General features: G+C 55.1%; 2 protein-coding genes and 1 long non-coding RNA gene across 11 annotated transcripts in view; all 3 read left to right on the forward strand.

The window, feature by feature from the left end:
* Nucleotides 1–5,095: 5,095 nt before the first annotated feature.
* On the forward strand, nucleotides 5,096–86,447 carry SEPTIN8 (septin 8). 6 transcript variants are annotated; one of them, XM_064161499.1, is made up of 11 exons: nucleotides 5,096–5,146; nucleotides 6,112–6,293; nucleotides 38,965–39,079; nucleotides 43,135–43,330; nucleotides 46,533–46,719; nucleotides 56,026–56,187; nucleotides 59,523–59,619; nucleotides 59,911–60,079; nucleotides 61,286–61,418; nucleotides 62,475–62,665; nucleotides 82,413–86,447. In XM_064161499.1, the coding sequence occupies exons 2-11, from the start codon at nucleotides 6,210–6,212 to the stop codon at nucleotides 82,576–82,578; spliced, it is 1,500 nt and encodes a 499-aa protein (XP_064017569.1). In that variant the 5' UTR covers nucleotides 5,096–5,146; nucleotides 6,112–6,209; the 3' UTR covers nucleotides 82,579–86,447. The 6 variants fall into 6 exon arrangements, with proteins under 6 accessions (XP_064017569.1, XP_064017570.1, XP_064017567.1 ...); XM_064161500.1 differs by lacking the exons at nucleotides 5,096–5,146; nucleotides 6,112–6,293 and adding an exon at nucleotides 6,954–7,178; XM_064161497.1 differs by lacking the exons at nucleotides 5,096–5,146; nucleotides 6,112–6,293 and having other exon boundaries at nucleotides 82,416–86,447.
* A 2,267-nt stretch (nucleotides 86,448–88,714) lies between these two features.
* On the forward strand, nucleotides 88,715–92,549 carry LOC135185501 (uncharacterized). The gene is made up of 3 exons (XR_010306512.1): nucleotides 88,715–88,778; nucleotides 89,195–89,406; nucleotides 90,502–92,549. It is a non-coding gene; the product is annotated as an uncharacterized LOC135185501 (long non-coding RNA).
* A 25,139-nt stretch (nucleotides 92,550–117,688) lies between these two features.
* The window catches only part of KIF3A (kinesin family member 3A), a 31,830-nt gene continuing 12,349 nt past the window's right edge, over nucleotides 117,689–137,169 (forward strand). Inside the window, exons 1-11 of one of the 4 annotated variants that reach the window (XM_064161517.1) lie at nucleotides 117,689–117,767; nucleotides 119,811–120,093; nucleotides 122,210–122,354; nucleotides 122,653–122,737; nucleotides 123,198–123,303; nucleotides 124,201–124,340; nucleotides 127,655–127,852; nucleotides 129,155–129,329; nucleotides 131,681–131,782; nucleotides 133,286–133,357; nucleotides 135,529–135,537. In XM_064161517.1, coding sequence (XP_064017587.1) covers nucleotides 117,762–117,767; nucleotides 119,811–120,093; nucleotides 122,210–122,354; nucleotides 122,653–122,737; nucleotides 123,198–123,303; nucleotides 124,201–124,340; nucleotides 127,655–127,852; nucleotides 129,155–129,329; nucleotides 131,681–131,782; nucleotides 133,286–133,357; nucleotides 135,529–135,537 — 1,321 coding nt within the window. In that variant the 5' untranslated portion in view covers nucleotides 117,689–117,761. The remainder of the gene's footprint in view (nucleotides 117,768–119,810; nucleotides 120,094–122,209; nucleotides 122,355–122,652; nucleotides 122,738–123,197; nucleotides 123,304–124,200; nucleotides 124,341–127,654; nucleotides 127,853–129,154; nucleotides 129,330–131,680; nucleotides 131,783–133,285; nucleotides 133,358–135,528; nucleotides 135,538–137,169) is intronic. The other 3 variants (XM_064161518.1, XM_064161519.1, XM_064161520.1) reach the window with 3 other exon arrangements.

A 137,169-nucleotide genomic window follows, 5' to 3' on the forward strand; every position in this document is an offset into this window, starting at 1 on the left:
TGGTGACCTCCTCTGGACTGGCTCCAACAGTTCCATGTCCTGCTTGTGCTGGGGGCTCCAGAACTGCACACAGGACTGCAGGTGGGGTCTGAGGAGAGCAGAGTAAGGGGGCAGAATCCCCTCCCTTGCCCTGCTGCCCACACTGCTCTTGCTGCAGCCCAGCACAGGCTTGGCTGAAGGAAGAAAAACACAGAATGATTTAGGTTGGAAGGGAGCTCAGAGATCATCTTCTCCAACTTCCCTACTGTGAGTGGGGATGGCTCTCAGCTAGACTTCATTGATCAAGGCCTCACCTAGCCTGGCCTTGAACACCTCCAGAGAAGTGACATCCACAACCTCTCTGGGCAACCTGTTCCAGAGTCTCACCACCCTCCTACTGAAGAACTTCTTCCTAAGATCCACTCTAACCCTACTCTGCTTCAGTTTCAAACCATTCTCCTTTGTCCTATTGCTGGGCACCCTCCAGCCTTCCTGTAGGACCCTTTCAGGCATTGGAAGGCAGCTTTAGGATCCCCCCCAGAGCCTTCTCTTCTCCAGGCTGAACAAGCCCAGCTCCCTCAGCCTGTCCCCATAGCAGAGGTGCTCCAAGTCCTCTGATCATCTCTGGGGCTCTCCTCCTCTGGATACTTTCAGTCTGCTGCTGCTGCTGCTTTGCTGAAAGGTGAAGCTTAGGTGCTGTGGACTACAGATGGGATCTGTACCTCAAGGACCACTCATCTTCCTCTGAAATGAAATCAGAGTTCCCAGAACAACAAAGCCCAGGGTTTTCCACTTTGCCGGTTGGTGTTTTCATGTGAAACAAAGGGCGTGCATTGTGAAGGAAAAGAGCTCTTCCTTTGTTCCATGGAGAAATGCAGTAACCTTCCATAGATAAACAACTGAGCCTAAGTCTGGGAAGGGACAGGGAAGGGGGGAGGAAGGTTATTTACGGAGAAAAGGCACTTTCTCATCAACCAGCAAGGTTCAGCTGTAGCTCAAGGACCTCAGTAACCGGTTTAGGAGATGTTTATCAACAGCAACCATTCAAACGGCACTTTTTCCGTGGATCTCAGAGGTTGTGTTTATTAAATACTGCTTGCTCCACGCAGATGGTGCGAGGACCCACCCCAAACATCCTCTGGTGCCTGTAAACCTGATGGGACTCTGGCAGGGTAATGGAAACCTGGCATGAGGCATGGTGTGGTAATTATAGAGTGGTTTGGGTTGGAAGGGACCTTAAAGAGCATCCAATTCCAACCCTCCTGCCGTGGGCAGGGACACCTTCCACTAGCTCAAGGTGTCATCCAATGTGGCCTTGAACACTGCCAGGTGGGGAGAGATGCACAACCTCCCTGGGTAGCCTGTTGCAGTGTCTCACCACCCTCACTGTAAGCCCTGCCCTTTGAGCTTAGGAGACAAAGAATTTAGGGGTCTGATTCCAGGCATCCCACTTACACCCACCAGTGTGCAGAGGGGAAGGGGACCTACAGCTCTGGCTGAAAGGTATCACACTTCATAGAATCAAGCAGGTTGGAAGAGAGCTCCAAGCTCATCCAGCCCAGCCTAACACCCAGCCCTGGCCAATCAACCAGGCATTAAGTCCCTCATCCAGGCTTCAACACCTCCAGGCACAGTGACTCCACCACCTCCCTGGGCAGCCCATTCCAATGCCAATCACTCTCTCTGACAACAACTTCCTCCTAACAGCCAGCCTAGACCATTCCTGGCACAACTTGAGCCTGTGTCCTCTTGTTCTGTTGCTGCTTGCCTGGAAAAAGAGACCAACCCCACCTGGCTATAACCTCCCTTCAGGTAGCTGTAGACAGCAATGAGCTCTGCCTTGACCCTCCTCTTCTGCAGGCTAAACAATCCCAGCTCCTTCTAAGTGCCATAATTTGTCAGTAGACCCAATGCAAGTTCAGTAGGGTGCTTGGTGGTCATGCTGCTAGAAGAGCAGCTATGAAACCATTTGATTTCTAACAATCTCCAGGAGGACACTGCAAGAACTGGATAGCTTCCAACAAGCTGCTTCCTCCAGCCTCTGCTGAACATCATGAAGAAATTCTGTTTAGCTGCACCACCTGGATTTGAAGATCAAGGATTGCACTCAGCCCTTTTCAGAAGGCCTTGATCTTGCTGCTCCATTCATGGCAGCAGGCAGGATGATAACCTGCTTGCTCTGGTTGCCTGTGAAGTAAAAGGGGCTGTGATCACATTTATTTCCCTCTACTTTTCATTGGCAAAGGCTTAAAATAGCTCCTGCTGATCTCCCCTCACCTCAGAGCTGTGCTACTGCCCTGCAGGGAGGGGCATTTTAATTCCCTTTCTCAGGACAAAGAAGTTCAGGGACATATTTTAGCCTCTCCAGTCCATTGTATTCTCTGTCCCATCTTCTGGTGAGGGGCCTGGAGCACAGCCCTGTGAGGAGAGGCTGAGGGAGCTGGGGGGGTGCAGCCTGCAGCAGAGGAGGCTCAGGGCAGAGCTCATTGCTGCCTGCAGCTGCCTGCAGGGAGGCTGTAGCCAGGTGGGGTTGGGCTCTTCTGCCAGGCAAGCAGCCAGCAGCAGAAGAAGGGGACACAGTCTCAAGTTGTGCCAGGGCAGGTCTAGGCTGGATGTTAGGAGGAAGTTGTTGTCAGAGAGAGTGATTGGCACTGGAATGGGCTGCCCAGGGAGGTGGTGGAGTGGCTGTGGCTGGAGGTGTTGAAGCCAAGCCTGGCTGGGGCACTTAGTGCCATGGTCTGGTTGGTTGGGCAGGGCTGGGTGCTAGGTTGGGCTGGGTGAGCTTGGAGCTCTCTTCCATCCTGCTGGTTAATTCTACGACTCGTAGGAAATTCTCATCCTGAATTCACTTTGGAGAAAGAAAGCAGAAACGTTCTACAGGGTGGGCTGAAAATCCTTGCAGGCTCATTCAGCGCTATAATGTATGTTTAATTCCCGAGCTGTTAGGGATGATTTGCATAACAACTGATGCCTTAGTAGCTAATGGAGCCACCCAATGCAGCTCTCTTCCCTGGCAGCAGTTTTTCTGCACCTGAAGCTATGGAAATTAGCAAGGTTTCTTTTGGCTTGGCCTTCTAAATCCTGTGCTTGATGACACTAACAAAGCGTTTAAAAATAACCCCAAGCATTCACACAGTGCTCTGCGGTCACAGAGATCTGCCCCAGGCTGGTGGGGCAGTGCCAATGGACAAGAGGAGAGAGGACTCCAGCTGCAGAAGGTCTCAGCAGCACAGCTCAGCTGCCAGGTGACAGCATTGCTGTGAACCTTGGGGTTTTGTGAGCCTTGGGTTGGTACATTCTGCACTTTAGTGGCAGGGAAAAGAGCTCTTAATGAAGCCAAGTCCAGCACTTCTCCCAAAGTACCTGGCTTAAGTGGCATTTAAAACTGTGCTGAGCAAGAGCTTTATGCTGTCTTAAATCAAGACTCCAAAGCTGAGCTGTGGAGTACAGGAAAAAAAAAAAGAGAGAAACTTTTTAACCTTTTAACCTTATTTTTGCTTCTTTGTGATATATAAAAGAGGCCTGGAATATTCACTGTTAGCTGCTATCTAAGCTGTTCTGTTTGCATCCATGCACCAGGGGTTAGCTTCCCTGGTTTTGCTAAAGGACCCAGGGAGATTCAGGGAACCTCTGGCCAGAGAAACAAGGTGGTAAAGGGAGGGTCTGGTCCGCACAAACATCTCACTTGAAGGGATAAATGCAGCTGACACACCTGGGGGATGGGATCCATCCAGAGGCACCTGGGCAAGCTCAAAAAGTGAGGCCGTGTGGATCTCATGAAGGTTGACTGCAAGGTCCTGCACCTGGGTTGGGGCAACCCCTAGTATCAAGAAAGGGCTGGAGTGCAGCCCTGTGGAGGAAGACTTGGGGATTGTGGTGGTGAAAAGCTGGGCATGAGCCAGCAGGGCCTGTAGCCCCCTTCAAATACTGGAAAGCTGCTTTCATGTTTCCCAGGAGCCTTCTGGATAATCCCAGCTCTCACAGGAGAAGAACACAGTCTGGAAAAGAGCAGATTGAGAGGAGAGCTTCTTCATATGTATAAATATCTCAGGGGTGGGTGTCAAGAAGGGGCCAGTCCCTCTTCAATGGTGTCCTGTGACAGGACAAGGGTCATGGGCTGCCCAGGGAGGTGGTGGAGTCACCATCCTTGGAGGTGTTCAAGAGAAGCCTGGATGAGGCACTTGGTGCCATGGTCTGGTTGACTGGCTAGGGCTGGGTGCTAGGTTGGACTGGATGAGCTTGGAGCTCTCTTCCAACCTGGTGGATTCTATGATGCTGTGATTCTAAGGGACAATGGCTACAAACTGGGACCCAGGAAGATCCACCTCAGCATAAGGAAAAACTTCTTTACTGTGAGGGTGATGGATCCCTGGAGCAGACTGCCCAGAGAGCTTGTGGAGTCTCCTTCTCTGAAGACTTTCAAGACCCATCTGGATGGGTTCCTGTGTGGCCTGCCCGGAGTGACCCTGCTTTGGCAAAGGTGGGGGCAGGGGGTGCACTCAGTGATCTCTAGAGGTCCCTCCCACCCCCCCCTACCATTCTACAGTTCTATGAACTCCTGGAAATATCTTGTTTTATTTCTCCAGCATAAACATAATCCCCTTCTGGATTGCCCAGCGCTTCCCAGAGCTCCTGCAGCACAGTGTAGGTGGATCCCAAGGAGCCCTGGGAAGAACCAAAGATGTGGAGATGTAAAATACAGCTCCACACACCTGCTGCAGCACAGCAACTCAGTGCCCACCAGCACAGCGTGGGCTCGTTTATTTATATCACCGTGGGAGCAGGAGACCTTCGTTAAGATCACAAGCAGCAGGTGAGGGAGAAGGCAGAAGGTAACAGCAAGACCTTAACTCCTGCTTTGGTTGTCTTTGAGTACCTCAGTCCAGCTTTAGGGCTCTCCAGGGACTGTGCTTCTGTGGAATTGGGATCTTTGGTATCTTTCCTTTCCTTAACTTGCCAAAAAGCTGAAATTTGGCAAACCTTTTGAGAACTGAAAGCAGGGCCTGAGTGCAGTTACTGTTTCCTAGGAGTTGGGGTGGGATTTGGAGCTGCAGCTGTGTCATGATTAGGTAACGACTCTGTTTGTGGCCCTTCTTTGTGCAGGATGCTGCAGCTGAGCTAGGAGGATCTAAGTAGACAACGAGTCCTCTGGACAGAGCCATTCCAGGTAAGCTCTCCCTTGGCCATTCCCTGGGAGGTGGTTGCATTGTGTGGTGGAATTAGCATCCTACATCTAGCAGAACTTGGGCAAGTTTAAGCCACAAACTGGTTCTTGGCTTAAACTGCAGGACAGTCTGCACCAGCAAGGACAAAGTTGGAGCAGCAGGTTCTGGCCCTGTCTGGGGTGAGGCTCGGAGCATCAAGCCTCGGGCCATGCTCAAAGCTGTCTTCATTCCCTAACTGCTGGTGCATGCACAGGGCAGAGAAGCAGCCCTCAGGGTGGTATCAGAGGAGCAGCTCAGCTGAGCAGATGTGCGTCCAACAGCAAAGAGGGCTCAGGGTGTGTCTCCAAAGCTGCTGGGGGGGGATTTCTGCTGTGCCCTTAGGAATCGCACAGTAACCACTGCCTTTTGTTCTCAGACACCAAGACCAGGTTGGATGAGACCTTGAGCAACCTGGTCTAGTGGAAGGTGTCCCTGCCCACGGCAGAGGGGTTGGAACTGAGTGATCTTCAAGCTCCCTTCCATCCCAAACCATTCCATGACTGTATGATAGTAGCTTTTTTGTGGCTCTCACGTGTAGTGTTTGGCAAGAGGGTTTGCTCATCTTGAGGGGTTCAAAATGATCCTAAGGACTCCTTTTCCCTACACACAGCCAGTGTTGGGGGGAGAAGTATTTAATCTCTTTGCCTTAACTGGGGTCTGCAGCTGGAAGCAGGCATTGCTCCAAGAGAGAGGATGAGGGGAGAAGGATAAAGGGCGGGTAGAAGGGCTGAGGAAAGCCCAAGACCAAACCAGGGGAGCAAACAGAATGGGGGGGCAGCGCCCCAGCTGCGTGACGGAGGGAAGGCGTGCCTCTGCAAAGCTGGTCCTTGAGAGGTTCACTGCAGCAGAGGGCACCAGAAAGCAGCAGAAACTTCGCCCTGCGCTAGCAGCTTGTCAAACACTCCTGCCGCGGTGCTGTGCCTCGGAGGCTGAGGGTTTGCTGCCGGTGGGCTCGGCTCTGCGTGGGAAGGAATGACGAAGAACAAGTTGATGGTCCTCTGTTGCCTGCTTTAACCTCCCGTGGACATGGGCAGAAGCTCTCATTGGGGCTGCAGCTTTGGTCTGACTCCTGCCAGTGACAGAAGCACTCCGGTGCAGAGGCACCGTGAGGTAGGCATTGGTCTCTTCTCCCAAGCAGGGGGAGGAAATTGCCTCCCACTACTGGACCAGGGGAGGTTTAGCTTGGAGATTAGGAACAATTTCTTTGCTGCAAGAGTAGTCAGGGATTGGCACAGGCTGCCCAGGGCAGAGGTGGTGGAGTCCCCATCCCCGGAGGTGTCCAAGGAAGGTGTGGCCGTGGCACTGTGGGACACGCTTTAGTGGCCGTGGTGGTGTTGGGCTGGTCTCAATGATCTGAGACCATCATTAATGATTCTGTGCCCTGCTGGCTGCTTGAGAGATGGGCACATGGGTCTTTAGCCACCTGTGTGCGCCCTCGGAGCCCTGCAGAGGATGCTGCCGGCACTTGTAGAGGACCTTTAGGGGTCCCTTCCAACCCGACCCAGGCTGCGATCGATGGGTCGAGAGCCGAGGGCAATGCTGCAGGCATATCTCGCAGCCCTCCCTCACCCGCAGAGCGCCACCGGTGTCCCGCCCCCGAACCCTGCCGCTCACCCACTTCGGGGAAGCCGCCGGGACCCCCGGAGCCTCCCCCAGCGCCTCTCCCGGGGCTCCGCCGAGGCGGGGGGGGGCGGTCGGGCCGGAGGCAGGAGGGCCGGGCCAGGCCTGGCTCTGCCTCCCGCTGCCGCCTCCCGCCCCCGCCGTGGGCGGGCTGCGGCGGGGCCGCTCCCGCCCCGTTCCCGGCCGGTGCCGGTGCCCGTCGCCGGGGCTGTCGGTCCGGCGGGCGGTGCCTGTGGCGGGCGCAGGGGAGCTTCCAGGAAGTGGCCATATTGGATCCATTCAGCCGCAGCCAGCCGCCGCGGGTCGAGCCGCGCTCTCGCCGCCGGAGCCGCGCACGCCCCGGCCATGGCCGCCACCGACCTGGAGCGCTTCTCGGTGAGCCCCGCCGCCTCCGGCCCCGCTCCTGCGCGCCTCTCCGCGGGCCACGAACTTGGGTTTAAGCCCTTAGGGGTGGGGAGGGGAGAAATAACCCAGGCGGTGGTGGGGAGCGGGACAAGCGGGGGGAGGATGCCCCGGGCCGCTGTGTGCCGCCGCTGCCCCGCCAGCCCAACTGGGAGCAGCCCCTGGCTGCTGGAGGTGCCGGCAGAGGGAAGGGAACCCGGTGTCCTCGGGAGGCTGCGGGAAGGTCTTGCCCTGTGCGGGGGGAGTCTGGCAGGCTGCAAGGCTCCGAGGCCTCGGTGCTCGGTGTGATGCTGAAAGCGGTAACGAAAGTCACTCTTGACCCGTCCGTGGGCGCCCGGGATGCTCTCAAAGGCTGGCCGGTATCCGTGAGTCTGCAGGGATGGAGCACCCCGCAAAGAGGGGCGGGAGGAACGGGGTCAGAGCTCCCTAAATAAGAGCCGTTTGCATGCGGCTGGTATGCAGGCAGTGAGGAAGTTGGAGGTGGGTGGGTGTGTGTGTGTGTGTGTGTGTGACCCTGCGAGGGACACGCCGGGGAAACCGGGGGCGAAGCGCAGCCTGGGGGCGGCGGGGAGGAACCGGTCCCCGAGGCAGGGTAGGAGGAATGCACGGCAAATATGGAGCGTGACCTGTGCGCTCCGCCGCCTCTGCAGCCCGCACGTTGTGTAACTGCTATCGGAAGTCAATCCGGCTCAAAGCTCTGCCTGCCTAGAACTGGGCTTTGTCTCCGGCTTGGGTCTTGCTGTTGCCGTCGGGTGGTTGTCTCCGTTGGATGGCTGGGGGCTGCGTCTCGCCAGCCTCGCAGGGCTGGGATCGCTGTTACCGCATGAAGCAGCGCAGCTCTGCCCAGCCGGAGCTGCCTGGGCTGATGTTGCTGACTAAATGGGAACAGCAGCGGTGGTTCTCCGAGTTAGAGCCCTGCCCTTGGAGCACAAACAAGTTCCCCGCTACTGTTTGCTCTGTAAACTACTTTGGGCCAAGAATCTCAGACTCGCTTTCATTTCCCTTGAATCCTGGCCCCCCCAAAAAAAAAAGTTTGCCAGCTCCAGAATGAGTTTGCAAGGCTGTCGCTTACTGAAAGCTTCCAGCAAGGAAAATTGATGGGGAGGCTTTTATTTCGGAAAGCAACCGCTGCTGGATGCTGGAGAAGAGGGGGTTCAGGTGAAGCTTCAGTGGCAGGGAATGGAAACGCCGTGGCTCATAGAATGGAAGGGACCTCTGGAGATCGTTGAGTGCAAAGCCCCCTGCCAGAGCAGGTCACCCAAGGAATGCAGGTCACACAGATTCGTCTTGAGTGTCTCTAGAAGAGACTCCACAGCCTCTCTGGGCAGTCTGCTTCAGTGCTCCATCACCCTCACAGTAAAGATTTTGGTTGTGTTGAGGTGGAATTTCCTTGGTTCCAGTTTGTATCTGTTGTCCTTTGTGTGTCCTATCAGTGAAAAGAGGCTGGCTCCTTTTAGACGCCCACACATCAGACATTGCACTCTCCCTGCAATTCTTTCTGCTCTCAGTCTTAATTTGGTGGCCTTTTGGTCTTCATTGGATGTAGCCTAACATTAAAAGCCACCAAATTAAGACTGCATGTCTCCAAATCACGTTAATTAATCACATTAATTGAGTGACTTTTAATGGTGATTTGGTGCCTGTGGAGGTTTTCATGCATGTTGCAGGAACCTAAAATACTGCCTAGGCCAGGAGAAAATGAAACTTAATCTTGTGTTCCTTGGGGTGGGTTCATGGGTGCTGGCTATGCTTAGAATCATAGAATCAAGCAGGTTGGAAGAGGCCTCCAAGCTCATCCAGCCCAACCTAGCACCCAGCCCTGCCCAACCAACCAGACCATGGCACTAAGTGCCCCAGCCAGGTTTGGCTTCAACACCTCCAGGCACAGCCACTCCACCACCTCCCTGGGCAGCCCATTCCAATGCCAATCACTCTCTCTGACAACAACTTCCTCCTCACATCCAGCCTAGACCTGCCCTGGCACAGCTTGAGGCTGTGTCCCCCTGTTCTGTTGCTGGGTGTCTGGGAAAAGAGCTCAACCCCACCTGGCTACAGCCTCCCTTCAGGCAGCTGCAGACAGCAGTGAGCTCTGCCCTGAGTCTCCTCTGCTGCAGGCTGCACCCCCCCAGCTCCCTCAGCCTCTCCTCACAGGGCTGTGCTCCAGGCCCCTCCCCAGCTTTGTCACCCTTCTCTGGACATCTTCCAGTACCTCAACATCTTTCTTGAATTGAGGAGCCCAGAACTGGACGCAGCACTCCAGGTGTGGCCTGAGCAGTGCTGAGTACAGGGGCAGAAGAACCTCCCTTGTCCTGCTGCCCACACTGCTCCTGAGCCAGCCCAGGATGCCACTGGCTCTGTCACTTAAGTGGCCTGACTGGGCTCTGGCATGGCTGTGGTGCCCAACTCCATTAAGAGAAAATTTGCTTGCCCCATGCAGGGAGCTAGGGTGGGTTCGTGGGGATCTGCAGGCTCAGTGGTGATCTGCTGATCTTTGGATGAGTTTGCCTTTCTGGAGCCATGCATCTGGCAGAAGCAGATGGGAGAGTGGCAGCTCTCTGTTTGATGCAGGGCAGAAGACTGTCCTGGCTGCTGTTTCCTTTTGCCTCAGCACATCTCAGCTCTGATGCTGTTCCTCCAGCAGTATCATGGAAACCTCGTGATAAAAGTGTTCCATGTTGTTCTTTCTGCAGGGCTTCCAACTTTCTTGGTGCTGCATTTTGTCACTGTGCCTCAGTTTCCTGAGTCGGGGTGGGGATAACTCAGTAGTGCCAAGGAGAAGTGATGACAGATTGCTTTTTACCAGCTGTTTGTACCTGCAAGGGGAGGTAATGTTGAAAAAAGCCTCTGAAGGATGATCATAAAGGTCTCTGGATGATCTTAAAGGTCTCTTCCAGCTGGAACAGTTCTCTGAGTCTCTGCTGTTGAGGTGGGTGAAGGTATTTACAACGCCCAGCTCACACTGAGGCCCTGGAATGTAGTGACCCTTAGGCTTGAATAATGTGTTTCCAGAGCTCCTCAGTTGCATGCTTCCCTTGTGCAGTCCTCCAGAAGGCCTCTGTCCCCAGCACAATAAGGTTCCCTTGAAGTGCTGCTGTTGGAAGTGACCAACAAAAGCAAATGAAAGGAAGCTGGCCCAGAGAAAGCTGCCTCTGAGGCAGCAGAATCACACCAGTGGTGTTCAAGACAGCCTTTGTGTTTGTGAATGTGCTGCTTGTGGGGGAGATTGGCTTCAGCCCCTGGAGACTCAAGTTGTCTGCTGGTCTCTCATGAGAATGAGGCTCTCCACCACTGTGTTTGGGACACCCCCTCTGGATGCTCAGGCCAGTGGTCTCTGTTACAGCAGAGAGAAAGCTGATAAATATGAAATGGTTTATTTTGTCATCAAAGCTGAGAGCTTTTCTACTGCCAGTTCTGGCCAGTGCTGAGCTGGCAGCCGTGGTGGTTGCTGGTGCAGACACTGGCAGTGTTAGCAAGGCTGTTGGTACATCAGGTGGGAAACAGCCCAACCACCATGTGCAAGTAGAAGCCAGAAAGGGCATAAAATGCAGCAGGGAAATGCAGGAGCTCTGGAGTAAGCTAGAAAAGCTGGGAGGAGAAGTGAGGGAGAAGCAACTCGAGATGCATGGGAGAAGAAATAGGATGAGATGTGAGACCAGGTTACCCAGAGATATGATTGAAGCCTCATCTATGGAGACAATCAAGGTCAAACTTGAAGCAGCCAGTCTAGTTGGAGGTCATACAGTGGTCTGGGCTGGAGGGAGAGCTCCAGGGTTCACCATGTCCAACCCCCCTGCCAAAGCAGAGTCACCTAGGGCAGGTCACACAGGAATGCATCCAGAGAGGTCTTGAAAGTCTCCAGTGAAGGAGGTGCCCCTGCTGTGCTAGTTTGAAGCAGGGTAGAATGTTTTGGTGAGAAGAACTAGATCATAGGCTGTGAAAGGAAAACTATGGTGATGTCTACTCCCCTCAGAGCCAGCTGAGACTAGTCTGGGTGATTTCCAAAGTTGGGGGGGGGTATACCCAAACCATCACACCCTGCTCACTGCAGGGGGGGTTGGACAAGATGATTTTTGAGGTTCACTTCCAACCTGATGCATTCTCTGCCTGTAAGATTGTTTTGGACCCCTCCCTGCCTGTGGCTTTCTTTTTAAACAGACCCCATGGACCTGTTCCATGCATCAGGAGCAGTGTGGCCAGTAGGACAAGGGAGGTTATTCTGCCCCTGTACTCAGCACTGGTCAGACCACACTTTGAGTCCTGTGTCCAGTTCTGGGCCTCTCAATTCAAGAGAGATGTTGAGGTGCTGGAACATGTCCAGAGAAGGGCAACAAAGCTGGTGAGGGGCCTGGAGCACAAATTCTGTGAGGAGAGGTTGAGGGAGCTGGGCCTGTTTAGCCTGGAGAAGAGGAGGCTCAGGGCTGACCTCATTGCTGTCTACAACTACCTGAAGGGGCGTTGTAGCCAGGTGGGGTTGGCCTCTTCTCCCAGGTAACCAGCAATAGAACAAGGGGACACAGTCTCAAGTTGTGCCAGGGTAGGTCTAGGCTGGATGTTAGGAAGAAGTTCTTCCCAGAGAGAGTGATTTCCCATTGGAATGGGCTGCCCAGGGAGGTGGTGGAGGCACCATCCCTGGGGGTCTTCAAGAAAAGCCTGGATGAGGCACTTAGTGCCATGGTCTGGTTGACTGGATAGGGCTGGGGGATAGGTTGGACTGGATGAGCTTGGAGGTCTCTTCCAACCTGGCTGATTCTATGATTCTATGATTCTATGACCTCCTGCACTGCTGTCACTTAACTACCCACATGAAACCCCTGGCTGACCTGGAGAAGCAAAGACGGCTTCTTGGGCTCTCAAGTGAGCCTGCAGGGTGGGCTGAGATAAGAATTTCACATCAGGCTGTCAGTGCTGGGGAGGCTGTGGCTGATGGCTCTGTGTCTGGACCACACAGGGACAGGGGCTCGGTGAACACCCAGCCAGGGGAGCGCTGGCTGCACGCACGTAGCGCTGGCTGGAGGGCAGCTGTCTGCACGGAGCCCTTGAGAGGATGTCTCTTGGTGTCAGTGATTGATAGCTGGGCTTTTCCTGCTGGCTTTACTGTGGATTGATGCTCCTTAGAAGATCTTGCCAGGGAAAACAGCGCTTTGTGCTGAAGGAAGCTGAACAAGGTCTTCCTCGCTGCAGATGGACAATGGGCTTCGTTTTATCTCAGCAAGGTGCTGAGCTGTGTGTGTGGGGGCAGTCTGGCTGCTTTGGTGGGAGCATTGCTTGGTTACTGGCTTCTTGTGACCTGCTTCCAACTTGTTGGGAGGAAAGGGAGCTTTAAAAGGTGCCTGTTCCTGTCCTGGTTGTGAGAAACTTGGTGTGTTTCAGCTGCTGCTGTCTGCTCTTAGTTCCTGGCCTCCCTCGCAGCTTGCAGCTGCTCCTCTGTGTGAAGGGACCAGTAGCAGCCTGAGAAAGATGGGCATGAGGAATGGGCTGAATCATAGAATTGTTTTGGTTGGGAAAGACCTCAAAGTTCTTCACAGAGTGATTGGCATTGGAATGGGCTGCCCAGGGAGGTGGTGGAGTGGCTGTGGCTGGAGGTGTTGAAGCCAAGGCTGGCTGGGGCACTTAGTGCCATGGTCTGGTTGGTTGGGCAGGGCTGGGTGCTAGGTTGGGCTGGATGAGCTTGGAGGTCTCTTCCAAGCTGGTTGATTCTACGAAGTCCCAGCATCATCCAAGCACCACCATGGCCATGAAACCATGTCCCCAAGCACCACGAGAGCATCTCTGCCCTGAGCTGGGGCAGAGCAGTTGCCAGGAGACTCAGTGCTGCAGGTCCTAACCACAGGCTTACATTTTCTTTTAATCAAACTCTCAGAATACCTCTCCATGGCTCAATTCCAGTGGAAAAGTGAGGTATGTCTGGATTCAGACATTCCTCCTGCCCTGTCTTTTTGCTGTGTGGGTTTGGTTGGTTTGTTGTTGGTTGTTTTTTTTTTTAACTCAGCCATTTGGAAGTTCCAGGGTTAAATTTCCTCTCCTGGTTTTGTCGTTGCATTATTTTACCTTTAGCCTGGAAAAAAACTCAAGTGATTCCCCCCCATGCAGTGTGGAACAGAAGTGACAGATTTCTCTCCAAGCTGGTAACAGGCACCAGGAAGCCAGCCCAGCAGGAGCAGCCTTTCCCCTCCTGCCCTGGCCAGCTCTTCTGCCTGTAGCTTAAGCTCTTTTTTTGGGAGGGGAAGGAGGGATAAGGAAAAGAGCCTTCCATTGGAGGAGACAAATTGGTGGTTGCCTCTGTGAGCCCTGCAGGCCCTCCCTGGGAGGCTTGACTGTGCTCATGCAGGAAGCCAGCTCTGGTGGTTTGAACCACAGCAGCAATTAGCTGAACCACAGTTCCAGCACAGTTAAACACGTATTTGGAGTGCATGCACTGTGAACAGAGGCTGCCCAGAAAAGGGAGGTGCAAGGGGGGGGGGGGGGGGGGGGGGGGGAAATGTTTGTGGTGGTGGTGTTATTGTTGTTGAAGTGAAGGCTCTGGGGGGAGACCTTATAGGAGCCTTCCAGTAGCTGATGAGGGCTACGGGAGAGCAGGGAGAGACTTTTTTACAAGGGCTTGTAGTGATACAACAGAACAAGGGGACACAGCCTCAAGTTGTGCCAGGGGAGGTCTAGGGTTGATATTGGGAGGAAGTTGTTGGCAGAGAGAGTGATTGGCATTGGAATGGGCTGCCCAGGGAGGTGGTGGAGTGGCTGTGGCTGGAGGTGTTGAAGCCAAGGCTGGCTGGGGCACTTAGTGCCATGGTCTGGTTGGGTGGCCAGGGCTGGGTGCTAGGTTGGGCTGGATGAGCTTGGAGGTCTCCTTCAACCTGCCTGATTCTATGATTCTAAGCTTACCCACTCCAAGGAACACAAGATTAAGTTTCATTTTCTCCTGGCCTAGGCAGTATTTTAGGTTCCTGCAACATGTATGAAAACCTCCACAGGCACCAAATCACCATTAAAAGTCACTCAATTAATGTGATTAATTAACATGGTTTGGAGACATGCAGTCTTAATTTGGTGGCTTTTAATGTTAGGATACATCAAATGAAGACCAAAAGGCCTGGATGAGGCACTTAGTGCCATGGTCTGGTTGATTGGCCAGGGCTGGGTGCTAGGTTGGGCTGGATGAGCTTGGAGGTCTCCTTCAACCTGCCTGATTCTATGATTCTAAGCTTACCCACTCCAAGGAACACAAGATTAAGTTTCATTTTCTCCTGGCCTAGGCAGTATTTTAGGTTCCTGCAACATGTATGAAAACCTCCACAGGCACCAAATCACCATTAAAAGTCACTCAATTAATGTGATTAATTAACATGGTTTGGAGACATGCAGTCTTAATTTGGTGGCTTTTAATGTTAGGATACATCAAATGAAGACCAAAAGGCCTGGATGAGGCACTTAGTGCCATGGTCTGGTTGATTGGCCAGGGCTGGGTGCTAGGTTGGGCTGGATGAGCTTGGAGGTCTCCTTCAACCTGCCTGATTCTATGATTCTAAGCTTACCCACTCCAAGGAACACAAGATTAAGTTTCATTTTCTCCTGGCCTAGGCAGTATTTTAGGTTCCTGCAACATGTATGAAAACCTCCACAGGCACCAAATCACCATTAAAAGTCACTCAATTAATGTGATTAATTAACATGGTTTGGAGACATGCAGTCTTAATTTGGTGGCTTTTAATGTTAGGATACATCAAATGAAGACCAAAAGGCCTGGATGAGGCACTTAGTGCCATGGTCTGGTTGATTGGCCAGGGCTGGGTGCTAGGTTGGGCTGGATGAGCTTGGAGGTCTCTTCCAACCTGGCTGGTTCTATGATAGGATGAGGGCCAAGGGAGAGAGAGGATTGACACTGGGGATTAGGGAGATACTCTTTACAGTGAGGGTGGTGAGATACTGGAAGAGGTTGCCCAGGGAGGTCATAGATGCCCCTTCCCTGGAGGTGTTCATGGTCATGTTGGATGAGCCCTTGAGCAACCTGGGCTAGGGAAAGGTGGGGGTGGGAGGTGGGGCTGGAACTAGATGACCCTTTAAGGTCCTTTCCAACTGAAACTGTTGTACGAATTCTACTTTTTTTTCCCTTCCCCACTGTGGTGCTGTCACTGTGGGTGAATTCAGAGCCTCTCTCCCTCTTGCAGCAGAGATGCAACACGTTGCTCTGCGTGGGAGCTGCCGAGCTGCTCCCAGCCGCTCGGAACGGCAGCGAGCGCCGAGGCGGTGGGTGGAAGGACGTGAGCTGGCAGATGCTGGAGCCGTGTGTGCCCTCTGCATCAGCAAAACAAATGAAAGCCCTGCGGAATAACGTGCTTTCAGCAGGCCAGCTCCTTGTCAGGGCTGTGGTGGCAGCTGTCAGCCCATCTCCAGCCTTGCTGGGAGGCCAAAGGCTCTCTAAAGCTTATCTTCTGTAGCAGGATGCCAGCAGCTGCGGGCAGGGATGCAGCCCTGTCCCTGAGCGCTCCTGCTGGCCCCAGCCTGCTTGGCTTGAGGCATCGTGGTGCAAACCAAGGGCTGTGGGGACTGGGCTGATTTCCTGGATTCATGGAATGGTTTGGGTTGAAAGGGACCTTGAAGGTCATCTCGCTCCAAGCCCCCTGCCATGCACAAGGGACACCTTTCACTGAAGCAGGAGCAGTTGTCACACTCATCTCCTTTCCCTTCTCGTGCTCCTTTGGCTCCAAGGTTGGGAGGAGAAGAAGTGGTGTGATGCTGAATTGGCTTTTTCTGGCTTGTGCAATCAAGAGAAGGAATTTGGGAGGCCGTGGGACTGAGGTAGGCGTGTAGGGCGTGGGCACACTGCTTCCACCCTGCACATTTACCTGATTAATTTGCCTTATTCAGAACGTGTCATAGAGTGGTAGAAGTTGGAAAGGACCTCCAAGAGATCATAAAGTCCAAGCCCTCTGCCAGAGCAGGGCAGGTCACACAGGAGCACATTCAGATGGACCCTCAAAGAGGGAAGCTCCACAGCCTCTCTGGGCAACCTGCTCCTGGGCTCCAGCACCCTCAAAGAGAAGTTTTTCTTTATGTTGAGGTGGAACCTCCTGTGTTCCAAGGTGTCCTGTCACAGGACACCATTGTTTGTCCTGGGCACAGCTGAGGCTGTGGATGGAGAACCTGCCCTGCTTGTTCTGGATGAGCTGCAGCCCTTAGAAGTAACATTGTCCCATCCCACACTCGTGTTTCAGTGAGGTGGAGCCGGTGTCTTCATGCACAGCCTACCTGCTTCTCCCCTTCTTCACACTTGTCTAGCAGCAGCAAGCTCTGGGTTTCTACCTGAAACTTTGCATTTGTAGTCATGCATCATAAAAACATCAGGTGGGTAAGAGAGAGACCATTTCTGCTCACAGAGCAGCTCAAGTGAGGGGGGGGAATAATCACAGGATCCCAGCATGGTGAGGGTTGGAAGTGATCTCTGGAGATCATCCAGTCCAGCCGCTCTGCTCCAGCAGGGGCATCCACAGCAGCTTGCTCAGGATCACAATGGCCAGGGGGGGCTGGGAAGATCTACAGCCTCTCTGGGCAGCCTGCTCCAGGACTTCCAGTACCCTCAAAGTACATTTTTGTCAGGGAGCACAAGGAAGCATCAGCCTGAAGGTGCTGCTTCTCCTCAGTCTCAGCCATGTGCTTTCCTTCCGCAGCCTCTCCTCTGGCTGTGCTTGCCTCCAGCTTGTGACATTTGGATGCAAAAGCTGGAGCCAGACAGGGAATCAGCACCCTCCAAAATGGGCTGACTGGAGATCTTCAGGAGGGCTGGGGGGGGAGGATGGTGTTGGTGAGAACCACAGGCTTCTCAGATCCAGCCCCAGTGGCTGCCCTTGGCTTGCAGGCTGAGCGGGGCCCGTGGGGTCAGGGTTGTGGAGGCACCACTTTGTTTAGACGTTCAGATTCCTTTGTGAAGCCAAAAAGTGTCCTTCTCCCACACACATGAAATTCCAGAGATGTCAGACAGCTAGAGAGAGGTTCCCATGGAGCACCCTGCCTCAAGGCTTGTGCCTTCTCTGGCTCACACAGCCTCAAACCCAGACTGTCACAGGGAGCTGTGGGTTTCCGTCGAGGGACTTGAGGCTGCTCTGCTCCCAGAATTGCACACAGATTGGTAAGGGTTGGAAGCAGCCTCTGAACGTGGTCTAGTCCAGCCCTTGGCTGCTGCATGGGGTGCTGTAGTGGGTCTGTGCCACCTCTGCATTACGTGTGCAAGGAAGCATGCAGGGAATGCATCCTGAATCCTCCACGGGCAGCCAGTGGTTGGGCTGGCTCTTGCTGGAGCAGAGGCAGGACACATCCCTCAGCATCTGCTTACCTGGCTTCAGGTCTGCCTGCAGAGCACTGCACAGGAGTGGCTTGGTGTGAGATGTGTTCTTCCTTCTGGAACATCAAACCTGACTCCCTGGGTGGCTGGGAGAGGAGATGCCCATGCTGTGTGAATTAGTGTCTGTCTTCCTGCCCAGGGCATGTGGGGCAGCTCGGGTCAGTGGGGGCATTGCTGGGTCCCTAGTTCAGACCCTGCTTCCAGCTTTGGATCCTAATCCAAGTTTATCCAAGCTCTCAGCTCTGCCACAGTAAAAGGGCTGCTGGAGCAGACCTCCCAGAAATGCTCTCCTCCCCCCATCATGCAGCAGAGGTGTTTCCAGCTCATCTTCCTGACTCTGCTTTACACATGAGCAGTCCTTGCAGCTTTATCTTCCTGCTCTGTGTAGTTTCCAAACAGCTTTGCTTTGCTTTTTTTCCCCTCACTGCCTTCAGTCTTCATATTAAAGCTGTTGTGTGCTAATCCACTGGAGGCTTTCTGGAGGCATGTGTTAATAGGATATAGAGCAGTTAGCTCCTTAACCTGATGACTCTGGGCTCGCTCTGGGAGCTGACTGTGGGGTGTAAACCTTCTCCTTCTGATGGCTTTTGGGCAGTATCCCAAAGAAACTTGCCCAGTAGCTTCATGTGCTGTTTGGGGAGATGCTGTGAGTTGGTTCACAGAACCACAGATTGCACTGGGCTGGAAGGGAGGCTCAAAGGGCTTCTTGTCCAACCTCTCTGCAAGCATTAGGGACACCTCCAGCTAGAGCAGGCTGCCCGAGGCCACATCAAGGCTCATCCTGAGTGTCTGCAGGAAGAGGTCCTCAACCACATCCCTGGGCAACCTGTTCCAGTATCTCACCATTCATAAAGAACTTCCTCCTGATGTCCAACATAAATCTGCCTTGCTCTGTTTCAAACCATTGCCCCTTGTCCTATCACCACAGGCCCTTCTAAACTCTCTGTCCCCAGCCTTCCTGTGGGTCCCTTTCAGATACTGAAATATAGCTCTAAGGTCCCCCTGAAGCCTTCTCCAGCAGTGTTGCTTAACAGACTGGGAAAGAGCATCCAGTGATGACCAAAACTCTTGGGTTCCCATTATATCTCTGTTCTGTTCCCTTGTCTAAAAATACACAGAATAATGGCATTGGTTGTAATCAGGCAGTAAATTCTGGAAGTGGATGTGGGAATTAGCCATGTTTATTTTAAGTGGTAACTAAAACAAAGTGTCTTGGTGGCTGATATCCAGCAGGGCTTGGTTTCAGCATGGTGGGATCCAGATTCTTCTTCCCCCCTCTTCAGTGTTCTTTTCAAACTGCCCCAAACCTTTTCTAGCCTTCTCCTTAGGGATAGGCACTGAGTTTCTCTCTTGGTTTGTCTCATGGCCATTTGTGTTTACCAAATGTCTCCTCCTTCTTTTCCTTGTGGTAGGATTCATGGAATGGTTTGGGTTGGAAGAGACCTTAAAGATCATCTAGTTTCAACCCCCCTGCCATAGGCAGGGAAACCTTCCACTAGACCAGGTTGCTCAAGGTACCATCCAACCTGGCCCTGAGCACTTCCAGGGAAGAGGCATCCATAAGACTGTTCCAGTGTGTCACCAACCTCACTGTAAAGAACTTCTCCTGCTGGACAGATCAGTTGAGGCAGGTTGGTGGGGAGGAGGAAGATGCTGCTGGTCAGATCAGTTGAGGCAGGTTGGTGGGAAGGAGGAAGATGCTGCTGGTCAGATCAATTGAGGCAGGCTGGTGGGAAGGAGGAAGATGCTGCTGGTCAGATCAGTTGAGGCAGGCTGGTGGGGAGGAGGAAGATGCTGCTGGTCAGATCAGTTGAGGCAGGTTGGTGGGAAGGAGGAAGATGCTGCTGGTCAGATCAGTTGAGGCAGGTTGGTGGGAAGGAGGAAGATGCTGCTGGTCAGATCAGTTGAGGCAGGCTGGTGGGGAGGAGGAAGATGCTGCTGGTCAGATCAGTTGAGGCAGGTTGGTGGGAAGGAGGAAGATGCTGCTGGTCAGATCAGTTGAGGCAGGTTGATGGGAAGGAGGAAGATGCTGCTGGTCAGATCAGTTGAGGAAGGTTGGTGGGAAGGAGGAAGATGCTGCTGGCCAGATCAGTTGAGGCAGGTTGGTGGGAAGGAGGAAGATGCTGCTGGTCAGATCAATTGAGGCAGGCTGGTGGGAAGGAGGAAGATGCTGCTGGTCAGATCAATTGAGGCAGGCTGGTGGGAAGGAGGAAGATGCTGCTAGTCAGATCAGTTGAGGCAGGCTGGTGGGGAGGAGGAAGATGCTGCTGGTCAGATCAGTTGAGGCAGATTGGTAGGGAGAAGGAAGATCCTGCTGATCAGATCAGTTGAGGACAAGCTGGGAATGCATCTGCTGCCCAGGGTGAACTTGGGAAGGTCTCTTAATAGATAAGGTGATAAGATTAGTCTCTTGTCAAGGCTAATTGGGAAGTTCCATTCACTTAAAAGCCTCAGCACCTTCTGAATAACTGATGTTGAGAAGCTAAGTGGGACAGCCTGGTTCTGTTCTCCTTTATCTGCTTCTGGGGGCTTTGTTTAAACAGACTGGAAGAAAAGTTGTGTTTGTGTTTTGGACTTTGCTTTCTTGGCTTTGCTTCTGGGGGTTTGGATTCTGAGGCTGCTGAAAAGCTGAACTTTCTCATCCTTTGAGGTCATTTTGGAGGAAATGTCTCTCATTTTTGGGTGCAGAGCTTTCTGTTTTAACCAGCTTCCCTCCTCTTCAGGCTTGCCAAACGCTGCCTGCATAATGCCCTGCAAATCCTGGTTTGCTCCTTTGGAAACTGTCACCCAAGGGTTTGTGATAGTGACAACATGCGTGCTTAAGCCTCTCTTAATTAAGCAGGACCTCACAATTAACTAATTAGGCTCCATAAATGTTATGGGGAAATGGCTAAAGAGCAGCTTAAGACAAAAAAAGAAAGGGGAACGGGTGGGAACTCTGCTTTCAGTGTGGAAAGGCAGAGAGGAGCTTAAGCCAGAAAGAGGCAGTTTGTTTGCAGCAAATTCAAGCTGATGTTGCAGTCACAGGTTGTGGCTGGAACGTTTTGGATGTGTGTTGGAGGAGGAGAGAGGAGAAGCTTTTTTTCCCCCTTCACCCTTAGCTCTGAAGCCCAACAGAAGTGTCTGGCTTAAGGCTGCGCTGATTCTTCGCTGCCCTGGCTGCGTGTAGGGTTTCTGCTTTCTGGTTTGGGGGTCGTTGGTGTTTTGGAAAGGAGGGAAGGCTGCTGAGGCTTGCAGCAAAGCTCTGTGCTTGCAGAGGCTGAGCAGGAGCTGCTGCAGAAGGGGGATGCGTTGGGTGTGCGGAGCCCTGCTCCCGGCTGCCTGCTGGCAGTGCTCGGGGTCTGGTGTGTCGCTGAGATGGCATCAGAGGGTCACAGAGTGGTTTGGGTGGGAAGAGACCTTGCAAGGTCATCTAGTCCAACCCTCTGTAGGCTTGCTTAGAGCCCCAAACATCCTGGCCTGGAATGGTTCCAGGGATGGGGTTTCTGCCACCTCTCTGGGCAACCTGGGCCAGGCTCTCACCACCCTCAATGGAAAAAAAATTCCTCCTTGCTTCCAGTCGAAATCTCTCTCTTAGTTCAAAGCATCATTTCTTGCCCTGTCACAGCAAGTCTGTCCCCAGCTTTCTGATCAGCCTCTGTAAGCACTGAAAGGCCACCAGAAGGTCTCCTTGGAGCCTTCTCTTCTGCAAGCTGAACAAGCCCAACTCTCCCAGCCTGGCCTCACAGCAGAGCCCTGCCAGCCCTGCCAGCATTGCTGTGGCCTCCTCTGGCCCCAGTCTTAACAGGTCCCTGTCTGTGATGTGCAGAGGACTCCAGAGCTGGCCCCAGGTCTCAGCAGAGCACAGTGAGGTGCTGGTACTGGGATACCAGTGCAAGGTGTGCCACAGGAATCAAAGCACCACTTTGGCACCAGTGCCTTGGTACAGGAAGGCAGGTAAGGGAGTTGCTGCCTTAAAAGGAGTTTTGCTTTCTCACTTGGATCCCTGTCCACCTTCCTGCTGTGTCAGGGGCTTTGGAGTAGGTGATCTTTTGAGGTCCCTTCCAACCCCTAACGCTCTGTGGTTCCCATGGGCAGGTGGCTGTTTGACAGTCAGGTTTGTACAGCCTGGAGCATGTGGGATGCTGCTCTCACTGGTCCTAGGGTTTATGAGCAGCCCTTCAAGATGGATCCAAAAGCTTCCACGAAAGGCAGCACTTCAGGCAACATAATCTTTTGTTAGCCCTGGAGGAGAGAACCTCAGCTTTTGAGTCTTCTTGCTCTGTCATGTGAGGTGGCTTTCACTTTGCTGTGCCAGGTCTCGGTGGTGACTCCGGATCTGGTTTCTTCAGTGATGTATTTGCCTGCCTGGAGTGCAGCTGGGAGCTGGGAGGGATCCGAATAAAGGCTTGAGTGTCTGGGAAAATTCTTGGCATTCTTAGGAGAGTGGTTTAAAGGGGGGCTGGGAATTGTTTGTTGGGGGTTTATTTTAGCACGGGGTTTTTACTTGTGGTTGTTGGGGGATGGGGGAGGAGGAGGGAGATGGACTTTAGTGTGGGCTGGGAGGTTGTTGTGAGCAGGCAGCCACTGGAGATGGCTGCTGACCGTGGTGTCATGTCCATGGAGGGTTGGCAAGGCTCTGGTGTGTTGTGTGTTGGGAAAGAGAAGGAACTGAAGGCCACTGGGGATGCTGCTGGAGGGAAGAGCAGTGCTGGACATCACACAGCCACAGAGGAGTAGAGGTTGGAAGGGACCTGCACCCTGTAACATGTCTATTGCATGACTCAGTAAAGGGTGGGGAAGGCACAAGCACAGCATCAGCGTGCCCACATTTATAGCAAAGCACCAGGGAAGGGCCACCAGGGTGACCAGAGGGCTGGAACACCTCTCCTGTGAGGACAGGCTGAGAGAGTGAGAGCTGTTCAGTCCAAGAAGACCTTATTGTGGCCTTCTAGTATCTGAAGGGGACCTACAAGAAACTGCAGCAGGCTGCCCAGAGAGGTTGTGGAGTCTCCTTCTCTGGAGACTTTCCAAATCCACCTGGATGCATTCCTGTGTGAACTCCCTTGGGTGATGCTGCCTTGGCAGGGAGGTTGGACTCGGTGATCTCTCAAGGTCCCTTCCAACCTCTAGAGTTCTGTGGCCTCTGGAGATTATTGAATCCAACCCCCTTGCCATGGCAGGGTCACCTGGAGAAGGTCACACAGGAACACATCCAGCTGGGTTTTGAATGTCTCCAGGGGGTGGAGACTCTACCACCTCTCTGGGCAGCCTGCTCCAGTGCTCTGTCACCTTTAAAAGTTCCTCCTTATGTTTAGGTGGAACTTCTTATGTTCAGATGTGTGCCTGTCAGTCACTGGGCTTGCCCTGTCACAGTGCTGCTGTTTGCAGTTCTTTAGGGCTTTGACAGCAGGGCAAACACTGTTGTCCTCCCTGCTGAGGCACAGTGAAGGCAGAGCTGCTCCTGCCATCCGAGATGAGTCCTCTTTGGCAGTCCACATCCCACCAGCAGCCTGGACCACAGTGAGGTGGCAGAGCAGCTGGAGCACAGCAGGTTGCTATTGTAAGACAAGTGGTAAATCAGCACAAACTCCACATCTAAAATTGTCTCTCTATGGTTTGGGTGGGTTGTTTGGGGATTTTTCCCTTCCTTTCTTCTTCTCCTGGCCTGTTATTAAGGACTCCACAACAAGGATCTGGAATTTTGAGCACATGGTTAAGATTAGCTGGAAACCTGGAGGGTTGGGTATGTGCTTGCACTTGGCAGCTCTGCTTGGGAGCAGGTGGCATTTAGGTGTGACAGTTTGAGCCTAAGAGGTGCTGAGATCTCTGCTTGCCAGCCCCAGGTGAAGTGGGCAGCCTTACATCTCAAGTGCCACAAACACTCATGAGGTCACACTTCCTGTGCCTAAGTTCCATGTCAAGGTTATGCTTCAGCATCTTCTAACTGCAGACACCCCCAGATCTGATCTCTTGGACCCTCTCTGCTTGGCAGGCTGCAAAGTGCAAGCCACTGAGCATAGAAACACAGAATATTGGGAGTCAGAAGTGACTTCTGGAGATGAAGTCTGACCCCCCTGCCAAAGCAGGATCACCCAGGGCAGGTCACACAGGAATGCACCCTTGCAAGTCTGGAAAGTCTCCAGAGAAGGAGACTCCACAACCCCTCTGGGCACTCTGCTTCAGGGCTTCAGCACCCTCACAGCAAAGAAGTTTCTCCTCTTGTTCAGATAGAATCTCCTGGGTTCCAGTTTCTGCCCAATGTCCCTTGTGCTGTCACAGGACACCACTGACAAGAGACTAGCACCGAATCTCAGACTAGTTTGGGTGGGAAAGGAGCGTTAAAGCTCATCCAGTCCAACCTCTCTGCAGTCTGCAGGGACATCTGCAACCAGAGCAGGTTGCCCAGAGCCCCAGACAGCCTGAACTGGAATGGTTCCAGAGATGGGGCATCTCTAATCTCTCTGGGCAACCTGGGACAGGGTCTCACAACCCTTAGTGAAGAATGTTTCTTAGAACCATAGTATCAAGCAGGTTGGAAGAGACCTCCAAGCTCATCCAGTCCAACCTAGCACCCAACCCTAGCCAGTCAACTAGACCATGGCACTAAGTGCCTCATCCAGGCTTCTCTTGAACACCTCCAGGGATGGTGACTCCCCCACCTCCCTGGGCAGCCTGTTCTTCCTCCTATCTAGCTTGAATCTCCCTCTGTTAGCCCAGCACCATCTTCACAACCCCTACCCCCACCACTGCTGTCGTCTATGTGGTACTCCTTAGCCTGGGAGTCCAAGATTGATTTTTATCTTGGACTGATAACTGATTTTTATCAAGGCCTTTGACACTGTCCCCCACAGCAAACTGCTGGCTAAGCTGTCAGCCCATGGCTTGGATGGCAACACTCTGTGCTGGGTTAGGAACTGGCTGGAGGGCTGAGCCCAGAGAGTGGTGGTGAATGGTGCCACATCCAGCTGGCAGCTGTCACTAGTGGTGTCCCTCAGGGATCAGTGCTGGGCCCCATCCTCTTTAACGTCTTCATAGATGACCTGGATGAGGGCATGGAGTCAGTCATCAGCAAGTTTGCAGATGACACTAAGCTGGGGGCAGATGTGGCTGGGTTGGAGGGCAGAAGGGCTCTGCAGCGGGACCTTGACCGCCTGGACAGATGGGCAGAGTCCAAGGGGATGGCTTCAATAGCTCCAAGTGCAGGGTGCTGCACTTTGGCCACAGCAACCCCATGCAGAGATACAGGCTGGGGTCAGAGTGGCTGAGAGCAGCCAGACAGAGAGGGATCTGGGGGTGCTGATTGATACCCACCTGAACATGAGCCAGCAGTGTGCCCAGGTGGCCAGGAGAGCCAGTGGCATCCTGGCCTGCATCAGGAATGGTGTGGCCAGCAGGAGCAGGGAGGTCATTCTGCCCCTGGACTCTGCACTGGTTAGACCACACCTTGAGTACTGTGTTCAGTTCTGGGCCCCCCAGTTTAGGAAGGACATTGAGATGCTTGAGCGTGTCCAGAGAAGGGCAACGAGGCTGGGGAGAGGCCTTGAGCACAGCCCTACGAGGAGAGGCTGAGGGAGCTGGGATTGGTTAGCCTGGAGAAGAGGAGGCTCAGGGGTGACCTTATTGCTGTCTGCAACTACCTGAGGGGAGGTTGTGGCCAGGAGGAGGTTGCTCTCTTCTCTCAGGTGGCCAGCACCAGAACAAGAGGACACAGCCTCAAGCTGTGCCAGGGGAGATTTAGGCTGGAGGTGAGGAGAAAGTTCTTCCCTGAGAGAGTCATTGGACACTGGAATGGGCTGCCCGGGGAGGTGGTGGAGTCGCCGTCCCTGGAGCTGTTCAAGGCAGGACTGGACGTGGCACTTGGTGCCATGGTCTGGCCTTGAGCTCTGTGGTAAAGGCTTGGACCTGATGATCTGTGAGGTCTTTTCCAATCCCAACAATACTGTGATGCTGTGATTATTTTGAGGTGTGACGTTGTTTTGGATGTTGCTAGCACCACAGAGGTGCTTGTCAGCCGTCAGGTGTGCTGTGGCTGTTGCTGCCCCCTCAGCTGCTGGAGCTTGGCAGGAGGAATGTTTTCCTCATGGCATCCTGAGTCTGGGCTTGCTGCCGCTGCCGTGCGGGCGGAGGCGGCGTGGCGTTCCCGGAGGCAGGACTGAGAGCTGAGGCAGGATCTCTCCTGGAAGGGCTGACCTGCCAGGTTTTTCTGCATCGATCCAGAAGCTGGGCCAAGCCCCAGGGAGTGCCTGCTTGGACAAAGCAGCTGGCTTTGGCTTCCTTCACCGTTTGCCCAGAGGTCTCTCCGGGCAGGTACCCAACTGCTCCATGACTCAGTTGAGTCATGAAATGACGAACGAGTTGCAGAGCCTCTGGGCAGCCTGGCACTGGTGGGTGTTGAGGGATGGCCCCTCAGCACCATGCAGTTGTGGGGCTGGGGCAGGCACTCTCTGTGTGTGGGAGCCTCAAGCAGGCTTCTCTGTTGCACAGTTTGAATCATAGAATCAACCAGGTTGAAAGAGACCTCCAAGATCATCCAGTCCAACCTAGCACCCAGCCCTATCCAGTCAACCAGACCATGGCACTAAGTGCCTCATCCAGTCTTTTCTTGAAGACCCCCAGGGACGGTGCCTCCACCACCTCCCTGGGCAGCCCATTCCAATGCCAATCACTCTCTCTGGGAAGAACTTCCTCCTAACATCCAGCCTATACCTACCCCGGCACAACTTGAGACTGTCCCTCCTGTGTTTGGGGGCAGTTTGACTTGCCCTGCCTATTCTGCTTGGGGCCAGGCAGTGTGGCTGCTGGGGGTGCCAGCCTGCAGGAGCCTGCATGTGGGGGCAGCCTGCTCTGCTTGGGTTGGAGCAGCAGCCACATCTCAGCCCTTTCTGAGACCTTGAGCAACCTGGTCCAGTGGGAGGTGTCCCTGCCAATGGCAGGGGGCTGTAACTGGGTGATCTTTAAGGTTCCTTTCAACCCAAACCATTGTGTGATGCTGCTGTGAGTCTCTGCTCGGCTGTAAACAAAGCTGCCTGCAGAAGGTGCCAATCGTTTCTGGATTCCATGCATTTCCAGTCAGGAGAGAAGGCAATATCCTCCTTCTGACCACTCTGGGGCATAGAATCAGAGAATTGTTTGGGTTGAAAAAGCCTTCCAAAATCATCCAGTCCAGCTGCCAACTCAGCCCCCCCATGGACACTCAACCATGTCCTCAGGTGCCTTGTCCACAGGTTTCCTGAACACCTTCGGAGCTGGGGACTGCACCAGCTCCCTGGGCAGCCTGTGCCAATGCCCCAGAACCCTTTCTGGGAAGAAACTGATCCTAATCCCTGGAGGTCTTCAAGAAAAGACTGGATGAGGCACTTAGTGCCATGGTCTGGTTGACTGGATAGGGCTGGGGGATAGGTTGGACTGGCTGAGCTTGGAGGTCTCTTCCAACCTGCTTGGTTCTATGATTCTATGATTCTAATCTCCAACCTAAACCGCTCCTGGCACAATTTCAGGCCATTTCCTCTTGCTCTGTCATCTGCTCCTAGGCAAAAGAGACCAACCCCACTGGACTCCCGGCTCCTGGAGCGAGCGAGGAGGTTTCCCCTCAGCCTCCTCTTCTGCAGCCTAAACCCCCCCCCCCGGGTCCCTCAGCTGCTCCTCTTAGGGCTCCTTCTCCCGTCCGTGCGCTGCGCACACAGCTGTGGATTGTGGACGGGGACCGGAGAAGGTGAAGTCATCGCTTCGTGACAAAGAGCAGCCCGCAGCTGCGCCGGGGGCCGGCGGAGCCGTGCCGGGTGGCGGCGGGGCCGTGCCCGCTGCGTGCCCACCGCGGGCGTGCGGAGCCAGCGCTGCTCGGGCTGCCGCCGGCCCCTGCAGCGGGGAGCCGCCAGCTGGCTGCCGGGGCCGCTCGCTCCTCCGCTTTGGGTTTGGTTGCAAACGGCAAGGGAGAGGATCTGGCTGTGCCTTGCGCTTTGCAGGGCGCCTGGCAGCCTGGCTCCGCCGCTGCGTGCCCTGCCGCAGTGCCAAGCGGTGCCCCTGGGCACGGCCGACGGTGCTTGGCAGAGCTGCTTAGCAGGGCCTGTTGGGACAGGGCGAGGGGTGGTGGTTTAAACTGAAAGAGGGAGGTTTCAGCTGGATAGGAGGAAGACAGTTTTGGCACTGAGCCTGGCCTGGGTTTGCCCAGAGAGATGCCCCATCCTCAGAGCCATTCTAGGTGAGGTTGTCTGGGGTGCTGAGCAGCCTGCTCTAGGTGCAGATGTCCCTGCTAAGCATAGGGAGTTGGACCTGATGGCCTTAAAAAGTCCCTGCCCACCCAAAGCAGTGCTAGGAAGCGACTGCCAGGCACTGGGGTGAAGGTAACCAACTGTACCCAGGTTGGAGAGTGACTTATGCTGCAAAGCCCCATAGGATTTGGTGCTGTTTGAGATGAAGATGTGCTCCAGGGTGAGAAATTTCTAAGCAGAGGTGTCCCTGGGAGGTGGGAACTGAAGCAGTGTGTTAATGTGCTGTGCAGATGGGTTCTTGCCTCTTGCTGTTCAGTAAGCATGTGTGGGAAACATAAAGGGGAAAAGCCTGGGCAGGGGGGACACACCTGAAAGCTCCCTGCCTGGGAGCTCTTGGAATAAGAAAGCTTTCCAGGTGCCCATTCAGGGCTGGTGTCTGGGGGCCAGCAGCCTGGCCACAGCTCAAGGTGATCGCAGCTTGATGGTGCAAAACCTGCAGAGGTGGAGAGGGAGCTGGAGGTGCTCAGCCTGGAGAAGAGGAGGCTCAGGGGAGACCTTATTGCTCTCTACAACTACCTGAAGGGAGGTCATAGCCAAGTGGGGATTGGTCTCTTCTTCCAAGCAAGCAGTGATAGAATGAGGGGACACAGCCTCAAGCAAGTTCAGGCTGGATGTTAGGAAGAAGCTCTTCACAGCAAGAGTGAGTGGCATTGGAATGGGCTGCCCAGGGAGGTGGTGGAGTCCCCATCCCTGGAGGTGTTTAAGAGGAGACTGGCTGGGGCACTTAGTGCCATGGTTTAGTTGATTAGAAGGTGTTGGGTGATAGGTTGGACTCGATGATCTCAAAGGTCTTTTCCAAGCTGGTTAATTCTGTGCTAGAGGCAGTGTTTGGGAGCAGCAGGTAGCTTTGGGTTGGAGGTCATGGCTCTTCAGCTGAAAGAACAAAGGGCTGTGTTTCCTCTCCTCCTTCCCCTGCAGACCTTGGTTGTTTGGCTTTGGAAAATGGCATCTCTTGATCTTTCTCCATCTCACGTTGTATTGGGCTGTAGAAATGGGAAAAGACATCCTTAGATACAGGATGTCCTTCAACATGTAAACCCTGGAGGCTTCACTCACCTCATGGCTTAGACAAACAGCAAACCCATGTGATTTTGGGGGTTCCCTCTTGGTTTTGCAGGCTGTGGGGAGGGACTTTGGACAAGGGCTTGTTTGTGATAGAATGAGAGGGAATGGATTGAAGCTTGGGGAGGACAGATTGAGGCTGGAGATGAGGAAGAAATTCTTTCCAGTGAGGGTGGTGAGACACTGGAACAGGTTGCCCAGGGAGGCTGTGGATGCTCCTTTCCTGAAGGTGATCAAGGGCAGGTTGGATGAGACCTTGAGCAACCTGTGCTAGTGGAAGGTGTCCCTGCCCGTGGCAAGGGGATTGGAACTGGATGAGCTTTAAGGGCCCTTCCAACCCAAACCATTGTGTGATTCACAAGTTACTTGCAGGCTGAGGAGTCTGTAGCAGGGCCCAAGATTTGCATTACAGCTCCTATCATGCCAAGACACAAGTGTCACCATTTTTAGGGCACAAATACCCCCACTGATGACAGTGGCATTCAGTTACTCTTCACCACCTGCTTCATTCAGGAAACGAAACCTGAGGGTTTCCTCCATCAGAAAACACAAGGACATGTCACCCCTGAGCATTTCTTGGTGAGCTGTGGCTGCAAAAGGATGCTGCTCAAAAATCTGCTTTCTGTTTTTCATCAGCTGATGTCAGAGTGGTTTTTCAGATCTGAGTCCCTGCCTGTTGGTACTGCTCCTGCTGAGCAAGCCTGGGGAACAGGGGCAGCACATCTAAAAGCAGAGCGAGCTGCAGCAGGATGCAGTTGAGGGGCAGCTAAAGGTGGAGCTGATCCTTCTGGCTGGTGCCATCCCCTACAGCTTGTGCAGGCAGCCATCCAGCCACTTTCCCTGGGAGAAGAAGGTGCTGAGAAATGGAACGACGCAAAGCGAGACCGATGCTAATTTGGAGGTGAAGCATGAAGAGGGTGCAAGAGGAGAAGCTGTGATCAGATTCTTCTCTTTTAAAGGCTTGTGGGCACGCTGGTGGTGCTGGTGCCACTTCTCCTTACAGGTTTCTTTCATCCCTCTGCTAGGAAGCACCTATTTCATAGGAGGTGTCTGAAAACACTCAAGAGATGTGGTGCTGAGGGACATGGCATAGCAACAGGCTTGGTGGTGTTGGAGAATGGTTGGACTCTGATCTTTAAGGTCCTTTCCAGCCAAAATGATTCTCTGATTCTAATATCTGAACACTCTGTGGATCCCCTTACTGGTATCTGGATTTGTTCTCTCTGGGGCTGGGCGAGTTGGGGCTGTTCAGCCTGGAGAAGAGAAGGTTTCAAGGAGACCTGAGAGCAGCCTGCCAGTACCTACAGGAGAGCTGGGGAGGGACTTGGGACAAGGGCTGGGAGTGACAGGAGGAGGGACAATGGCTTTGAGCTGGAAGAGAGGAGATTGAGCCTGGAGAGGAGGAAGAAATTCTTTCCAGTGAGACACTGGCACAGGTTGCCCAGGGATGTTGTGGATGCTCCCTCCCTGCAGGTGTTCAAGGGCAGGTTGGGTGAGGCCTTGAGCAATCTGGGCTGGTGAGAGATATCCCTGCCCATGGTGGGAGGGGTTGGAACTAGATGAACTTTAAGGTCCCTTCCAACCTAAACCATTCCATGCATGTGATTGTCCTCTGCCTTTTCTTGTCTCTCTTGCAATCAAGGGCCCGATAACAGCTTCCATCTGCTTGCAGTCCTGCTCACTGTGCCTCCCTGCCTCACGGTCCCACATCATGGTCTATTGGACCCTGCTGTGGATGGACTTAGGAAGCTGCTGTGGGTTTGACATCACTGGTTTTGATCCCCTGGGCAGCATCGTGCTGGTGTGGCTGCAGGAGCAGCCTGCTGTTGTGCATCTCAAATCCATCCCCAAGCTCCAGCACAGCGTGGCTGGGAGCTGGGGTGGCTGGTGCCTTGCAGCAGGTTTGAAGCACAGGGTTTGGAGGTTTCTTTCTGCTTCCCATGATGTTCAGCTAAGCCTGGCAGCCTGCACTGCTAAGGGCACATCTGTTTTACCACTGCATGCCAGGAGAAGGGTCCTGTCACGTAGCTGTCAGACCAGAGCCAAAGATCAATATCCCTCTGGGCTGGCTGCTGTTCCCATGGCTGTGCCCCCAGATGCCATTTGTGTGCCTGTTGCCTCCATGGGCTCAGCTTCTTAGCCTCACCAGAGCATCTGTGAAAATATTTAAAGGACTTTGGACTTGAAAATGAATAAATTCTGCCCTGACCTCCCAATGAATCTTTTCTTTCCCATGAAATTCCAGATTCAAAACACAAACTATCTCCTTGTCTGTCTGCTTCAAGCCCTGAAGATCAGCCCAAGGCACAGAAGGTCTTCAAAGAGCATATTCAAAGGCTCCAAGGCAAACCCTGGTAGGAGCCTGTCATATGATGCCATTAGTGACCCAAGAAGTGCTGCTGGGGCTGGAGCAGCTGTTTAGGTTGGGAGTTCACCCTGGGAGCCATCACAAACTCTTTAATTATCATGTTGCAAAACGACCAAATGGGCTTCAGGAGAGGGTGACCAGGTCGTGGTTGTTTGCAGCTGCAGAATGGGGTCTTGCCTGGTGAGAAGCAAGAGAGCTGCTTGAGCAAATTGCTTGGTTGAGGCTTCACCCTGGGAGACATTCAGGGTCAAACTCCACGGGGGCCTGAGCAACCTGACCTAGTTGGGCTCTCACTGCAGCAGGGGCTGGACAAGCTGAGCTTTGAAGGTCCCTTCCAACCTGATGCATGCTGCGATTCTGAGTTACCTCTCCAGGAGCTAATTGTTGTCAGGCATTGCAGAGGGTTGGGCAAGACCAGTGCAGCTGCAAAGGGCAGGGCTGTGGTTCTGCCTGGCTCTCACCACAACTGATGCCATCCATCTCTGCCACCTCACCTGCCTGCTCCTGTCCTGCAGCACAGTTGCATTGCTGGCACCAAAAGTGCTGCTGAAATTCTGACCTTTGGTTTAAGACAGATCCTCCTCCATGCACCTCCCAACCATGGCTGCATGTCTGCTGCCCTCATTTATTGCAGCATTTGTGTTCTGCATTGATTCTGCTGAGCACTGCAGCCTGGCTGCTCCTGCTGGAAAGAACTCCATTTGGAGTGTCACCTTCTTGGCTTTGCTGGCAGGTGAACCATGTGGAGTTGTCCTTGAGCTACCTTCGGGGAGCAGGAGCTGGCCAAAGGGGTTTGATGTTCAGGGTGAGACTCAGGAATCAGTTGCAGGTAGATGCAGGAAGAAGTGCTGGTGGTTGCTCAGTGGTGGGTAGGTTGCTCTCCAGGGCAGGTCAACACACCAGGTGAGCCAGGAACTTGGTTGTGTTCACAAGGCTGCCATGTGAGAAACTCAGTGGACTGGAGGGAAAGAGTAAAGCAGAGAAAACTTCTGCTCTTTTTCCTCTCCTTCCTCCCTTCTGCCTCTTTTTTTTGTCCTTCCTTCTTTCTGTCCTTTTTTTCCTTTGGCCCCTCGTGCCCCTCTTCCTTTGGCCCTTTGTGCTTCTCTTCCTTTGGCTCCTTCCTCCCTTGTGCCCCTCTTCCTTTGGCCCTTTGTGCTCCTCTTCCTTTGGCTCCTTCCTCCCTTGTGCCCCTCTTCCTTTGGCTCCTTCCTCCCTTGTGCCCCTCTTCCTTTGGCCCTTTGTGCCCCTCTTTCTTTGGCTCCTTCCTCCCTTGTGCCCCTCTTCCTTTGGCCCTTTGTGCTCCTCTTCCTTTGGCTCCTGCCTCCCTCGTGCCCCTCTTCCTTTGGCTCTTTCCTCCCTCGTGCCCCTCTTCCTTTGGCTCCTTCCTCCCTCGTGCCCCTCTTCCTTTGGCCCTTTCCTCCCTTGTGCCCCTCTTCCTTTGGCCCTTTCCTCCCTTGTGCCCCTCTTCCTTTAGCTCCTTTCTCCCTTGTGCCCCTCTTCCTTTGGCCCTTTCCTCCCTTGTGCCCCTCTTCCTTTGGCCCTTTCCTCCCTTGTGCCCCTCTTCCTTTAGCTCCTTTCTCCCTTGTGCCCCTCTTCCTTTGGCCCTTTCCTCCCTTGTGCCCCTCTTCCTTTGGCTCCTTCCTCCCTTGTGCCCCTCTTCCTTTGGCTCCTTCCTCCCTTGTGCCCCTCTTCCTTTGGCTCCTTCCTCCCTTGTGCCACTCTTCCTTTGGCCCTTTCCTCCCTTGTGCCCCTCTTCCTTTGGCTCCTTCCTCCCTTGTGCCCCTCTTCCTTTGGCCCTTTCCTCCCTTGTGCCCCTCTTGCTTTGGCTCCTTCCTCCCTTGTGCCCCTCTTGCTTTGGCTCCTTCCTCCCTTGTGCCCATCTTGCTTTGGCTCCTTCCTCCCTTGTGCCCCTCTTCCTTTGGCCCTTTCCTCCCTTGTGCCCCTCTTCCTTTGGCTCCTTCCTCCCTCGTGCCCCTCTTGCTTTAGCTCCTTTCTCCCTCGTGCCCCTCTTCCTTTGGCCCTTTCCTCCCTCGTGCCCCTCTTCCTTTGCCCCTTTCCTCCCTTGTGCCCCTCTTCCTTTGCCCCTTTCCTCCTTTCTGCCCCTCTTCCTTTGTCCCTTTCCTCCTTTCTGCCCCTCTTCCTTTGGCCCTTTCCTCCTTTCTGCCCCTCTTCCTTTGGCCCTTTCCTCCTTTCTGCCCCTCTTCCTTTGGCCCTTTCCTCCCTTGTGCCCCTCTTGCTTTGGCTCCTTCCTCCCTTGTGCCCCTCTTCCTTTGCCCCTTTCCTCCCTTGTGCCCCTCTTCCTTTGCCCCTTTCCTCCTTTCTGCCCCTCTTCCTTTGGCCCTTTCCTCCCTTGTGCCCCTCTTCCTTTGGCCCTTTCCTCCCTTGTGCCCCTCTTCCTTTGGCTCCTGCCTCCCTTGTGCCCCTCTTCCTTTGGCTCCTGCCTCCCTTGTGCCCCTCTTCCTTTGGCTCCTTCCTCCCTTGTGCCATTCTTCCTTTGGCCCTTTGTGCTCCTCTTCCTTTGGCTCCTGCCTCCCTTGTGCCCCTCTTCCTTTGGCCCTTTCCTCCCTTGTGCCCCTCTTCCTTTAGCTCCTTTCTCCCTTGTGCCCCTCTTCCATTAACTCCTTCCTCCTTTCTGCCCCTCTTCGTTTGGCCCCTTCCTCCTTCCTGCCCCTCTTCCTTTGGCCCTTTCCTTCCTTGTGCCCCTCTTCCTTTGGCCCTTTCCTTCCTTGTGCCCCTCTTCCTTTGGCCCTTTCCTCCCTTGTGCCCCTCTTCCTTTAGCTCCTTTCTCCATTGTGCCCCTCTTCCTTTGGCCCTTTCCTCCCTTGTGCCCCTCTTCCTTTGGCCCTTTCCTCCCTTGTGCCCCTCTTTTCCTCTCATTTCTCCTTCCCTCCCCCCCATCCTCCCCCCCCCTCAGGACTGTGTTTGCCCTAACACAGCAGCACAGCAGAGCCCCTTTGGAGGCTGAGCGGCAGCTGAAGAGGCTGCGAGCGCAGCAAATGCTTTTCAGCCTTGGTATCAGCAGCGCCTTGGACCGGACCCAGATGATTATCCCTGCTTACAGAAATGAAAGGAAGCTGTGCATTTCAAGGTCACAGACAAAACTATTCCCCTGGGGTCTGGTTCCTTGGGTTAGCAGCTCCAAGAGGAGGCTTTGGCTTGGTTGGGTTAGCAGCTCCGAGCTGTTCGGAGCGAGCGGATTCTTGTCCTGTAACGAACGGCGACCGAAGGCCAAAAGAGGAGAAAAGAAAGCCTTGTGTGAAGACATTTGGGCTTCCTCTGGCTGAGTTCTCAATGCAGCCTTCCTGAGCTGGAGCCTATTTTAAAATCCCAAGCAGTGGTGCTGCCTGTTGCCTGGAAACCTTCTCCCAGCCTTGGGCACTCTCAGCCTAATCATAGCCATCGGCAGCCTTTATTTATTTCCCATCCAAAATGTCATCTCAGGCTTCTGCTTTGCTTCGTTTGGTTGGTTGGTAGTTGTTTGCTTGGTTTTGTTGATTGTTGAAGCTGAAAAGACCCAAAGTGTAGCCCTCAAGCTGGGTGACTTTCTGCTGGGCTCTCACTGCATTGCGGTGCTGGGAACAGGCATTGCGAGCTCAAAGGGACGCGGCAGGGGGGAGAGGGGATCCTAGAAGCAGAGAACTGTTTGGGTTGGAAAAGCCCTTTTCAGATGATTGAGTCCAGCCATTCTCTAACCCTGCCGAGGCTGCTGCTAAAACATGTCCCTGGGCAGCACATCTCTGCCTCTTTGAAACACCTCCAGGGATGGGCATTCAGCTGCCTCCCTGGGCAGCCTGTGCCAGTCCTCGAGAACCCTTCCAGTGAAGAGTTTCCTTCTAATGTCCAACCTAAATCTCCCCTGGTGCAACTTGAAGAGGCTGAGAGCCTGAGGGATCCTCCCCCCCAAAACGCTGCTGGTGGACTCAGTGGCTTCCTTCACCTTGTGACAGTCTCCTCCTGCAGAGGGAGAGCAAATCTCTACAGCTCCGAGCCCTTTCCCAGCACTTGTATCTGAATTCCCCTCCCCAGGGCTGCTGCACGATCCCCTGCTGGATCCACAGTTCAGTGTCAGGCTGCCTGGATCAGCAGGACTCACTTTTCTCCCTGGCTGCTGGGGACTCATCCTGCAGTTGGCTTCTGTCCCTCCAGAGGTGTCAGTCTGTGTGCTGACAGACAGATGGAAGGAAGTTTAACTTGGAGGTTTCCTTGCCTCAGGAGCTCTCTTTAATTCAACCTAAACTCCTGGCCACCTTCAAACCTTAATTGATGCCATCTCTCCCACAGGAGCACTTAAAGTGATTGCAATTTCCACGTAGCAATCGATCCTGGTGGGATGGAGCAGCCCTGATGGCAGGAGCCCTGCTGTGGTTTGGTTGTGTTGCTGTCCAGGGAGTCCTTTGGGAAGAGCCCTGAGCTAAAATCACCTCAAAGCTGGTACCAGATACTAACAACCAGGACGGCCAGGAGGTTTGCCCATGGGGCAGAGGAGCTGCTTCAGCTGCTTGCTGTTGTTCTTGTGGTTGAAATGGTTTGTTTGCCAAAGCTGAGGCTATTTGCTCTACCGAAGGCAGGGCTGAAGGAGGAGGCTGTGACTGGAGATGTGGTTGAACAAAGGTTGGTGTTTTGTTTAGCTGTCTTGTGGCAGGCACAGAGCAATACAAAAGGCTTAGCACTGTCACTTCTTCTCTTTCCCTCTTCAATTAGGTTTGACAGCCAGCTTAGGCTCTTCTCAGGGTGCTCTTGTCTCACAGTCTTACTGCTGGGGCATGAAGTCTGAATTGTCAGGGACAGGCAGAAGAAGAAGAAGAAGCAGAGCCAGGCAAAGAGGAGAGACTTTTTCCATCCCCATCTTCTACTGTGTGCTGGTGATTAAGAATAAGAGAGTCATTGACCAAGGCAAGTGTGAGGGTGAGTGATTCATGCTCTGGAATCCTGGAAGCTTGCTCCTCATGGTAGGCTAAGAGTGCTGGAGAGGCTGCAGGCACAGCACTCTGCTCCCTGCCTTTGGACAGTGTCACTTAGCAGTGTAGAGAGGGGGAAAGGCTCGGAGCAGAATGAGCTGTAGGCCTGTGACAGGTATTAATGGGACATGTGGGACTGGACTGGAAGAGGGACAAGCTGCTTTAAGGCTTCCAGGCAGACCAAAGTTCAGCTGCACGCCAAAGTGAGGAAACCTTTCCCCAGTGCCTTTTCTGCTGTGCAAAGAGGTTCTCAGCCTGCTGGCAAGTTGTCCAAGCAGGGCCAGAGCTGTCCCCCAGCTCCTCTGTACTGAAACAGGCCCCCAGATTCCTGCCTCCTGTCCAAAAAGGCAGCTGCTCCCCAGAGACTTCAGTGGCAAGTTAAAGCAAAGAGAGAAGGTGGCAGAGAAGTCAGGGATCTGCCAGAGAAAGGAGTGAGAGGAAACCTCATGGTCAGCCCTCCCTGTGCTACCAACACCCCCCCCCCCCCATCACTTCACCCTGGCCAGTGTTCCCTGGAGCTGTGGTTGTGTGTGGGGCAGCAGAGAAGTGATGCAGACAGCCCTTGTCAGCAGGAGCAGCTGAGCTTTGTGCTCCTCATCTGGAGTCTGAAAAGGCTCTGCTGAAGGTCTGGTGCAAGATGCCAAGCAAAGTCAAGGTAGCTGGAGAGGAAGGTGGTGTGGTTTGCTGTGTGCTGTGCCCAGCTTGTCTGGTGCAGGATGCCAAGCAAAGTCAAGGTAGCTGGAGAGGAAAGTGGGGTGGTTTGCTGTGCTGTGTGCTAGAGGAGTCAGGGATCTGGCACAGAAAGAGGCTGCAGGGATGGTGCTCTGCTGCCTGGCTTTGGATCATGTCACTTGTTGTGTAGAGAGGTGGCAACATCTGCTGAAACGTTTGTGCAAAGCCAAACTGTTCCTAGGCACTGGAGAGAGAGAGCAGTGACCCTTCTGGCATCTCCTCTGGGATCCCAGCAGTCCTTACACACTGGAGAGAGAGCAGTGACCCTTCTGGCATCTCCTCTGGGATCCCAGCAGTCCTTACACACTGGAGAGAGAGCAGTGACCCTTCTGGCATCTCCTCTGGGATCCCAGCAGTCCTTACACACTGGAGAGAGAGCAGTGACCCTTCCTGGCATCTCCTCTGGGATCCCAGCAGTCCTTACACACTGGAGAGAGAGCAGTGACCCTTCTGGCATCTCCTCTGGGATCCCAGCAGTCCTTACACACTGGAGAGAGAGCAGTGACCCTTCTGGCGTCTCCTCTGGGATCCCAGCAGTCCTTACACACTGGAGAGAGAGCAGTGACCCTTCTGGCATCTCCTCTGGGATCCCAGCAGTCCTTACACACTGGAGAGAGAGCAGTGACCCTTCTGGCATCTCCTCTGGGGTCCCAGCAGTCCTTACACACTGGAGAGAGAGCAGTGACCCTTCTGGCATCTCCTCTCCTCCAGGATCCCAGCAGCTCTGGGCTGCCTCTCTGCAGAGCCCAGAGCACAGACTTCTTGTCTCCTGGGATGTTTATTGTCTTAGTTTCTAAGCAAAGCTTCCTACAGGTGACCAGCTTCGTCTTCCTCCGGGGGAGGGAGGAGGCAGAAGGGAGAACAAAGTGCGTACGGGGGAGGCAGGAACAGGAACAGCAGAGGAGCGGTGGAAAAGTGCCTGGTCACAGATGGTAAAGCAAGAGGGTTCCTCACCCTGCCTGTGCAGCCAGCACCCCTGAACGCCTCAGCCAGCAGAACCAGGCTGCTGGTGGCAACAGCAAAGGGGAAAAGATGAAGTTCTAGAGGGAGAATGCAGAGGCTGTCGAGTGGAATGCGGCGCCGGAGGGTTTAAGAAGCAAAGGAGAAGTGAGTGCTAGGAGCCGCTGCGGTGGGCTTGCCTTTGCTGATCTCTCCCAGCTGCCTGGAGCTGCAGCTCATGCTGGTGTTTTCTTTTCTCTCTAGCTTCCTAATCCCAGCTTCTCCCTAAAATCAGTACAATTTCCCCCTCTCTCTTCTGGTCCCGGTGGCTGTCAGAGGGTTTCACAGTATCACCAAGGTTGGAAGAGACCTCACAGATCATCAAGTCCAACCCTTTACCACAGAGCTCAAGGCCAGACCATGGCACCAAGTGCCACGTCCAGTCCTGCCTTGAACAGCTCCAGGGACGGCGACTCCACCACCTCCCCGGGCAGCCCATTCCAGTGTCCAATGACTCTCTCAGGGAAGAACTTTCTCCTCACCTCCAGCCTAAATCTCCCCTGGCACAGCCTGAGGCTGTGTCCTCTCGTTCTGGTGCTGGCCACCTGAGAGAAGAGAGCAACCTCCTCCTGGCCACAACCACCCCTCAGGTAGTTGCAGACAGCAATAAGGTCACCCCTGAGCCTCCTCTTCTCCAGGCTAACCAATCCCAGCTCCCTCAGCCTCTCCTCGTAGGGCTGTGCTCAAGGCCTCTGCCCAGCCTCGTCGCCCTTCTCTGGACACACTCAAGCATCTCAATGTCCCTCCTAAACTGGGGAGCCCAGAACTGAACACAGTACTCAAGGTGTGGTCTAACCAGTGCAGAGTGCAGGGGCAGAATGACCTCCCTGCTCCTGCTGGCCACACCATTCCTGATGCAGGCCAGGATGCCACTGGCTCTCTTGGCCACCTGGGGTTTGTGCCAGGGCATGCCGAAACGCAAGCTCCTGCGGGCAGTGGCAAGGTTTGTGTTGTGGTGCTGGTTCTTTCTTGGGCTTGGTGGTTCCTCTCCATGTCTCTAACTTTCCATCTCAGTGCAGTTTGCTAATCTGGCTTCTTCTTCTCCTCCCCTCACCAGAATGAAGAGAAGAGGAACCTTTCCCTAGGAGGCCATGTCGGCTTCGACAGTCTCCCCGACCAGCTGGTCAGCAAGTCTGTCACACAAGGCTTCAGCTTCAACATCCTCTGTGTGGGTGAGCATGGGGCTCTGCAAACAGATGTGGCTGGCACCAGGGTTGCTTGTGTTGTCCCTACCGTGCCCCTAAGCAAGTCAACAGTGCCTAATTCTTCTAATGAAATCCATCATGCCAATGAAGTTGAGCTCTCTGGAGTGTGATGCTTCCAAGCTACAGCCTTCACAAGGGAACTCTGGAAGGCTTCTTGCCCAAGATGAGAGGGGAAAGCTCCACTGTAACCATACTCTGCCTCTGGAGGGTGGGGGGGAAATGGGGTTAAGACTGCCCAGCTCTGCTGCTGCTGCAGGAGCTGCACAGAGCAACAGGGAGGTCCAAGTGGCTGAGCTTTGTGGGTCAAACCAGAGGAATTTCCATGTCAGTGAGGTGTTGCTTGTCTGCTTTGCATCAATGGCTTTGCAAGAGGAAGGATTAAAGGAGACAGTATTGTGTGGCAAGTGCTGTGGTGGCTGCTGTGAGCAGCTGCTTGGGCAATAAGATGTCCTTGCAGGACACCTTGAGTGCTGTGTCCAGTTCTGGGCTACTCCATTCAAGAGAGATGTTGAGGTGCTGGAAGGGGCTGAGAGAAGGGCAGCAAGGTTGGGGAGGGGCCTGGAGCACAGCCCTGTGAGGAGAGGCTGAGGGAGCTGGGGGGGTGCAGCCTGCAGCAGAGGAGGCTCAGGGCAGAGCTCATTGCTGCCTGCAGCTGCCTGCAGGGAGACTGTAGCCAGGTGGGGTTGGGCTCTGCTGCCAGGCAAGCAGCAACAGAACAAGGGGACACAGTCTCAAGCTGTGCCAGGGGAGGTTGAGGCTGGCTGTGAGGAGGAAGCTCCTGTCAGAGAGAGTGATTGGCATTGGAATGGGCTGCCCAGGGAGGTGGTGGAGTGGCTGTGCCTGGAGTGTTGAAGCCAAGCCTGGCTGGGGCACTTAGTGCCATGGTCTGGTTGGTTGGGCAGGGCTGGGTGCTAGGTTGGGCTGGCTGAGCTTGGAGCTCTCTTCCAACCTGCTTGATTCTGTGATTCTCTGTCCAAGCAATGCAGTTAGCTGTGAGCTGCTGGTGGTAACTTGGCCATTTCTGGTTGGCATGTTCCCAGCCTGATCCTGCTCTGACAGAGGGGTTGGACTTGGTGATCTTCAGAGGTCCCTTCCAACTCCTACCATTCAGTGAGTCAGAAGGCTTGAGGCATGATCATCTCTGCTAGGGAAGGGAGAAGGAGGGTTTCTGAGTTTATTGCTTGTGAAATATTTACCTTGTGGATTGTGAGCAGGTGCAGGAGGCAGGCTTTAAAATAGCCCCATTATAGTCTTGTCATTCTAATGATGGTAATTGATGTGATCTAGCAGGCTATGCTGCCTGCAGTGCTAGAGAGCAATTCCTTCCAGGGAGGAGAGGAGCATTATCTTTACTTTGGTTGGTTCTTGTGTTGTGTGGGAGACCTGAAGTACTGTGACCTGCTGGAGCAGCAGAAATACATCCTGAGACAGCAGCTCCCTGTCTGCCCCCCACCTGCCCTGAGAGAACATAGCTGGGGACAGGCTGAGCAGTAAAACCCTGACAGCTGGCACAGGGTGCTTGTTCCACACCAGAGCCCCTTCTGCAGGTCCAGAGCACGTGTGGGAAGCTTGGCTGAAATCAGGGTTGGGCTGCATTGACTCCTTCCTTAGCAGAAAGAGAAGTACAGCAGAGGACAGTGTGGGTTTGATTAGTGTCCTTCCTGGGGACACCAGCATGGGTACTGCTGAGCTCTCATCTGTGGAGCACTAGAGGAGGTGAACACATCAGGGTCACAGAGGTGGTGAGAGGCCTGGAGCACAGCCCTGTGAGGAGAGGCTGAGGGAGCTGGGGGGGTGCAGCCTGCAGCAGAGGAGGCTCAGGGCAGAGCTCATTGCTCTCTACAACTACCTGCAGGGAGGCTGTAGCCAGGTGGGGTTGGGCTCTGGTGCCAGGCAAGCAGCAACAGAACAAGGGGACACAGCCTCAAGTTGTGCCAGGGCAGGTCTAGGGTGGCTGTTAGGAGGAAGTTGTTGTCAGAAGAAGTGATTGGCATAGGAATGGGCTGCCCAGGGAGGTGGTGGAGTTGCTGTGCCTGGAAGTGTTGAAGCCAAGCCTGGCTGGGGCACTTAGTGCCATGGTCTGGTTGATTGGACAGGGCTGGGTGCTAGGCTGGACTGGCTGAGCTTGGAGCTCTCTGCCAACCTGCTTGATTCTATGATTCTGTGAAAAACCCCAACTCTCTACCCCAATTCCTGCTCCCTCCTGTGCCCACAGCTGAGCAGAACATGACTTGCATCAGGAGTGACTTCTCCATGTGACTTTCCTTTTGCATTCAGGTAGAGCACCAGGCTGGTTTGTTTTCCTTGCACAACTCTTAACCACAGCTGGTAGGAAGCACTGTGGACCTTTGCCCTGTTCTGGGCACCATGCAGTGTTTAAGGTTGAAGAAGGAAGAAGCCCAGACCCTTGGCAGCAGCGTGGCACCTCCCTCCAGCAGAAACCTGCTCACCCTCCTGCTTCTTTCCCATTGGTATGCCCAGTGCAGCACTCCTTGGAGGTGGCTGTGTTCAGCAAGAGGAGCTGCCCTCAGCAGCAGGCTGTCTGTGCTGAAGATGTGGGAAACCAGCAGGGAATGGCAGGCAATTTCCATGGATTTTGCCTCCCCTTATTCCCTTGTAAAGCTCTCTATAGCGAATGAGGAGTTCAAATGGGGCCCTCGTTGGCCAATCTGGAAGATATCAGAGTCTGTTATAGTTACCAGGAGCAGCAGTTCAAAGCCTTTCTGGCTCACAGGCAGCCTATGAGCCAAATATTCTGGGATAGAGCTTGGTTTGTGATGCATCCCAGGTGTCCTTCAGTGGCTGTTGGAATGAGAGGGGGCTACAGATGGAAAATCTCTCCTCATCTTGCTCCTGCTCATACTCATTCTCCAAGAACAATTCTCTCACTGCCACCAAAAATGATTCTCCACCAAATTTCTCTGCCATACCCTCTTGACTTCTGTGTTCTCTCTCCATGTATCTCAGAGGTTCAAGCTGGCAGAGAAGGCTTTTCCAGCCCTGTGGTTCTGGGAGGCACAGGTGGCCTTCAGGAATCAGGGAATGGTTTAGGTTGGAAGGGAGCTCAAAGCTCATCCAGCTCCCACCTCCCGCCATAGGCAGGGACACCTCCCACTAGAACAACCCCATGCAGAGATACAGGCTGGGGTCAGAGTGGCTGAGAGCAGCCAGACAGAGAGGGATCTGGGGGTGCTGATTGATACCCGCCTGAATATGAGCCAGCAGTGTGCCCAGGTGGCCAAGAGAGCCAGTGGCATCCTGGCCTGCATCAGGAATGGTGTGGCCAGCAGGAGCAGGGAGGTCATTCTGCCCCTGGACTCTGCACTGGTTAGACCTCACCTTGAGTGCTGTGTTCAGTTCTGGGCCCCCCAGTTTAGGAGGGACATTGAGATGCTTGAGCGTGTCCAGAGAAGGGCGACGAGGCTGGGGAGAGGCCTTGAGCACAGCCCTACGAGGAGAGGCTGAGGGAGCTGGGATTGGTTAGCCTGGAGAAGAGGAGGCTCAGGGCAGACCTTATTGCTGTCTGCAACTACCTGAGGGGTGGTTGTGGCCAGGAGGAGGTTGCTCTCTTCTCTCAGGTGGCCAGCACCAGAACGAGAGGACACAGCCTCAGGCTGTGCCAGGGGAGATTTAGGCTGGAGGTGAGGAGAAAGTTCTTCCCTGAGAGAGTCATTGGACACTGGAATGGGCTGCCCGGGGAGGTGGTGGAGTCGCCGTCCCTGGAGCTGTTCAAGGCAGTACTGGACGTGGCACTTGGTGCCATGGTCTGGCCTTGAGCTCTGTGGTAAAGGGTTGGACTTGATGATCTGTGAGGTCTCTTCCAACCCTGATAATACTGTGATGCTGTGATGCTGTGATACAGGTCACTCAAGGCAGGTCCCTTTGTGCCGGTGACTTTGCTGCCCACCAGCGTTTGCAGTAACCCTTCCCAGCCCTGATTTCCTTCTGCCCTGTCATTAGCCCTCTTTGAAGCAGCTGCGACAGGTTGGCACTGCAGCCAGCTGATGACTTCCCCTTCCTAGGTGAGACTGGCATTGGGAAATCCACGCTGATGAACACCCTCTTCAACACCACCTTCGAGACCGAGGAAGCCAGCCACTACGAGAGCGCCGTGCGCCTGCGGCCGCGCACCTACGACCTGCAGGAGAGCAACGTCCACCTCAAGCTGACCATCGTGGACGCCGTCGGCTTTGGGGACCAGATCAACAAGGACGACAGGCAGGTCTCGTGCCATCTGCCTGGCGCCTCTGGGGGCGCCTCTGGCACCGAGGCGTGAGCCGGCGGCGCTGCTGCTGGCGGCGCTGCTGCTGGCGGCGCTGCTGCTGGAGGGCTGCCGGAGGTGGCCACTGGCTCAGGGGCAGTGTGGGCAGCAGGACAGGGGAGGTTCTTCTGCCCCCGTGCTCAGCACTGCTCAGGACACACCTTTGTGTTCTGCCCTGCGTCAAACAGAGAGCTGCCACTCTCCCATCTGCTTCTGCCAGATGCATGGCTCCAGAAAGGCAAACTCACCCAGAGATCAGCAGATCACCACTGAGCCTGCAGATCCCCACGAGCCCACCCTAGCTCCCTATGTGGGGCAAGCAAATTTTCTCTTAATGGAGTTGGGCACCACAGCCATGCCAGAGCCCAGCCAGGCCACTTCAGTGACAGAGCCAATGTCATCCTGGGCTGGCTCAGGAGCAGTGTGGCCAGCAGGACAAGGGAAGTTATTCTGCCCCTGTACTCAGCACTGCTCAGGCTACACCTTGAGTGCTGTGTGTTGTACCCTGCATCAAATAGAAGTGAGCTGTGCTCCTGCTGGCAGTGTGGGCAGCAGGGCAAGGGAGGTTATTCTGCTCCTGGACTCAGCACTGCTCAGGCCACACCTTGAGTGCTGTGTCCAGTTCTGGGATCCTCAAGTCAAGAGAGATGTTGAGGTGCTGGAAGGTGTTTGGAGAAGGGCAGCAAGGCTGGGGAGGGGCCTGGAGCACAGCCCTATGAGGAGAGGCTGAGGGAGCTGGGGGGGTGCAGCCTGCAGCAGAGGAGGCTCAGGGAAGAGCTCATTGCTGTCTACAACTACCTGAAGGGAGGCTGTAGCCAGGTGGGGTTGGGCTCTTCTGCCAGGCAGCCAGCAACAGAACAAGGGGACACAGCCTCAAGCTGTGGCAGGGGAGGTCTAGACTGGATGTTAGGAAGAAGTTGTTGTCAGAGAGAGTGATTGGCATTGGAATGGGCTGCCCAGGGAGGTGGTGGAGTCTCTGTGCCTGGAGGTGCTGAAGCCAAGGCTGGCTGGGGCACTTAGTGCCATGGTCTGGTTGGTTGGGCAGGGCTGGGTGCTAGGTTGGGCTGGGTGAGCTTGGAGCTCTCTGCCAACCTGCTTGATTCTGTGGTTCTGTTGTTTGTGCTTGTGGAGTAGCTCACTGCTGTGGCTCTGATTCTTGGGTGTGTCTGTAGAGGTTGAGGAGCTAAAAAAAAAGTGCAACCCCCAATTCCTGAGTGTAGTTGGGTGAGTGGCTAAAAAGGAGAGGTCATAGGAGGTCTTCCCAGCAGAGACTGGTGTCCTCCAGGAGCGTGTGCAGTCGACAAGCTGTCCCCAGCACGGGGTTGGGAATGATCTGTTCTGGCAGCAGTTGGTGTCTCTGGGTCTGTCTGCTTTCATTACAACAAACATCTTGCTCAAGCCCCAGGTAAAGGCTTTCTGGGACTCCAAGGTCTTTCCTTGGTGTGACAGTTTGGGAGTTACCCCTCACATGCACTCTTATGAAATCAGCCAGACTAGACTCAGCCAGCTGGAAGTTAAGGAATGAAGCTTTATATTTACAGCTTGGCACAAGATACAAGCAGATAGTTACAGCTATAGACAGTAATATACAAGTTAAAGGTAATGCAGAAACACAGCAGCCCTCCCAGAAACCAGAGCCCCCAGCAGGGGCTCCCAACCACCCTTCCACCTCCTCTCCACCCCTCTGCCTTACTCCAGACTTTGCCTTATGTGTAAGGTGAGGTTGGAGGATCAGCCAGGGGGGTTAGGAAGCAGAAGGATTAGTTACACAGAAGCAGCCCAGGCACCCACTGTGACACAGACACACACACTCTGACTCTCTTGCTCTGTCTTATCTATATGTTCTTGGTTTTATACATCTCAGCAAGCCTATGAGTGCAGTAGACACCACTGTGGTTTCCTTTTCACAGCCTATCATCTAATTGTTCTCATTAAACTATTCCAGCTAGCCTCAAACTAGCACACTTGGCCATGTTGCACTGTCACAGCCAGATGGCACAGCCTGGTGACCTGGGTGTGGTGTAGCCAAGTAGTCATCTTCCCATGCCCCATTGTCCTGGGGAGCCTGCAGCAAGCCCTGGATTAGAAGGTCTGCATGCAAATGCCACAGGTCTGGTTCAGCTACTTTGTGGGTGCCATGGACAGTGGCACTGAGTGCAGCCTTAGGAAGTTTGCTGATGACACCAAGCTGTGTGGTGCAGCAGCCAGGCAGGGATCCATCCAGAGGCACCTGGACAGGCTGCAGAGGTGGGCACAAGCCAAGCTCAGGAGGTTCAAAAAGACCAAGTGCAAGGTCCTGCAGCTGGGTGGAGGCAATGCCAAGCACAAATCCAGGCTGGGCAGTGAGTGGCTGGAGAGCAGCCCTGAGGAGAGGTGCTGCTGGGTGTGCTGCTGGAGGAGAAGCTCAGCAGGAGCCAGCAGGGTGCACTTGCAGCCCAGAAAGCCAAGCAGAGCCTGGGCTGCAGCAGGAGAAGTGTGGCCAGAAGGGCCAGGGAGGTGATCCTGCCCCTCTGCTCTGCTGAGACCCCACCTGGAGTACTGCAGCCAGTTCTGGAGCCCCTGGGACAAGAGGGCTGTGGAGATGCTGGAGAGTGTCCAGAGCAGGGCCAGGAGGATGCTGAGAGGGCTGCAGCAGCTCTGCTGTGAGCACAGACTGAAAGAGTTGGGGCTGTGCAGGCTGGAGCAGAGGAGGCTCCCAGGTGCCCTTGTTGTGGCCTTCCAGAATCTGAAGGGGGCTACAAAAGAGCTGGGGAGGGAATTTTGAGGCTATGAGGGAGTGGCAGGAGTGGGGGGAATGGAGCAAAGGTGGAGGTGGGGAGAGTGAGGCTGGAGGTGAGGAGGAAGTTGTTGAGCAGGAGAGTGGTGAGAGGCTGGCATGGGTTGCCAAGGGAGGTGGTTGAGGCCCCATGGCTGGAGGTGTTTGAGGCCAGGCTGCCTGAGGCTGTGTGCAGCCTGCTCTAGGGTAGGGTGTCCCTGGGCATGGCAGAGGGTTTGGAACTGGCTGCTCCTTGTGGTCCCTTCCAACCCTGCCTGATTCTGTGATTCTAGGTGTTTGGCATGAGGGACCTTAGGGTCGCTTTGCAGGGCATGGCAGGGGGCATGCAGGAGGAGTGGAGGCTCCCCAGGGCCAGCCCTGGGTTGCTAAGGGCATGGTTGTAGTTACAGGCCCATCGTGGAGTACATTGATACGCAGTTTGAAAACTACCTGCAAGAGGAGCTGAAGATTCGCCGCTCCCTCTTCAACTACCACGACACCAGGATCCATGTCTGCCTCTACTTCATCACCCCCACCGGCCACTCGCTCAAGTCCTTGGACCTGGTGACCATGAAGAAGCTGGACAGCAAGGTAAGGACCTGCAGAGGCCCTGGTGCCCCTGTCTGGAGCGTGCTGTGCCCGTTCCTGCCAGCTGCCAGGCGCAAGGGTTCGCTCATCGGGGGGTGCTGGGCTCCATCCTGCCTGGCCACACCAGGCTGCCCTCCAAGCTGATGGGAAGACTCCCCTCAGACACCTTCACAGCAGCTGCAGATCCTTCCCGAGGGCTCCCTGAGCCTGCCCGTGGGGATCAGAGCTCAGGTCTCCCGTGGGGGATGGCATGGACCCCCTGGCAAAGGTGCAGGGTGCCAGGCAGCAGGCAGCAGACATCTTTTCACAGGCTGCACTCAGCTGGAAGAGAGCCTCCAAGGGCATCCTGTCCAGCCCCCTGCAAGCAGCAGGGACACCTCCAGCTAGAGCAGGCTGCCCAGGGCCACAGCAGGGCTGCTTCTGAATGTCTCCAGGCATGGGGGCCTCAAACACATCCCTGGGCAACCTGTTCCAGGGTCTCACCACCCTCCTTGTGCAGAGCTTCCTCCTGATGTCCAACCTAAACCTCCCCTGCTCCACTTCCAAACCACTGCCCCTTGGCCTATCCCCACAGGCCCTTCCAAACAGTCCCTGCCTGGAGGTCCCCTGCACACACTGAAATGCAGCTCTGAGGTCTCCCTGGAGCCTTCTCTTCTCCAGGCTCAACAACCCCAAACTGCCTCAGCCTATCCTCACAGCAGAGGTGCTCCAAGCCTTGGATCATCTTTGTGACTCTCCTCTGCTGCCCAGGGAGGTGGTGGAGGCACCATCCTTGGAGGTGTTCAAGAAGAGACTGGATGAGGCACTTAGTGCCATGGTCTGGTTGACTGGATAGGGCTGGGGGATAGGTTGGACTGGCTGAGCTTGGAGCTCTCTTCCAACCTGGCTGATTCTATGATTCTGTGTCCTCCTTATGCTGGGGACACCACAACTGGATGCAGTATTTGAGGTGGGGTCTCAGCAGAGCAGAGTGAAGGGGCAGACTCCCCTCTCTTGCCCTGCTGCCCACACTCCTCTGGATGCAGCCCCAGGATAGGAATGGTTTGGGTTGGGAGGGGCCTTTAAAGGTCATCTAGCCTAAGCTCCCTGCAGTCAGCAGGGACATCTTCGACTAGATCAGAACCAAGTGAGGTTTCTCTCTCCACCCTGACACAAGAAATGTTTCCTTGGGCTGCAGACACAATCCCAGAGCAGCAGTCTTCTGCCACGTGGAGGAAGGGCACTACTCTGTACCTAAAGGAGTCACCTGCTGGAGTGGCCTTCTGCTGAGCGTGGCAGCACTGCAGTGCCCCCCTGACTGCCAGTCCCTGGACTGGAGGTCTTTGCCAGAGCTGGAACTGTGGCCAGAGGAAGTCTGTGCTGCAGACAAGACAATGACCTCACAAACACAGACAGAAGATTCACCTCCTCAAGCCACCCTGACCACAGAGTTATTTCTTGTCATCTAGCCTAAGCCCCCTGCAGTCAGCAGGGACATCTTCGACTAGATCAGAGCCAAGTGAGGTTTCTCTCTTCACTCTGCCACAGAAAATTGTTTGTCCCAACTCCTTCAGCCTGTCAGTGTCAGAGAGGTGTTTCATCTGCCCTGGCAGGTTGCTTGGGTCCTGTGCTGTCCTGAAAGACTCCAGGTGAGGAAGCTCCTTCCCAGCTAGCTGGGAGGCTGGAGTGTGCCCATCAGTCTCACAGCTGAGCTGGACAGGAGGTCACAGTACCTTCTGGAAATGTAAACGTTCTGAGATGTTCTCAAGGTGATAGGAATCCTTAAAGTGGGTCATGAGAGGGTCCAGCTGGGGCTTGCCTCCCTGTGCATAACGAGAGGGTGCAGCTGGGGGTTGTCTGTCTGTCTGTCTGTCCACAGGCCTCAGGGGGCAGTGGGTTACTTCCTTGGCTGCCACTGATGCCTCTGCAGCTCAGAGGAGGTTTCTGACACACTTTTGGTTGTTCCAGCTGGCTTCCAAGCAGCTGCAGGAGGCTTCAAAGGTCACTAGTGGCAGCAGCATATCTTCTCCACAAGAATTTCCTGTCTTTCAGAGCAGTGTCTCAGCTGCAAGGTGGGTCCTGGCAGATGCTGAGCAGTTACAGAGGGGGCAGGCGAGGCAACTGTGACCCCCAGAAACGGGGGATGCCCTGGGTTACACTCAGGACAAGCCTCTTCTCCTGCTGTTGTCCTCATGCAGCTCTATTGGACTTTGCTGGGGGGCAGAGCTCCCCCTGACAGAGTCCCTGCTGTTTGCCCTGGCCACCCAGGGCTGTTGGCCTGCTTTTGCTTGGCTCTGCTCCAGAGCAGGCACTGGTTTCCCATTGCAGTGGGCTGTCTGCAGCCCCGGTGGCTGTTTCACTGACTTCATCAGCAACCCAGAAACTTTCCCTTCATAAACTCTTGTCTCTTGGCATGCTGCCAGCATTACATGCTCTCAGAACTATGCTTGGAGGGAAGCTTTTGCACGATTCCCCTTGGTGCCAGTGGTCCCACAAAGCTTCTCCCTGCCTTTCTCACTGCGTTCCCTCCTCCCCCTCCTCCTCGCATCTCCTCGTGGCTGCCTTTCATGTGGGCCTTGGGTAGTACCAAAATAAAGCCTTTGTGCTTGTGCAGAGACAGGAACTGTGTGCTCACTCAAGCTTTTTAGGCTTCTAAACTTCCACTTAAATAATCCTCTCTGAAGTCACTTTATCCCTTTGCTCTCATCTGCCTTCTTACCACAGCGTGAGATCCTCTTGGGTTTCACAGTGTGCTGGCCTCACACAAGCCAGGCAGATGGAAATGAATAAGCAAGTAGAGACCTTGGATCTTTTTCTGGGTATCAGGGCTTTGGGTTTCATTTTTTCTGCAGTGGTGCCATCCTAGGACATCAAGCTGCATCCCAGGCACTTCGTAGAGATTGGTGGGTGACAGTGCTGTGCCCCTTAAAGGTTGGTGAGTGACAGTGCTGTGCCCCTTAAAGATTGGTGGGTGACAGTGCTGTGCCCCTTAAAGGTTGGTCAGGGTGACAGTGCTGTGCCCCTTAAAGGTTGGTCAGGGTGACAGTGCTGTGCCCCTTAAGGATTGGGCAGGGTGACAGTGCTGTGCCCCTTAAAGATTGGTGAGTGACAGTGCTGTGCCCCTTAAGGATTGGGCAGGGTGACAGTGCTGTGCCCCTTAAAGATTGGTGAGTGACAGTGCTGTGCCCCTTAAAGATTGGTCAGGGTGACAGTGCTGTGCCCCTTAAAGGTTGGTGAGTGACAGTGCTGTGCCCCTTAAAAGTTGGTCAGGGTGACAGTGCTGTGCCCCTTAAAGGTTGGTCAGGGTGACAGTGCTGTGCCCCTTAAAGATTGGTGAGTGACAGTGCTGTGCCCCTTAAGGATTGGGCAGGGTGACAGTGCTGTGCCCCTTAAGGATTGGTCAGGGTGACAGTGCTGTGCCCCTTAAAGGTTGGTGAGTGACAGTGCTGTGCCCCTTAAAAGTTGGTCAGGGTGACAGTGCTGTGCCCCTTAAAGGTTGGTGAGTGACAGTGCTGTGCCCCTTAAAGGTTGGGCAGGGTGACAGTGCTGTGCCCCTTAAAGGTTGGGCAGGGTGACAGTGCTGTGCCCCTTAAAGATTGGTGAGTGACAGTGCTGTGCCCCTTAAGGATTGGGCAGGGTGTCAGTGCTGTGCCCCTTAAAGATTGGGCAGGGTGTCAGTGCTGTGCCCCTTAAAGGTTGGGCAGGGTGTCAGTGCTGTGCCCCTTAAAGATTGGGCAGGGTGTCAGTGCTGTGCCCCTTAAAGGTTGGTGAGTGACAGTGCTGTGCCCCTTAAGGCACAGCTTTCTTGTAGCCCCCTTCAAGTACTGGCAGGCTGCTCTAAGGTCTCCCTGGAGCCTTCACTTCTCCAGGCTGAGCAGCCTCACACTTTCAGCCTGTCCCCATAGGGCAGATTCTGCTGCCCTCTGCCCATCTTCATGGCCAGAGGTGTACCAGGGACAGTGTTTTGCTGCCCTCTGCCCATCTTCATGGCCAGAGGTGTACCAGGGGCAGTGCTCTGCTGCCCTCTGCTCATCTTTGTGGCCAGAGGTGTACCAGGGGCAGTGCTCTGCTGCCCTCTGCTCATCTTCATGGCCAGAGGTGTACCAGGGGCAGTACTCTGCTGCCCTCTGCTCATCTTCATGGCCAGAGGTGTACCAGGGGCAGTGCTCTGCTGCCCTCTGCTCATCCTCATGGCCAGAGGTGTACCAGGGGCAGTGCTCTGCTGCCCTCTGCTCATCTTTGTGGCCAGAGGTGTACCAGGGGCAGTGCTCTGCTGCCCTCTGCTCATCTTTGTGGCCAGAGGTGTACCAGGGGAAGTGCTCTGCTGCCCTCTGCTCATCTTCGTGGCCAGAGGTGTACCAGGGGCAGTGCTTTGCTGGCTCAGCCTCTGAAATTAGTTTACTGTGGGCTTTTGAGGGCACCTGGCTCAGTGGCACATTCTCTCTGGCACACCAGTGGCACAGCACCAGTTGCTGAGCAGGCTTTTCAGTCTGGGAGATGACTCCAAGTCTGCACCTTGCTTTCAGTGTAATATTTCCCAAATCCCTTCAGGGCAAAGCTGGTTTGTAAGGAGCTGTAAACTGAGACTTGTTTGGCTGAGCTCACGGGCAGCTGTTGTGCAGGGTGTTTGGTTGCAGCCAGAGAGCCAAGAGCATCTTCACAAGTGCTTCTAGGTAGGTCAGGTGGGGCTGGCTGGTAGGTGGGCAGCACCTGTCCATCTGCCAGGGCTTGGCTTCCCAACTGGGAAAAGGGGGAGATAGATAAATAAGAGCAACAAAACTGCTTCTGCATCTGTGCTCCCCAGTTGCTGAGGGACAGGGATCTGCTGGAGAGGGTCAAGGGGAGGGCTAGGAGGATGATGAGGGGACTGAAGCAGTGCCTGGTGAGGAGTGGCTGAGGGCCCTGGGGCTGCTTAGTCTGGAGAAGAGAAGACTAAGAGGGGATTTAATCAATGTCCATAACTCTCTGAGGGCTGGGGGTCAGGAGGGGGGGACAGGCTCTGCTCACTGCTCCCTGGGACAGGACAAGCAGCAATGGATGGAAGCTGCAGCACAGGAGGTTCCAGCTCAGCACAAGGGGGAACTTCTTGACTGGAAGGGTCCCAGAGCACTGGAACAGGCTGCCCAGAGAGGTTGTGGAGTCTTCTTCTCTGGAGCCTTTCCAAACCTGTCTGGATTTGTCCCTCTGTGATCTGTGTTAGATAGGATTGTCCTGCTCTGGCAGGGGGGTTGGACTGGATGATCCCTTTGGGTCCCTTCCAACCCCTGACATCCTGTGAGCTGTGATCTGTGTCAGATGGGCAGGTGATGTATCCATTTCACCTGCCCTGCTGTGCTGCCTTGGGCATCCCAGGGCTCCCTGGATGATTTCCAGCCAGTGGGTGCTGTTTATGAGCTGTGGTGTTGCTGATTGCTTGCCTGTCATCAGCTGCCACATCCTAGATGGGTCACTGGGATGCGTTGGGCTGGTTTCTGCCTCTGCTGCTTGCTTTCCGAGGTAGGATTTGTCTGTGGGCTTCACTGGGGCTTGCACCTGGGAGTGCTTTGGAGATGAGGACAAATCCAGCTGGGACAATGCCTGCAGCCTTATTGGCAAAATGAGCTCCTCCCAACGGCCTGATTTCAGCACCTCCTTGCTAAGTTTTGTTTTTGCAGACAAGAAATAACTCTGTGGTCAGGGTGGCTTGAGGAGGTGAATCTTCTGTCTGTGTTTGTGAGGTCATTGTCTGCAGCACAGACTTCCTCTGGCCACAGTTCCAGCTCTGGCAAAGACCTCCAGTCCAGGGACTGGCAGTCAGGGGGGCACTGCACTGCTGCCACACTCAGCAGAAGGCCACTCCAGCAGGTGACTCCTTTAGGTACAGAGTAGTGCCCTTCCTCCACGTGGCAGAAGACTGCTGCTCTGGGATTGTGTCTGCAGCCCCAAGGAAACATTTCTTGTGTCAGGGTGGAGAGAGAAACCTCACTTGGTTCTGATCTAGTCGAAGATGTCCCTGCTGACTGCAGGGGGCTTAGGCTAGATGACCTTTAAAGGCCCCTCCCAACCCAAACCATTCCTATCCTGGGGCTGCGTCCAGAGGAGTGTGGGCAGCAGGGCAAGAGAGGGGAGTCTGCCCCTTCACTCTGCTCTGCTGAGACCCCACCTCAAATACTGCATCCAGTTGTGGTGTCCCCAGCATAAGGAGGACACAGAACTGCTGGAGTGAGTCCAGAGGAGAGTCACAAAGATGATCCAAGGCTTGGAGCACCTCTGCTGTGAGGATAGGCTGAGGCAGTTTGGGGTTGTTCTGCCTGGAGAAGAGAAGGCTCCAGGGAGACCTCAGAGCTGCATTTCAGTGTGTGCAGGGGACCTCCAGGCAGGGACTGTTTGGAAGGGCCTGTGGGGATAGGCCAAGGGGCAGTGGTTTGGAAGTGGAGCAGGGGAGGTTTAGGTTGGACATCAGGAGGAAGCTCTGCACAAGGAGGGTGGTGAGACCCTGGAACAGGTTGCCCAGGGATGTGTTTGAGGCCCCCATGCCTGGAGACATTCAGAAGCAGCCCTGCTGTGGCCCTGGGCAGCCTGCTCTAGCTGGAGGTGTCCCTGCTGCTTGCAGGGGGCTGGACAGGATGCCCTTGGAGGCTCCCTTCCAGCTGAGTGCAGCCTGTGAGATGTCTGCTGCCTGGCACCCTGCACCTTTGCCAGGGGGTCCATGCCATCCCCCACGGGAGGCCTGAGCTCTGATCCCCACGGGCAGGCTCAGGGAGCCCTCGGGAAGGATCTGCAGCTGCTGTGAAGGTGTCTGAGGGGGAGGTCTCTGCTTAAGCAGAGGAAGGCTTCCCATCAGCTCACTGTAACATCTCCTGGTGCTCCTCTCCTCAAACAATTTGGCATCACAGGCAGAAGGGGGTAGGTGCCAGGTGGAGCTGTGACAGCTGATGTTGTCTGAAGGTGTGTAACAAAACGCTCAGGTGAGAGCAGAGGCTTTGATCTGCTCCTCAGGCATTTACCACCGGGTGCTCATCTTTGCTTTGTCTGCAAGCCTCGTAGCCAAATGAGTCCTGGGAAACTTTTCCCTCTAGTGTTCAGCTGGGCTGGTGCTGCAGCTTGCATGCAGAAGCTTGGTGGCTTTATGGGATGTAAAGCAGCCACTGGGGTAGGAGCCAGAGTCTTGTATGAGGTTCAACAAGGCCAAGTTTCGGATGCTGCACTTAGGTCACACCAACCCCATGGAAGCTGCAGCCTTAGGGCACAATGGCCTGGCAGAAAAGGACCTGGGGGCTGACAAACAGCTGAACATGAGCTCAGCTGGCCAAGAGGCCATCAGCATCCTGGCTTGGATCAGCGAGAGTGGGGCCAGCAGCACTGCAACAGGGATTGTCTCCCTGTACTGGGCACTGGTGAGGCCACACCTTGAATACTGAGACCAGTTTTGGGCCCTTCACTCCAAGAAGGACATGGAGGTGTTGAAGTGAGTCCTGAGAAGGTGAATGAGGCTGGTGAAGGGTGGAGGGCAGGTCTGGTGAGGAGCAGCTGAGGGAACTGGGGGTGTTAAGATGGGAGAAGAAGGAGCTGAGGGGAGAGCTTTTCATGGAAGCATAGAATGGTTTGGGTTGGAAGGGACCTCAAGGATCATCCAGTCCCAACCCCCTGCCATAGGCAGGGACACCTCCCACTAGAGCAGGTGGCTCAAAGCCTCATCCAACCTGGCCTTGAACACCTCCAGGGAGGTTGTGGAGCACAGAATCACCCAACGTGATCAAAGATCACGTTGGGTGATTCTGTGCTCCACAACCTCCCTGGGCAACCTGTGCCAGGGTCTCAGCACCCTCACTGCAAAGAACTTCTTCCTAACATCCAGTTTGAGTCTCCCCTCATAGAATAGAGCCACAGAATGGATTTGGCTCTCTGCAACTCCCTGAAAGGAAGCTGCAGTGAGGTGGGGGTTGGCCTCTGACCCAGGGAATAAGCGATAGGGTGAGAAGAAATGGCCTGAAATTGTGCCATGGCTTAGGTTGGAGATGAGGAACAATTTCTTTGGTGCAAGAGTGGGCAGGGATTGGCACAGGCTGCCCAGGAGGTGTTGAGGAAAGGTGCAGCCATAGGGCTTGGGGACACGGTTTAGTGGGGCTTGGGGACACGGTTTAGTGGGGCTTGGGGACATGGTTTAGTGGGGCTTGGGGACATGGCTAAGTGGTGCTTGGGGACATGGTTTAGTGGGGCTTGGGGACATGGCTAAGTGGTGCTTGGGGACATGGTTTAGTGGGGCTTGGGGACATGGTTTAGTAGGGCTTGGGGACGTGGTTTAGTGGGGCTTGGGGACATGGCTAAGTGGTGCTTGGGGACATGGTTTAGTGGGGCTTGGGGACATGGCTAAGTGGTGCTTGGGGACATGGCTAAGTGGTGCTTGGGGACATGGTTTAGTGGTGCTTGGGGACATGGTTTAGTGGGGCTTGGGGACATGGTTTAGTAGGGCTTGGGGACGTGGTTTAGTGGGGCTTGGGGACATGGTTTAGTGGGGCTTGGGGACACGGCTAAGTGGTGCTTGGGGACACAGCTTAGTGGTGCTTGGGGACATGTCTCAGTGGGGCTTGGGGACACGGCTTAGTGGTGCTTGGGGACATGTCTCAGTGGGGCTTGGGGACACAGCTTAGTGGGGCTTGGGGACACGGCTTAGTGGTGCTTGGGGACACGTCTCAGTGGGGCTTGGGGACATGGCTAAGTGGTGCTTGGGGACATGGTTTAGTGGGGCTTGGGGACATGGTTTAGTAGGGCTTGGGGACGTGGTTTAGTGGTGCTTGGGGACACGTTTTAGTGGCCCTTGGGGACCTGGCTTAGTGATGCTTGGGGACACGGCTTAGTGGTGCTTGGGGACATGGTTTAGTGGTGCTTGGGGACATGGTTTAGTAGGGCTTGGGGACACGGTTTAGTGGTGCTTGGGGACACGGCTAGTGGGGCTTGGGGACACGGTTTAGTGGGGCTTGGGGACATGGCTAGTGGGGCTTGGGGACATGGCTAAGTGGGGCTTGGGGATGTGGCTCAGTGGTGCTTGGGGACACGGTTTAGTGGCCCTTGGGGACCTGGCTTAGTGGTGCTTAGGGACACGGCTTAGTGGGGCTTGGGGACGTGGCTAAGTGGTGCTTGGGGACATGGTTTAGTGGCCCTTGGGGACACGTTTTAGTGGCCATGGTGGTGGGTGTTAGGCTGGTGGCTGGAGTCCACGACCTCAGAGGTCCCTCCCAACCCCAACACCTGTGTGGTTCTGTGACCCAAACCGCCCCAGGAGCCGCAGCCCAGCCCGGCCGCTCCCTCAGCTGCCGCTCACCTGCCGCTTCTCCCTTCCCTCTGCTGCAGGTGAACATCATCCCCATCATTGCCAAAGCAGACACCATCTCCAAGAGCGAGCTGCACAAGTTCAAGATCAAGATCATGAGCGAGCTGGTCAGCAATGGTGTGCAGATCTATCAGTTCCCCACCGACGACGAGGCAGTGGCTGAGATCAACTCGGTGATGAACGTGAGTGAGGGGCAGATCAAGTTGGCAGCCCAACAACACGCTCCGAGGGCCGAGGCTTTGTCCAGACACTCAACCCATTTGAAAGCTGAGCTGTGGATCAGGCAGTCCCCCGAGGCTGGGGCATTCAGAACTCACTGCAGAGTGGCTGTTATTTAATCTGTGAGCTCGCTGGAGGAGCTCCAGCTCGGCTCTGAAGTCTGTTTTAGGGAGTGTTGGAAAAGCTTTCTCCAGAATCCATCCTGTCTGCTTTTTTTAGGTGACTTCATTTGAGGAGGGAGAAGCTTGGCAGCAAAACGTGCAGTTAAGGTTCACATTAATCTCCTGACTCCTGGAGGCAGAGCAGAGAAAACTCAGTTTACAGTGGAGAAGGAAAAATCCTTAAACTCCAACTCTTAAACACCAACCCTGGATGTGCTTAAAAGCCCTTTGGATGTGGTGCTTTAAAGCTGTTTGGATGTGGTGCTTAGGGATCTGGTTTGAGGTGTATCTTGCAGGGTAAGGTTAGAGGTTAGACTTGGTGATCCTGAGGGGCTTTGCCAACCTGCATCTTTCTCTGACTCTGTGATTTTTGTCTTCTTTTGGAGTTTAGAGACCAAGCTCAGACCTGGCAGATGAGTGTGCAAAACGCTCTTGAGGTGTCCTGCCTCCCACATCAGAGTGTGGCTACTGCAGGAGCATGGAATGCCAGGTTGGAAGGGACCTCAGGGATCATCTGGTCCAACCTAGCAGCAGCTGCAGTGTGTCCTTGTTCATTTGGTAAACAAAAAGTAGCTTTTGCATCACAGTGAACATTTTCATAGAATCAGGCAGGGTTGGAAGGGACCACAAGGAGCAGCCAGTGCCAACCCCCCTGCCATGCCCAGGGACACCCTACCCTAGAGCAGGCTGCACACAGCCTCAGCCAGCCTGGCCTCAAACACCCCCAGCCATGGGGCCTCAACCCCCTCCCTGGGCAACCCATTCCAGCCTCTCACCACTCTCCTGCTCAACAACTTCCTCCTCATGTCCAGCCTCACTCTCCTCACCTCCAGCTTTGCTCCATTCCCTCCGGTCCTGGCACTCCTTGAGAGCCTCAAAAGTCCCTCCCCAGCTTTTTTGTAGCCCCCTTCAGATCCTGAAAGGCAGAGCTGTTTCTGATTGACTGCTTTGCCTTTCTTTCACACCCTTCTCTTTCTCTTTGCTTTTTCAATCTCAGTAGCAAATTGATTTCTGGGTCACTAAGATACTTTTTTTATCCCATTAAAATAGTTCTTTTTTTTTTGGGGGTGGATGCACTCCTGATAAAGCTGTATGCACTGGGGAGGGAAAAAAAGGAGTCTTGTTTGCTTGGATTTGCTTCCCAGCCTCTCCAGTGAAAATACTTTTGGCCTCTCTTCCAGCAGTTCCACCCTTCTGAATCCATTTCTTCTTACCTGGGAAGGATTGTTTAGTCTGCAGATAAAGGAGGCTGAGTGGAGACCTTCTCAGTCTCTACAGCTCCCTGAAAGGAGGTTGAAGCCAGGTGGGGTTGGTCTCTTCTGCCAAGGAGAGGAAGGGGCCTCGAGTTGCAGTAGGGGAGATTTAGATTGAGTATTAGAAGAAACTTTTTCACTGAAAGGATTCTCAAGCCCTGGAGCAGGCTGCCCAGGGAGGTGTTTGAATCCCCATCCCTGCAAGTGTTTAGAGGCTGCAGAGATGCAGTGCTGAGGGACAGGATTCACAGACTGCAGTGGGTTGGAAGGGAGCCTCAAAGTGCATCCTGTCCACCCCCCTGCAAGCAGCAGGAATGCCTCCAGCTAGAGCAGGCTGCCCAGAGCCACCTAAAGTCTGAGCTTAAATGTCTGTAGGGACAGATCTTAAATGTCTACAGGGACAGATCTTAAATGTCTACAGGGCCTCAACCACATCCCTGGGCAACCTGTCCCGGTGTCTCACCACCCTCCTTGTGCAGAGCTTCCTCCTAATGTCCAGCCTAAATCTCCCCTGCTCCACTTTCAAACCACTGCTCCTCATCCTGTCACTCCTTAAACAGTCCTTCCTGTAGGTCCCACTGCAGACACTGAAACGTAGCTTTAAGGTCTCCCTGAAGCTTTCCCTTCTCCAGGCTGAACAATCCCAATCCTTTCAGCCTGTCAGAGTGTTCAGCCCCAGACTTGGTTGAGTCAGGGAATGGTTGGACTTAATGATCTTAAAAAGTCGTTTCCAACCAAAACAATTCTGTGACTGAATGACTTTTGTCCACCTCATCCTGCTGAAGCAGCTGCTCCACAGCTCCTTTCTGCAGTGCTGAGGACACTGCCCTGGCTCCTGGCTGCTTGGCAGCCTTGGAGAGCGCTGAGCACAAGTTGTATCCTGCACATGTCCCTGCCAGTGCCCACACACACACTGCTTTGCCAAGGCCTGGTTGCTGATGGCTTCCTGCCTTCTGCAAGGCAGGGAGTGCCTGCTCCTGGCATGTGGGGAGGCTGCAAAGAGCAACCTGACAAATGGGTACAGGGACAGCAGTGATGATCCCCATGTGCCTTTAATATTTGCCCATCGAGTGCAGCCCAGCCAGCTCTGCTGCTCAGCTGCCCTCTTCTGAGGTCCCTGGGGGTAGGAAGAGACTGCTCTGAGTGTTGGAGAGTGATGGCTGCAGAGGAAGGACTTTGGGCAGTAGGCTGAGGGAGATCTAACAGGCAGGCTGATCTCTGAGGGGTCAGCCCATGCTGGATATGAGCCAGCATCTGCCCAGGTGGCCAAGAAGGCCACCAGCACCCTGGCTTTGATCAGCAGTAGTGTGGCCACCAGGAGCAGTGCCTGTACTGGGCTGTTGAGCCCACACCTTGAGTACTGCCTTCACTTGTGGACCTCTCACTCTAAGAAGGACACTGAGGTGTTGAAATGAGTCCAGGCAAGGGCAATGAAGCTGCTTAGGTGCCTGGAGAACAGGGCTGGTGAGGAGCAGCTGAGACACCTGGAGAAGAGGAGGCTGAGGGGAGGACCTCATTGCTCTCTACAGCTGCCTGAAAGGAGGCTGGAGTGAGCTGGGGGTTGGGCTCTGCTCCCAAGGAATGAGGGAGAGGATGAGATGAAACAGCCCCAAGTTGCACCAGGCATGGTTTAGGTTGGACATGAGGAACAATTTCTTCCCCCCCAAGGGTTGCCAAGCCCTGGCACAGGCTGCCCAGGGCAGTGGTGGAGTCCCCATCCCTGGAGGGTCTCAAAGCCACCAAGATATGATGCTGAGAGATGTGGCTCAGTGCTGACCTGGCAGTGCTGGGTTAATGGTTGGACTGGATGATCTGAAAGGTCTCTTCCAGCCCAACCCTTCGCTGAATGCCTGCCCTGAGTCCCTGGCCTGGGCTGTGTTTCAGGCTCATCTGCCCTTCGCCGTGGTCGGCAGCACAGAGGAGGTGAAGGTTGGCAACAAGCTGGTGAGAGCTCGGCAGTACCCCTGGGGAGTGGTGCAAGGTAAGGGGCTGGCTAAGGGCCCCCGTGGCAGATCTCCCTCGTGCCCCTGCACCCACTGGCACCCCCTCAGCTCTGCCCTGTGGGCACTGCTGTGGAAAGCTCCTGTGCAGCCCTCGGTGGCTCAGCCACTCTTGTCCTGCCAGCTCCCACTGCCACGGCGGAGCAGCGCTCAGCAGGAATCCCTGCGTGCCCTGGGTGGCACAGCTGGCCCACGGGAGGAGAGCCTACAGGTGTGTGCCTCCTCCCCCAGCACACCTGCGGGGCCCTGACCTCTGCCTTTGCCTCCCTCAGTGGAGAACGAGAGTCACTGCGACTTCGTGAAGCTGCGGGAGATGCTGATCCGGGTCAACATGGAGGACCTGCGGGAGCAGACCCACACCCGCCACTACGAGCTCTACCGGCGCTGCAAGCTGGAGGAGATGGGCTTCAAGGACACCGACCCGGACAGCCAGCCCTTCAGGTGGGCAGCCCTCGGGGGCAGCCTTGGGAGGAGCAGCTGCCCCGGGCAGCCCTTGATGAAAGCAGCCCTTGAGAGGTGCAGCAGCCCCGGGCAGCCCTTGAGAGGAGCAGCCCTTGAGAGGTGCAGCAGCCTCGGGCAGCCCTTGGGAGGAGCAGCAGCCCCAGGCAGCCTTTGATGAGAGCAGCCCTTGGGAGGAGCAGCAGCCCCAGGCAGCCCTTCAGGGGAGCAGCCCTTGAGAGGAGCAGCAGCCCCAGGCAGCCCTCAGGGGAGCAGCCTTGGGAGGAGCAGCAGCCCTGGGCAGCCCTCGGGGGCAGCCTTGGGAGGAGCAGCAGCCCTGGGCAGCCCTCGGGGGCAGCCTTGGGAGGAGCAGCAGCCCCGGGCAGCCCTTGATGGGAGCAGCCCTTGAGAGGTGCAGCAGCCCCGGGCAGCCCTTGAGAGGAGCAGCCCTTGAGAGGTGCAGCAGCCTCGGGCAGCCCTTGGGAGGAGCAGCCCTTGAGGGGTGCAGCAGCCCCGGGCAGCCCTTGATAGGAGCAGCCCTTGAGAGGTGCAGCAGCCCCAGGCAGCCCTTGGGAGGAGCAGCCCTTGAGGGGTGCAGCAGCCCCGGGCAGCCCTTGAGAGGAGCAGCAGCCCCAGGCAGCCCTTCAGGGGAGCAGCCTTGGGAGGAGCAGCAGCCCCGGGCAGTCCTCAGGGGAGCAGCCTTGAGAGGAGCAGCAGCCCCGGGCAGCCCTTGATGGGAGCAGCCCTTGAGAGGTGCAGCAGCCCCAGGCAGCCCTTCAGGGCAGCAGCCTTGAGAGGTGCATCTGCCCCGGGCAGCCCTTCAGGGGAGCAGCTCCATGCCAGTGCCTGCTCCCAGCAGCCCTTTTGTAACCATGCTCCAAAAAATAACTCAGGCTTTTACTTGTGTCCACTCTGCTGAGCTGAGGTGGACATTTGCAGGTGACTTGCCTCCCCCCTTTGCCTTCCCCCCTTTGCCTTCCCCCCTTTGCCTTCCCCCCTTTGCCTTCCCCCCTTTGCCTTCCCCCCTTTGCCTTCCCCCCTTTGCCTTCCCCCCTTTGCCTTCCCCCCTTTGCCTTCCCCCCTCTGCCTTCCCCCCTTTGCCTTCCCCCCTCTGCCTCTCCCCTGCCACCCCTCACACAGTTCCACGTTTCCCCATCCCTAACTCCCTGCTCTCCAAACCCTCTGGATTTGGTTTGCTTCCTTCTCCAGCCTCCAAGAAACATACGAGACCAAAAGGAAAGAGTTCTTGGGTGAGCTCCAGAAGAAGGAGGAAGAGATGAGGCAAATGTTTGTTAACAAAGTCAAGGAGACAGAAGCAGAACTGAAAGAGAAAGAGAGAGAGGTGAGTGTGCCAGCTCCTCTGGGAGCAGCCCAAAATGCAGCCAGTATAAGATCTGGGCCTGGGCAGCCTGTGCTTGCTAGAGGGCATCTGCAGGTCTTGGGCAGACCTCAGCAGCCAAAGCACCAACACCCCCCCCTTCATCCAGTCAGAGAAGGGGACACAGGGAAAGGCTTTCAGAAGAGCATCCCTGTTTTGGAGGCCTCAGAAACAGAGTCCTGTGCTGTGAGTAGGAGTCTTGGCTGCTGCTTGGTGAGTGAAGGGTGATGAGGGATGTTTTGGTGAGCACCCATGTCAGGTAGATTTCACCCAAGGGGGCTCTGCAGGCAGCAGGAGGGCTCCTGGAGGGAGGCTGTAGCCAGGTGGGGTTGGGCTCTTCTGCCAGGCAAGCAGCAACAGAACAAGGGGACGCAGCCTCAAGCTGTGCCAGGGCAGGTCTAGGCTGGCTGTTAGGTGGAAGTTGTTGTCAGAGAGAGTGATTGGCATTGGAATGGGCTGCCCAGGGAGGTGGTGGAGTGGCTGTGCCTGGAGGTGTTGAAGCCAAGCCTGGCTGGGGCACTTACTGCCATGGTCTGGTTGGTTGGGCAGGGCTGGGTGCTAGGTTGGGCTGGGTGAGCTTGGAGGTCTCTACCAACCTGGTTGATTCTATGATTCCCTGCTGCAGGGGGCATTTGGGCTGGAGTTGCCAAGGTCAGGTGTGGAGCTATGGACAGCTGCTGTGACTGGGCTGGGGGGAAGCAATGGCCACCTTCCAAACCCCTGAGGGACAGAGGAGCCCTGTGGCAGGGCTGCAGGCTGAGCTGGGGCTTCTGCAGTCCCTCAGAGCTCAGGCTCTCTCCTGGTTTGATGTGCAGTGCCAGGCAGAGCTGCAGTCGTTGTCTCCAGTGGCTTTGGTGAAGAGGCTGTGCTTGCCCAGAGGTCACCCTGCTGAGGTGCAGGGATGCTGCCTGCCCGCGGCCAGCTCTTGGCTGTCTGTGAGGTGGTGGAGCATGGTGCAGGAGGTGTGAGTGTGGTGGAGCACTGCTGGATGTGATGCTCAGAGGGTTTATCTCCCCCCAGCTGCATGAGAAATTTGAGCACTTGAAAAGGATACACCAGGAGGAGAAGAGGAAGGTGGAGGAGAAGAGGAGGGAGCTGGAGGAAGAGATGAATGCCTTCAACAGGCGGAAAGTCGCGGTGGAGACCTTGCAGTCCCAATCCCTGCAGGCTACCTCACAGCAGCCACTCAAGAAGGACAAAGACAAGAGAAGGTAAGTGGCTGAACTGGAGTCTGTCCTCCCCTGCTGCTGGGGAGCTGAGTGTCTGCTCAGGTGCTTCAGTGTTTGGTCCCTGCTGGGGCAGCACATGGAAAAGGGGATTTTGGACTCCTAATTCCTACCCTTCTGACTCTGCCTCATGTGGAGGAGAAACAGGGTCCTGCCATGCCCTGGCACTGCCCTTGGGGCTGCAGATGGGGAAGGTTGACAATTTAGGGCCATTGCCTAAAGGCTGAGAGTCGTGTGGGTTTGTCCTTAGCTCTGGGACAGCAAGCCCAAGGGATCCTGCAAGGAAGGGGACTAGAAATAAGCTGCATCTTCTCCCTGGCACAGAGGAGTGGGGACACTCTTAACACAGTTGTAATGTCCTACAGAGGAGGGCTCCCCCCACAGGACCCTCACTAATCCCTGCTTTAGGGACCCTCTTTGGAGAGTGTGGTGGTTGATTTTTAGAGGCAGAGCTGGAAAGAAGGAAGGAAGCAGCAGCTTAGAGTGGAGGTGCAGTGGAAATTCCTTGTGAAACAGGGCTCTGAGGCAGCTGTGCTTACCAGAAAGCTCTGTCCTCTAAGGACATCATCCTTACCTGAGCTTGCTGGGAGTGAAGTGACACTGCTGAAGCCAGCAAGAGTGGCAGGCACATAAATAATGTTCCTTCAGCTGCCTGGTTGTGAAATGGTGGAGCAGGAATGGGGCAAAGAGGCTTCAGGAGAAAAGGTTCTCCAAGGGCCACTGCCTAGGGAGCAGAAGCAGCAGCAGCATCATGCAAGCTGCTCATGCTGCTGTGGCAGTGTTTGGTGTTCCTGCCCTTTGCATGAAGGAGCTGAAGAGCCTGAACTGCATTCTACCAGCTCTAGAAGGGGCTGGTGGCAATGATTTCAGAGCCTTTCAGTGCTGGAAAGCAACAAGAGACATCCAGAAGAGCAAGGCTTTGAGTTCTGCGTTTGCTCTTGATGACTTCACGTTACTGATTGGGTTTCCAGTGCCTGGAGAGGCCTGCAGGAAAGCTGGGAAGGGACTTTTGACAAGGACTAGGAGTGACAGGATGAGAGGCAATGACTTTGAGCTGGAAGAGAGGAGATTGAGCCTGGAGATGAGGAAGAAATCCTTTCCAGGGAGGTTGTGGCTGCTCCCTCCCTGCAGGTGTTTGGAGCCAGGTTGGATGAGGCCTTGAGCAACCTGTGTTGGTGGGAGGTGTCCCTGCCTATAGCAGGGGGTAGAAACTGGATGACCTTTAAGGTCCCTTCCAACCCAAGCCACTCAATGAAGCTATGAACCTGGTGCTGTGTTGGCACTCTGGGGTGAGCTGCAGCTCTTGAAGCTTCCTTCCCCTCCCTGCCCTGCCTAAGGCATTTGTTTCTGCCTGCAGAAGGGAACTGTGAGCATCAGCTCAGCTGTTTCCCTGCAGTGTCAATGTCTTGGTGTTAAAACCAGAGCAGTTTCTTCTGCAGACCTCTCAGCATGCTCTGGGCATGTCCCACCTCACACTCTGTGTCCAAAATGATTTCTACACTGTTCTGCTGAGAACCTCTCAGCAGGTTTGATCCCTGCTGAGATACCCAAGGGGCTCTGTGAGGAGCCAAGACTGAGAGCCCTGGGACTGTTGAGCTGCAGAAGAGCAGCCCCAGAGGGGAGCTGAGCAATGCTCAGCAAGAGATAAAGTGGGGGGGGGCAAGAGGCTGGGGCCAGACTCTTGTCAGTAGATCCCAGAAACAGCAGAAGGGGCAGTGGGCACAAACTGGCACCCAGGAAGTTCCATCTGAACAGGAGGAGAAACTTGTTTGGTGTGAGGGTGCTGGAGGCCTGGAGCAGACTGCCCAGAGAGGTTATGGACTCTCCTGTGGAGAGCTTCCAAACCCCACCTGGCGACTGTGATCCTGGGCAAGCTGCTGTGGGTGCCCTGCTCTAGCAGTTGGGGTTGGAACTGGCTGATGTGCAGAGCTCCCTTCCAACTCCCCCAGACTGGGATTCTGTGAACCAGAGCAAAAGAGGAGGGAACTGAGAGCTGGGAGCTGGTGGCAGGCAGGCAGCATCCTCCTCTGGGACTGGCAACAAAGCTTCCCCTGGCAGAACTCATGGTCCAGGCTGTGCTGGGCTATGCCCAGTGAGGAGCTGGTGCTGTGCAGAGCCAGCTGTGAGCCTGGACATCATTGCCAGGAGAGCCCAACAGCTGCCCTGGGAAGGGAGGTGGGGCTGGGGGCACATCCTGAGCTCAGCAGCGAGCTGTTGGCACCTTGTAGGCACTGGGAATACATCCCCAGTCCAGGAGGAGGTGGATTGCTTTCCATTGTCAGCAGAACCTTGCTGGCCCTTTCCTCATCTCCTGTTTCAACTCAGTGTTTTCAGCAGCTGTAGAAGTACAAAAACCAGAGGAGCTGCAGATGTGGAGAGGAAATTGAAGTGTCTGTGCCCACGTTCTCTGTGGCAGCTCACCAAGCAGGCTGTCCTCCCTGGTGGGGCTCAGGGTGCTGGTGCTTGCTGTCACCTGTGAGTCCTCAGTGCTTGCCCTTCCCTCCCTGCTTTCTTCTGTGGTTTGTGTTGTTCTTTTTTTAACACATTCGGCTCCGTTTGGCTTTGGTTTTCATTCCCCATGCCCCAATTCACGCTCTCTTTGTCTTTTGTTTTGTTTTCTTTTCAGTTAATCACACCCAGACTTGCAGGCCAAGAGTGGACTTGGGGCTGCTCTCTCATGTTGTTTTACACAAAGCAAAAGTTGCTTGACTTTGCCCACCCTGTGACCCTTCCTCATAACCTGTGTGTGAGTGGAGCAGAGGGACAGAGCAAAAAGGAGTTGCTGCGGTGCGAGGACTCGCTCCTGCCTGTACACAACTGCAGCAGGAGGAGGCTTTAAGGAAGGAACTTGACCACCTCTGGGCTTTGTTTTTGGTTTGAAATGACAGACCCAATAATGAACTCATCCCTGCAGCAAGATGGTTTTAAGCCTGTTCCAAAGCCAGTGGCCATAACTGGTTGTCTCCACTCACCCCCACCGGCTAAAGAATTGCTTTCTAGGTTGGCTTTGTTTGGTTAAGGTGACTGCTGGAGGCTCCTCTACCTTCCCTGCACCTGCCCAGATGTGAGGAGTGGGCATGAAGAACGCTGAAGCCTTTATTCTTTGGTTTGTTTCTTTGTTTTGCTGACCAAATCCTTCCATTGGAGCCAAGGGTTTGGGTTTTTAGAGTGGGTAGTCAAAAAAAACAAAACACCAATGCTGAAAGAGGTTTTTTTGCCCCCAACCCTGGGAATGTTAAACAGTAGCTCTGGTCCCAGCAAGGATCTGATCTTAATCCTGAGTTACTCTAAACACAGCAGTGATAATATATATTTTATACATATATATATATATATATATATATATAAAGAGAGAGAAAGGATAATAAAACCCCTGGGACAAGGTTTTGAGTTGTTTCTTGACTGCTAAAGTAGAACATTGAGAGAGGGAAAAGGTTTTGGTGGTGTTTTCTTTACCACAGAGTTGGTTGTACCATGTGGAACTTGAGGGTCTGTGTCCCTTCTCCCTTGCCAGCATTTACTGAAGGCATTTTACTCTGCTGGAGGAATTATTTAAGCTCTAATCTTTACTTCTTATACTTTAAACTGAAACTTACTCTGTGCCTAACAAGGTCAATCCCTCATCTTGAGCTCTGCAGCACATTTCAGCTCTGCCCCTCTTGGGAAGTGCTTCCTTCAGCACCAGAACCACCTCATTTTGAGCTCTGCAGCACATTTCAGCTCTGCCCCTCTTAGGAAGTGCTTCCTTCAGCACCAGAATCTCCTCATTTTGAGCTGTGCAGCACATTTAAGCTCTTCTCCTCTTAGGAAGTGCTTCCTTCAGCACCAGAACCACCTCATTTTGAGCTCTGCAGCACATTTAAGCTCTGCCTCTCTTGGGAAGTGCTTCCCTCATCACCAGAATCTCCTCATTTTGAGCTCTGCAGCACATTTAAGCTCTGCCCCTCTTAGGAAGTGCTTCCCTCATCACCAGAATCTCCTCATTTTGAGCTCTGCAGCACATTTAAACTCTGCCCCTCTTAGGAAGTGCTTTCTTCATCACCAGAATCTCCTCATTTTGAGCTCTGGAGCACATTTAAGCTCTGCCCCTCTTAGGAAGTGCTTCCTTCAGCACCAGAATCTCCTCATTTTGAGCTCTGGAGCACATTTAAGCTCTGCCCCTCTTAGGAAGTGCTTCTTTCATCACCAGAACCACCTCATTTTGAGCTGTGCAGCACATTTAAGCTCTGCCCCTCTTAGGAAGTGCTTCTTTCATCACCAGAACCACCTCATTTTGAGCTCTGCAGCACCTTTCAGCTCTGCCCCTCTTAGGAAGTGCTTCCTTCAACACCAGAACCACCTCATTTTGAGCTGTGCAGCACATTTAAGCTCTGCCCCTCTTAGGAAGTGCTTCCTTCAACACCAGAACCACCTCATTTTGAGCTGTGCAGCACATTTCAGCTCTGCCCCTCTTAGGAAGTGCTTCCTTCAGCACCAGAATCTCCTCATTTTGAGCTCTGCAGCATATTTAAGCTCTTCTCCTCTTAGGAAGTGCTTCCTTCAACACCAGAACCACCTCATTTTGAGCTGTGCAGCACATTTCAGCTCTGCTCCTCTTCGGAGGTGCTTCCTTCAACACTCCTCCTGCCTACAGATCACAGCCTTATTTTCCTGGGCAGCTGAGCTTAGAGGAATAATTAGGAATCAATATTAATTTTTCCACTCAAACCATTTTGGCCAACTGAGTCGAGCCTCACTGGCTATGCTGTCATGGAAAAAGAGTTGGATCCACTTCCATCCATCAGAAAACAGGCTAAATAAATAGGGCTGAATTTGCATTAACCCCCACAGAGTGGGAGCCTGAGTGTTAGTTGTGAGGGGCTGTGGTTTTATTCAGGCAATAGTGTTACAGGAGTCCTTCTGATACTGTTTTTCCCTCCCCTTAAAATATTAAGCTCAATATCAGCAAATTCCTCCTGAGGACTCCCTGATGGAGGTGCACAGAGCAAGATCTGTCTGAAGGAAGTATTTTGCTGGGCTGTAAAATGAGGTTCTTCACCTTGCCTGTCCCATTCAGGCAGCTCTTTCTGCTCTTTGCATGCAGGCATTGACCTTAAACTCCTGTCAGTGCTACATGATGCTTGTAAGAGCCTCAGGAAGGTCTCACAGGTAGCTCAGAGCAGACCATTTCCAACCCATGTGTGCTGGTTGGCAGCTCCACACTTGAGGTGTGAAGGCTGTGCCTGCAGGTGAGGTCTGTTTGAAGAGGAACTCTCAGAAGTTAGAAGGGTTTGTGTGTGTTGGTCAGGGAAGCACAGAAGGAACCCAACTTAGGGCCTGCAAGCAGACAATTCCAGCTCCATGCTGGTTGCAGCCAGGCTTGGAGCAAATCAGGGGCAGGAGTTTGATGGTTTTGCTGATGGGAAAAAGGCTACCTGTGTCAGCAGCACTGGTTGGGTGCATGTTTGGTTTCTCCAGGCCAATGCTGGGCTCAGGCAGTATTTTCCTCCCTGTTTCTGTGTTACCAGACCATGCTCTTCTTCCCATCTCCTGCTGCAGCCAGCAGGGGCTGTGCAAACTCATTTCCATCTGCCCTGCTTTGTCAGAGGTCAGCTCTTGTCTCCCAGAGTCACAGGCAGTTAAGAGCAGTGAGGATAACAAAGGGGAAAAGCCTTCAAATCCCAGGGCATCCTGGAGGAATTCCCAGCTTTGCCCTGCTGCAGACACTCAGAATGAATGTCACAACCTTGTGGTGGTGGTTCTGATGTGACATTGACTTCATGTTGTGATGGACACACTCAGGCCTTCTAATGGTTTCTTTGGAGCAGCCAACATCATCCTCACCCCAGCTGGGCTCACTTAGTAGGATTTTTTTCTCTAGGATTTCAGTTTTGTTCCTTTTGGCTGAGAGGAGGTTGAAGCCTGTGGCCTGCAGGTCAGTCCTGTCTCTTCTGTAACAAGTTGCAAGCATCTCCCTCCAGGGTGAAGCTTTGCACCTTGCAGGCTAGAGGCAGTGAAAGCAAACCCCTCAGCTGAAGAGCTGAGCCCATTCAGTTGCACACCTTTGAGCTGCTTTGTGCATTGTTGTGCCCAAGGTTGGCACTGACAGCAGGCACTGCCCACTTCTGTGGGCACTCAGCCTCTGCCATCCCCTGTGGTGTCTGCTCTCTAATTGAAATTGGGCTTGTGAGGCTCTGAGCTGCAGCAGCTCTGCATCTGGCTGGGGTGGGCTGGAGATGAGGTGGTTGGCTTGGAGCAGGTGGAGACCTGCATGGAGGGAGCAGCTTCTGCAGGTGCTGCATCCCTTCCCTCTGCCATCCCAGATGTGTGGTGGGGGGGGATGTGTGTGTGTGTGTTTGTGTGCTGCTTTGGTCTGTCTTTGGGCTTTTGTTTGTTTGATTTTCATTTCTTCCCACTCACTTTGTACTTTTTTTTGGTTTGCTTTGATTAAATCTCACCTGTATTTTGAGTTGCTTTGGTGTCCTTTATTTGGCAGTGGCTTCCTTGTGTCATTTCAGCAGAGATCCCTTAGATAACAACGTGCAGTGACTGACAGCTTCAGCCACAGAGTGTCTTGTGTCTGCTGGGCACGTTCACAATCCAAACTAGCTACCTGCTGCCTCTCACAGCCTGCAGAGAAGGACCTGGACTCTAATACCTGCGGGAAGGGCCTTGAAAATACCCAAATGCCATCCCTGTTTGGGCAAAGGTTGCCATCAGGCTTGTTGGCACTTGTGCTGTGGGGGCTCTGGTGGCCAAAGGGCTTTACCAGCAGCTGCACTGCTGTGGTGGTGCCCAAAGAGGTGATGTAAGGGTAGGATGTAAAGGGAGTAGAGGTGGAGGGTGGTGTGGAGAAGGGGCTGGAGAGCAGGGCTGGTGTGGAGCAGCTGAGGGAGCTGGGGGTGTTCAGCCTGCAGAAGAGGAGGCTGAGGGGAGACCTCATTGCTGTCTGCAGCTACCTGAAAGGAAGCTGGAGGCAGATGCAGGTTGGTTTCTTCTCCCAAGGAATAAACAAGAGGTGATGACCTCAGGTTGCACCAGAGGAGGTTGAGGTTGGACATGAGAAGAAACAACTTCTCTGAAAGGGTTTTGCAAGGCTGGCACAGGGTGCCCAGGAGGAGGTGGTTGGATCTCTGTCCCCGGAGGCATTCCAGAGCTGCAGAGATGTGGTGCTGGGGGCCATGGTTCAGCACCAGCCTTGAAGGAGTTAGAGAATGCCTGGGGTTGATCTGAAATGTCTTTTCCAGCCCAAACAAGTCTGGGTCTGTGTTTTCCTAATGGCCCTCCCAAAGCTGTGCTCTTCTGGAGAAGCTCATCACAGACACAGATGAAGGCCAGAAGAAGAGCACAGATAGTTTGGGCTTCTTGTTGTCAGAGAGCTGCTGGGGAAGCTCTGCTTGAAGGCCTGTCCTTGCTGCCTGCTCTGTAGCTTCACACACACTCAGCTAATCGAGGCTCTCTCTCTGGGCCTGTTTTTTGTTCCTGAGCTCATTGCTGCAGTTCAGACAGAAGCAGGCAGTGTGTGGCTGCTGCAGTGTTGGAAGTGCTGCTTCTGAGGGCACCTTTTTCTGCACCCTTAGCTCCAAGAACAAAAGCAGCTGCTGCTTCTGGCTGCTTCCAAGACCTTGTAGCCATGGCTGGATGGGCTGTGCTGGCACTGCAGGAGCTGCCTCTGTGTGTGAGACCTCTGCATTGGGCAATCAGTTTGCACTGGTTTGCTTTACAAGGCAGCTCCTGGGCATCGTCCTCTGTGCTGCCTCTTTGCATCCCACCTTCTTCAGGGCCATGGAGGTGGCTGCAGCTGTGACAGCAGCACAGCCACCCACAGCAACAGCTGGCAAATATTTACCCACAGCAGCAGCCTCAAGCTCAGAAATGCTCCTGCAAAGCTCCTGGAGATGCTTGCAAGAGAGTAAGGGACACAAAGCCTGCTTGTAAAAGCAGCTCAGCAGCAAGGTCGCTGCTGCCCCCATGGTGCAGGTGCAGACCTGAAGCCTGCTGCTTGAGGCCCTAGGACATGCTGAGCATTTCCATTCAGGGCACAAGCCAAACCCACCCTCATCTCCTTGTCCTGGGCTGAAGCTGGCAGAGAGATGGAGCCTGGGAGATGAGGCCAGTGCCAAGCTGGTGGGGAGAACCAGCTTGGGCTGCACCTGTGGTCCCGGCTGGGCTGGAGATGGCTCCACAGCTCTGCCCAGCCCCTGTCTCCATAGCACAGGACTTCAGCCACCTTTCCTCCTTAAAGCTTTAGGTCAGCTCTCTAATTCCCAGTTCCAGATGAGCTCCTGGCAGCCAGGAGAGCTTCTCCACGCTGGGTGCCTTGAACCCCAACTGTCTCCGAGCCCCAGGCGCTGCCGGGCAGCGCTGGGTAGAGTTTTACCTTTGCCCCTTTCCTGCTGCCTCGAATTGATGTCAATTAACTTCAATCCTGGTTCTCTTTTGTTCTTTCTGTAGCTTCTTTAGTCTGCCCACTGCCTGCTCCATACCACCAGGAAGATTTGTTAATTAGAAGATCTGGTCAGGCCCAAACAGCTCCCGCAGAAGAAATTAATTGGTGCTTTCACCTCTAAGCTTGCAACCTGCTGCCCAGAAGAGGTTGTGTAGCGAGGACTTGAGAGTGCTGCACACCTTGTGGTTGGCAGAAGTGCCCCTGCTCAGGTTTCTGGCTGCTCAAAGTTGCCATCTGAGGTACTTGCCAAGAGCTAAACAGCTCCCGAAGGGCTGCTGCGGGGCTGCCACTAAAGCCAAGCACTAATCTCTGGGCGAGAGCAGTTAACGCTGACCCCAGGCTGCAGGGAGGTGAGGGAGAGGCTGGGTTAGTGCGAGGTAGGAGCTCAGCTGGCTGCTTGAGCTGCTGCTCTGAGTGTCCTCTGCTCTGGCTGGCTTGGGGTGGAACTGGAGAGCCTCCTAACAGCCAGCTGCACTCTCCCCTTCCTCAGCAGTAACTCTCTGCTGGCACTTTCTTTCTGTAGCCTTACAGCTTTCCTAACTGCCTTTCCCCCACCCTCCACTTGCCGAGTCTTCCTTGGGCTGCACTTTCTGCCTCCCTGCTTAACCCCCTTCCCCAGAGCCCCCCTGCCCACCTCCCCACCCTCTGCTTGGGGCATGGCTAACCCTGCTGGGCTCCAGCACGTCCTGCTGGGATGTGGGGGAGACTGGAAGCAATTGAAAGGGCAACTAAATGGTCACTCTTAACCTAAGGGAAACACTCGAGAGCTGCAGCCTCTGTTCCTGCTGGGGAGCTCTGTCTTTGCAGCAGACTGACTGCCCTTTTTGCTTGACAAAGCAACCCAAATACCAACAAAGGGGATCAAACCCCAAGCGTGATGTCTGTGCCCCTACTCTAACCTCCCCCAGGGAGCAAGGAGAGGTCCCAGTTTCTCTTGGGCTTTCAAAGAGCCTTGTAAAGGACTCTCAGGAACCAGCTGCTTGTACCAGAGTTGGTCTTAATAAAACCAGAACTGACTTGTTTAACAAACAGCTGTTCCAAAACATGCTTTGTGCCCTAGCTGGAGGCCACTGGGACACCACTGCGCTGTGGCCAAAGCCACAACCCTCACTGGTCCTCCACTTTCCCTCTCTTGCCTTTCTGCCTCTGTGTTTAAACTGTGATGTCTCCCATGTGCCCCCTGTGTGCCTGAGGTGGCTGCTGCCAGCAGCCTCCATCCGCTTCTCCAGGCTGCTGCTGCTGCTCCTGAGGCTGTAGGAGCACCATGAAACCAGGCCAGCATGAAACCAGGTAGGAGGTGTGAAGGCAGTTTGCACCTTGGCCACCTGCCTTGTGCTAGGTGGTGTGGCCAGAGCAGACCTGGCTGTGGAGTGTGAGGTCTGTGGCAGGAGCTCAAGGAGGCTCCCACCCAGCAGACTAAGTCTCCATCACCACCTAAGAGCTTGTGGAGGTGAAGAGGGTGGTGTGGAGGCACTGAGCTCCTGTCCCTGGGGTATGCCCTGAGTGACAGTGCCTAAAGGCTGTCCCTGGGGTGTGCTGTGTGTGACAGTGCCTAAAGGCTGTCCCTGGGGTATGCCCTGTGTGACAGTGCCTAAAGGCTGTCCCTGGGGTGTGCTGTGTGTGACAGTGCCTAAAGGCTGTCCCTGGGGTATGCCCTGTGTGACAGTGCCTAAAGGCTGTCCCTGGGGTGTGCTGTGTGTGACAGTGCCTAAAGGCTGTCCCTGGGGTATGCCCTGTGTGACAGTGCCTAAAGGCTGTCCCTGGGGTGTGCTGTGTGTGACAGTGCCTAAAGGCTGTCCCTGGGGTGTGCTGTGACAGTCACCAACCCCTCTGGATGCCCTTGGCACAAAACAAAGCCTGGGGGCAAATCTCGCTGAGTCTCAGATCTGTGGCCCGAGAAGAGCCAAGCTGGGCACACAGGGAGGTTCTGGAGGCTGCTGCCACTCACAGGCAGCAGGGACTAAGCCCATGCCCAAGTGTGTTCATCCCATGCTGCTCATCCCTGCCTCTTCCTGCTGCCACAGCAAGCAGAGACCAGGCACGGCGCAGGGCTAGGGCAGCAGTAGGTCTGCCCAGGAGCCAGGGACTCAGAGCTGGAAGTGCACTTAGGACAGCTCTGTCTCTTCACACTGTGACCACCTGGCTGAGCTGAGCAAAGGAACAGCCTTTGCTGCTGCTGTGGTGATGAGTTTCAGGCTGGCCTGTGCTCTCTTTTGAGGCAAACCAATCTGACTGCCTTGGCAAAGCTTCCATCCAGTGTGCAGCTATTGCCAGCTCCCTGGAGAGGTGAACTGGCAATGAAAACGTCTGGGGTTTCCCTCCATAGTGCTCAGATTTAATGAAGTTCTGTTTGCCATGACTGTAGTCTGGTCCCCAGTGCCACTCAGGTCAGATGCCTTGCTGAGGAAGAAGGGAGAGTGAGCTGCTGGGCCCAGCCAGGACTTAAGGCAGTGCCTGCTGCTGCAGTGCCTAAAGAACTGAGCTGGAAGTGCTGGTCGGAGGGAGTGAAAACTACTAAAGCTGAGTAGCAACACCCCCCCCCCAACACACAGAGGCCACCCCACAGATGAGCTTTAAAGGGGTTTAGATATGTCTGGAGGCACTTGGTACCTGCTGGCTGCTCTGAAAGGTCCTCCTGTGGTCCCAGTGCTGCTCCCTCTTAAGGGGCATCAGCAAATTTCATCAGTGACCTGCAAGTGTGATAAAAGAGCTCTGGGATTGCTCCTCCCTCTGCTGTGTTCTTCTGTCTTGGTCAGTTCTCTGACCACAGAAGCTTGGTGGAGCTGTGTCAGTGAACTCTTCCAGGTCGTCACACCCCCACCAGAAGCATCAGTTCACTGGCACCTGTTAGTCTGCAGTGAGGCAGCTTCACCCCTGCCTGTGCCAGCTCCTGGGTGAGTTGCTTTAGCTGTGCCACCTTCATCTGGGGGCTGGTTTGTGAACAGGAGGTGTGGCAGCTCCTGGGTGAGATGCTTTAGCTGTGCCACCTTCATCTGGGGGCTGGTTTGTGAACAGGAGGTGTGGCAGCTCCTGGGTGAGATGCTTTAGCTGTGCCACCTTCCTTTGGGGATTGGTTTGTGAACAGGAGGTGTGGCAGCTCCTGGGTGAGATGCTTTAGCTGTGCCACCTTCATCTGGGGATTGGTTTGTGAACAGGAGGTGTGGCAGCTCCTGGGTGAGTTGCCTTAGCTGTGCCACCTTTGGGGATTGGTTTGTGAACAGGAGGTGTGGCAGCTCCTGGGTGAGTTGCTTTAGCTGTGCCACCTTCATCTGGGGATTGGTTTGTGAACAGGAGGTGTGGCAGCTCCTGGGTGAGATGCTTTAGCTGTGCCACCTTCATCTGGGAGCTGGTTTGTGAACAGGAGGTGTGACAGCTCCTGGGTGAGTTGCTTTATCTGTGCCACCTTCATCTGGGGATTGGTCTGTGAACAGGAGGTGTGGCAGCTCCTGGGTGAGTTGCTTTAGCTGTGCCACCTTCATCTGGGGGCTGGTTTGTGAACAGGAGGTGTGGCAGCTCCTGGGTGAGTTGCTTTAGCTGTGCCACCTTCCTTTGGCGATTGGTTTGTGAACAGGAGGTGTGGCAGCTCCTGGGTGAGTTGCTTTAGCTGTGCCACCTTCATCTGGGGGCTGGTTTGTGAACAGGAGGTGTGGCAGCTCCTGGGTGAGTTGCTTTAGCTGTGCCACCTTCATCTGGGGGCTGGTTTGTGAACAGGAGGTGTGGCAGCTCCTGGGTGAGATGCTTTAGCTGTGCCACCTTCCTTTGGGGGCTGGTTTGTGAACAGGAGGTGTGGCAGCTCCTGGGTGAGATGCTTTAGCTGTGCCACCTTCATCTGGGGATTGGTTTGTGAACAGGAGGTGTGGCAGCTCCTGGGTGAGTTGCTTTAGCTGTGCCACCTTCATCTGGGGATTGGTTTGTGAACAGGAGGTGTGGCAGCTCCTGGGTGAGATGCTTTAGCTGTGCCACCTTTGGGGATTGGTTTATGAACAGGAGGTGTGGCAGCTCCTGGGTGAGTTGCTTTAGCTCTGCCACCTTCATCTGGGGGCTGGTTTGTGAACAGGAGGTGTGGCAGCTCCTGGGTGAGTTGCTTTAGCTGTGCCACCTTCCTTTGGGGATTGGTTTGTGACAAGACATGTGGCAGCAGCTGGAGGGTGGCTCCAAACTACTTTGCTCTTTCTGTAGGTGATGAAGAGGAGCTTGGTTTGTGTTCTGCTTCTGCTTCAGAACCTGAGCAGCAGAGTGTGCCAGGAAGCTTCTTGAAGGAGCAAACAATTCCATAGATCCTTGCCCCTGGGGGTTGCAAATGTGATTGCAGCTTCCTTTGTGTCAGCTTCAGGCCCGTGGAAATGTGGCCTGAAGCAAGGCAACAGCAAAAGGAGCCTGGGGTTGAAAGTGTCGTTTCCCCCAGGCTGAGATCCCTGCAGGGAAAGGATCCTGCCCCTGCCAACACAAATCCACCCGAGGGCTGGAGCCTGGCATGTGAGCTGTGGGATGCTCCTGCCCAGGGAAAGGTGGGCAGCAGCTTTCCTTGCTGTAAGAGCTCTCTGCAAATGCTCTGTGAGTGCTCTCTGGGGGCTTACAGGGACTGAACATTCCCCAGGACAGCATCCTCACAAAAGCAGCCCTGAGCACAGCAGGGCAGTGCCAGCACTTGCTGTGCCAGCTGCACCTGGCACGTTCTCAGCAGCAGCTGCTGTGCAGCACAGTAGGTACAGAGTGCAGAGGTGAGCTGAGCTGCAGGCAGGATGGACTTGTGTCTGTAGCATGGAGACTGCAGACAGTGTGAGGAAGCAGGGACAGCAGAGAGATGATCCTCACTGCAAACCCACATGGACCTGTTCTGTGTGACCTTCTCTAGGTGACCCTGCCTTAGCAAGGGCTTGGACTGGAGGCTCTCCAGAGGTCCCTTCCAACCCCCTCCATTCTGTGATTGTGTCATCTCTCATACTCCTTCCTGCCCCTGCTGTCCCTGGCTCTGTGCTGTGATCAGTTTCTATCTTGTTCCCCTGTCCAGGCAGTGAGGAAAGGTACTGGAATCACAGAATTGTTTGCCTTGGAACAGACCTTTAAATCCAAGCATCAACCCAGCACTGCCAGGTCCCCACTAAACCGTGTCCTTCAGCACCACACCTCCATGGCTTTTCCATCCCTCCAGGGATGGGGACTCCACCACTGCCCTGGGCAGCCTGTGCCAGGGCTTGGCAACCCTTTGGGGGAAGAAATGGTTCCTCATGTCCAACCTAAACCATGCCTGGTGCAACCTGGGGCTGTTTCATCTCATCCTCTCCCTCATTCCTTGGGAGCAGAGCCCAACCCCCAGCTCACTCCAGCCTCCTTTCAGGCAGCTGTAGAGAGCAATGAGGTCCTCCCCTCAGCCTCCTCTTCTCCAGGTGCCTCAGCTGCTCCTCACCAGCCCTGTTCTCCAGGCACCTGAGCAGCTTCATTGCCCTTGCCTGGACTCATTTCAACACCTCAGTGTCCTTCTTAGAGTGAGGGGTCCACAACTGAAGGCAGTACTCAAGGTGTGGGCTCAACAGCCCAGTACAGGCACTGCTCCTGGTGGCCACACTACTGCTGATCAAAGCCAGGGTGCTGGTGGCCTTCCTGGCCACCTGAGCAGATGCAGCCAGGGGCTGCCCCTCATGTCCTGCCTTGTCCCCATGTTGTCCTCTATGAACAGCCCCAGGCTCTGGTCTGTCAGTAAGAAGGGTATTTGTGGAGCTCTGGTCAGTGCTTTCCATCCCAGAATGGTCCTGCTGCACCAGCAGCTTCTTCCCGTGGCCTGCAGCCTGCTGTTGAGGGCAGGAAGCTCTGCTCTTAGCGCTGGTGCTGGGAACACAAAGGTAAGTGGCCCTTTGAGCCTGCTGAGGCCAAGCCAGCAGTGTGCTGGTTCCCATCTCATCGCTTCAGCACTGGAGTGCTGGAGGAGCTGTGCTGCCAGAGGGGAGCAGCAGCACAGCCTAAGGGCTCAGGCTCCACACTCATTGTTCTCAGCAAGGCATCTTGCATCCTGGCTGGGAGCACAAGACCTCGATGTGCCTTTCCTCAGCGCTGGCTGCATCTGTCAGAGCTTTAAGCCCCTGGGAATGTGTGCTTGAGAGGCTCGATGAGCTGCAGAGGCTCAGGAAAGCAGCCCCAGCCTGGGGTTTAAGGTCTCATCCATCAGGGAACAGTGTGGAGAGGCTCAAAGCTAGGGGCAAAAGCCACAAACTGTGCTTGGTGTGGTGTGAAGTGTGGTAACCACTGTGTGTCTTGCTGCTGGCTTCCACTGCTGAACACCAGTGGTGGAGATGCTGGAGCTGGGGCCAAGGGATGGGAAGAAAGTGGAAGCAAAAGAAGGGGAGGAAAAGCAGAAGGCAAGGGATGGGAAGGGAAGCAGAAGGCAAGGGGTAGGAGAGGAAGCAGAAGGTAAGGGATGGGAAGAGAAGCAGAAGGAAAGGGATGGGAAGGGAAGCAGAAGGAAAGGGATGGGAAGGGAAACAGAAGGTAAGGGGTGGGAAGGGAAGCAGAAGGTAAGGGGTGGGAAGGGAAGCAGAAGGTAAGGGATGGGAAGGGAAACAGAAGGTAAGGGATGGGAAGGGAAGCAGAAGGAAAGGGATGGGAAGGGAAACAGAAGGCAAAGGGTGGGAAGAGAAGCAGAAGGCAAGGGATGGGAAGAAAAGCAGAAGGCAAGGTATGGGAAGGGAAGTAGAAGGCAAGGGATAGGAGAAAAAGCAGAAGGCAATGGATGGGAAGCAGAGGCAGAGGATGGGAGGAAAAGCAGAAGCACAAGGGTGGGAGGAAAGAAGCTGATACCTGCCCAGCTTCCTGCAAGGACCTGTGCAGGCATCAGCTTTTGGCTGGCCTCAGGGATCACACAGAGAACACAGGGACTCAGCTCATGCTCTGTGTGATGAAAGCCCCAGAAGACAAGCTGCCTCCCTCAGGAGCTCAGGCTGTCGAGTCACAGTCTGCTGGAAGAGGAAGGTGCAGTGCTGGGCAGAGCCTTTCCACGGCATGAACACTTCCCTGTGGTACCCAGGCAGGAGGAGCAGGTACCACACCCCAAGCATGCTGCTGCCTGGCTCCTGGCTGCATGGGCACCTCAAGAACCTCCTCTGGTCTGAGATCCCCGAGGGACCTCCTTTGGCTTAAGTGCTGGCTCAGGTGGCATCTCCTCCCAGGTGTCACTTCCCTGGGTCTCTGATGCTCAGTGTTCCTTTCTGGGGCACTTGGGCAGAGCTCTGTCTGTGGCTGAAAGACCCAAGTGTGGCTTTCTGCCTGCATGCAGGCAGAGCTCACTGTTCTCAGTGCCAGTACAACGCTTCAGGGAGCATTTGCAGTTGAGAGAGCTGCTCAGGACACCAGTCCTGCACAGCTCTGCCTTCAGGGATTCCTCTCCTACAAGGTAAGACGATGAGCATGGAGGAGGGTGGCCAGAAACTTTCTTGCTGCACTGTCACAGGGATCTCCTTGCTCCTGTCTCATCCCTGTGCCCAGTTGATTTATCCCAGAGGATTATGTGACACCTGCTCAGCGCTGGGCATGTGGAACCCTCCCTTGTCCTGTGGCAGGACCTGCAGGTGTGCTGATGTTACTCATCTGCTGCTGTCTGGGTGGTGCCTTCCAACTAGGGTCAAAAGCACCTGCACGTGTGGCTTGTTGCAGACCACCCCCTGAGAACACCTCGAGTTGAAAAGACTCTGCAGGGCTGCCCTGGGAAAGTGCCAACAGAGCTTTGGGCTGAGCTTTGCAGCTTGCAGAACTGCTTTGCTGTGCTGCTGAGCAGTTCGTAACAACTACTAGGGGGAGGGGGCAGCAGTTAAAGGCACTTTGCACTGCCTAGCCTGGAAAGAGACAATAAACGACCCTCCCCCCCCAGGGTGGCAAATGCTGGTGAGGGCCTGAGGCCACACTGGTAGCAGACAGGATCCCCCAGCTTGGAGGAACCAGGGTTGGGTCCTCAGTGGCTTAAGCAGGGAGGGGCACAGCTCTCAGACCCCTGGATTGCAGGGGAATGCTTTAAGAGAAAGGGGAGGTTTAATTCTCAGCCTCCTCACTTGGAAACCAAAGCTTTGGTTTCACCTGGGAGCTGCTCTGGCAGAGCTCCCCCTTCCCCTAGGGCAGCTCCTGCTCCCTCTCCCAGCTCAGCTCTAATAGGAGAAGACTGGAGGGAGCTGGAGGAAAGACTCCACCTGTCCCACTCCACCACAGCTGCTGCAAAGGTGAACTCTTCAGACGTTTGGTCCCTTCTGGTGCATTTTTAGCCTTCTGCCAACCTGTTCCCTGAGTTGGAGGGTCGTGAGCAAGCCCCTCCTCTTCCCAGCTCTCTGTACTTGGGTGGTGATCAAAGCTGGGGGCAGGTAGCAGAGGAAGGACATCAAAACTGGGAAGGTTTGGTCATGATCCCCTGCAAACACAGCAGCATTTCAGCTCCTTGCTCTTGGCTGTCCTGTGGCCACCAATTCTCCAGCCCCTCTCAGGAGGCTGGGAAGGAGGACAAATGAAGCTGCCTTCTGCAGCCCTCAGGTGAGGGCATCAGCCCCCTGTGCTCACCCTGCCAGCACCCCCTGCCCCCTCCTCACTGTACAGGTGTCTGAAGCCATGGCAGAATTCATCCATCTCCATGGGGGCAGCAGGAACTGGGGCTGCAGTAGGAGTGAAAGGTGCTGAAGCTGGTTGGGTGAGAATCCCTCCCTGCAGAAAGCTTGGGCTGGGCTAGCCTTGGCTGGGGTTGGCCCTGGACAGCTTGGCTGAGGGGGTAGAAGATATCAGCAGCACTGGATGGCTGCAAGCACCTTAGCTGCTGGGCCACCAGCTCGTTGCAGCAGATGAGTTCAGTGCTGTCAAGCTGCAAGGGAAGGTGCAGAGCTGGGTCAGTTCATGCTCTCTCTCCTGGCCACTGCTCCTGTAACTGCCATTAGGGGAGGACAGGGACAGGCTGCACTGGGTGCCTCAGTAGCTGTGCCAGCAGTGTGTGTGCTGGCCTGCTCAGGAGCTCCTGAACTGCCCCACAGGAGGTGGGAAGGCACTCACAGCACCACAGAACAGTAGGGGCTAGAAGGGACCTCTGGAGATCAGGTCCAACTGCCCTGCTAAACCAGCATCACCCAGGGCAAGTCACACAGGAACACATCCAGGTGAGGTTTGGAAGTCTCCAGAGAAGGAGACTCCACAACCTCTTTGAGCAGCCTGCTCCAGGGCTCTGTCACCCTCACAGCAGGGAAGTTTGTCCTCATGTTGAGGTGGAACTTCTGGCTTCCAGTTTGTGACCAGTAGCCCTCACCCTATCACAGGACACCACTGAAAAGAGCCTGGCCCCTTCTTCTTGCTCCTCACCCTTCAGATGGTTATGAGCATTAATAATGTCCCCTCTGGGGCTGCTCTTCTCCAGGCTAAACAGCCCTAGAGCTCTCAGCCTTCCCTCATTAGATGTTCCAGCCCCTTTGCCATCCTTGTAGCCTCTGCTGGGCACTTTCCAGTAGATCCCTGTTCCCCTTGAACATTTGGGAAGTGGCAACAAGCAGGAGGGACAGCAGGAGGTGAGGCTATTGCAGACAGATCCAAGACCACAACACGGGTGGCTGGTGACAGCTTGGGTTTGAGCCTCCTAGGTGTGTTCTCTTGAAGGGCATGTGCTTGGTGGCTAAAAAGTCCAGCAGAGCTTGCTAGCTCCTCAGGAGGCAAAGTGATGAGATGTTAAAAGCCATGGAACTGTGTCCAGGAGGAGGCTAGAGACACAGTGAGCAGTTTTTAGCTGCTCCCAGACACTCCCCTCATAGGATCATTTCATAGAGAATGGTTTGAACTGGAAAGGACCTTAAAGGTCCTTTAATTCCAACCCTCCTGCCACAGGCAGGGCCACCTCCTACTAGACCAGGTAGAATCCTTGCTGAGGAAGCAGAGCTCTGTCTGTGTCCAAGCAAGAGAGATTGAGGCTGGAGATGAGGAAGAAATTCTTGCCAGTGAGGATGGGGAGACACTGCAGCAGGTTGCCCAAGGAGGTTATGGATGCCCTCTCCACAGAGCTGTTCAAGGCCTTGAGCAACCTGGGCTAGAGGGAGGTGTCCCTGCCCATGGCAGGGAGTTGGAACTGGGTGACCTGGAAGGTCCCTTCCAACCCAAACCGCTACCAAAGCAATTTGGACACCTCCTTTCCCTGCCAAAGGGAGGGTCCTCTCCCCAGCCCCAGCCCTCCTCTGCAGGTTTATCCCCTCAGTTGAGCAGCAGCAAGGTCTGCACCCAGGCAGCAGATGGCCACCAGCTGAATAGAGCACTCACCCTCCTAGCCAAGTGATAAAAATGGAGCAGTGAAAGCAGCTTTAACCCAGAGAGAATCAATCTCAGTTAAAAAAAGGCTCCAGCATAGTGGCTGCCGAGTCCATCACATCACATACTGGGAAAAGTAACCTGAGTTTCTTACCCTATCCAACTGCCTTCTTGTTACATCTCTGCTAACTCCTTAGCCTGCAAGTTCCCAGAACCAGAAATATCATAACAGGCTTTTCTGCCTCTCAAGAAAAGCACTTATTAGCTTTACATGGGCAAGTAATTTGGTCTTCTGATTGTCAGCAGTGATTTCTGTGTGAATCATGGCAGAATCTGGCAGGATTCTGGCAGTGACTCCCAGCTGAATTAAATCTTCTTTATTTCTAAACATTAAAAAACCACAAAACAGAACAAAAAACAGTTTAATATTCTTTGAATTATAACTTGAATTATAACTTGAGCCCGATTTTAGGATTGAGACATAGTCCCACATAGCAGAGCATGAATAGAAATATTGGGGACTGGGGCTCTGTGGAGTGTATGGAGCAGATTCTCCATTCTGGTCATGGTGCTTGGTGTTATAATCATAGAATCACCTGGTCAGTAAAGACTTTTAAGATCAAGTCCAACCTAACATCTCCCTGTACACAAGTGCTGGACCATGCAATAGTGCAAAACAGCTGTGAAGTGTGTTTAACTAATCCTGTGAAGAGTCTCCAGCCCTGGAGAATCTCCAAGCAGGTGTAAGGCCACTGTCAGACCCACATAAATCTCTACTTGCTGCCTGAGGTGAGGCACTGCTGTGGGAATAACAGTATTCTCAGTCTGAACTGTAGCCTTTTGAGCCATGGGCAGGTGGCATCAGCTGGACATGGGTTTGCTAAAGGGCAGAAGGTGAAGGATTGAGGTGGGTTCTCAGGTACAAAAAGCTCCAGCTAGTGCTTCCTGCCTGCTTTTTCTTGACTGGCAGCCAACAGGCTGCTGCAGCGCAGTGTTGGCTGCAAGCAGAGGGCTGCTCGGCAGCCTGGCTGTTTCGATCCCTACCTGTGCTTTCTTTAGCAGATCAGTAATAACAGGAAGCCAGCCAGGAGTCTGCCTCTCCAGCTCGAAGGTGCTGATCACCAAAGCCAGCGTGGAGCCCTTAAACTGCACTAGTTGGTGGCAGGCCATACAGTGCTGCAGCTGTTTGGTCAAGAACGCGACCTGGCGAGAAGGATTCCTCTGAGGCAGCCCTCTGGGCTCAGTTGGACATCACCATGGCATGGAACTGGAGAGAAGATAAAGTATAGACATATATATATAAATATATATATATATATATATATATAAAGAAGCAGAGGTCAGTCAACTTTGTCTGTTTTTCCTATGTTCTCAACCAGAAGTGCAGACTAATCCAATCTCCTCTCGGGAGACCCTAAAGGGGTTTCCTCCCTTCTCCCTTTTTACTCTGTGCTTTGTGTTTGTGCTTGCCAAGCACTCAGCTGGTTTGGGTTGGGGTTTTTGGGGGGGATGGGTGGTTGGGTTCTTTTTTGAGCTGATGAATGTACAAGGTCTGTGTTTCCTGACAACTTCTGCAGTTTCTACGTTCCCCAGGTTGCTGTCCAGGAGAAGTCACTTCTGGCCAGCAGGGATGAGTAGAGTAAAACCAGGAGTAAGGACTGCACTCTGCATTTCCTGAGGAAACAAGCACCTAAGGCAGGCAGTTGTCACAATCAGCAGCCTAAGCTGGCCAAATATTTGCACATAACCTTAATAAAAAGGGCCCCCAGGGTGGATGGCTTTTGCCTTACCAGCACATGAAGACAACAAATGGAATCCTGTTTCTCTTGAGTGTGAACTGAGTGCCAGGTGGGGGCTGTCTAAAAGGAGGGGGAACAGTCAGCAGCAGGATGAGGAGGAAAATGGTTTCAGAAGAAAAACCAAACCCCTGAACCTGTCTGTGTGTGTGAAATGTAGCAAAGCTCTGACAGCTTTCTCTGTACAGCATCCATAGGATGGAGAGAGTTAGAAGTATTTTTACAAGTGTGTATTTCATGAGTACCAGAGGAGAGGTCTGAGTGAGGGGGAGCCTTTGGAATGCCCATTGGGGATCTCCTCTAAAGGTGAGGAGTGAATTCTGCTTTCTTTTTGAGCACAGTGAATGGTTTGAAAGAGCAGAAAGGGTTCAAGATCCATTTCCAAAGCAGTCACTGTAAGAGTCTTTAAAGTGCAGGTGGGATAGAAGAGGTTGGTTGGAATGCTGCATGGAGTCATTCAGTGTGGGAATCTTTTTCATGTCCATTTTAGTTCTCCTCTGAAGGTGGCAGTGAATTCTTCTTGGGGTTGAGCAAAATGAAAGGTTTTAAGTAGCAGAAAATGTAAAAATTCAACTTAAAAAGAAGTTTCTGCAATAGGTTGGAGGAGGTTGTTTGGGGAGGGTTCTTTGGGACTCAGCTGCATGGAGTTGTGCAGTGTGGGGATCTTTTCCATGTCCATTTTAGTTCTCCTCTGAAGGTGGCAGTGAATTCTTCTTGGGGTTGAGCAAAATGAAAGGTTTTAAGTGGCAGAAAATGTAAAAATTCAACTTAAAAAGAAGTTTCTGCAATAGGTTGGAGGAGGTTGTTTGGGGAGGGTTGTTTGGGACACAGCTGCATGGAGTTGTGCAGTGTGGGGATCTTTTCCATGTCCATTTTAGTTCTCCTCTGAAGGTGGCAGTGAATTCTTCTTGGGGTTGAGCAAAATGGAAGGTTTTAAGTGGCAGAAAATGTAAAAATTCAACTTAAAAAGAAGTTTCTGCAATAGGTTGGAGGAGGTTGTTTGGGAAGGGTTGTTTGGGACACAGCTGCATGGAGTTGTGCAGTGTGGGGATCTTTTCCATGTCCATTTTAGTTCTCCTCTGAAGATGGCAGTGAATTCTTCTTGGGGTTGAGCAAAATGAAAGGTTTTAAGTGGCAGAAAATGTAAAAATTCAACTTAAAAAGAAGTTTCTGCAATAGGTTGGAGGAGGTTGTTTGGGAAGGGTTGTTTGGAACTCAGCTGCATGGAGTTGTGAGTTAAGGGAACCTTTTGCATGTCCACTTCAGTTCTTCTTTTAAGATGGGAGTAAATTTTGGTTCTGAGCAAAACAAAAGGATTTTAATAGCAGAAAAAGTTTAGGTTAAATTAATCACTGAAGCATTCTTTAAAATGCAGATGGGTTACAAGAGGTTGTTTGGGAAGGGTTGTTTGGAACTCAGCTGCATGGAGTTGTGCAGTGTGGGGATCTTTTTCATGTCCACTTCAGTTCTCCTCTAAAGATGGGAGTAAATTTTGGTTCTGAGCAGAACAAAAGGATTTGAATGGTAGAAAAGCTTTAAATTAACTTAATCATAGAATCAGTCAGGGTTGGAAGGGACCACAAGGGTCAAAATGTAGATGGGTTGCAAGAGGTTGTTTGGAACTTAAATTCTTAAGGTTGTGCATTGTTTATCTTTGTAACATCCACTTTAGCATTCCTCTGAAGATGGGAGGAAATTTTACTTTTGAGCAAAACAAAAGGACTTGAGTAGTGGGGGAAAATAAATGAATCAATCTCTGTAATTAAATGAATCAATTCTGCAGAATGCAGATAGGTTGGAAGAGGTTCTTTGGGAAGGGTTGTTTGGAACCCAACTGCACAGAGTTGTGAGTTAAGGGAATCTTTGGCATGTCCACTTCAGTTCTCCTCTAAAGATGGGAGTAAATTTTGGTTCTGAGCAGAATAAAAGGTTTTGAATAGTAGAAAAGGTTTAAGTTAAATTAATCACTGAAGCATTCTTTAAAATGCAGGTGGGTTACAAGAGGTTGTTTGGAACTCAGCTGCTTAGAATTGTCAGTTAAGGGAACCTTTGGCATGTCCACTTCAGTTCTTCTCTAAAGATGGGAGTAAATTTTGGTTCTGAGCAGAACAAAAGGATTTGAATGGTAGAAAAAGCTTTAAATTAAATTAATCACTGAAAGGTTCTTTAAAATGCAGGTGGGTTACAAGAGGTTGTTTGGGAAGGGTTGTTTGGAACTCAGCTGCATGGAGTTGTGAGTTAAGGGAACCTTTTGCATGTCCACTTCAGTTCTCCTCTAAAGATGGGAGTAAATTTTGGTTCTGAGCAGAACAAAAGGATTTGAATGGTAGAAAAGGTTTAAGTTAAATTAATCACTGAAGCATTCTTTAAAATGCAGGTGGGTTACAAGAGGTTGTTTGGGAAGGGTTGTTTGGAACTCAGCCACATAGAATTGTGTGTTAAGGGAACCTTTTGCATGTCCACTTCAGTTCTTCTTTAAAGATGGGAGTAAATTTTGGTTCTGAGCAGAACAAAAGGATTTGAATGGCAGAAAAGGTTTAAGTTAAATTAATCACTGAAGCATTCTTTAAAATGCAGGTGGGTTACAAGAGGTTGTTTGGGAAGGGTTGTTTGGAACTCAGCTGCATGGAGTTGTGAGTTAAGGGAACCTTTTGCATGTCCACTTCAGTTCTTCTTTAAAGATGGGAGTAGATTTTTGTTCTGAGCAGGACAAAAAGATTTGAATGGTAGAAAAGGTTTAAGTTAAATTAATCACTGAAAGGTTCTTTAAAATGCAGGTGGGTTACAAGAGGTTGTTTGGGAAGGGTTGTTTGGAACTCAGCTGCATGGAGTTGTGAGTTAAGGGAACCTTTTTAATATCCACTTCTCCTGCAAAGATGGGAGTCATTTTTTCTTTCCTGAATAAAAGGATTTAAGGAATAGAATCTTTTGTTAATTCCCTGACAAAGAAGTCACTGTAACATTCTGTGAAATGCAGATGGCTTAGAAGAGGTTGTTTGGGAAGGATGTGTGTGTGTGTGTGTGTGTGCATCTCTGTTTTCTAGCCTGATTGGCTAAGGAGCTGTTTTCTTTTAAAGAGACATAAATCCACCACAAGTAGTGCTTACAATGCTGAAGAGATCCATTGGTGTTGCTGTGTACAGATCCCAGTGAAGCTTATCTAGCTTAATTCTTTCCATTCTCAAGATTTCAGCTGGAGAGCATTTACAACCACTCTGCACTGCAGCATCTCCACCGATGGCATTACCTGTAAAAAAAACCATCTATGACAGAAACTAATAAAGCAGCCAACATCCTACCCACTGCTCTCTGTGTTTCTCTGTGCTCTGAAGGCATCTGATGTGCTTATTCACATCCCAGGTGCTAAGCAGGATGCAGGAGACCTGTTTCCAAGGCAACTCCCATCCCAAGTGAGGTCTAGTCCGTGCTCTCCTCAGGGCAGCTGGCTGCCAACCCAGCCCTAAGGCAAGAATGATGCTGGGTCACCAGCAGCCTCCTGAATGCTGCATGTTCCCTGCTAGCAGTCTTAGCAGCTCTGCTCCTCTGCCAAGGAGCAGGATTCCTGTGGGCCTGTTTTACAGGCCCTTCCATGGCTGCCTTGTTTCCTGAGCTCCTTGACTCAGCTTCTCTTGAGCTGAGAGGAACGGAAGAATAACCTCGGCAGGATGCATCCCGAGAGAGGCTGCAAAGAGCCTTTCACTGCAGCAGAGGCTGCTCAGAGAGACAGGTCTGTCTGCCTGCAGCTGGCCTGCCTGCTCCTCTGCAGAGCAGGCTGAAGGTGAGAGGAAAGCTGCCACCTGAAATGCTCTTGCTTCACGTTTGGAGGTGTCTGAAGCAGACTGTCAGTGCACTTCTGCTACAAGAGGTTATGCTGTGTGAGCTGCCATGGGCAGTTGCTGGTTTGACCTGCTCACCCTGAGCTGCAGACCTGAGTCATTTCCTCACCAGGTTCAGAAACCAGTTTGGACTCCCAGCAAGCTCTTCTGAAGAACTTTGCTCTGTCTCAGCTGCCTTACCCTTCCAGGAGCTATCACAACAGAAGTGCAGCACACAGATACTGTGCATCTTGAGCAGAACCCAGGCTGAGCTTTACTGCAGTCCTGGAGAGGGGCTGAAGGGCAGCAGCAGGGAAAGCTATTCATTACACAAGCAAACCAACACAAGTTCTCCATCCATAAAAGTCACCAGCTCCTTCTCTGCCTGGATGCCTTCCTGTGTGCACTGCCCTGCGCGATCCTGCTTTTGGCAGGGGTTTTGGACTCCATGATCTCTGGGGGTCCCTTCCCACCTCTACCACTCTGTGTGACTGTGACGTTGGAGGCTGTGTTTGTGCCACACAGGTACCATGAAGCTCTGGTTCAGCAACACTTGGAAACGTGTTTGCACCTTGCTGATGCTGTGGCTCCACAACACACTTCAGAGCGCTTGGCAAAGCAGGGGCAGTGGGGAAGGGTGGATGCCCCCTGTGCCACTGGGGCAGCGTGGTGGTGGGGCAGGCTGTGCTGGCAGCCCTCCAGGGGCCTCCTCATCTCTACAGAATTAGCTAGCTTTCCAGAATTAGCTAGCTAGGGATCTGTTCTGGATGGCAGACGGTCACTGAAGCCCCAAAATTCCCCCCTCTGCATCTGTTTCTCCTCTTATGTCCTCCCAGGTGTAGGAATATTCTGCTAAGCTGCTGCTCTCTGGGTGGTTTGTGCTCCAGAGCTTCTCATTACAATCAATTGCTTTCTCTTACAAATAGAGCTAAGATGATGACTCCTTTTACAGCCCACGCTTGCCTTTACAAGATGTAAGGTCATGGCAGAAGCATTTGAGCATTGAAAGCAGTAGGAGCATTCTACACTGCTGCTGCTTGAGAGAGGCTTAAGCTGCCCTGGCTGGGGCCTGCTGTGTCCTTCTCTGCTCACTGAGGACTCCAGGCCAAGCTCCTCGGCTTCTTCCCAGACCTGAACTGGACCTTCACCAGCTGGGTGGCTGGATAAGTAAAGTGCTATTTGCCAGGGAAAGGTGCAAGCTTTGTGCCTGTCTACTTTCTGCCCTCCATGGCCTTTCCTGCCCTTGTCTGGGCAGCAGCCATCCCTGTGCCTGAGCAGCTGCCAGCACATGGCAAAGGCAGCAACGGCTTCGAGTGCAAACACAGTGCTCGGTGGGGTTGGCAGTAGGTTGAAAACGTAAGCCATTAATTCAGGCAGAGCAAGAGGTGATGTACAGCCCATGGTACAGACGGTGCCTGGCAGCCTGCACGGAGCCTCACCAGGGGCTGTTTAGTGAGGATACGTTGGGAGAGGTGGCCGAGGACTGCCCTGCGAGCAGTTTGCCTCCCAGCAGGTACAGCTGCTACAAAACAAAACACTTTCCTGGACAGATTCCCTGAGGCTGCAGGGCACTAAGCAGCTGCAGCCATGGGAAAGGCTGAGCAGGAAGCAACCTGCTCAGAGGCGGGGCGGCGGTGGGCGGGGCGGCGGTGAGCGGGGCCGAGGTGGGCGGGGCCGAGCCTGGGCGGGGCCGAGGTGGGCGGGGCCGAGCCCGCATCAGAACCGCCCCGAGCGCGCGTCAGAGCCGCCCCGGGCAACGGCCACAACAGTACCGGGGGAGCCTCAGCCGGCGGCAGGGAAGAGACCTGCTGGAGGTAAAGAGGGAGCAAAGTGTCTGCAGGGGCAGGGAAGGGAAACCCTTGTGCTGCACAGGTAGCTTTTGGGCGACTGTCTACAAAGGTGGCCTTGAGGCCACGAATTCAGAGGGCGCAAAGTGTGCTAGGGCAGGACAGGGAACCCCTGTGCATGGCAAAGGCAGCAACGGTTTCTAGTGCACACACAGTGCTCGGTGGGGTTGGAAGCAGGTTGAAAACGTAAGCCCTTAATTCAGGCAGAGCAAGAGGTGATGTACAGCACATAGTACAGATGGTGCCTGGCAGCCTGCACGGAGCCTCACCAAGGGCTGTTTAGTGAGGATGCGTTGGGAGAGGTGGCCGAGGGCTGCCCTGCAAGCAGTTTGCCTCCCAGCAGGTACAGCTGCTACAAAACAAAACACTTGTTTCCTTGACAGTTTCCTTGAGGCTGCAGGGCCCTTAGAAGCTGGAAACGCCGAGCAAGAAGCAACCGGCGCCGGCCCGGGCAGAGCGGCAGAGGCGGGGCCGCGGTGGGCGGGGCCGAGCCTGGGCGGGAGCCGCTCCGAGCGCGCGTCGGCACCGCCCCTGGCAACGGCCACAACAGTACCGGGGGAGCCTCAGCCGGCGGCAGGGAAGCGACCTGCTGGAGGTAAAGAGGGAGCAAAGTGTCTGCAGGGGCAGGAAAGGGAAACCCTTGTGCTGCACAGGTAGCTTTTGGGCTACAGTCTAGAAAGGTGGCCTTGTGGCCACGAATTCAGAGGGCGCAAAGTGTGCTAGGGCAGGATTGGGAACCCTTGTGCATGGCAAAGGCAGGCAACGGCTTCTAGTGCACACACAGTGCTCGGTGGGGTTGGAAGCGGGTTGAAAACGTAAGCCCTTAATTCAGGCAGAGCAAGAGGTGATGTACAGCACATTGTACAGATGGTGCCTGGCAGCCTGCACGGAGCCTCACCAGGGGCTGTTTAGTGAGGATGCGTTGGGAGAGCTGGCCGAGGACTGCCCTGCAAGCAGTTTGCCTCCCAGCAGATACAGCTGCTACAAAACAAAACACTTTCCTGGACAGATACCCTGAGGCTGCAGGGCACTAAGCAGCTGCAGCCATGGGAAAGGCTAAGCAGGAAGCAACCTGCTCAGAGGCGGGGCGGCGGTGGGCGGGACCGCCGTGAGCGGGGCCGAGGTGGGCGGGGCCGAGCCTGGGCGGGGCCGCGGTGGGCGGGGCCGAGCCCGCATCAGAACCGCCCCGAGCGCGCGTCAGAGCCGCACCAGGCAACGGCCACAACAGTACCGGGGGAGCCTCAGCCGGCGGCAGGGAAGAGACCTGCTGGAGGTAAAGAGGGAGCAAAGTGTCTGCAGGGGCAGGAAAGGGAAACCCTTGTGCTGCACAGGTAGCTTTTGGGCCTCTGTCTACAAAGGTGGCCTTGAGGCCACGAATTCAGAGGGCGCAAAGTGTGCTAGGGCAGGACAGGGAACCCCTGTGCATGGCAAAGGCAGGCAACGGTTTCTAGTGCAAACGCAGTGCTCGGTGGGGTTGGAAGCGGGTTGAAAACGTAAGCCATTAATTCAGGCAGAGCAAGAGGTGATGTACAGCACATAGTACAGATGGTGCCTGGCAGCCTGCACGGAGCCTCACCAGGGGCTGTTTAGTGAGGATGCGTTGGGAGAGCTGGCCGAGGACTGCCCTGCAAGCAGTTTGCCTCCCAGCAGGTACAGCTGCTACAAAACAAAACACTTCTTTCCTTGACAGTTTCCCTGAGGCTGCAGGGCCCTTAGAAGCTGGAAACGCCGAGCAAGAAGCAACCGGCGCCGGCCCGGGCAGAGCGGCAGAGGCGGGGCCGCGGTGGGCGGGGCCGAGCCTGGGCGGGAGCCGCCCCGAGCGCGCGTCGGCACCGCCCCTGGCAACGGCCACAACAGTACCGGGGGAGCCTCAGCCGGCGGCAGGGGAAAGACCTGCTGGAGGTAAAGAGGGAGCAAAGTGTCTGCAGGGGCAGGAAAGGGAAACCCTTGTGCTGCACAGGTAGCTTTTGGGCGACTGTCTACAAAGGTGGCCTTGAGGCCACGAATTCAGAGGGCGCAAAGTGTGCTAGGGCAGGACAGGGAACCCCTGTGGATGACAAAGCCAGTAACGGCTTCTAGAGCAAACACAGTGCTCGGCGGGGTTGGAAGCGGGTTGAAAACGTAAGCCATTAATTCAGGCAGAGCAAGAGGTGATGTACAGCACATAGTACAGATGGTGCCTGGCAGCCTGCACGGAGCCTCACCAGGGGCTGTTTAGTGAGGATACGTTGGGAGAGCTGGCCGAGGACTGCCCTGCGAGCAGTTTGCCTCCCAGCAGATACAGCTGCTACAAAACAAAACACTTTCCTGGACAGATACCCTGAGGCTGCAGGGCACTAGGCAGCATCAGCCATGGGAAAGGGTAAGAAGCAACCGGCGCCGGCCCGGGCAGACCGGCAGAGGCGGGGCCGCGGTGGGCGGGGCCGAGCCTGGGCGGGAGCCGCCCCGAGCGCGCGTCGGAGCCGCCCCTGGCAACGGCCACAACAGTACCGGGGGAGCCTCAGCCGGCGGCAGGGAAGAGACCTGCTGGAGGTAAAGAGGGAGCAAAGTGCCTGCAGGGGCAGGGAAGGGAAACCCTTGTGCTGCACAGGTAGCTTTTGGGCCACTGTCTACAAAGGTGGCCTTGTGGCCACCCATTGTGGGAACAAAATAGATACTCTGCTGGCAGGACAGGGAACCCCTGTGCATGGCAAAGGCAGCAACGGCTTCTAGTGCAAACGCAGTGCTCGGCGGGGTTGGAAGCGGGTTGAAAACGTAAGCCATTAATTCAGGCAGAGCAAGAGGTGATGTACAGCACATTGTACAGATGGTGCCTGGCAGCCTGCACGGAGCCTCACCAGGGGCTGTTTAGTGAGGATACGTTGGGAGAGGTGGCCGAGGACTGCCCTGCAAGCAGTTTGCCTCCCAGCAGATACAGCTGCTACAAAACAAAACACTTTCCGTGACAGATTCCCTGAGGCTGCAGAGACCTAAGCAGCTGCAGCCATGGGAAAGGCTGAGCAGGAAGCAACCGGCGCCGGCCCGGGCAGAGCGGCAGAGGCGGGGCCGTGCCCCAGCGGTGCCGCGGTGGGAGGGACCGCGGAGGGCGGGACCCAGCCGGAACCGCCCCGAGCCCGCCTCAGAGCCGCACCTGGAAACGGCCCCGGCAGAGCGGCAGAGGCGGGGCCGAGCCTGGGGGGGGGCGAGCCTGGGCGGGGCTGAGGCTGGGCGGGAGCCGCCCCGAGCCCGAAACCGAGCCGCAGCTGCAACGGACACAACAGCGCCGCGGGACCGTGAGCCGGCGTCACGGGAGCGACCTGCTGCAGGTAAAGAGGGAGCAAAGTGTCCGCAGGGGCAGGACAGGGCACCCTTGTGCTCCACAGGTGGCCTTTGGGCCACTGTCTGCAAAGGTGGCCTTGTGGCCACTCATCCAGAGGGAGCAAAGTGTCTGCAGAGGCAGGACAGGGCACCCTTGTGCTCCACAGGTGGCCTTTGGGCCACTGTCTCCAAAGGTGGCCTTGTGGCCACTCATCCAGAGGGAGCAAAGTGTCTGCTGGGTCAGGACAGGGCACCCTTGTGCTCCACAGGTGGCCTTTGGGCCACTGTCTCCAAAGGTGGCCTTGTGGCCACTCATCCAGAGGGAGCAATCTCTGCTGGGGCAGGACAGGGCACCCTTGTGCTCCACAGGTGGCCTTTGGGCCACTGTCTGCAAAGGTGGCCTTGTGGCCACTCATCCAGAGGGAGCAAAGTGTCTGCAGAGGCAGGACAGGGCACCCTTGTGCTCCACAGGTGGCCTTTGGGCCACTGTCTCCAAAGGTGGCCTTGTGGCCACTCATCCAGAGGGAGCAAAGTGTCTGCAGAGGCAGGACAGGGCACCCTTGTGCTCCACAGGTGGCCTTTGGGCCACTGTCTCCAAAGGTGGCCTTGTGGCCACTCATCCAGAGGGAGCAAAGTGTCTGCTGGGGCAGGACAGGGCACCCTTGTGCTCCACAGGTGGCCTTTGGGCCACTGTCTCCAAAGGTGGCCTTGTGGCCACTCATCCAGAGGGAGCAAAGTGTCTGCTGGGTCAGGACAGGGCACCCTTGTGCTCCACAGGTGGCCTTTGGGCCACTGTCTCCAAAGGTGGCCTTGTGGCCACTCATCCAGAGGGAGCAATCTCTGCTGGGGCAGGACAGGGCACCCTTGTGCTCCACAGGTGGCCTTTGGGCCACTGTCTCCAAAGGTGGCCTTGTGGCCACTCATCCAGAGGGAGCAATCTCTGCACAGGCAAGACAGGGCACCCTTGTGCTCCACAGGTGGCCTTTGGGCCACTGTCTGCAAAGGTGGCCTTGTGGCCACTCATCCAGAGGGAGCAATCTCTGCACAGGCAAGACAGGGCACCCTTGTGCTCCACAGGTGGCCTTTGGGCCACTGTCTGCAAAGGTGGCCTTGTGGCCACTCATCCAGAGGGAGCAAAGTGTCTGCAGAGGCAGGACAGGGCACCCTTGTGCTCCACAGGTGGCCTTTGGGCCACTGTCTCCAAAGGTGGCCTTGTGGCCACTCATCCAGAGGGAGCAAAGTGTCTGCTGGGGCAGGACAGGGCACCCTTGTGCTCCACAGGTGGCCTTTGGGCCACTGTCTCCAAAGGTGGCCTTGTGGCCACTCATCCAGAGGGAGCAATCTCTGCTGGGGCAGGACAGGGCACCCTTGTGCTCCACAGGTGGCCTTTGGGCCACTGTCTGCAAAGGTGGCCTTGTGGCCACTCATCCAGAGGGAGCAATCTCTGCACAGGCAAGACAGGGCACCCTTGTGCTCCACAGGTGGCCTTTGGGCCACTGTCTGCAAAGGTGGCCTTGTGGCCACTCATCCAGAGGGAGCAATCTCTGCTGGGGCAGGACAGGGCACCCTTGTGCTCCACAGGTGGCCTTTGGGCCACTGTCTGCAAAGGTGGCCTTGTGGCCACTCATCCAGAGGGAGCAAAGTGTCTGCAGGGGCAGGACAGGGCACCCTTGTGCTCCACAGGTGGCCTTTGGGCCACTGTCCCCAAAGGTGGCCTTGTGGCCACTCATCCAGAGGGAGCAAAGTGTCTGCAGGGGCAGGACAGGGCACCCTTGTGCTCCACAGGTGGCCTTTGGGCCACTGTCTCCAAAGGTGGCCCTGAGGCCACTCATCCAGAGGGAGCAATCTCTGCTGGGGCAGGACAGGGCACCCTTGTGCTCCACAGGTGGCCTTTGGGCCACTGTCTCCAAAGGTGGCCTTGTGGCCACTCATCCAGAGGGAGCAATCTCTGCTGGGGCAGGACAGGGCACCCTTGTGCTCCACAGGTGGCCTTTGGGCCACTGTCTCCAAAGGTGGCCCTGAGGCCACTCATCCAGAGGGAGCAATCTCTGCTGGGGCAGGACAGGGCACCCTTGTGCTCCACAGGTGGCCTTTGGGCCACTGTCTCCAAAGGTGGCCTTGTGGCCACTCATCCATAGGGAGCAATCTCTGCACAGGCAGGACAGGGCACCCTTGTGCTCCACAGGTGGCCTTGGGGCCACTGTCTGCAAAGGTGGCCTTGTGGCCACTCATCCAGAGGGAGCAAAGTGTCTGCAGGGGCAGGACAGGGCACCCTTGTGCTCCACAGGTGGCCTTTGGGCCACTGTCTCCAAAGGTGGCCTTGTGGCCACTCATCCAGAGGGAGCAAAGTGTCTGCAGAGGCAGGACAGGGCACTCTTGTGCTCCACAGGTGGCCTTTGGGCCACTGTCTGCAAAGGTGGCCTTGTGGCCACTCATCCAGAGGGAGCAAAGTGTCTGCAGAGGCAGGACAGGGCACTCTTGTGCTCCACAAGTGGCCTTTGGGCCACTGTCTCCAAAGGTGGCCTTGTGGCCACTCATCCAGAGGGAGCAAAGTGTCTGCAGAGGCAGGACAGGGCACTCTTGTGCTCCACAGGTGGCCTTTGGGCCACTGTCTGCAAAGGTGGCCTTGTGGCCACTCATCCAGAAGGAGCAAAGTGTCTGCAGGGGCAGGACAGGGCACCCTTGTGCTCCACAGGTGGCCTTTGGGCCACTGTCTGCAAAGGTGGCCTTGTGGCCACTCATCCAGAGGGAGCAATCTCTGCTGGGTCAGGACAGGGCACCCTTGTGCTCCACAGGTGGCCTTTGGGCCACTGTCTGCAAAGGTGGCCCTGAGGCCACTCATCCAGAAGGAGCAAAGTGTCTGCACAGGCAGGACAGGGCACCCTTGTGCTCCACAAGTGGCCTTTGGGCCACTGTCTGCAAAGGTGGCCTTGTGGCCACTCATCCAGAGGGAGCAAAGTGTCTGCAGAGGCAGGACAGGGCACTCTTGTGCTCCACAGGTAGCCTTTGGGCCACTGTCTGCAAAGGTGGCCTTGTGGCCACTCATCCAGAGGGAGCAATCTCTGCTGGGGCAGGACAGGGCACCCTTGTGCTCCACAGGTGGCCTTTGGGCCACTGTCTCCAAAGGTGGCCTTGTGGCCACTCATCCAGAGGGAGCAATCTCTGCACAGGCAGGACAGGGCACCCTTGTGCTCCACAGGTGGCCTTTGGGCCACTGTCTCCAAAGGTGGCCTTGTGGCCACTCATCCAGAGGGAGCAAAGTGTGTGCAGGGGCAGGACAGGGCACCCTTGTGCTCCACAGGTGGCCTTTGGGCCACTGTCTGCAAAGGTGGCCTTGTGGCCACTCATCCAGAGGGAGCAAAGTGTCTGCAGGGGCAGGACAGGGCACCCTTGTGCTCAACAGGTGGCCTTTGGGCCACTGTCTGCATAGGTGGCCCTGAGGCCACTCATCCAGAGGGAGCAATCTCTGCACAGGCAGGACAGGGCACCCTTGTGCTCCACAGGTGGCCTTTGGGCCACTGTCTGCAAAGGTGGCCTTGTGGCCACTCATCCAGAGGGAGCAATCTCTGCACAGGCAGGACAGGGCACCCTTGTGCTCCACAGGTGGCCTTTGGGCCACTGTCTCCAAAGATGGCCTTGTGGCCACTCATCCAGAGGGAGCAATCTCTGCACAGGCAGGACAGGGCAGCCTTGTGCTCCACAGGTGGCCTTTGGGCCACTGTCTCCAAAGATGGCCTTGTGGCCACTCATCCAGAGGGAGCAATCTCTGCACAGGCAGGACAGGGCACCCTTGTGCTCCACAGGTGGCCTTTGGGCCACTGTCTCCAAAGATGTCCTTGTGGCCACTCATCCAGAGGGAGCAATCTCTGCACAGGCAGGACAGGGCACCCTTGTGCTCCACAGGTGGCCTTTGGGCCACTGTCTCCAAAGGTGGCCCTGAGGCCACTCATCCAGAGGGAGCAAAGTGTCTGCAGGGGCAGGACAGGGCACCCTTGTGCTCCACAGGTGGCCTTTGGGCCACTGTCTGCAAAGGTGGCCTTGTGGCCACTCATCCAGAGGGAGCAAAGTGTCTGCAGAGGCAGGACAGGGCACCCTTGTGCTCCACAGGTGGCCTTTGGGCCACTGTCTCCAAAGGTGGCCTTGTGGCCACTCATCCAGAGGGAGCAAAGTGTCTGCACAAGCAGGACAGGGCACCCTTGTGCTCCACAGGTGGCCTTTGGGCCACTGTCTCCAAAGGTGGCCTTGTGGCCACTCATCCAGAGGGAGCAATCTCTGCTGGGGCAGGACAGGGCACCCTTGTGCTCCACAGGTGGCCTTTGGGCCACTGTCTCCAAAGGTGGCCTTGTGGCCACTCAGCCATAGGGAGCAATCTCTGCACAGGCAAGACAGGGCACCCTTGTGCTCCACAGGTGGCCTTTGGACCACTGTCTGCAAAGGTGGCCTTGTGGCCACTCATCCAGAGGGAGCAAAGTGTCTGCTGGGGCAGGACAGGGCACCCTTGTGCTCCACAGGTGGCCTTTGGGCCACTGTCTCCAAAGGTGGCCCTGAGGCCACTCATCCAGAGGGAGCAATCTCTGCTGGGGCAGGACAGGGCACCCTTGTGCTCCACAGGTGGCCTTTGGGCCACTGTCTCCAAAGGTGGCCTTGTGGCCACTCATCCAGAGGGAGCAATCTCTGCTGGGGCAGGACAGGGCACCCTTGTGCTCCACAGGTGGCCTTTGGGCCACTGTCTCCAAAGGTGGCCCTGAGGCCACTCATCCAGAGGGAGCAATCTCTGCTGGGGCAGGACAGGGCACCCTTGTGCTCCACAGGTGGCCTTTGGGCCACTGTCTCCAAAGGTGGCCCTGAGGCCACTCATCCATAGGGAGCAATCTCTGCACAGGCAGGACAGGGCACCCTTGTGCTCCACAGGTGGCCTTGGGGCCACTGTCTGCAAAGGTGGCCTTGTGGCCACTCATCCAGAGGGAGCAAAGTGTCTGCACAGGCAGGACAGGGCACCCTTGTGCTCCACAGGTGGCCTTTGGGCCACTGTCTCCAAAGGTGGCCTTGTGGCCACTCATCCAGAGGGAGCAAAGTGTCTGCTGGGGCAGGACAGGGCACCCTTGTGCTCCACAGGTGGCCTTTGGGCCACTGTCTGCAAAGGTGGCCTTGTGGCCACTCATCCAGAAGGAGCAAAGTGTCTGCAGGGGCAGGACAGGGCACCCTTGTGCTCCACAGGTGGCCTTTGGGCCACTGTCTGCAAAGGTGGCCTTGTGGCCACTCATCCAGAGGGAGCAATCTCTGCTGGGTCAGGACAGGGCACCCTTGTGCTCCACAGGTGGCCTTTGGGCCACTGTCTGCAAAGGTGGCCCTGAGGCCACTCATCCAGAAGGAGCAAAGTGTCTGCACAGGCAGGACAGGGCACCCTTGTGCTCCACAAGTGGCCTTTGGGCCACTGTCTGCAAAGGTGGCCTTGTGGCCACTCATCCAGAGGGAGCAAAGTGTCTGCAGAGGCAGGACAGGGCACTCTTGTGCTCCACAGGTAGCCTTTGGGCCACTGTCTGCAAAGGTGGCCTTGTGGCCACTCATCCAGAGGGATCAATCTCTGCTGGGGCAGGACAGGGCACCCTTGTGCTCCACAGGTGGCCTTTGGGCCACTGTCTGCAAAGGTGGCCTTGTGGCCACTCATCCAGAGGGAGCAATCTCTGCACAGGCAGGACAGGGCACCCTTGTGCTCCACAGGTGGCCTTTGGGCCACTGTCTCCAAAGATGGCCTTGTGGCCACTCATCCAGAGGGAGCAATCTCTGCACAGGCAGGACAGGGCAGCCTTGTGCTCCACAGGTGGCCTTTGGGCCACTGTCTCCAAAGATGGCCTTGTGGCCACTCATCCAGAGGGAGCAATCTCTGCACAGGCAGGACAGGGCACCCTTGTGCTCCACAGGTGGCCTTTGGGCCACTGTCTCCAAAGATGTCCTTGTGGCCACTCATCCAGAGGGAGCAATCTCTGCACAGGCAGGACAGGGCACCCTTGTGCTCCACAGGTGGCCTTTGGGCCACTGTCTCCAAAGGTGGCCCTGAGGCCACTCATCCAGAGGGAGCAAAGTGTCTGCAGGGGCAGGACAGGGCACCCTTGTGCTCCACAGGTGGCCTTTGGGCCACTGTCTGCAAAGGTGGCCTTGTGGCCACTCATCCAGAGGGAGCAAAGTGTCTGCAGAGGCAGGACAGGGCACCCTTGTGCTCCACAGGTGGCCTTTGGGCCACTGTCTCCAAAGGTGGCCTTGTGGCCACTCATCCAGAGGGAGCAAAGTGTCTGCAGAGGCAGGACAGGGCACCCTTGTGCTCCACAGGTGGCCTTTGGGCCACTGTCTCCAAAGGTGGCCTTGTGGCCACTCATCCAGAGGGAGCAATCTCTGCTGGGGCAGGACAGGGCACCCTTGTGCTCCACAGGTGGCCTTTGGGCCACTGTCTGCAAAGGTGGCCTTGTGGCCACTCATCCATAGGGAGCAATCTCTGCACAGGCAAGACAGGGCACCCTTGTGCTCCACAGGTGGCCTTTGGACCACTGTCTGCAAAGGTGGCCTTGTGGCCACTCATCCAGAGGGAGCAAAGTGTCTGCAGGGGCAGGACAGGGCACCCTTGTGCTCCACAGGTGGCCTTTGGGCCACTGTCTCCAAAGGTGGCCCTGAGGCCACTCATCCAGAGGGAGCAATCTCTGCTGGGGCAGGACAGGGCACCCTTGTGCTCCACAGGTGGCCTTTGGGCCACTGTCTCCAAAGGTGGCCTTGTGGCCACTCATCCAGAGGGAGCAATCTCTGCTGGGGCAGGACAGGGCACCCTTGTGCTCCACAGGTGGCCTTTGGGCCACTGTCTCCAAAGGTGGCCCTGAGGCCACTCATCCAGAGGGAGCAATCTCTGCTGGGGCAGGACAGGGCACCCTTGTGCTCCACAGGTGGCCTTTGGGCCACTGTCTCCAAAGGTGGCCCTGAGGCCACTCATCCATAGGGAGCAATCTCTGCACAGGCAGGACAGGGCACCCTTGTGCTCCACAGGTGGCCTTGGGGCCACTGTCTGCAAAGGTGGCCCTGAGGCCACTCATCCAGAAGGAGCAAAGTGTCTGCACAGGCAGGACAGGGCACCCTTGTGCTCCACAAGTGGCCTTTGGGCCACTGTCTGCAAAGGTGGCCTTGTGGCCACTCATCCAGAGGGAGCAAAGTGTCTGCAGAGGCAGGACAGGGCACTCTTGTGCTCCACAGGTAGCCTTTGGGCCACTGTCTGCAAAGGTGGCCTTGTGGCCACTCATCCAGAGGGAGCAATCTCTGCTGGGGCAGGACAGGGCACCCTTGTGCTCCACAGGTGGCCTTTGGGCCACTGTCTGCAAAGGTGGCCTTGTGGCCACTCATCCAGAGGGAGCAATCTCTGCACAGGCAGGACAGGGCACCCTTGTGCTCCACAGGTGGCCTTTGGGCCACTGTCTCCAAAGATGGCCTTGTGGCCACTCATCCAGAGGGAGCAATCTCTGCACAGGCAGGACAGGGCAGCCTTGTGCTCCACAGGTGGCCTTTGGGCCACTGTCTCCAAAGATGGCCTTGTGGCCACTCATCCAGAGGGAGCAATCTCTGCACAGGCAGGACAGGGCACCCTTGTGCTCCACAGGTGGCCTTTGGGCCACTGTCTCCAAAGATGTCCTTGTGGCCACTCATCCAGAGGGAGCAATCTCTGCACAGGCAGGACAGGGCACCCTTGTGCTCCACAGGTGGCCTTTGGGCCACTGTCTCCAAAGGTGGCCCTGAGGCCACTCATCCAGAGGGAGCAAAGTGTCTGCAGGGGCAGGACAGGGCACCCTTGTGCTCCACAGGTGGCCTTTGGGCCACTGTCTCCAAAGGTGGCCTTGTGGCCACTCATCCAGAGGGAGCAAAGTGTCTGCAGAGGCAGGACAGGGCACCCTTGTGCTCCACAGGTGGCCTTTGGGCCACTGTCTCCAAAGGTGGCCTTGTGGCCACTCATCCAGAGGGAGCAAAGTGTCTGCAGAGGCAGGACAGGGCACCCTTGTGCTCCACAGGTGGCCTTTGGGCCACTGTCTCCAAAGGTGGCCTTGTGGCCACTCATCCAGAGGGAGCAATCTCTGCTGGGGCAGGACAGGGCACCCTTGTGCTCCACAGGTGGCCTTTGGGCCACTGTCTGCAAAGGTGGCCTTGTGGCCACTCATCCATAGGGAGCAATCTCTGCACAGGCAAGACAGGGCACCCTTGTGCTCCACAGGTGGCCTTTGGACCACTGTCTGCAAAGGTGGCCTTGTGGCCACTCATCCAGAGGGAGCAAAGTGTCTGCTGGGGCAGGACAGGGCACCCTTGTGCTCCACAGGTGGCCTTTGGGCCACTGTCTCCAAAGGTGGCCCTGAGGCCACTCATCCAGAGGGAGCAATCTCTGCTGGATCAGGACAGGGCACCCTTGTGCTCCACAGGTGGCCTTTGGGCCACTGTCTCCAAAGGTGGCCCTGAGGCCACTCATCCAGAGGGAGCAATCTCTGCTGGATCAGGACAGGGCACCCTTGTGCTCCACAGGTGGCCTTTGGGCCACTGTCTCCAAAGGTGGCCCTGAGGCCACTCATCCATAGGGAGCAATCTCTGCACAGGCAGGACAGGGCACCCTTGTGCTCCACAGGTGGCCTTGGGGCCACTGTCTGCAAAGGTGGCCTTGTGGCCACTCATCCAGAGGGAGCAAAGTGTCTGCACAGGCAGGACAGGGCACCCTTGTGCTCCACAGGTGGCCTTTGGGCCACTGTCTCCAAAGGTGGCCTTGTGGCCACTCATCCAGAGGGAGCAAAGTGTCTGCTGGGGCAGGACAGGGCACCCTTGTGCTCCACAGGTGGCCTTTGGGCCACTGTCTGCAAAGGTGGCCTTGTGGCCACTCATCCAGAAGGAGCAAAGTGTCTGCAGGGGCAGGACAGGGCACCCTTGTGCTCCACAAGTGGCCTTTGGGCCACTGTCTGCAAAGGTGGCCTTGTGGCCACTCATCCAGAGGGAGCAAAGTGTCTGCACAGGCAGGACAGGGCACCCTTGTGCTCCACAGGTGGCCTTTGGGCCACTGTCTGCAAAGGTGGACTTGTGGCCACTCATCCAGAGGGAGCAATCTCTGCTGGGGCAGGACAGGGCACCCTTGTGCTCCACAGGTGGCCTTTGGGCCACTGTCTCCAAAGGTGGCCTTGTGGCCACTCATCCAGAGGGAGCAAAGTGTCTGCAGGGGCAGGACAGGGCACCCTTGTGCTCCACAGGTGGCCTTTGGGCCACTGTCTCCAAAGGTGGCCTTGTGGTCACTCATCCAGAGGGAGCAAAGTGTCTGCACAGGCAGGACAGGGCACCCTTGTGCTCCACAGGTGGCCTTTGGGCCACTGTCTGCAAAGGTGGCCTTGTGGCCACTCATCCAGAGGGAGCAAAGTGTCTGCAGGGGCAGGACAGGGCACCCTTGTGCTCCACAGGTGGCCTTTGGGCCACTGTCTGCAAAGGTGGCCTTGTGGCCACTCATCCAGAGGGAGCAATCTCTGCACAGGCAGGACAGGGCACCCTTGTGCTCCACAAGTGGCCTTTGGGCCACTGTCTGCAAAGGTGGCCTTGTGGCCACTCATCCAGAGGGAGCAAAGTGTCTGCAGAGGCAGGACAGGGCACTCTTGTGCTCCACAGGTGGCCTTTGGGCAACTGTCTCCAAAGGTGGACTTGTGGCCACTCATCCAGAGGGAGCAATCTCTGCTGGGGCAGGACAGGGCACCCTTGTGCTCCACAGGTGGCCTTTGGGCCACTGTCTCCAAAGGTGGCCTTGAGGCCACTCATCCAGAGGGAGCAATCTCTGCACAGGCAGGACAGGGCACCCTTGTGCTCCACAGGTGGCCTTTGGGCAACTGTCTGCAAAGGTGGCCCTGAGGCCACTCATCCAGAGGGAGCAATCTCTGCTGGGGCAGGACAGGGCACCCTTGTGCTCCACAGGTGGCCTTTGGGCCACTGTCTCCAAAGGTGGCCTTGTGGCCAATCATCCAGAGGGAGCAATCTCTGCTGGGGCAGGACAGGGCACCCTTGTGCTCCACAGGTGGCCTTTGGGCCACTGTCTCCAAAGGTGGCCTTGTGGCCACTCATCCAGAGGGAGCAAAGTGTCTGCAGGGGCAGGACAGGGCACCCTTGTGCTCCACAGGTGGCCTTTGGGCCACTGTCTGCAAAGGTGGCCTTGTGGCCACTCATCCAGAGGGAGCAATCTCTGCTGGGGCAGGACAGGGCACCCTTGTGCTCCACAGGTGGCCTTTGGGCCACTGTCTCCAAAGGTGGCCTTGTGGCCACTCATCCAGAGGGAGCAAAGTGTCTGCAGAGGCAGGACAGGGCACCCTTGTGCTCCACAGGTGGCCTTCGGGCCACTGTCTCCAAAGGTGGCCTTGTGGCCACTCATCCAGAGGGAGCAATCTCTGCTGCGGCAGGACAGGGCATCCTTGTGCTCCACAGGTGGCCTTTGGGCCACTGTCTGCAAAGGTGGCCTTGTGGCCACTCATTCAGAGGGAGCAAAGTGTCTGCAGAGGCAGGACAGGGCACCCTTGTGCTCCACAGGTGGCCTTTGGGCCACTGTCTCCAAAGGTGGCCTTGTGGCCACTCATCCAGAGGGAGCAATCTCTGCACAGGCAGGACAGGGCAGCCTTGTGCTCCACAGGTGGCCTTTGGGCCACTGTCTCCAAAGGTGGCCTTGTGGCCACTCATCCAGAGGGAGCAATCTCTGCACAGGCAGGACAGGGCAGCCTTGTGCTCCACAGGTGGCCTTTGGGCCACTGTCTGCAAAGGTGGCCTTGTGGCCACTCATCCAGAGGGAGCAAAGTGTCTGCACAGGCAGGACAGGGCACCCTTGTGCTCCACAGGTGGCCTTTGGGCCACTGTCTCCAAAGGTGGCCTTGTGGCCACTCATCCAGAGGGAGCAAAGTGTCTGCTGGGGCAGGACAGGGCACCCTTGTGCTCCACAGGTGGCCTTTGGGCCACTGTCTGCAAAGGTGGCCTTGTGGCCACTCATCCAGAAGGAGCAAAGTGTCTGCAGGGGCAGGACAGGGCACCCTTGTGCTCCACAAGTGGCCTTTGGGCCACTGTCTGCAAAGGTGGCCTTGTGGCCACTGATCCAGAGGGAGCAAAGTGTCTGCACAGGCAGGACAGGGCACCCTTGTGCTCCACAAGTGGCCTTTGGGCCACTGTCTCCAAAGGTGGCCTTGTGGCCACTCATCCAGAGGGAGCAATCTCTGCACAGGCAGGACAGGGCACCCTTGTGCTCCACAGGTGGCCTTTGGGCCACTGTCTCCAAAGGTGGCCTTGTGGCCACTCATCCAGAGGGAGCAAAGTGTGTGCAGGGGCAGGACAGGGCACCCTTGTGCTCCACAGGTGGCCTTTGGGCCACTGTCTCCAAAGGTGGCCTTGTGGCCACTCATCCAGAGGGAGCAAAGTGTCTGCTGGGGCAGGACAGGGCACCCTTGTGCTCAACAGGTGGCCTTTGGGCCACTGTCTGCATAGGTGGCCCTGAGGCCACTCATCCAGAGGGAGCAATCTCTGCTGGGGCAGGACAGGGCACCCTTGTGCTCCACAGGTGGCCTTTGGGCCACTGTCTGCAAAGGTGGCCTTGTGGCCACTCGTCCAGAGGGAGCAATCTCTGCACAGGCAGGACAGGGCACCCTTGTGCTCCACAGGTGGCCTTTGGGCCACTGTCTCCAAAGGTGGCCTTGTGGCCACTCATCCAGAGGGAGCAAAGTGTCTGCACAGGCAGGACAGGGCACCCTTGTGCTCCACAGGTGGCCTTTGGGCCACTGTCTGCAAAGGTGGCCTTGTGGCCACTCATCCAGAGGGAGCAAAGTGTCTGCAGGGGCAGGACAGGGCACCCTTGTGCTCCACAAGTGGCCTTTGGGCCACTGTCTGCAAAGGTGGCCTTGTGGCCACTCATCCAGAGGGAGCAAAGTGTCTGCAGAGGCAGGACAGGGCACTCTTGTGCTCCACAGGTGGCCTTTGGGCCACTGTCTGCAAAGGTGGCCTTGTGGCCACTCATCCAGAGGGAGCAAAGTGTCTGCACAGGCAGGACAGGGCAGCCTTGTGCTCCACAGGTGGCCTTTGGGCCACTGTCTCCAAAGGTGGCCTTGTGGCCACTCATCCAGAGGGAGCAAAGTGTCTGCAGAGGCAGGACAGGGCACCCTTGTGCTCCACAGGTGGCCTTCGGGCCACTGTCTCCAAAGGTGGCCTTGTGGCCACTCATCCAGAGGGAGCAATCTCTGCTGGGGCAGGACAGGGCATCCTTGTGCTCCACAGGTGGCCTTTGGGCCACTGTCTGCAAAGGTGGCCTTGTGGCCACTCATTCAGAGGGAGCAAAGTGTCTGCAGAGGCAGGACAGGGCACCCTTGTGCTCCACAGGTGGCCTTTGGGCCACTGTCTCCAAAGGTGGCCTTGTGGCCACTCATCCAGAGGGAGCAATCTCTGCACAGGCAGGACAGGGCAGCCTTGTGCTCCACAGGTGGCCTTTGGGCCACTGTCTCCAAAGGTGGCCTTGTGGCCACTCATCCAGAGGGAGCAATCTCTGCACAGGCAGGACAGGGCAGCCTTGTGCTCCACAGGTGGCCTTTGGGCCACTGTCTCCAAAGGTGGCCTTGTGGCCACTCATCCAGAGGGAGCAAAGTGTCTACAGGGGCAGGACAGGGCACCCTTGTGCTCCACAGGTGGCCTTCGGGCCACTGTCTACAAAGGTGGCCTTGTGGCCACTCATCCAGAGGGAGCAAAGTGTCTGCAGGGGCAGGACAGGGCACCCTTGTGCTCCACAGGTGGCCTTTGGGCCACTGTCTCCAAAGGTGGCCCTGAGGCCACTCATCCAGAGGGAGCAATCTCTGCACAAGCAGGACAGGGCACCCTTGTGCTCCACAGGTGGCCTTTGGGCCACTGTCTCCAAAGGTGGCCTTGTGGCCACTCATCCAGAGGGAGCAATCTCTGCTGGGGCAGGACAGGGCACCCTTGTGCTCCACAGGTGGCCTTTGGGCCACTGTCTCCAAAGGTGGCCTTGTGGCCACTCATCCAGAGGGAGCAATCTCTGCACAGGCAGGACAGGGCACCCTTGTGCTCCACAGGTGGCCTTTGGGCCACTGTCTCCAAAGGTGGCCTTGTGGCCACTCATCCAGAGGGAGCAAGCTCTGCACAGGCAGGACAGGGCACCCTTGTGCTCCACAGGTGGCCTTTGGGCCACTGTCTCCAAAGGTGGCCTTGTGGCCACTCATCCAGAGGGAGCAAAGTGTCTGCAGGGGCAGGACAGGGCACCCTTGTGCTCCACAGGTGGCCTTTGGGCCACTGTCTCCAAAGGTGGCCTTGTGGCCACTCATCTCATCCAGAGGGAGCAAAGTGTCTGCAGGGGCAGGACAGGGCACCCTTGTGCTCCACAGGTGGCCTTTGGGCCACTGTCTGCAAAGGTGGCCTTGTGGCCACTCATCCAGAGGGAGCAATCTCTGCTGGGGCAGGACAGGGCACCCTTGTGCTCCACAGGTGGCCTTTGGGCAACTGTCTCCAAAGGTGGCCTTGTGGCCACTCATCCATTGGGAGCAATCTCTGCTGGGGCAGGACAGGGCACCCTTGTGCTCCACAGGTGGCCTTTGGGCCACTGTCTCCAAAGGTGGCCTTGTGGCCACTCATCCAGAGGGAGCAAAGTGTCTGCAGGGGTAGGACAGGGCACCCTTGTGCTCCACAGGTGGCCTTTGGGCCACTGTCTGCAAAGGTGGCCCTGAGGCCACTCATCCAGAGGGAGCAATCTCTGCTGGGGCAGGACAGGGCACCCTTGTGCTCCACAGGTGGCCTTTGGGCCACTGTCTCCAAAGGTGGCCTTGTGGCCACTCATCCAGAGGGAGCAATCTCTGCTGGGGCAGGACAGGGCACCCTTGTGCTCCACAGGTGGCCTTTGGGCCACTGACTCCAAAGGTGGCCTTGTGGCCACTCATCCAGAGGGAGCAATCTCTGCTGGGGCAGGACAGGGCACCCTTGTGCTCCACAGGTGGCCTTTGGGCCACTGTCTCCAAAGGTGGCCTTGTGGCCACTCATCCAGAGGGAGCAAAGTGTCTGCAGGGGCAGGACAGGGCACCCTTGTCCTCCACAGGTGGCCTTTGGGCCACTGTCTCCAAAGGTGGCCTTGTGGCCACTCATGCAGAGGGAGCAATCTCTGCTGGGGCAGGACAGGGCACCCTTGTGCTCCACAGGTGGCCTTTGGGCCACTGTCTGCAAAGGTGGCCTTGTGGCCACTCATCCAGAGGGAGCAAAGTGTCTGCAGGGGCAGGACTGGGCACCCTTGTGCTCCACAGGTGGCCTTTGGGCCACTGTCTCCAAAGGTGGCCTTGTGGCCACTCATCTCATCCAGAGGGAGCAAAGTGTCTGCAGGGGCAGGACAGGGCACCCTTGTGCTCCACAGGTGGCCTTTGGGCCACTGTCTGCAAAGGTGGCCTTGTGGCCACTCATCCAGAGGGAGCAATCTCTGCTGGGGCAGGACAGGGCACCCTTGTGCTCCACAGGTGGCCTTTGGGCAACTGTCTCCAAAGGTGGCCTTGTGGCCACTCATCCAGAGGGAGCAATCTCTGCTGGGGCAGGACAGGGCACCCTTGTGCTCCACAGGTGGCCTTTGGGCCACTGTCTCCAAAGGTGGCCTTGTGGCCACTCATCCAGAGGGAGCAAAGTGTCTGCAGGGGTAGGACAGGGCACCCTTGTGCTCCACAGGTGGCCTTTGGGCCACTGTCTGCAAAGGTGGCCCTGAGGCCACTCATCCAGAGGGAGCAATCTCTGCTGGGGCAGGACAGGGCACCCTTGTGCTCCACAGGTGGCCTTTGGGCCACTGTCTGCAGAGGTGGCCTTGTGGCCACTCATCCAGAGGGAGCAATCTCTGCTGGGGCAGGACAGGGCACCCTTGTGCTCCACAGGTGGCCTTTGGGCCACTGTCTCCAAAGGTGGCCTTGTGGCCACTCATCCAGAGGGAGCAATCTCTGCACAGGCAGGACAGGGCACTCTTGTGCTCCACAGGTGGCCTTTGGGCCACTGTCTGCAAAGGTGGCCTTGTGGTCACTCATCCAGAGGGAGCAATGTCTGCTGGGGCAGGACAGGGCACCCTTGTGCTCCACAGGTGGCCTTTGGGCCACTGTCTTCAAAGGTGGCCTTGTGGCCACTCATCCAGAGGCAGCAATCTCTGCACAGGCAGGACAGGGCACTCTTGTGCTCCACAGGTGGCCTTTGGGCCACTGTCTCCAAAGGTGGCCTTGTGGCCACTCATCCAGAGGAAGCAATCTCTGCACAGGCAGGACAGGGCACCCTTGTGCTCCACAGGTGGCCTTTGGGCCACTGTCTCCAAAGGTGGCCTTGTGGCCACTCATCCAGAGGGAGCAAAGTGTCTGCAGGGGCAGGACAGGGCACCCTTGTGCTCCACAGGTGGCCTTTGGGCCACTGTCTGCAAAGGTGGCCTTGTGGCCACTCATCCAGAGGGAGCAATCTCTGCTGGGGCAGGACAGGGCACCCTTGTGCTCCACAGGTGGCCTTTGGGCCACTGTCTCCAAAGGTGGCCTTGTGGCCACTCATCCAGAGGGAGCAATCTCTGCTGGGGCAGGACAGGGCACCCTTGTGCTCCACAGGTGGCCTTTGGGCCACTGTCTCCAAAGGTGGCCTTGTGGCCACTCATCCAGAGGGAGCAAGCTCTGCACAGGCAGGACAGGGCACCCTTGTGCTCCACAGGTGGCCTTTGGGCCACTGTCTCCAAAGGTGGCCTTGTGGCCACTCATCCAGAGGGAGCAAAGTGTCTGCAGGGGCAGGACAGGGCACCCTTGTGCTCCACAGGTGGCCTTTGGGCCACTGTCTCCAAAGGTGGCCTTGTGGCCACTCATCCAGAGGGAGCAATCTCTGCACAGGCAGGACAGGGCACCCTTGTGCTCCACAGGTGGCCTTTGGGCCACTGTCTCCAAAGGTGGCTCTGAGGCCACTCATCCAGAGGGAGCAAAGTGTCTGCAGGGGCAGGACAGGGCACCCTTGTGCTCCACAGGTGGCCTTTGGGCCACTGTCTGCAAAGGTGGCCTTGTGGCCACTCATCCAGAGGGAGCAATCTCTGCTGGGGCAGGACAGGGCAACCTTGTGCTCCACAGGTGGACTTTGGGCCACTGTCTCCAAAGGTGGCCTTGTGGCCACTCATCCAGAGGGAGCAAAGTGTCTGCAGAGGCAGGACAGGGCACCCTTGTGCTCCACAGGTGGCCTTTGGGCCACTGTCTCCAAAGGTGGCCTTGTGGCCACTCATCCAGAGGGAGCAATCTCTGTACAGGCAGGACAGGGCACCCTTGTGCTCCACAGGTGGCCTTTGGGCCACTGTCTCCAAAGGTGGCCTTGTGGCCACTCATCCAGAGGGAGCAAAGTGTCTGCAGGGGCAGGACAGGGCACCCTTGTGCTCCACAGGTGGCCTTTGGGCCACTGTCTCCAAAGGTGGCCTTGTGGCCACTCATCCAGAGGGAGCAAAGTGTCTGCAGAGGCAGGACAGGGCACCCTTGTGCTCCACAGGTGGCCTTTGGGCCACTGTCTGCAAAGGTGGCCTTGTGGCCACTCATCCAGAGGGAGCAATCTCTGCTGGGGCAGGACAGGGCACCCTTGTGCTCCACAAGTGGCCTTTGGGCCACTGTCTCCAAAGGTGGCCTTGTGGCCACTCATCCAGAGTGAGCAAAGTGTCTGTAGAGGCAGGACAGGGCACCCTTGTGCTCCACAGGTGGCCTTTGGGCCACTGTCTCCAAAGGTGGCCTTGTGGCCACTCATCCAGAGTGAGCAAAGTGTCTGTAGAGGCAGGACAGGGCACCCTTGTGCTCCACAGGTGGCCTTTGGGCCACTGTCTCCAAAGGTGGCCTTGTGGCCACTCATCCAGAGGGATCAAAGTGTCTGCTGGGGAAGGACAGGGCACCCTTGTGCTCCACAGGTGGCCTTTGGGCCACTGTCCCCAAAGGTGGCCTTGTGGCCACTCATCCAGAGGGAGCAAAGTGTCTGCAGGGGCAGGACAGGGCACCCTTGTGCTCCACAGGTGGCCTTTGGGCCACTGTCTGCAAAGGTGGCCTTGTGGCCACTCATCCAGAGGGAGCAATCTCTGCTGGGGCAGGACAGGGCACCCTTGTGCTCCACAGGTGGCCTTTGGGCCACTGTCTGCAAAGGTGGCCTCGTGGCCACTCATCCAGAGGGAGCAATCTCTGCTGGGGCAGGACAGGGCACCCTTGTGCTCCACAGGTGGCCTTTGGGCCACTGTCTCCAAAGGTGGCCTTGTGGCCACTCATCCAGAGGGAGCAAAGTGTCTGCAGGGGCAGGACAGGGCACCCTTGTGCTCCACAGGTGGCCTTTGGGCCACTGTCTGCAAAGGTGGCCTTGTGGCCACTCATCCAGAGGGAGCAAAGTGTCTGCAGGGGCAGGACAGGGCACCCTTGTGCTCCACAGGTGGCCTTTGGGCCACTGTCTCCAAAGGTGGCCTTGTGGCCACTCATCCAGAGGGAGCAAAGTGTCTGCAGAGGCAGGACAGGGCACCCTTGTGCTCCACAGGTGGCCTTTGGGCCACTGTCTCCAAAGGTGGCCTTGTGGCCACTCATCCAGAGGGAGCAATCTCTGCTGGGGCAGGACAGGGCACCCTTGTGCTCCACAGGTGGCCTTTGGGCCACTGTCTCCAAAGGTGGCTCTGAGGCCACTCATCCAGAGGGAGCAAAGTGTCTGCAGGGGCAGGACTGGGCACCCTTGTGCTCCACAGGTGGCCTTTGGGCCACTGTCTGCAAAGGTGGCCTTGTGGCCACTCATCCAGAGGGAGCAAAGTGTCTGCAGGGGCAGGACAGGGCACCCTTGTGCTCCACAGGTGGCCTTTGGGCCACTGTCTGCAAAGGTGGCCTTGTGGCCACTCATCCAGAGGGAGCAATCTCTGCTGGGGCAGGACAGGGCACCCTTGTGCTCCACAAGTGGCCTTTGGGCCACTGTCTCCAAAGGTGGCCTTGTGGCCACTCATCCAGAGGGAGCAATCTCTGCACAGGCAGGACAGGGCACCCTTGTGCTCCACAGGTGGCCTTTGGGCCACTGTCTCCAAAGGTGGCCTTGTGGCCACTCATCCAGAGGGAGCAATCTCTGCTGGGGCAGGACAGGGCACCCTTGTGCTCCACAGGTGGCCTTTGGGCCACTGTCTCCAAAGGTGGCCTTGTGGCCACTCATCCAGAGGGAGCAATCTCTGCTGGGGCAGGACAGGGCACCCTTGTGCTCCACAGGTGGCCTTTGGGCCACTGTCTCCAAAGGTGGCCTTGTGGCCACTCATCCAGAGGGAGCAAAGTGTCTGCAGGGGCAGGACAGGGCACCCTTGTGCTCCACAGGTGGCCTTTGGGCCACTGTCTCCAAAGGTGGCCTTGTGGCCACTCATCCAGAGGGAGCAATCTCTGCTGGGTCAGGACAGGGCACCCTTGTGCTCCACAGGTGGCCTTTGGGCCACTGTCTCCAAAGGTGGCCTTGTGGCCACTCATCCAGAGGGAGCAATCTCTGTACAGGCAGGACAGGGCACCCTTGTGCTCCACAGGTGGCCTTTGGGCCACTGTCTCCAAAGGTGGCCCTGAGGCCACTCATCCAGAGGGAGCAAAGTTTCTGCAGAGGCAGGACAGGGCACCCTTGTGCTCCACAGGTGGCCTTTGGGCCACTGTCTCCAAAGGTGGCTCTGAGGCCACTCATCCAGAGGGAGCAAAGTGTCTGCAGGGGCAGGACTGGGCACCCTTGTGCTCCACAGGTGGCCTTTGGGCCTCTGTCTCCAAAGGTGGCCTTGTGGCCACTCATCCAGAGGGAGCAATCTCTGCACAGGCAGGACAGGGCACCCTTGTGCTCCACAGGTGGCCTTTGGGCCACTGTCTGCAAAGGTGGCCTTGTGGCCACTCATCCAGAGGGAGCAATCTCTGCTGGGGCAGGACAGGGCACCCTTGTGCTCCACAGGTGGCCTTTGGGCCACTGTCTCCAAAGGTGGCCTTGTGGCCACTCATCCAGAGGGAGCAAAGTGTCTGCAGGGGCAGGACAGGGCACCCTTGTGCTCCACAGGTGGCCTTTGGGCCACTGTCTCCAAAGGTGGCCTTGTGGCCACTCATCCAGAGGGAGCAAAGTGTCTGCAGAGGCAGGACAGGGCACCCTTGTGCTCCACAGGTGGCCTTTGGGCCACTGTCTGCAAAGGTGGCCTTGTGGCCACTCATCCAGAGGGAGCAATCTCTGCTGGGGCAGGACAGGGCACCCTTGTGCTCCACAAGTGGCCTTTGGGCCACTGTCTCCAAAGGTGGCCTTGTGGCCACTCATCCAGAGGGAGCAAAGTGTCTGTAGAGGCAGGACAGGGCACCCTTGTGCTCCACAGGTGGCCTTTGGACCACTGTCTCCAAAGGTGGCCTTGTGGCCACTCATCCAGAGGGAGCAAAGTGTCTGCAGGGGCAGGACAGGGCACCCTTGTGCTCCACAGGTGGCCTTTGGGCCACTGTCTGCAAAGGTGGCCTTGTGGCCACTCATCCAGAGGGAGCAATCTCTGCTGGGGCAGGACAGGGCACCCTTGTGCTCCACAAGTGGCCTTTGGGCCACTGTCTCCAAAAGTGGCCTTGTGGCCACTCATCCAGAGGGAGCAATCTCTGCACAGGCAGGACAGGGCACCCTTGTGCTCCACAGGTGGCCTTTGGGCCACTGTCTGCAAAGGTGGCCCTGAGGCCACTCATCCAGAGGGAGCAAAGTGTCTGCACGGGCAGGACAGGGCACCCTTGTGCTCCACAGGTGGCCTTTGGGCCACTGTCTCCAAAGGTGGCCTTGTGGCCACTCATCCAGAGGGAGCAAAGTGTCTGCAGGGGCAGGACAGGGCACCCTTGTGCTCCACAGGTGGCCTTTGGGCCACTGTCTGCAAAGGTGGCCTTGTGGTCACTCATCCAGAGGGAGCAATCTCTGCACAGGCAGGACAGGGCACCCTTGTGCTCCACAGGTGGCCTTTGGGCCACTGTCTGCAAAGGTGGCCCTGAGGCCACTCATCCAGAGGGAGCAAAGTGTCTGCAGAGGCAGGACAGGGCACCCTTGTGCTCCACAGGTGGCCTTTGGGCCACTGTCTGCAAAGGTGGCCTTGTGGCCACTCATCCAGAGGGAGCAAACTGTCTGCAGGGGCAGGACAGGGCACCGTTGTGCTCCACAGGTGGCCTTTGGGCCACTGTCTGCAAAGGTGGCCTTGTGGCCACTCATCCAGAGGGAGCAAAGTGTCTGCTGGGGCAGGACAGGGCACCCTTGTGCTCCACAGGTGGCCTTTGGGCCACTGTCCCCAAAGGTGGCCTTGTGGCCACTCATCCAGAGGGAGCAAAGTGTCTGCAGAGGCAGGACAGGGCACCCTTGTGCTCCACAGGTGGCCTTTGGGCCACTGTCTGCAAAGGTGGCCTTGTGGCCACTCATCCAGAGGGAGCAATCTCTGCTGGGGCAGGACAGGGCACCCTTGTGCTCCACAAGTGGCCTTTGGGCCACTGTCTCCAAAGGTGGCCTTGTGGCCACTCATCCAGAGGGAGCAAAGTGTCTGTAGAGGCAGGACAGGGCACCCTTGTGCTCCACAGGTGGCCTTTGGACCACTGTCTCCAAAGGTGGCCTTGTGGCCACTCATCCAGAGGGAGCAAAGTGTCTGCAGGGGCAGGACAGGGCACCCTTGTGCTCCACAGGTGGCCTTTGGGCCACTGTCTGCAAAGGTGGCCCTGTGGCCACTCATCCAGAGGGAGCAATCTCTGCTGGGGCAGGACAGGGCACCCTTGTGCTCCACAAGTGGCCTTTGGGCCACTGTCTCCAAAGGTGGCCTTGTGGCCACTCATCCAGAGGGAGCAATCTCTGCACAGGCAGGACAGGGCACCCTTGTGCTCCACAAGTGGCCTTTGGGCCACTGTCTGCAAAGGTGGCCCTGAGGCCACTCATCCAGAGGGAGCAAAGTGTCTGCACAGGCAGGACAGGGCACCCTTGTGCTCCACAGGTGGCCTTTGGGCCACTGTCTCCAAAGGTGGCCTTGTGGCCACTCATCCAGAGGGAGCAATCTCTGCTGGGGCAGGACAGGGCACTCTTGTGCTCCACAGGTGGTCTTTGGGCCACTGTCTCCAAAGGTGGCCTTGTGGCCACTCATCCAGAGGGAGCAATCTCTGCACAGGCAGGACAGGGCACCCTTGTGCTCCACAGGTGGCCTTTGGGCCACTGTCTCCAAAGGTGGCCTTGTGGCCACTCATCCAGAGGGAGCAATCTCTGCTGGGGCAGGACAGGGCACCCTTGTGCTCCACAGGTGGCCTTTGGGCCACTGTCTCCAAAGGTGGCCTTGTGGCCACTCATCCAGAGGGAGCAATCTCTGCTGGGGCAGGACAGGGCACCCTTGTGCTCCACAGGTGGCCTTTGGGCCACTGTCTCCAAAGGTGGCCTTGTGGCCACACATCCAGAGGGAGCAAAGTGTCTGTAGGGGTAGGACAGGGCACCCTTGTGCTCCACAGGTGGCCTTTGGGCCACTGTCTCCAAAGGTGGCCTTGTGGCCACACATCCAGAGGGAGCAAAGTGTCTGTAGGGGTAGGACAGGGCACCCTTGTGCTCTACAGGTGTCCTGTGGACAGCTCTGTCCACAGGTGGCCTTCACTTCACCCTTGGAGGTAAATATCTTTCCAGCAGGAAGGATGCCTCTGTGCTCGACGCGCTGCTCTCCGAGGTGCCCATGCAGGAGCAGGATCCAGGCTCTGCTTTTTCCCGGGAAGGACAGGGACGGTTCACCTGTGCCCCTCAGAAGTGGACTTGTGGCTGCAGTTCCTGAAGAGGCAGTGGAGTTACCTGCTGAGAGCTGCGAGAGGAAGAGCCGAGGCTGACACACGCTGGTGGAGATGAGAATTCATTACTTGTTTCGGTTCCTGAGGCTGGACTCTGCTGGCAAGCTGAGGGGAGTGTGTTCCTGAGGAGCCCTGCAGAGCTTCAGCATCTTCATTCCCTGCCCATGCAGTGCCAGCAGTGCTAAGGAATGGGGTGCAGAAGTGTTGAAGGAGGTGGCAGAGCTTCGGGGCACCCCTGGACTGCCAGCAGGCATGGCAGGATTCTTCCTCCTGAGGTCGACATTTGGCCACTCTGGCAAACTTCAGGCTGAGGGTGAGCAGGGCTTGGGATTCTCCTGGCAGGCGTGGCAGGAGGCAGCAGGGCTTGCTCAGTGCTCAGGGCGTTGCCGATCGCCGCTGCTTTGGGGTCAGGAAGGAATTTTTCCCCCCGGGGCAGATTGGCACTGGTCCCCGGGGTTTTTTTGCCTTCCTCTGCAGCATTGAGCATGCCCACTTGCAAAGGCTCCTCTGGCCCCTGTTGGCTGGTTTATTGCCTCCTGCTCATGCCACAGGAAGATGTCTCACGCACTGCAGCTAGGGGAGGAGGCTTTTTTTCCCCCGTGATGGCCTTTGAAGTGTCCCCGGGGTTTTTTTGCCTTCCTCTGGTGCACTGAACACTCTAAAGGTGGCCTTCAGGCCATGCGTTCAGGCACCTCCAAGACACACTCAAGCTTGCAGCACTAGAGAGCTCTGCTCTTGTCTGGCCTGAGCACTGTGCTGGTGCTTGTATGATCACTGCCTCTGAAACAGCTTTAAAAAGCCACATCAAATAAACTCCTTTTTCAACTTGTATGTCTTCTGGTTGGTGTCCTTTGCAGCTTGAAATGCCCTCACTGTCCCTCCACTTTCCCTCTCCTCCCCTTGTGCCTCTGTGTCTAAAGTGTGATGTTTCCCATGTGTCCCCTCTATGTCTGAGGTGGCTGCTGCCAGCAGCCTCCATCCCCTTCTCCAGGCTGCTGCTGCTCCTGAGGTTTCCTTTTTCTCTGCAAGAGCTCACAGGTGCCTGTGCTTAGGAGCTTTATTAATGCCTGAAAGCAGTGGAACCTTTCTCTGGTGCTGCCACAGCCCCACTGGCAGTGCCACTCTGCAGCCTAAGCATGACAGTCACATTAGGTGACAGCCAAGCAGTGGCAACATCTCAGTCTGAAAATGACTAACAGCAGGAAAGGGTAAAAGCTACTCCTGGGCATAACATTGCTGCTTTTCTCCATGAGGAGCAGTGGACACAGGCTTTATATCCACTCAGCTCACACCATTATCTCCACAGCTCCATGGAACACCCCAAAGTGACAGGAGTGCTCTGGGGGGAAAAGGGATTTCAAAAGCTGAAAGCTCTGCGTGTGGAGGAAGCAGGAGCCACAGCTGACTGCAGGCTTTGGCTGCCACTGGATGCCAATGTGGACGTTGGGAAATCCCAGGCTGGGTGTCAGAGCATCCCAGCTTGGATGTCAGAGTACCCAAACCTGGATCTTGGAGCATCCCAACCTGGTTGTCAACCTGGCCAGCCCCAGAGCCTTCTCCTTGTGCTTTCACGGAGCATGTGGGGCATACTGGGCCTGCGGCTGACTGCAAGGGAGTTGGCCTGGATGACCTTGAAAGGTCCCTTCCCACCCAAAGCACTTTGCAATTCTTTGATGGGCACTTTTGTCCCTGCCAGGGCCGGGCCCCTTTGCCAGCAGCCGTGTTTCACCCTGTGCTTGCCTCCAGCCAAGCTCTCCACCTCTGGCAACCACTCTCAACCTGGCTCCCCCTTGTCTTTGTTTCTCTCACGCAGTGTTTTGTGCCAGGAGCTGGTTGCAATCTCTTCAGTGGAGCCTTTTCTCGTTCCTCAGCTTTGCCTGCCCACACACAGCTCCCTGTTCCCTCAGCAGCCCTTTGGGTTATACATTTCTTTGGCTGGGTGCTAAATGACTCCATTAGCCTGCAAACCTCTGCGTGCAGCACAGCTCTGAGTGATGCTGTGGCAGCACAGAAACAGCACAGAGACCTCCTTTGCTGAACACCTTAGACCTCCTTTGCTGAACACCTTAGACCTCCTTTGCTGAACACCTTAGACCTCGTTTGCTGAACATCTTGGACCTCCTTTGCTGAACACCTTAGACCTCATTTGCTGAACACCTTAGACCTCCTTTGCTGAACACCTTAGACTTCCTTTGCTGAACACCTTAGACCTCCTTTGCTGAACACCTTAGACCTCCTTTGCTGAACACCTTAGACCTCCTTTGCTGAACACCTTAGACCTCGTTTGCTGAACACCTTAGACCTCCTTTGCTGAACACCTTAGACCTCCTTTGCTGAACACCTTAGACCTCCTTTGCTGAACACCTTAGACCTCGTTTGCTGAACACCTTAGACCTCCTTTGCTGAACACCTTAGACTTCCTTTCCTGAACACCTTAGACCTCGTTTGCTGAATACCTTTGCCTGCAGCTTCCTGACTCACTGGGGACGCTCAGCTGGCCCTGTCCTGTCATTGCCAGCCTGTTCCCAGCCCTGCCATAGCCTGCTGAGTTTGGTGACTGAGATCAGAAACCCTTCTGGGAGCCTCGAACCAATCCTGTCCACATTCCTGCTCCTGCCTGCAACCCTCTGGTGAAAGCACAACGCAGCTGACCGACAGCCCTGGCTCTGTTTCTGTGCTTCGTGTTCCCTGGCCATGCTCTGCCATCCCAGGCCTCGGTAGCCAGAGCCAAGGCATTGTGAGGAGCACTGGAACGACAGCCTGCAGCTCGCCAACAGAGGGGCCTGGGTGTGAAGGAACCTGGGCAGGAAGGAGCCAGAGGAAAAAAAGGAGGTGGATTTAGTGCCGGTGTGGAGAACAGACTGAGGCTGCAGCACTGTCAGCTTGGGACCCCTGTCAGAGGCCCAGAGCTCGGTCAGAGCCTCGGAACCCTGTCAGAGCCACTGGAGGGGGTCTCCCGCTTCAGCGGGAGCTGTGGAAGAGCCACTGGAGCCTCATCAGGCCCAGCACCCTGTCAGACCTGCGGAGCCCTGTCAGAACCGCGGGAGCGCTGTCAGGCCCTGGAAGTCCTGCTAGAGCGCCAGGGGGACTGACAGACCCAGCACCGTGTCAGAACCCTCAGAGCCCTGCCGGCCTCACGGAGCCCTGCCAGCCCCCAGAGCCTTGTCAGCTCCCGGGGCCCTGTCAGTGCCTGGAGCCTTGTGAGCTCCCGGGGCCCTGTCAGCTCCACGGAGGCCTGTCAGTGCCTGGACCCTTGTGAGCTCCCGGGGCCCTGTCAGTGCCTGGAGCCTTGTGAGCTCCCGGGGCCCTGTCAGCGCCTGGAGCCTTGTGAGCTCCCGGGGCCCTGTCAGCTCCACGGAGGCCTGTCAGTGCCTGGACCCTTGTGAGCTCCCGGGGCCCCGTCAGTGCCTGGACCCCTGTGAGCTCCCGGGGCCCTGTCAGCTCCACGGAAGCTCGTCAGCCCCCGGAACCTCGTCACCCCTTGCACTGGAGCCCCTCCCTGAGCCCCGGGACGCCGCTATCCCGTAGCGGTGCCCCCACCGCATCCCCGTCCCCGCCCCTCGCCCCTCGCCGCCGTTGCCATGGCAGCGCCGCCCCCGCCCCCGGCCGCTCCGCCCCCTCGCCATTGGCACCTATGGCAGCGAGGGGCAGGGCCGGGCCCCTTCTTTCCTCTGCAGCCATTGGCTGCGCGGCCTCCGCAGCGCGCCGGGATTGGCTGCGGCGCCGGGGCGGGCGCAGGCGCAGTGGCGTTATTGTTCCCGGTGCCGCCCGGCGGCTCCCCGCGCCTGCCGCCGTTCCCGGCCCGCCGCCGCCGCCCCTGGCCAGCCGCCGCCCCTGGCCTGCCGCCGCCATGCCGGTGAGTGCTGCCGCGCCCGCTCCGCGCTGTCAGCCCGGGTCTGCTCTGCCGCTGGCCACTGCCTGCCGTCCTTGGCCCGTCGCTGACAGGCGCCGAGAAGCCCGGTGCAGGAGGGAACCGGAGGCCTCGCGGGCTCGGTGCGGGAGGCGACGTGCGTCGTACGATGGGCGGTGGTGGGCGGCGTGTGCCGCGCTGTCGGGCCGAGCGGGGACGGCGGCGTGGGGCGTCTTCCCTGGCTGCAGGGGTGGTGGCTGGCCTCGGTGTGGCCGCTGCCGCCGCCGAGCTTCCCCCGTGATGCTGCGCAGGCTGCCTGCGCCGGCACGGCCCCGCCGCTGGCGAGGCGACGGCCGCTGAGCGCAGGGCTGAGGGACGTGGAGTCCGCTCGGGCTGAGGCGCAGCTCGGACAGCGCTTCCCGCGGGCAGCGCCGCAGCTTGGGGCATCATCCTGCCTCCCGTTCCGGTTCGAAACGCTGTGCTGCAGCTGCAGGGGTAGGAGAGGGCTGTGGGGTCTCCGCTGCAGCAGATGAGACCCCTCAGCTCTCTGCCGAGGCCTGGCAGTGGTGGGCAAAGAGCTTGGCAAGAGGGTTTGCTTCTTGCTGACATCTGAGGTAGCTGCTTTGGAAGTAGTCCAGTGCTCAGCTACAGCATCTGCTGCCGAGGGTCATGTCTTAGACGTCACCGGACCAGAGGACGTGAGCTGTGTGTGCCCAGGACAGAGCAGGTGACATCAGCTTGCTTCAGTGCAGCTGACTCGGCGGTGTTTCAGAGCTGGCGTTTGTGACCATGAGCTGAAAGAGAAGGTTTGTGAGGTTCTGGAACGCTGCATTCTCAGGTGGCCGAGAAGGCCAGCAGCATCCTGGCTGCATCAGCAGTAGTGTGACCAGCAGGAGCAGAGAAGTGGTTCTGCCCCTGTAGTGGGCTCTGGTGACAGCTCAGGGCCTGGCATCAGCACTGGGGCCTCTTGCTGCAGGAAGGGCATTGAGGGGCTGCAGCAGGTTCAGAGAAGGGCAGTGAAGCTGATGAAGGGTCTGGAGAAGAGGGCTGGGGAGCAGCAACTGAGGCACCCGGGGGTGTTCAGCCAGACATGGTGGCTCTCCCAACTCCCTGAAAGGAGGCTGGAGTGAGGTGAGGGTTGGTTTCTCTTCTCCCTAGTGTTGGGTGATGGAATAAGAGGAAATGTCCTGAAATTGTGCCAGGGGAGGTTTAAGTTGAAGATTAGGAACAATCTCTTTAGTGCAGGAGTGGTCAGGCACAGACTGCACAGGAAGGTGGTGGAGTCCCCGCGCCTGGAGGCGTTCAAGAAGTGTGTGGCCATAGCACTTTGGGACATGGGTCAATGGCCGTGGTGGTCTTAGTTTGAAGATTGGACTCAGTGATCTTAGAGGTCTTTTCCACCCAAACCAATTCTGATTCCAGGATTCTGGGGCCAGCTTGAGTGCAGTTGCTTCAGAGTTTGTGTTTGTAACCATTTGATGTCAGAAAAGGTTGGGGAGGTTTTGGAGCACTGCTCTGGAATTTTCTAAGTGGTCAAGATTTGGGAAGTGCACCGAAGCTCACAACTTAGATGAGCTGTCTTCAGCCAGTGTTTGTGGGCAGCTTCTTATGTCACCTGCAAGGTTTCAGACTGGGGTGCAGCAGTGAGATAAAGGGTTGGACTTGATGATCTATGAGGTCTCTTCCAACCTTGGTGATATGTGATACTGAGAGCGTGGCCAGCGTTGGTGTGAAAGGCTGCCATGGCCACAGCTACTTCCAGCAGGCTCCTCAGAGGTTGTTTGCGAGCATGAAGCTCTTCCTTGAGTCAGCTCTTGGATGCTCTTGAATGCCTGAGTCTCAGGTTTAGCCAATCAGTTCCTACTTAAGGCAGCAGTCTTGACTGAACAAGTGCTAAGTCTCTGCTGGTTTTAAGTCCCCACGTCCACGGTCGCAGGGAGATGGACACATCAACTTGAGTTGCTTGAGCAGTGTTTGTGCTTAAACACCCAGACACGTGAAGTGTGGTGTCAGAGCCTGTGTGATCTGTTGCTTTGTCACTAATGCTAGATCAACAAGCTGGAGAAGCTGGACAAAGCAGAGAGCTGTGATAATGTCAAGGTGGTTGTTCGCTGCCGGCCTCTTAACGACCGCGAGAAAGCGACGGGCTACAGGATGGCAGTCAGCGTGGATGAGATGAGAGGGACTATCACTGTCCACAAGGCAGACTCCTCCAACGAGCCTCCCAAGACCTTCACCTTTGACACAGTATTTGGGCCAGAGAGCAAACAGCTGGATGTCTATAACTTAACTGCCAGGCCTATCATTGACTCTGTGCTGGAAGGCTACAATGGTAAGTCTTGGTTGGTTCCAGTCAAGGAGCCGTCTCCTGTTCTTTGTGCAGAGTTAAAAGTGCTGCTGATCTTATTTGAGGGCCATAGCCCTGTGTTGCTTCTGTTGTGGCCTCACAGTAGCCTGAAGGTGCTTTTTGTTCTGGGTGTTCAGTGGTTGCACCTCCTGTGCCCATTGCTGAACAGGAGGCAGCTGAGGTCACTCGGTGTTGTGATTTTTGTTTTCTGCTCTCTCTTTTATTTGCCAAAGATCTGCCCCTTGTCTCCTCATCAGCTCTTCACTGTGCCATTGCAGTACCCAGGCAGCTGCCCAGGGCCCTACAGTAACTAGGTAATGCCCAGCAGCCTTGTGCACAGAACTGCTGCCTTTTCTCCTCTAAACTTGGCTGTTTTCAACTAAGAGGATTGGTTCAGCACAGCTGCCCTGCCCCATGGTGCTTGCTCCAGCTGGGAGGAGCGTGGCCATGGTCTGTGTGTGTCTCTGTTGTGCATGTAAATGTGTTGGCTAAAAGGAGAGTGGGTGCTGGTGGGGGAGCACTTCACTGCTTGCCATAACAGCAGGCTGCAGGTGTCAACAGCTGACAGAGTTCTAGAGGTTTATGAAGAACCTCGTAAGCTCTTGTGCTAGCACAGCCTGGGCTCAGCTGGTCAGTTCATGGTTTGCAAAGTAGTGGTTGGAAGCTGCACCAGGGAAGGTTTGGGTTGGACAGAAGGAAGCATTTCTTTACCAAGAGGGTGATCAAAGCCTACCACAGGCTTTCTGGAGAGGTGGTTGATGCTCCAGACCTGTCAGTGTCTTAAGAGGCATTTGGACAATGCCCTCAACATGCTTTGAGTCTTGCTCAGGCACTTGGACATCTGGCTGAAGGTGACCCAGCATGTGCCCAAGTCACAAAGAAGGCCAAGAGCATCCTGGTTTGAATCAGCAGGAGTAGAGAGCCCATTTGGGCCCATGCACTGGGCATTGGTGAAGCTTCACCTCAAGTACTGGGATCAGTTTTGGGCCCCTCATACTAAAAGGACATTGATGTGCTGGAGTCAGTCCAGAAAAGGGCAATGAAGCTGGTGAAGGGCCTGAAGTACAGGGCTGGTGAGGGAGCAGCTGAGGGAACTGAGGGTGTTTAGGCTAGAGCAAGGGAGGCTGAGAGGAGACCTCATTGCTCTTTACAACTCCCTGAAAGGAGACTGGGCTGGGGACCAATCACTTCTTCCAACTATCAAGTGACAGGACAAAATGAAACAGACTCAGTTTGCTCCAGGGAAGGTTTGGGTTGGGCACAAGGAACAGTTTCTTCCCCCAAAGGGTTGCTAAGCCCTGGAGCAGGCTGCCCAGGGCATTGGGGGAGTCTCCATCCCTGAACGGGGTTTCAGAGCTGTATAGATGTGATGTGGAGGGACATGGTTTAGAGGTAACCTGGCAGTGTTGGGCTGATGGTTGGACCCTGATGATCTTAAAGGTCTCTTCCAACTCAAACAGTTGTGTGATTGTTGTGTCTCTTCCAACTGAAACACTCTGTCCAGCTTTTTTGAACTGTAATGTCAGTGTCTTGTCAATCAAAACCTGAGCTCTCAGCAGTGCTTGGTTAGAACTTAGAGCTGGGATATTTCTGGAGTTCCAGAGTCTGGGCTCTCAGGGTGCATTATGAATGTCTTCCTGTGCAAGCCAAAGTTTAGTTGCATCTGCAGGTTCAGGGCTGGGCTTGTGCTGTGGCCTGTATAGAAGCCTCACACTCTTTCTGCTGTGGCTTAGAGCACCAACAGTACTTGGTTTGGCAGTTGGTATCTAATGATCTTCCTCTAACTGACCGTGTTATTAATCGGGCTTGCCTTAACTACTTGTGTCTGTGACCCAGGTGTACTAGCACTCACAGTTTAATCACTCTGTGCAGTTAAAACAAGCTGATCATTTCTTGGGTATCTTGCAGGCTGCAGAAAGCAGAGGCTCAGCCTCTTGGCTGTGGTTGCCCAGCATTTGCCTAGCTGTATCTCCTGGAGTGGGTGGTAAACTTCAACTCCTTAACAACAGAGCTGTTTAGAGCCATCATGCTGAGAAAGGATGAAGTAGAACTGCAGCTAGCAGCTTCTTGGTGTTTGTTCATGTATCTTCTTACCCTTCAGGTACTATTTTTGCATATGGGCAGACTGGAACAGGCAAAACATTCACCATGGAAGGGGTCCGAGCAGTTCCCGAGCTTCGAGGCATCATCCCCAACTCTTTTGCCCATATATTTGGTCACATTGCCAAGGCAGAGGGGGATACAAGGTAAAAAAAAAGCTTCTGTTCACTGCTTCTGTCTCCTGGGTGTCCATGGTCCTGCTTTGGCAGGGGGGTTGCACTCAGTGATATCCAGAAGTCCCTTCCATCCCCTCTGACCCCTAACATCCTGTGATGTCGCAGGAGTCTGACCTTGACAATGACAACTGCCATAGGCCCATTGCCTTGTAGCTGAAAGATTCCTGCTTGGGGCAGCCCTTGGTGGCTGCCCCAAGCATTTCCTCTGCACTCTTGGCTTGACTAATAAATTCCTTACTGAGAGAGCTCCTCAACTGTTTGCCTTCAGGTTTTTGGTTCGTGTGTCTTACTTGGAGATCTACAACGAAGAAGTGCGGGACCTGCTGGGGAAAGACCAGACTCAGAGATTGGAGGTGAGTCTTTAATCTGTCTTCCTCTGCTGCTTGTCCTGGATCAATGACCACTAATTTAAAGACAGGAGAAAGACTTGAAGGGCAGTAGAGGTTGGGCTCCTCAGCACTGGTGCTGTTTCTTTGAGGCAGAGTAGCTAGGTGTCACCACTGACTGGTGAATCTCCTCCCATAGGGCAGTTGCACAGTGAGAAACTGGCTGCTGCATCTGGGGCAGTTCTGCACCTGGATTTCTACCCCAGAGGCCCCTCAGCAGTGTTTCTACAAACTGTAGGCTGAGCTTTGAAGCTGCTCTTTGCCACCAGTGGAATATTGTCCTGAATGAGTCTGTATTCCTTAGCTGCTCTGATTCTGGGGTGGGAGCCTTTTATGTGCAAAGCAGAACCTGTCCTCTTAAAGTACCTCTGGAAATTGCTGTTTGGGATCTCCTGGGGATGCTCAGTCTCAACTGTTTCTCTCTTAGGTCAAAGAGAGACCTGATGTGGGAGTTTATATCAAAGACCTTTCAGCTTATGTCGTGAACAATGCAGATGACATGGACAGAATCATGACTCTGGGCCACAAGAACCGTACGTAGCCTTGATGTGGGCAGCTTTCTAGCTCAGGCTGGTTGTGGGACCCCAGAGTGAGAGATCCCAGGCCTAACCTAGGAATATTGTTCAGCTGAGCAGAGCAAAAAGAATACCTCCTCCTTGAACCCCTTGTGAAGGACAGGTGAAGAAGAGGAGCAAGTTGCCACAATTACTTGCTTGTGTGTCTCAGACATTTTCACTCTTTGGCTCTGATCAGGATGAAAACTAGCTGGAGAGATGATGTGGGTGGGAGGTGCTTTATGCCTTCTGAAAGGCTCCTTAAGCTCAAATCCTTTTGTGACCTGAAGTTTTGGCTGCTGTTGCCCTTGGCATGGATTGCTGTGCTCTTATTTCTCAAAGTACAGCAGTTTTCAGGGATCAGCTGTGCTATGCTGGAGCAGGTGTCCCAGAGAGGTCAAGTTGGAGGAGGCCTTGAGCAACCTATGCTAGTGGAAGGTGAAAAGGACCCTTCCAGTTGAAAAGGACCCTGAAGATCATCCTGCCCATGGCAGGAGGGTTGGAACTAGAATGATCTTCAGGGTCTCTTCCAACCCAAACCATTCTAGGATTCTGTGAATCTATGCTGTGAGCTCCTGTTCTTTGTGGCCTTAAAGAAACAGCTGAGTACTACTTCTGCTGTGGGGATGGGAGGTGTGTGGGTGGCTTGTTAAAGCTACAGCAGGCTGTAACACCTCTGCAAGTCCAGCCTGCAGATGTGATGCGCTTCCAGTGCCCGAGAATACAGCTTGCTGCTGGCTCTGACCATCCATCTTCTGTCTTCTGAAAAACAGAGTTGGGTAAAGAGGGGATTAAGTCTTCTTTGAGAGCAGGAAGTGCTTAGAGGAGCCTGTGATTCCTTCTGAAGACATCCCTGCTTGTTTTCTCTCTGGAAAGGGTCTGTTGGTGCCACCAACATGAACGAGCACAGCTCCCGCTCGCATGCCATCTTCACCATCACCATCGAGTGCAGCGAGAAGGGGGTGGATGGGAACATGCATGTGCGCATGGGCAAGCTGCACCTCGTGGACCTGGCTGTAAGTAAGGCCAGCTGGATCTGTTGGGACCTCTGGGAGGCATCACAGATAGCCTGTGGGCTGCTGAAGCCACCCTAGATGGCAGTTAGATATGCAACTGAAGCTGTTCCGTGCTTCTGTGTGGTATTCACTGGGGGCCTGAAATCAGAAGTGTACCAGGAAGGGACTTTGTAGCTACAGCTACACACACAGAATCACAGAATCAAGCAGGTTGGAAGAGACCTCCAAGATCATCCAGTCCAACCTATCACCCAGCACTATCCAGTCAACTAGACCATGGCACCGAGTGCCTCATCCAGGCTTTTCTTGAAGACCTCCAGGGACAGTGCCTACACCTTGAGTATTGTGTTCAGTTTTGGGTACCTCATTACAAGAGGGATGTGGAGGTGCTGGAGTGAGTGCAGAGGAAGACATCAAAACTGGGAAAGGGCCTGGAGTATGAATCTGATGAGGAGTGACTGAGGGAGCTGGGGATGGTTAGTGTGAAAAAGACGAGGCCGAGGAGATCTCATAGCTGTCTACAGCTACCTGGAAAGAGGTTGTGGAGAGGTTGCTGCTGGTCTCTTCTCACAGGTAATTAGTGATAGAACAAGAGGGAATGGCCTCAAGCTGCCATTGGCTAGGTTTAGACTGGATAGTAGGAAAAATTGTTCCCCAGCAGGAGTGGTCAGGAATGGGCTGCCCAGGGAGATGGTGGAGTTGCCAACCTTGGATGTGTTTAAAAGTCTTTTGGCTGTGGTGCTTGGGGTTTAGGGTGCACCTTGTAGAGTAGGGAAATGGGTTGGACTTGGTGATCCTGAAGGGCTTCTCCAAACTGAATGTTTCTGTGATTTCAGCTTCTCCCACTAAAAGTCCTCTCTTGCTTCTCTAAGTTAATGATTAAGTGGATTAGCTATGCTGGCAAGAGCTCTCTGGACTGAGTTTTTTCTCTTTGAGAGGGTTGCAACCACACAGCTCATCACTTGCAAGTTCCGGTGTGGTAGGGTTGGAAGGGACCTCTGAAGATCATTCAGTCCAACCTCCCTGCTAAAGCAGGGCACACACAGCAGCTTGCACAGCATCACAATGGCCAATGACTGGATGAGGCACTTAGTGCCATGGTCTAGTTGATTGGTTAGGGCTGGGTGATAGGTTGGACTGGATGATCTTGGAGGTCTCTTCCAACCTGGTTGATTCTATGATTCTAAGAGGGGTTGCAGTGCTTCCAGAGGAAACTCTACAGCTCTGTCACTGTTCTCTCCTCTGTGAACCAGTGTGATTGTGCTGGTAAAATGTGTCCTTAGCCCAGATTTACACTGGAGAAGATGCAGGAAAGGGAGCACCAAAGGCACTTAGTGCCTGCATGTTAATTTTATTTACATGATGTGTGTTTAGGTTGCTCTGAAATACACTCTGAAGTCACAGGATCACAGCTCACAGGATGTTAGGGGTTGGAAGGGACCCAAGGAGATCATCAAGTCCAACTCTCCTGCCAGAGCAGGACAATGCTATCTAACACAGATCACACAGAACACATCAAGGCAGGCCTGGAAAGGCTCCAGAGAAGGAGACCCCACAGCCTCTCTGGGAAGCCTGTGCCAGTGCTCTGTGATCCTTCCAGTCAAGAAGTTCCCCCTTGTGTTGAGGCAGAACCTCCTGTGCTGCAACTTACATCCATTGCTGCTTGTCCTACCCCAGGGAGCAGTGAGCAGAGCCTGTCCCCCCTTCCTGGCAGCCCTCAGATACTTAAAACATTTATCAAATCCCCTCTCAGTCTTCTCCTCTCCAGACTAAGCAGCCCCAGGTCCCTCAGCTTCTCCTCATAAGCCATGCCCTCCAGTCCCCTCATCATCCTCCTAGCCCTGTGCTGGACCCTCTCCAGCAGCGCCTGGCAGTGTTTGTTCCCTGCCTGATGAGGAGAGTGATTGCTGCTGGGAAAGGCTGGAGAGGATGCTTGGCAGCTGCAGCTGAGTGCCTCAGAATTGCTGACTGGTTCATGCACACCATCTCCATTTGCCCAGCTGCATTAGTGGCATCGACTGCCTTAGTTTGGAAGGGATCCTTCAAGGTCATCCAGTCCAACCTCACTGCACTCAGCAGGGACATCTGCAACTACAGCAGGTTGCTCAGACCCCCAAACAACCTGACCTGGAATGGTTCCAGGGATGGGCATCTACCACCCCTGGGCAGTCTGGGACAAGTTCTAACCACCCTCATAGTAAAACATTTCTCCCTAATATCCAGTCCAAATCCCTGGTTTAGTTCAAACCATCACCCCTTGTCCTGCCAGAACAAGTCCTGCTCAGAAGTCTGCCCCCAGCTTTCTGATTGGTCCCTTGAGATACTGAAAAGCCACCAAAAGGTCTCTCTGGAGCCTTCTCTTCTCCAGGCTGCTGAACAACCCTAACTCAGCCTGGCCTCATAGCTGAGGGTTTCCAGCCTTCCCATCATTGCTGTTTGAGCAATCCATAGTTTAATGCTGCTGAAAGCTTCAGTTCCAACCTGTTAGACTTCTCTTTAGCAATCTGAAGTACTTAGCTAGGTTCTCTAATGAACACTCATTGCTGGCTACAACTACCTGAAGGGAGGTTGTAGCCAGCTGGGGTTGGTCTGTTCTCCCAGGCAGCCAGCAATAGAGCAAAGGGATACAGTCTCAAGCTATGCCAGGGGAGGTCTAGGCTGGCTGTTAGGAGGAAGCTGTTGTCAGAGAGAGTGATTGGCATTGGAATGGGCTGCCCAGGGAGGTGGTGGAGTCTCTGTCCCTGGAGGTGTTGAGGCAAAGCCTGGCTGAGGCACTTAGTGCTATGGTCTAGTTGACTGGATAGGGCTGGGTGCTAGGTTGGACTGGATGATCTTGGAGGTCTCTTCCAGCCTGGTTCATTCTGTGATTCTAAGAGATGAGGTCATGACTGCTAGCAAGACTTCATGTGTAGTCCATCCTGTTTAGAGAAGGAAGATGTTATGGGGACCTCATTGCTCTCCAGAGCTACCTAAAAAAAAGTTGGAATGAGATGTGGGTTGGTCTCTTCTCCCTCGTATCAGGTGACAGAAGGAGAGGAAATGGCCTGAAATTGTATCAGGGGAGGCTTAAGTTGGAGATGAGGTAAAATTTCTTCACTGTCAGAGTGGTCAGGGCTTGGCACAGGCTGCCCAGGGAGGTGGTGGAGTCCCCATCCCTGGAGGTGTTCAAGAAATGCGTGGCTGTGGCACTCAGGGACGTGGTTTCACAGTCATGGTGGGCTTAGGTTGATGATTGGACTTGATCTGGGAGGTCTTTTCCAACCGAGGTGATTACGATCTGTAACTCTTGCTTCTGCTTCCTTCTCCCTTGCCAGGGTTCTGAAAGGCAGGCAAAAACTGGAGCCACAGGGCAGCGGCTGAAGGAGGCCACCAAGATCAACCTCTCTCTCTCCACGCTGGGCAACGTCATCTCCGCGCTGGTGGATGGCAAGAGCACCCACGTGCCCTACCGCAACTCCAAGCTGACCAGGCTCCTCCAGGATTCCCTGGGGGGCAACTCCAAAACCATGATGGTAAGCTGGGAGAGGCACTTTCCCACTGCCAGGGCTGTGCTTTGAGTGGGACAGTGTCGTGGCTCTGCCATCAGGGTAGCCTGGCACTCACCAATTCTGTTCAGAGATGTTTGTAGCTCAGAGAACCTTCCCTGGGCATCTGCTGTCTCTTCTCTTTGCACTTACAATCATAGAATGCTTTAGGTTGGAAGGATTAGCCAGTTCCAACCTCCTGCCATAGGCAGGGACACCTCCCACTAGAATAGGTCGCTCAATGCCTCATCCAGCCTGGTCTTGAACACCTGCAGGGAGGTTGTGGAGCACAGAATCACCCAACGTGATCTTTGATCACGTTGGGTGATTCTGTGCTCCACAACCTCCCTGGGCAACCTGTGCCAGTGTCTCACCACCCTCACTGCAAAGAGCCCTTTCCTAACATCCAGTTTGAATCTCCCCTCTGCCAGTTCAAACCCATTCCTCCTCCTCCTGTCATTCCCAGACCTTGTCAATAGTCCCTCCCCAGCCTTCCTGTAGCCCCCTTCAGATACTGCAAGGCCACTCTAAGGTCTCCTCCAAGCCTTCTCTTCTCCAGGCTGCAGAGCCCCAACTCTCTCAGCCTGTACTCACAGCAGAGCTGCAGCAGCCCCTTGAGCATCTTAATGGCCTCCTCTGGACTGGCTCCAACAGTTCCATGTCCTGCTTGTGCTGGGGGCTCCAGAACTGCACCCAGGACTGCAGGTGGGGTCTGAGGAGAGCAGAGCCAAGGGGCAGAATCCTCTCCCTTGCCCTGCTGCCCACACTGCTCTTGCTGCAGCCCAGCACAGGGTTGTGTCTGGGCTGCACTCACACTGCAGGCTCCTGTTGAGCTTTTCATCACCCCAGACCCCCCAGGTCCTGTTCCTCAGGGCTGCTCTCAGCCATTCCCCACCCAGCCTGGAGCTGTGCTTGGGTTTGCACCCAACTAGGTGCAAGACCTTAAACCTGGCCTTGTGAATGTCATGAGGTTGGCCTGGGCACACCTCTGCAGCCTGCCCAGGTCCCTCTGGATGGATCCCTGCCCTCTAGCAGGTTGATTGTGCCACACAGCTTGATGCCATCTGCAAGCTTGCTGAGGGTGCCCTCGACAACTTGTGCAGGTGAGATTCTAAGCCCAGTGCAAGATATCTCTTAAGATCAAATAGAAGCTGTTCTGAAGTTTGGTGTTGAAGCAGCAAGGAAGCTTGGGGAGAGCAGCAGTGAGCCAGGGCCAGAGCTGGCTCCTGAAGTTGATTGTTCTGGTCTCTGACACTGTCCCCCAGTAACTGTCTTGTGTGTGTGTCACAGTGTGCAAACATTGGGCCAGCAGACTACAACTATGACGAGACCATCAGCACTCTCAGGTATGCCAACAGAGCCAAGAACATCAAGAACAAGGCCAGGATTAATGAAGATCCCAAGGATGCTTTGCTTCGCCAGTTCCAAAAGGAAATTGAAGAGCTGAAGAAAAAACTGGAAGAAGGTGAGGGTCCCCTTCGGGCACTTCTGCCTGTGCCAGCCCTCCTTCTGAGCATGAACCTTGGCAGGTGTGCCACACTAGTCTGGTAACTGGTGCAGGCCACTTCCCTGCCTTTGTTTGCCTTGCTGGGTTCCAGCAGAGGTGTCTCCAGGACAGTGGTGGCATCTGGGACCTGGCTTTGCCTGCACTTAGCACTAGGTGGCACTTGGCACCAGGGCGAGTGGTGGCTTCTGGGCTGTGTTAGGTGTGCCCAGGCTCTCCTGTGAGCAGGAGGGCTCTGGGCATGGCTGGACATGGTGTAGGGAGTTCATGTGGCATAGCAAAAGGTTTGAGGAGAAGGAAGGGTGCTGTGTTTTCAGGAGAGCAATGAACTCAATTAGTGGAGGTGGAGCTGGGACTGGCTTTCAGCTCCTGCACAGAGGGGAAGAAAGCACCATGAAGCTCTGTAGCATTGTGGCCTTGTGACACTGTTGGTCCATCAGCACTGAAAGACCCTGCCAGAGGATGAGCTGCTGAACAGTGCCCTTGGCCTGAGAGCTCTCTCCAGAGGTCCTCACAGCAGGGAACAGTTGGAGGAGAAGCTCAACATTTCTGCATGTTTGCAGCCTGTGCTGGTCAGGAGGAGCAGGAAATGGTCAGGAACTCTTTCCTGAAGGACTGGGAACTGGCTGAAGCTATTTCATCCCTGGTGCAATGAGGTTGGCTGCTTACATTTCAGACTCCAAGCTCCAAACCTGGGAGCTGGGAGGTCTGGATGTTAGATACTGGCTTCTGTTGAGTTTAGCTTCCAAACTCAGCCTGAAACATCTGAGCTTTGTATCTACAGTGGCAGCAATGATAAACGTTTATCTGTGAAACTGGACAGTGTTCTGTTAACAGCCACTGAGTTTCATGTGTACAGGTGTCCAGCTGAGGAGCGAATCTGCCTGAGTTCTATCTCTCACCATTTTCTTGTCCTTCTGAGGTGATCCTGCTGGGAAATACTTGCAGCTTAATGCTTCAGCAGTGCAAGGATGATTTATTTCCCTGGAGAAGCACTGGCTTGAGCTGTACCATGGACACACTGACTGCACAACAATAAATCACAGAATGGTAGGGATTGGAAGAGGCTTTTAGAGATGAAGTCCAACCCACCCTGCTGAGGCAGGTTCACCTAGAGAAGGTCATACAGGAAAGGAGCATGTCCAGGTAGACTTGGAATGTCTCTAGAGGTGGAGACTGCACCACCTCTCTGGGCAGCCTGCTGCAGTGTTCTGTTGCTGTGATGGTTTGGGTGTTACCCAAACTCTCCCACTCTTAATAAAATCACCCAGACTAGACTCAGCCCATCTGAAAATGAAGATGAAGCTTTGTGTTTACAGCTTAGCACAGCAGACAGGCAGATAGTTACAATATGTACAGCTGTAGGCAGAGACAGACAAGTTAAAAAGGGATACAGAAACACAGCAGCCCTCCCCAAAACCAGAGTCCTCAGGTGGGGCTCCCAACCACCCTTCCAACTCCCTTCCACCTCTCTACCACCTCTCTACCTTCTCCCAGACTTTGCCTTACGTTCAAGGTGAGTTGGAGAATCAGACAGGGGAGTTAGGAAGCAGAAGGATTACTTACACAGACAGGGGGTTAGGGAGATGAGGGCAGGCAGCCAGAGAGCAGCTCTGTTATCTATATTTGTTGTTTTTATCCATCTCAGCAAGCCTCTGAGTGCAGCAGACATCAGCATTGTTTCTGTTTCACAGCCTGTCAGCTAATTCTTCTCACCAAAATATTCCAGCTAGCTTCAGACTAGCACAGTCACCCAATAAATCAAAGACCCTGCTCACGTGTAGGTGGCACATCTTATGTTCCAGTTTGTGCCTCTTACTCCTTGGCACTGAGAAAAGCCTGGTCCCACCCTTCTGACACTCAGCCTTCAAGTACTGATCAGCACTGAGGTGCCCCTCAGTCTGCTCTTCTCCAGACTCAAGAGCCCCAGTTCTGCAGCCTTCCCTCACAAGAGCTTGGCTGGGTTCCTCAGGCTGATGGCAAAGCTCTGCTCAACAGAGAGCACTGGAATGGGCTTCCCAGAGGGGTTGTGGAGTCTCCTCCTCTGGAGCCTTTCCAGGCTTGTCTGGATGTGTTCCTCTGTGATCTGTGTTAGATAGGATTGCCCTGCTCTGGCAGGGGGGTTGGGCTGTATGATCTCCTTGGGTCCCTTCCAACCCCTAACCTCCTGTGAGCCTGTGAACACTTCACCCCTTCTGCAGCTGCTCGTAAGCTGGTGTGGGACACTGCTGGGCTGGACAAACGCTGCTGCCACAGGAGCAAGCTGTGAGGTGAAGAAAAAGCACATCTAGAAGCACTCTCTTCTCTTCTAGGGGAGGAGATCTCTGGCTCTGAGACCAGTGATTCTGAAGAGGAGGATGAAGATGACGAAGGGGAGATTGGAGAGGATGGGGAGAAGCGGAAGAAGCGGCGGGGTAAGGCAGTAGGGATTCCTGGCAGTGCCAGCAGCCTCTTAGCAGGAGCTGGTGGCAGAAGCTGTAGGCAGAGGCAGGCAGAAGTGGAGTTGTAGAGCTGCCCTCCAGCCGCTGCAATTATCATGCCTCTCTTCCAAGTGGTGCCCAGCTGCCAAGCTCTGTAGTACCTGCTTCCACCTGGGGTAGTCATCCTTGCTTGTGGGAACGTCCTCTTCTCTGGTGGCTTCCTGGTGGCCGCAAGGTGGCTGTGAATGGCTTGTGCCTGGTGTGGTGGAACTTCCCCAGCTCTCAGAGGTGGGAGGAGGAAGGCACCAAAGATCAGTAGGAGGCCGATGTGGTTTTTATAACCATGGGAATGGTTGGAGGGGGAATTCTGGCTGTGGTTTAGGCAAAGGATTCAGCTGTCTTATGGTTGCTTAGTTACTGACTCTGCTGATGTCTTGTTTTACATTGGTGGAGACCTTTGAGTATCTTTGTGCCAGCTGAAAAGCCAAATGGGAGCTACACATCCCTTGTTTGGGAGCTCTCTGGATGTCCCCTGGTGCAGTTTGCTTTGTGCTGCACCAGTGTTTAACTCCTGTGTAACATCTCAAGCCCAAGGACATTACAGAACTGGGTGCTGTGGGATGCTGTGGCTCCCAGGGAGCTTGCTGTGTGCCTTTAGAGCTTCTCCAGTGGAGAGTAGAAGTCAATCCCAGTGCTGCTCCTCTAGTAAACTAATTTTGACATTGACACTGCCCTCCTGCCCTGAAGCACCTATCTGTTAAACCAGATTCTGGTAAAGCATTCCTGCTATAGGTGCAGTCCCTTCCCATTTGCTGTCTGTGCAAGCAGAGTCATAAATGACCTCTCATGCCCTTGCTGATAGTAACAGCTTCATTTTTCACCTTCTGGTAATTTCTAGAAGCAACCTGATTGACCACAGTCCCCATCAAGCTCCAAGCTCTGCCCATGTCTCCTCCCAAGAGGAGACCACCTTCAAAACGTGGGGCAAGTAACTGACTTAACTTCCAAACAAGCTACTCTGAGTTCCCTACTTAGGGGTGCTGCTAACTGGAGTACACACAGCAGCTGTCCCTGTGTGAGCTGATTCTGCCTCCCAGAGGGAGAGCAGCATCTCTGGCCACCTACATAAGACTGGAAAGGACTCCTGGTCACTGAATCCTCTGCTGCTGCAGACAGCCACAGCCTTCTCCACTACGAGCTGGTTTCCCCTGCTGTCGCTTGAACTGGGAGCTGCCTTGGCATGCTGTCTTAAGCTCTAGGCTGGTGAAGATGGGTTTTAACCAAGCTCTCTTTCTGAGCATGCTATTTTGTGCTGGGAGATGGTGGCTTTGCAGGCTGAGGCTGGGAGGGATCCTGCCCAACGCTTCCTGATGGGGACTTGTGCCCTTTGGAACCAGGTTGCTGGCCCTTCTGGGTTTCTTCTCTTTAGAACTAACTTCACATCTGCATGTTTCTTCCTCTCTGGGTTGTTCTGTGGGACTCATTTCTGTTTTCCAGGCAGTAGCAGCAGCAGTAGTTCAGACTCCACATGCTCTGTCATAGAGAAACCTCTGGATAAGTCCTTCACTAGTGAGTGGGAGCTCTTCAGTCCTTTAAGCTTTGACCTTTCCATAATCTGCACACTCCATTTTGCAATGCTGCACTCTTCCCTGCTTTGTCTGTTGGAAAGAGGAAACCTGAGCTTTTAACTCTGCTAAAGCATGCCTTGCCTCTGCTGCTTCCATGCCTGAAACAGTTTGCTCAGAGTTTGTTGTGAGCCAGGCAAGTCAGGAGATGATAGGAAGCAAGGTAGCAGGCTGCTTGAATGAGATTTAAGGGCAGCTGGGAGCTAATAGGCTAAAAATGACAGCTTGCAGCTTCTGTGTTAAGGGCTCCCTCTAAAATACCAAGTTAGGTAGTGGTAGGTTAATGTTGGGCTTCATCTTAAAGGTCTCTTCCAACTAAATTCATCATAGAATGGTTTGGGTTGAAAGGGACCTCCAAGATCCAGTTCCAACTCCCTACCATGGGCAGAGACACCTCCTACTAGAGCAAGTTGCTGAAGGCCCCATCCAGCCTGGCCTTGAACACCTTCATTATTGGAACCTGTGCAACTTCTCTGGGCAACCTGATGGTAGGAGAAAGTCTGAGCTATGTCTGTGGGAGCTGCTGCAGTAAGAGCTGATACAGAGGGCAGCTAGAGAGGTGGTGCTGGGTTATACTGGACTGTCTCAAAGCTTTGGAGAAGAGGAGTGGAGCAGGCAATGAGCAAGCAACACAAGGTTTGTGCTTGCAAGGTGAACGTGGTGACTCTGGGTTGATTTGCTTTAACTCAGCAACTACTTTTAAAAGGTCCTTAGTGGTAGTTGGTGTCTCTCACTGCCCCATGACATGAAGTCCTTGGTTGCTATGGGACTTAGTTCAGAGTCACCATCCCTGCAGGTGTTCAAGAAACAGGTAGATGTGGCACTTTAGGACGTGGGCCAGTGGTCACAGAGTGCCTTAGAGGCCTTTTCCAACCTTAGTGGTTGATTCTGTGATTCTAAGGCCTAGCAGGGAGGCAAAGCTCCTGGTCAGAGAGTCTCTGTCCTGTTACAAACCATAGAGTCAATTAGTGCTGGCTGAAGAAGTAAGTCACATCCAGGACCTGGCTTGGAGGGACTTCAGCCACTGTAGAGATGTGTGGAGTGCCTGGAAAGCAGTGCTGTCTGGTCACAGCTCCAACACACTCACACAGCTCCTGTTAGTGGCAGACTGCTCAGAGAAAGATTAGTAGCAGGTCAAGAAGGGTCCTAACCTAATGGAGACCTTTGGTAGGGCATAGGGTGGCAGGCTTGGAAATGTGCTTGCTTCAAACTTGCTGTCTCAAAGCTTGCTTGGAAGCAGAGTGTTTTACTGGGGTGAGGACAGTTCATAGCAAACTGCTGGCAGGGCAGCAGTGGAGGAGTCCATCTGCTGCCAGAGCCTGGAGACAGCTCTGCTCTGGAAGCTGCCCTGGGCTGCTGGGCTGAGTGTGGTTTGGGCTATTAACTGTCCTCCAGCGCGGCCCTTTTGCATGTGGTGCCTTTCATTAACCCTTTCCTGTCCTGCCTCTCTTGCTGCACTTGCTTGAATAACCAAACCTGGCTCTTTACCTCTATGGAAGCATCAGTTACTGCAAATTAACCTACTAATTGCCCCGTGTAATTGATGGAGAAACCTTGTGCTGAGACTCCCTGTGTGCAACTGTCATGTTATCTTGCAAAAGAATTGGCTTGGAACCTTGGTTAAAACTTGAAACAAGTTGTGTGTGCTAACATTGGAGAGGTGATGCAAAGGAATTGGCTGTCCTGGGGAGGGGGAAGCATCAATTTCTGACTGAAGCAGCAATCTCTACCCTCTTGAGTTGTTCCTCAGGGCATGATCCTTGCGGCAGGCTCCTGGTTGTTCCCTTTAGATTCTGCATTGCATTGAATGGGCAGAAGAATGCAAGAGTGAGCTGGAGAACACCCTGGATGTGCAAAGCACTCTGAAGTTCAGAACCTGTCTCTGCTTTAGCATAAGCCCACAGTGCATTACTGTCTGCTCTAACGGATCTGAGTGACGGTTATCCTCCCGGAGAGTTTTCCTCCTCCAGCACCATGCATATACAATGAGTGTTTGTTCTGATGCTGCTGATCTCTGGCCAAAATGATCAAAGCAATAATATGTTTTCTTTCCCTCCTCTTTTTATGTGTGTGCTGCCTCTCTGTGACTTGCTTTCCACTTCTTCTTAACGCAAGACCAAGCAGGTTGGTGCCGTCGATTTCTACCTCCTCCTAACGCAACTGCAGAGCTCCTGAGAAGGGTCTTAACAACTTGGTTTGCTTCACCTTTTTCTTCTAAACTGAGCACTAGACTGAATGTGAGGTAGAAATTCTTTCCAGTGGAAGTGGTGAGACACTGGCACAGGTTGCCCAGGGAGGCTGAGGTGCTCCCTCCCTGGAGGTGTTCAAGGGCAGGTTGAATGAGGCCTTGAGCAACCTGGGCTAGTGGGAGGTGTCTCAGCAAGGGGGTTGGAACTGGATGATCTTTAAGCTCCCTTCCAACCCAAACCAACCAAATACAGGTGTTTTAAGCACTTGGTGTACAGGGCTGTGTGCTGACAGTGAGGAGCCTTTGTGCCTTACCTCTCTTTTACATGCAATGAGCTATGTGTAGAGAAAGCTTCTCAGACCAATCCAGACAGCAGTGCTTGTTAGCTCATTCCAAAGCTTAGCAGGTGGAAGCTGAGGCAGTTTGCTGCTGTGCTGAGACCTTCTCTTGCCACAAAACTACTTTTCTTGTGTGCATGAGCAGATGTGTAGATATAGTTACAACTACAGTGCAGTTTGTCTCTCAAAGCTGACAGAATCCCATCATGGTAGGGCTTGGAAGTGAGCTCTGAACCTTGCCCAGCTGTTAGAGCAAGATCACCTAAAGTAAATCACACAGGTCCATACATGTATTTAAATTAGGCTGAATGTCTTGAAGGCTGGTGAGAGGGAAGTCTTCTATTTGATTTCCTTCAACACCTTCTGGCCCTGTGCATTGTCAGTGTGAAAGAGAGTCCCTTGGCAGTAGCTGGATACAGCTAGTTTGGGGACATCTGGATTCTGCTGGGTGTTTTGTCTGAAGAAGGCTAAAGACAGTGTTGGATTCACTTGTGGTGAGTAAAGGGAGATTTAAGACTTGGGGGACAGCTGTGGATTTGAGGATATTGGGCTGGAGCTTTCTCACCCTAAGTACTTCCCACAGATCCCTGTGTTAGGATCACAACAGTTGACTCAGGTCTTGTGGAGTGAATTCCAGGTGCAGCAGCCTCACACTTTGTCCAGTCAGGGATGTTTGGGACTAGCCCATCTGGTGATAGGTTGCATGAGTTGCTCTGATCTTTGTAACCCCTTCCAGGATCTGAAGGGGGCTACAAAAAAGCTGGGGAGGGACTTTTTAAGCTCTCAGGGAGTGACAGGACTGGGGGGAATGGAGCAAAGCTGGGGGTGGGGAGAGTCAGCCTGGCTGTGAGGAGGAAGTTGTTGAGCAGGAGAGTGGTGAGAGGCTGGAATGGGTTGCCCAGGGAGGTGGTTGAGGCCCCATGGCTGGAGGTGTTTCAGGCCAGGCTGGCTGAGGCTGTGTGCAGCCTGCTCTAGGGTAGGGTGTCTCTGGCCATGGCAGAGGGGTTGGAACTGTCTGCTCCTTGTGGTCCCTTCCCACCCTGATTCTGTGAGATGTACCTGGTGTGCTGTAGTTAGGTTGTAAAGTCACAGCAGACCTCAGGGCTTTCAGATCTGTGGGTGTAGACACTTAGGTAGAACAAATACCATCCCAAAGTGTCTTTAATTGCCTGTTTTTCATTAGGGCAGTCCTGAATTTGTTCACTTTTTGTACTTTCACAGTAAAGTGTT

Source organism: Pogoniulus pusillus, chromosome 22, assembly GCF_015220805.1.
Source record: "Pogoniulus pusillus isolate bPogPus1 chromosome 22, bPogPus1.pri, whole genome shotgun sequence".
NCBI classification, from domain to species: Eukaryota; Metazoa; Chordata; class Aves; order Piciformes; family Lybiidae; genus Pogoniulus; species Pogoniulus pusillus.

Coding starts and splice junctions, on each gene's coding strand:
- SEPTIN8 (XM_064161499.1), top strand. CDS start 6,210: ATGGGCAGAAGCTCTCATTGGGGCTGCAGCTTTGGTCTGACTCCTGCC. Junction 6,294..38,964: donor CGGTGCAGAGGCACCGTGAG/GTAGGCATTGGT, acceptor TCCCCTCACCAG/AATGAAGAGAAGAGGAACCT. Junction 61,419..62,474: donor TGAAAGAGAAAGAGAGAGAG/GTGAGTGTGCCA, acceptor ATCTCCCCCCAG/CTGCATGAGAAATTTGAGCA.